The sequence below is a fragment of the Salminus brasiliensis genome, chromosome 10 (assembly GCF_030463535.1).
Source record: "Salminus brasiliensis chromosome 10, fSalBra1.hap2, whole genome shotgun sequence".
Classification (NCBI taxonomy): domain Eukaryota; kingdom Metazoa; phylum Chordata; class Actinopteri; order Characiformes; family Bryconidae; genus Salminus; species Salminus brasiliensis.
In genome coordinates this window covers 6,444,147-6,568,967 of record NC_132887.1, presented here as the reverse complement: position 1 = coordinate 6,568,967, position 124,821 = coordinate 6,444,147, and the positions used below count along the sequence as shown (strand labels likewise).

Below are 124,821 nucleotides of genomic sequence, written 5' to 3'. Positions count from 1 at the left end.
CTCATCTTATGTAAACTGTGTAACTGTATTATTTATAGAAACACAAAGATTAGATTGGTATTGGTAGCGACTGATATACTCATTGGGAGACTGAAATACCCTGTTAGGGACACCCCTAGTTTTATATATAGAAACATCATGGCTTAAAGAAAGACTTGAAGGCAATCAAACATCTTAAACTTTATGATTTTTATTATATAATACCTTGTATGTTCATTTTTGCCAATGTGAATCTGGCAGTTGTTCTTTTAATTGTGTCAAAATGTCATGGTGAACGGACCAATAGAAATACTCCAAAATTACTAGGAATAAAATATGACATTAACATCCATTGAAAGTGAAGTAGGGGTTTTCCTTCTCCTGTAAGCCTGCCATTTTGTAGATTACAGCGATGACATGGTACTTTTACTCACTATAGTGCGAAACAACCATTTCTAAAAGGTTCAACGTCTAAAAGAGGTTTTCCTTATATTTGAACAACTATATAACATAACCAGGCACAAAAGCACTTAGGCATCGCAAGAGCTGTCACAGATCCTTATAAAACCACTGTGGTTGAGATAAACCATTGGATTTACATTTACATTTACGGCATTTGGCTGATGCTCTTATCCAGAGCGACTTAAAAGGTTACCCGTATTACATAGGTGGGTCAATGCAGTGTTAGGAGTCTTGCCCAAGGACTCCTATTGGTGTAGCACAGCATGGTCACCCAGACCGGGAATCGAAACCCAGCCTCCCACATGGTGTGGTAGCTCAGTGGCAGGTGGCAGGTAGGGGTGTTATCTGTTGCGCCACACCAAACACCACAGCTATAGAACATTTACAGAGTGACTGACATTTGAAACATGTTACACAGGTAGGAGAATGTAGGGTTACAATAAATATTCCCATTGCCAGAACAAAACCTATAAGAAAGGATTATTACACAGTCATATCAGAATATTATGACCACACCTGGTTTGGAATGAGCTTGGCCCTCTCTATCTATAATTCCAGACTGTATCCATCTGTTTCTCTGCAGACTGTGTTATTAGCCTCCTCTCACCCTGTTCCTCAATGCTCAGAACCCCACAGGACTGACCATCACAGAGCAGACTGCAGTATTTGGCTGGTGGGTCATTCTCAGCACTGCAGTACCACTGACTGACATGCTGGCATGGTGGTAATGTGTGTTGCGCTGGTATGTGCTGATCAAACACAGCAGTGCTGCTGGAGTTTTAAGCTGCAGCAGGCCGTTAAAGCAAAATCCTGGGGCAGATACTTACTTTCTGGACCTCAATTAACCATTTCTCACTGATACTGTGCATCACAGAGCTAGCAGAATGGAATAGACAGAGTTTGCCACAGTACATTTGTGGCAGTCTGCTCAGATGTACAGATATCATACGCTGATGTTGACAGCAGGAGTGCAGAGTGGGGACCACAATAAGCAGATATAACCCCCACTGAGAGCTTGTGGGACTGTTTTTGGGCACACCACACCACCTCATCATCCCCAACTCCTCAAACTCATCCCTAAGTATTATTGCACATTACATTTCAAGCCGATTGGGGCCCATGTTTTACCCCTCTGGTCCTATCACTGATCCCTGTGTGATCCAGATGTGGGGCCAGCATGGAACCCATGGGCCAAACTTTGTTGTTCCCAGTTGGGCTACCCACACAACCCCACATGGGTATGTTATATGGATACACTCTTAGGCAGTTCACGTCTGGAAGTCTGGAAGTCACCTTAAAGCCGGCCTAAACAGTAGATTGAAACTAGAACAAGTATTTGTGAGACAGTGATGAAGATTAAAGTTCTCTCAGCATCAGACCAGAACTTCCAGAGAAGCCACACTACATCAGTCATTGCTAAAGAGCAAGCATTTCAGCATGACATCATGTCCAGTGTCGCTTCTTTAGCTGGAAAACATGGCTGTATAGGAGATCCGGCCGTTGGCTGAGGCCTTGTCTTTGCATTTTTCAGTTTAGAAAATAAAACTATTTCATGGTGCTGCAACAAAATCCGGAGTTTGATGAAGCTGCACAGGACTTTTCAGACAGCTTCACTTCCTGAGGAGGATGTGAGAATTGAAACACAGCCTTAGCTGGCAAGCCCAGGCCAGCCGAAAAAGAACAGGACGGTACTGTGACCGCGGGAAAGGAGCTAGAAAATTGGCCGTCCCAGTATTGGTGTGAGCAGGCAATCCAGATTCCAAACACTACCAAACACTCAGGTCCACAGACCAGGCCTAAACTCTGTGTACATCTTCAAGTCCGTATTGTGATGGTAATAACTGTCTCTCACTGTGCTGTCCATCTCCCAGAGCTCTGAGGGCCTGCTGGCCGAGATGAGCTCTCATTGTCACTCTCTGTTGGACGGCTTTGGGGCGAAGCGATTTGATTACTGTGTTAAGGGATGAGGTCTGCCCATTGAGCCACCTTCTGCAGGTGACCACGCTGGGCTAATAGGACAGTGAGGGGCACCACACTGTGAGCGCATTAAGAATTTGGTTCAGTTGGCTCAGGATTAGCTTAAGGCTGAGAGTGTTATCGGATGCTTACATTTGCAGTGAGTTATTATTGGGGAAGGGTGCTGGGAAGGTTCTGGTTGTATATTTGACCACTCTTTAATTAAAGTTCAATTACATTTGTTACATTGACTCTTTTTAAGCAGTTAGGTTAGGGAAGGCTAAACAGCAAAACAGCCCCAGAGCTCCATGATGCTACCACCACCATGCTTAACAGTTGCTTCAGTGTTCTTGAGGTTTTATGCCTCACCTTTTCCTCTTTTTCTTTTTTCATGCGGTCAGCTACAAATTTTAAGCTTAAAGGTCAAGCTTAAAGGTGTAAATTCTGGAGGAGGGGCTTCTTTCTTGAACAGCAGTCCCTCAGTCCATGGAGATGTAAAGATCACTTGACTGAACACAGTGACACGGTTGTTCCATTAGCTTCCAATTCATGGCAGACCTGTGATTCTTGGGTTGTTCCTGACCATCCAAACCAATTTTCTGTCAGCTGAGGGTGACCGTTTGGGTCTTCTTCCAGACCGTGGCAAAGTGGCTATACTCCTTAATAACTTGTAGTTACGAACAGTTGTTTGGAGTGATGAGCTTGGAATCTGCACCTGTTTAGAAATGGCTGAAAGAGACATTCCTTGAGGACAGTACCAGTCAAAAGTTTGGACACACCAGGTTGAATGTGTGCTAATCATCATCTTCAAAACATTTGATCCAAATAAGAGGACACTGGGGACAACACTGTATCCACCGTAGTTAGGATGTTGTGGCTGGGGGGTTTCAAGTAGGCCTAAGTTGTAGGTTGAACTGAGAGGAGATGATCTGGTCATATAGGCTATAAAGGGTGTTTTTTTTTTTTGTTTTGGGCTGAATAAATAATTGTGTATGTATTAATGTACATTAACATTCTGTAGCTGCAGGGTTTGAGAGGTATTTCCATACTTACACCTACACACTGCCACAGCCCTACACCTTAAGCCTACTTGAAACTTCCTAGCCATGACATCCTAACTATGGTGTACACCCACGTGTCCCCAGTGTCCACTTTTTTTGTTCTAGCCTTTGGAACAAATGTTTTAATCAGAATCAGAATCAGATTTATTGGCCAAGCATGTTCACACACACAAGGAATTTGTTCCGGCTGTGAGTGTCTCCCTAGTGTTAACACTATACAGCTACTCTACATATAATTTACAGACAATACACAATACACTATATACAGACAACAACAGTACAATAGTACACACAGTATACATAGACTTTACAAGGATAATTCTATACAGTGTGCTTTACAGTGTTATTCACAGAATAACAGTATGCAACACTACACAGATTAAATATTGTACACATGAGATGAGTAATGGTGCAGTAATGCAGTAACTGTAGGATAAGAGTGATAAGAGTTCAGTAGTATCTATGGCCTGTAGCTGATGATGGTGATCAGCTGTTGAGGAAGGTGATGGTCTGAGGGTAAAAACTGTTCCTGTGCCTGACAGTCTTAGTGGATATAGTTCTGTAGCGTCTGCCAGACGGGAGCAGCTGAAAGAGGTAGTGACCAGGATGCGAGGAGTCTGTAAGCCTGTTTTCTGGTTCTTGGGCAGTACGAGTCCTAAATGAAGGGCAGAGAATCACTGATGATTCTCTCAGCTGTCCCAACTGTCCTCACATGCAACCACTTTTGACTGGTACTGTATATTATTTTTATCAAAGCTGAAAATGACCACATTTTATATCAGATACTGCATTGAATCCTGTCTGACAATTTAAAAAAGCAGTGTCACAGTGACGGCACAAGAGTCTCAACAAGAGTCAAGCTGTCATGTAGTCACGTCTCTAAGAAGAAGATACAGCTGAGGGATTGCCCTTGTGGTGACATATGATGTCCCACTACTTTGAAGCAATGAAAACAAGCACAAACCCAGCCGGTACAGGACGTCAGTTTGACTTTAGAAAGTGTTGGAGTGTGATGAAGGACAGACGTTGAATTTAAGTGGAAAATGAGGTTCGAGTTTGGCTGGAAATTAAAGTTATATTTCCGCCAAAAACACAAGATTGATTTGAATTCAACAATGTATTGAAGTAAAAAATGTGAGAAATTCACATTGTGTGGACGTTTAACATCATAAGGTTTAGCATTAGTGACGCAAAATATCAACATTCAACTGTGTGGTTGATGTGGTGCAACAGATAACACCACTACCTGCCAGTCAGCTACCACACCACGTGGGAGACTGGGGTTTGATTCCTGGTCTGGGTGACCATGCTGTGCTACACCAATAAGAGTCCTTGGGCAAGACTCCTAACACTGCATTGGCCCACCTCTGTAATACCAGTAACCTTGTAAGTCGCTCTGGATAAGAGCGTCAGCTAAATGCCATAAAAGTAAATGTAGGTATGGTGACCAAAACCCAACATCTGCTTAACTTTAGAATGTTAACAGTCACACAATACAAATTCTAACCCCAGATAGACATTGAAATTTGGTTACTTAACACTGTGACTTAAACTGAACAACATCAGCATTAGAATTTTACATTGTGTAGTAATGCAACGCTGACTGATTTTGTGCTCTATTAGAAAATAATATCAACAAAATCAACAAAAACTGTCAGAATTTATTTTTCTGATCGTATCCATTGAATACAAGCCTTTTCTTGTTTTATACACTCCTTCTTATCTTTATGTGCTTCCACTGTGCTTCTGTCGCTGCTTATCTTTTGTTCTCTAATACAAATCTGGACTTAAATAAACCAGCTACACGCCCAGCCTCCACATCAACCGAAATTAGCAAGGGTGCAGATGTTTGAACAGTGAGAGCAGGGTGCAGATGTTTGAACAGTGAGAGCAGGGTGCAGATGTTTGAACAGTGAGAGCAGGGTGGAGATAAGTCCAGACTCTGAGATATGGATATTTGCACTGCGATACACAAGGTGTCATGCATTGACGAATCGTCCCTTTTGTGAATCTAAAAGCAATTTGTTTTCAAAGCCTCTAATGCAGTAGAACCAAACCGTCTGACCACATTCATCTGAAGAGAATGAGGAGTATCACGTCTGCTGAGCTAAAGTCTCTTTGGGTTGGTCTCTGCATTCCTGATGAGTGCGACCATACGGAGAGACTCCAGGATAAAAATACATGGAGAAGGTTATAAAGACCCTGCGAGTCAAATCTGTCCTTGTCAGTTACTATAGGCAAAGTATCAGGGTGAATATTCAATTTCTTCTATTGCCAAGGGCAAATTACAAAGGCCTCAAATAGTTGTGGAGCACATGTCAATCAAACAGCCAAAACTTCATATTGAGATATAATTGAAAAAGTTTGCTTCATCGTATCTCAGGTCGACATTGCCAGAGGGCATTTGCGATGAATCTGCCTTACAAACACTCAGGTATTAAAAAGTGAATGCATTCAAATGGTTATTTGATCAGATTAGAACCATTGCATCCACTAAAGAACCCTTAAAGAACCCTACATGATTAAAACGATGCTGTTACACAAAAACCTTGTATGTTTGTTTTTCAATTTTTGACATAATTCTGACGAATCTGTCAGTTGTTCTTTACATGATGATGAACGGACCAATAGAAATGCTCCAAAATGTATACTTGAAACTGTATATAAAATATCTTTACATTGACTTCCTTACGTTTTTTTACTCCTCCTGTAAAGTTACCATTTTTTACATGACAGTAATGACAAGTGAGAGTGGTAGTAAGTGGTGATACTTTAATTATTAACATTAATTAATAATTTAAATATTGTGTAATTATCATGGTTTTTATTATCATATAGACTGCAACCTATTGTCACCTATTGATTTTATTCTGAGCCATTTTGGAGCATTTCTATTGGTCCATTCATCATGACATTTGGACACAATGTGAAGAATTAAGAATAATTAAGAATTAGAATAATTTGATTAATTATTGAACTGTTTCTAGAACATTATTTAAACTATTTGTCCAAATGTCTGTGGACATCCCTTTTAACGAATGCACTGAGCTACTTTAAGTTGCACCCATTGTTGACACAGATGTGCAAATGCACGCATACACTTATACAGCTTGTCTAGTCCCTGTACAGAAGTGCTGCCAATAGAATAGGACTCTCCAGAGCAGATAAACAAACATAAACCTCATGGCACCATGCCGCCTAATGCCAGCTGTGGGCTAGAGGGATATAAAGCCCCCCAGCATTGAGCTGTGGAGCAGTGGGACTGTGTTCTCTGGAATGATGGACAATGCTTCATCCAATTCTTTTGGGATGAGTTGGGGATGAAGTGGAGTGGTGATCATCCCACATCTTGACCTAACTAGCTCTGTCGTCACTGAATGCAGTCGAATCCTTACAGCGATGCTCCAAAATGTAGTAGTAGTAGTAGAAACCCTTCTTCTCTGGACAGTAGACACAGTTACTCCAACAAAAGCAGGATAAACTCTTTTGTAACCTCTTAGGCCCTGTATATATGGCCACACTTTGTCACTCTCAAATTTACATTAATGTCATAATTAACAACAGTTTCATAGGGCCCAAAATAGAACCCTGTGGGACTCCACAAAATATGCTAAACACCAGTTTCTTTATTCAGATTAATAACTGAACAATAAGGTCCAAGAGGTTCATATTTCATTCCACAATTTTAGAAGACACCATGAATGAGCAGGTGTCCCAATACTTTTGTCCATAGAGTGTATTCTTTTTTTATTTGATAAACTCCAAAAAAATAAAATTGCCACACTCTGGAAAATGACCCAAAGATTAGCTAAGGATGCATGCAGGTCTGAATGGATGTATGAAGAACCTCTTTTTGGTGAGGAACAGGCACCTCCACAAATGTTCTGTTATTCCTATAATAAATGATAATCCTCAACATTCAAGGTGGAGGTGGCCATGAGCAGAGCACCCTACCCCCAATTGTTCATCAGGTGCTGAGGTGACTGCCCACTGCTCTGGGTGAGTGTTCTCACTGCTATGGATGGATTAAGTGTGCAGGTTGCGTTGTCCTGCTGTGCAATGGCGATAGTGTGTTTCTAATTCTAAAAGCTCAGCGATCTCGTGAAGCAGAGGGGTTTCTACTGGGGTCATTTCAACCAACATGCATCCATTAGCTTTCTGGAAACATCTGAGCGAATGTCAGATGGAGTTTTTAAAGTTTGGCCCTCCACTTTCTGAAGGGAAGAAACAGCATGTGTACTCCAGAAGGCCGACTGACACACACCGACACAGGCCTGGTGTCACACAGACTGCCAGCAGCAGGCATTTCACCACCGTCCACAGTGATTCACGCGCAGCAAGTCTCTCCCTGACCAACACACAGGCTGCTCATGTCATCTGTGGGTAGCCCCCATCTGATCCATTCATGCGCTAGTGGACAACGTCAATAACAGATCACTGGAAGAACGGCACGCGCGCTGAAGCAACTGTCAGTCAGCAATTGTCAGTCACAATGCTCAGCGTTCGTTCAATTACACTCAGTTCATTTGGCAGACTCTCTTTTCCAGAGAGACTCACGATTACAGTGGGAGCCCAATCAATACAAAGTACCCAGAGAAACTGCAAAGCTTTATAAAAGAGAAGAGCCCCATTACACACTTAAAAATAAAGGTGTTTGGGACTCCCGAGTGGCACAGCTGTCTAAGCGCTGACCCTATCATCGGGAGATCACGCATTCAGAGCCAGAACCATTGAGGCCTTGAGTCCAGGAAAGCAGAATTGGCCCAAATCTCTCCCAGGATCCCTTCACTTGGAGCTTTTTTCTATTGTGCAAAGAACGTTTAATTATAAAAGGTTTATTTTTGGTTGTTCTTTGGTGTATGAATAGTAAGTATGTGGCTTCGGGATGGAAAATGCTCAGATGTGGTTATACAAGCTGATTTACCACCCTGTTATTTGGCCTCAGAATGTAACACACTGTTTTTCATCTTACGAAAAGAAATTTGGCTTTCCCAGCTAGCATGTCCATGTGGGCCCACATATGCATGCCCCCCGGGTCAGTGATGGAACCTGGAGGGATTAAGCATGGGCTCCATCTGGGTTGTACCCTAGGGTATGGAAAGACCAACTGGGTCCCATGCCCACCTGATCCCACCTAACCCCTGTTCCACCAATGTGAACCCCACTGTTCATGCTGCTTGGACTGCTTTTATTGACTGGATTATATAACCAAGACAGCTCACAGTAGGAGCATAGCCCAGCTTAGTTTAGCCTGGCCTAGCCTAGCCTAGCCTAGTGTAGCTTACCACTGTAATAGAAACCAAAAACTATTTCTATAAACTAATTATTTCTGGTTAGTGTTGCTGTCCTCTTTGGGTCCTCTTACTCACTCGACCAGCATGACCCCTAGGCTGGCTGGCTTTCTGGCTACGCTCTTTCTGACTGGACCATCCTGTTTAGCAGGCTGACTTGTTCTCTGCAGCCGGCTGTAGCAACCAGCTAGCTTCATCAGCTTCACCTCGATACATGTGGTCCTTCAAACTGGTTGGCTAGCATTAGCCTTTAGTCTTTTTAGCATTGCTTCCTTATTCTCTCAAAGTAGCTGTTGCATGTAATCTCTAGTCAGCTAGTTGAAGGGCCCTACGGCCTTAGCGACCTTATGGGGAGCTGTCAACCGTGCAGCTTGATCATGTACTAAGTCTCTCAATTAGTCATGGGAGTGTTTTTTTGGGCATAATGTGCAACAAACCAATCAGCGTGTCATTCCCTTTAAGAGCCAGGTGTGATGTAACTTTGGCGGATTGCTATTTCAGTGGGTGTACGAGCGCTGGGCGGCACACGCCTGTGTGGACAATTCACTGTTGATGTCTGCCTAGGCTGTTTTTTCGGTCAGTGGTGCACCTCCTGTGTTGTCCGTTGCCAAGATAGCAATACGGCCATCGGCGTAGATATATTCACAAGCACCGTTGCTATTTAAACGATGCAGGCGGAAGCAGTGAAATGGCCTGTGGGCAGTTATGTACCAGACTTGGGGTTTTGGAATAGGGCTGTTTTGTGGATGTGGGTTTTACTTTTGTAGGAGGAACAACAGTGTTTGAGGTTGCTGGTTTGCCACTTCCATCTACCAAACTTTCATTACTCAGCTAGGCCAAGATAAATACAGTTTTCTATGCTATGGCTCCTTTAAGAAGGAAGAAGTTACTAATGAATAGGTCTTTAATAAGTGAAAAATTAAAGCCTTAGTTTAAGAAATTAATGAAACATTACAACATCCCAACTGATTCCCAAAGAGCAAAACACTCCATCTATAGCCTGACGTCACAGACACGGCTAAGAGGGCTTCGTCGCCAGATGACACTCTGCAGAACACTGCCATATTCGCTGGCAAACAAAACCTCAAATGAGCAATTATTCACTATTGTGCAACGAGCAAAATTATTCACTAATTGAGTCAGACTTTGAAGATTTTGCCAAGGGTCTGAGCCGATCGTCAATTTCCGCATGCAGGAACACAGACAGATGCAGAAAGGCCTGTGGATGGAGTCAAAGGAGCTGTCCGGATCACCACCGGTCCGTCTCACCATCTGTACCCTCTATCCGTCCCCCTGCTGCGCTTCAGCAAGACTTCTGCTCTCACAAATCAAGCAGAGTGCAAAAAACTCCCGCTCTTTATTTCAGTCGTTATCACTAATTAACTTCTCATTAGGAGTTACAAAAGCAATTCCACCGTAATTACCCAGAAGAAGAGAAGGCTGATTTGCATGCATTCTGTTGTTTTTTTCTGAGAACACTTCTCATGTTGGTTTCTCACTTGAAGGGAGTGAGTCAGTCTCAGTCTCATCATTTACATCTCACATATATTTTTATATTGCGGTGAGGTTCACAGTGTTTTAGGATATGTCATTACACTCTTTAAAATAAAGAGCTCAAAAGGTTTTTACATATTTATTTACATTTTTATTTATTTATGTATTTGGGATGGGGGGGTTACAGTGTTCCCTAAAGGACTTTTCAGTGGATGGTTCTTCAAAGAAATGGTTTAGCACAGGAGACGTGGATTTAAAAAGAGTTGTTGTTTATACCTTTGTTTTTATGCAGCAGTTTTTAAACTGTGGTTTATAAACTGTGGCTTTTAAGCTGTGGTTTTTAAACTGTGTTTTTAAACTGTGTTTTTAAACTGTGTTTTTAAGCTGTGGTTTTAAGCTGTGGTTTTTAAACTGTGGTTTTAAGCTGTGGTTTTAAGCTGTGGTTTTTAAACTGTGGTTTTAAGCTGTGGTTTTTAAACTGTGGCTTTTAAGATGTATTTATTTCAACTGTGGTTTTTCAGATGTGTTTTTTAATTGTGTTTTTTAAGACATAGTTTTTTCAATTGTGGATTTTAAACTGTGTTTTTTAAACTGTGATTTTTGAGAAGAGTTTTTTTAAGCTGTTTTTTTAAACTGTGTCATGGCGTGCTAGGCCAGACATGATGACTTGATTGGCAGGGTGACCTGCTTCTGAACGTGAACTCTGAACAGAAGCTGGCCTCAACACACTTCTACAGTACGGGAATCCCAAACGATACAATTCTTGGCACCGAATGGCAGTGTCTAGGCTTCTTACATATCCCCCAATCACAGGCCAAACATGTGAACCAAATGAATATGAATCATGAGCCGATACCAAACACATGAACGTAAACAAGGTGGAAGTCCTTATTTGTGCCTGTGGCCGGCGGTTTGGAATCGTCCCGAGGGAGGGCGCAGTACAGAGGGGCTGACAAACTACTGTAACTGTGAAAACTGTGATTTTTAACATGTGTTTTTAAAACTGTGATTTCTTTAACTGTGATTTTTAACATGTGTTTTTAAACTGATTTTTTTAAACTGTGATTTTTAGCATGTGATTTTTAACATGTGTTTTTAAAACTTATTTTTAACTGTGATTTTAACATGTGTTTTTTAAACTGATTTCAATTGTAATTTTTAACGTTATTTTTAACATGTGATTTTAACATGTGTTTTTTAAACTGATTTTAATTGTAATTTTTAACGTTATTTTTAACATGTGATTTTAACGTGTTTTTTAACTGTGATTTTTAACATGTGTTTTTTAAACTGTGATTTTTTAAAACTGTGATTTTAACTGTGATTTTAAACATGTTTTTTAAACTGTGATTTTTAACTGTGATTTTTAACTATGATTTTTAACACGTGTTTTTTAAACTGTGATTTTTTAACATGTGTTTTTTAAACTGTGATTTTTAAATATGTTTATAAACTGTGTTTTTAAACTGTTTTTTTATTGTGTTTTTTAAACTGTGGTTTTTTAACTATACTTTTGGTTGAATAATCCTTTACATAATGTACAGGTTCCACATGAATTGCAAATTGTTTTCTAGAACCATTCATTCAAGCTAAGAAGCACTAAGGAACCTTTATTTTTAAGAGTGTTTTCCCACCTTACACTATGCCTTATGTCAACATGCTCTGTTTTTTTCCTCCCATTAGCATTTGCATAATATGTGATAATGATAATGCTACTACCTTTCCCAGCTCTGCGATGGTGTAATTATGACAGAGAAAGTGCAATTATGGATGCATTTAGGTGTTTGTCTTCTTCCTGATCACAGGGGAACAGAATCCAAAGCGAAATGAGGTGGAAAACACTCAGACTCGGTGCATCCTGCAGATAAGCAGCTTATCTCTGTTTCTGCAGGTGCTGAGGTCTACGATCCAATCAGGGAGTTTCTTGAGGAATTCATTGACTCTTGAACTATTGGATTAAATATGTTTGGAGAAAAAAGTGGTATTTTATCTCCTTGAAATTTTTAACATGTTAGCATACTGCAACTGTTTTTGTGTTGATGTTAGGAAGTAGGTTTTTTTAAAGATGATAAAGAGTTCAACAGAAAGCTGAATAAGCTGATTAAAAGTGCAGAAATAGGTAATGCATGAATAAATATAAATACATACATTTTTCTTAATATTTATTGTCCATCCATGTAAATGTATTGGTTAACTGAATTCTATATAGCAGCAAAAATGAACCCTCTATGGTTATGAGTACTATATCAAATCCATTTTGCTTGAGTGTCATGTTCACACATCATATTCTGCTGAATTCTTAGTAAATGCTTTAAAGACTTAATAGTTAAACAGTTTCTGTCCTGTCTAAACTCCACATTCTTTAAAATGCTGAGCTAAAAATAGCACAACCTGGGTTATTTGTCAACCCAGTGCTAATGTTGATGTGGAATGGTTAATGTTGGGCACAACACATGCTGGGTAGTTTTAATCAGCTGGTACTGCAACTCTCTTCTGGCTGGTCTCCCTTTACGCACCATCAGGCCCCTACAACTGATCCAGAATGCAGCGGCGCGGGTCGTCTTCACCGTTTCTAAATTCAGCCATGTCTCTCCTCTGCTGCGTTCTCTCTTCACTGGCTTCCTGTAGCTGCTGCCCACATCAGATTCAAAACCCTGATGCTGGCCTCAAAGCCAAGAACGGACCAGCCCCTCCATACTTGATGGCGATGGTCAAAAGCCGATCCGCACCAAGAGCCCTTCCAGCTTCAAGTACGGCTCGGCTCGACCCGCCATCCCTCAAAATCCACGGAAGACGAGCGTCCAGGCTCTTTTACTGTCCTGCACCGAAGTGGTGGAACAAGCTTCCCCTGGGTGTCTGAACAGCAGAGTCCAACACTCGCTGTCTTCAAACACAGACCGAAGACCCTCCTCTTCCGAGAGTACATGGACGAATAGTAGAGTGGTCTCCTTATTGACTTGTGTTTAGTAGAGTCTAAACTTAAAGGTATCTTAGAATTATTAGTCTATTCTAATTAGCTGAGGTTTTTCTTGGGTAAAGACACAAAGCAAAGCACTTCTGTAAGTCGCTCTGGAGAAGAACGTCTGCTAAAGGCCTTAAATGTAAATGTAATGTAAATGGTTGCAGGCAGTAATTTAACTATTGCGCTGGGTTGTTACAGTGACTCGACTCTGGGGTCTTTTTTAGACAATGATGTAATTTTATCTTAAATGTTAGGTTATTTTTCCCTCAGCGGATCTATACATAATAAGGATAGCTGTGAGGTATACATCCTTCGGTGCTATGGTTGCTTTTCCAAACAGCCTAAAACTTCAGGAATTGTAGGAAAAAAGGCATTACTCAGACCCAGTCCACAGCTAAATCTGATTATACTGTTTAATAAAGGGTCATATGTAAATGCACAATTCTCACTGAATAGATTTTGCTGCTCCATATGTTAAATGATGAATAACACAACCAAAACTTGCTGTCACTGAAAATATGGACATGAAAACATTAAGAAAGTGTAAATCTCAACACATTTAGCCTTTAGCATGATTTTAAACTGTTGTGGTTGTGGAGCTTGAGGGTGGGGGTGGGGCGAAGGCAGACAATTTACCTAACAGAAAATAAAACAAGAACCAAAAAGAACAAAAACAGACAGGAACCAATCAAGAGCCCTTCGAGCTTCAAGTACGGCTCAACTCGACCTGCCATCCTTTAAGATCCACGGAAGACAAGCCTCCAGGCTCTTTTCTGTCCTGGTGCCGTAGTGGTGGAATGAACTTCCCCTAGGTGTCCGAACGGCAGAGCCGCTCACTGTTTTCAAGCTTAGACTGAAGACCCAGAGTGTCCTCCGAGAGTACTTGAGTGAAGTGTAGCATCGAGTATTGTTGTCCCCATACGGACTTCTGTACCAGAATAAGAATCTCTTTATTTTGCCAAGTATGATACATATACAAGGAATTTTACTTGGTGTGAGCAAGTATGGCACGTAACAAGTATTACACTATAAGAGAAACTAAATAATAAATCGAATAAGATTTATAAATGTAGAAAAGTACTAAAAGTAATAAAGAGCTGTAAAAAAAAACTAGTAGCATTTAAGCTCAGAGGCATCTTTGGATCCTAGCCTGTACAAACTAGCTAAAGATATTTTCAGAGTAAAGAGTGAGGCACTTAAATGTAAATGTAAACAAGCTAAGCTAACAAAATGAACAGACAGAGAATAAAGCAACAGGCCAAGCAACCAAACCAAACCATGACCTGCCATGAATGCACATGCACATGAACAAGTACAAGACCAGACAAAGAAACACTGGAACAAAGGCATTACTTATACACAGACCAACAAGGAACACCTGAGACTAACTGAGGGCTACAAAGGAGGCACAGGTGGGAACACTAACGACAAGGCGGGGCTAGGGCGGAGACAAGAAACAAACATAAGCATGGCAGGGCAGGAAGGGAATATACAAGAGCAAGACAAAGACACCTGTTACATACATGTATCTCTTATTACACTGGATTTTGCCTGTTGCCCCAACCTGGATAAAACCATTTAATGCCAGAGTAACTAAAATGCAATTAAACAGATGATAATCTCCAAACCTGCTGTCTGAGCAGATGCAGAGTAACAGCATTGCTCTGGATATTCGTTCTGATCTTCAGTATTAGCAATAATTATGGTGGCTTCATTTATGAGTATTTGCTGCATTGCCGAAACAGATGGTGATGAATATGAACAGTTGGATGGCATCACTGCTGCTTCACGGCATTGTGACTTAGGCGAGGTGATTAAACAAGCTTTAAAAGTCTGTGTTTTGCAGTGGCTGTGTAAAGCCTGACGTAGCCTTGCTTGCGTTTTGGTGCTGTTTGGCCAACTGTGAAATTCACCCTCCCTCCCTACAGCCTCTCTCTCTCTCTCTCTCTCTCTCTCTCTCTCTCTCTCTCTCTCATGCAGTGGTATAAGAAATCCTCTTCGTCAACGTCTTCGGCGTTATCTGGGCCAAAAGCTGTGCGCAATTTGGGTCTAATTTCTGAAACGGCAATTGCTGTAAGTGCAGTGGAGCGAGGAATTGTGGGACTGCGTGCGCCGCGTGGGCTCTGAAGTTGACTGAATTAATAAGTGGCAAACGGACGAGTGTGTAGAGCACCGATGAGCATTAGAGTCCTGGAGTGGCACAATAACGCTGATAAAGATGCTGTTAATTACATTCTGAAAACTTTCAAGCCGACGACCTTATTGAATTTGCGTCTTTGGGGTTTTGTATCACTTGCTGTAGAGGCCTTCGTCCAACGGCGAACAGAACATCTGAAATTCTTCTCAAAATAGAGCAGTTCCCAGTCTTACTGAGAGGATTGGAAGACGGTACAAAGAACAGAACAGGATATCTGAAACTCGCTCTGGCCACTATATCAGAAACCCCTTCCATGAAGCTCTCCCTTGCTGCTGTACAGCTATAGACTAATGCCCTGTTCTATCTGTTGATGAGCCCAACAACACTACTGTGCCTGGCCCATTCGCACCAAGCACCACGTACTCTACCATGTCTACCGTGTCTCTACCACACTTTACTAAGAATGGACACTGGTCAACAGCGGCCCTGTGGCCAGAAACTGACCATTAGTGAATAAGGATGAGTGCTGATGATCGGTTGTGCAGTTCTACACAGGAGGACCTGTACGGTAGGTGGACCCTGTAAGTGTCTAGTGAATAGAAGACAAGCAATAAAAAATCAGGGACCCCTTCCTGTATGAAAAAAAACAGTTGACAGTTTTATTAGTGATAAACCCTTGCAACCACCTAGGATACACACACAAACATATATACCTATAAAAGGTATAACATATACCATTAGTTTGGTCTGAATGAGGGGCCACCTCACCCCTCTGCCGATTGCTGTAGTGATCCGCATGGATATGTAATATATTGCACTTCCAGTGGAAAGTGCTGTTACAGAGGATGTGCTTATTGTACCAGCGACCCTACAAGGTCTTGTTGTTGGGGTGACACCAGCCGAGGTGCATGCGCTGCCTCTCACTATAAAGGGGGGGGGGGGGTATTTGAACAGGAAGCGAACAACACTATTGAGGCCTAAACACTCCCATAGAAATGCATTGAAATGTGTCCATAAACTTTTAATCAAAGATGCGAACTTCTCTACATTTTTCAAGCAACAAGCACTACATTTGGCATGGAGGAGCTTTTGCACAAATGTTTTGACATCCCACATTTTAGCCAGAAGTTTGTGGACACAGCTCCATTAGCCAAATGGAATGGATGAGCTTTTGGGCAAAAGTTTAGGCACACCACATTTTAGCCAAAGGTTTGTGGACACAGCTCTATCAGTCAAATGGAATGGATGAGCTTTTGGATCAACCATCTTTTGGGCAAAAGCATTAGCACACATTTTAGCCAAAAGTTTGTGGACACAGCTCTATTAGCCAAGCGTATTAGGTGAGCTCTTGGATTAACTATATTTTTGGCAAACATTTTAGCACACCACATCTAAGTCAAAAGTTTCTGGACACAGCTCTATTAGTCAAATGTATTGGATGAGCTTTTGGGCAAACGTTTTAGCACACCACATTTTAGCCAAAAGTTTGTGGACACAGCTCTATTGCCAAACGTATTAGGTGAGCTTTTGGATCAACCATCTTCTGGTCAAAATTCCTGGCACCCCAACACTGCTGAGCTGCAATCACACTTGCAGCTTCTGCAGGAACTGCACTCTCTAGCTTGATCTTGCTGGATTTATTAGATGAATGTGATCACATATAAAAGAGCTCTGCGTCAGACAGTGGAGAGCAGGTGCTTCTCATTCATTTAGAAAGCAAATTGTATTCTCCAAACCTTTCAAAGAAAACATCCCTCAAAACCTTAGAGGACAAAAAACACCTATTCCAACCCAGTTTGACCTTCACGTGATATGTCAGAGTTCAAGTTTTGCTCCTGGGGGAGCGAGGCCTCGGGTGTGACGGAGGCGTGAAGAGCAGAGGAGGGGAGGAAAGGGGAAAAACACTCCGCACCTCACATGAAGTCGGAGCAAGAGAGCAATGCTTCTTCTCCAGCTGAGACTTGAGGAACACAGGAAAAGGGCAAGTCTCTCAGAGGATCTATCTCTGCAGATGCCATTCATTTAAGAGCTGCTCAAGTGTGTCATCTCATTCCAATAAAGAAGCCAAAAGGTTACTGTCCCTGCCTCTTCCTGCCTCTTACAGAAATTTTCCATCTATTTTTTGCCCATTCTTTTCTCACAATGACCTGCAGTCCATTAAGTTAATGGACCTACGCTGACAGACCGCACGCCTACATTTTCCAGTAAGGACAGAGAGTGACCGGGATGACGAACGCACCGGGCTGAAAGGCCACACTGTACAGTGCTATACATTACCATGTCTGACACTTCAGCCCCCCTTAAGTTTCAACTTAAGCAACTGACGTGCTCAAAATAATGAACCCCGGAATCTGTGCTGTGACTAATAATCTTTCAATCACAGGGCGCCTACGCACGGGGATTCCCCTTCAAACACCAAATCGATTTATACTGGAACCTTAAAGCACGCTGCGTTTGAAGATAACGTCGGAGGCGGCTTATCTCCAAAAAAAGTTTTCATGATTGCTTTTTTTTATTTTTTACCAGTAAAATGCGGCTCTTCTCTGCGACAGTAGCCGTGCCCCGGCGCTGTTTGGAGCAGAAAGAGGAACAGATGTTTTTTTTCACGGCCGTAGATCAGCAAACTCATCTGGGAATTAATTCAAATGAGGGCAAAGCTCCATTAGTCTGGGGTGTAATTGATAATCAACAACGTGCGTGAATAAATCTCTGGGGTTTCGTGTATATATTTCATCTGCTGTCCAGTAAAGGAGAAAAAGATTCACACTGAGGACACCGAAGAGGCCACGAGAGGCTGACACGATAGGGTTAAATATGCAGAGAGGAAATAAACACAGGAACTCAGATATTTTCTCCTACACTCCTAAAAATAAAGGCGCTACAGAGGATTCTGTGAGCGATGCTGTAGAACAACCACTTTTAGTTCCTTAACCCCTTCATGCAGAAAGGCTTATTACACACTAAGGCGTATTTCTCAGTAACTACAGGGACATACTGGTGGAGCTATTCTATGGTAATAGAAGTCTGCAATAACACTTTTGGCCTGACGGCTGTGGATAGGCTTTTAAGGGTTTAACCCCTTAATGCAGAAACTCTTATTAGACACATTATCCAGTAAGTACAGGGACTTTTGTACATACTGGTGGAGCTGGTTAGCCTTTTTAGTGGTTAAAGAATCATGCGTGAGGGTGAAGAACCTTTAACAGGCTTTACAACCCTTTCATTTAATATAATGGTTCCTCATGGAACCAAAAGTGGTTTGTCTATGGCTTCGCTCAAAGAACAATTAGATGCATCTTTACTTTTAAGAGTTTAGAATAAAACTCTTGTGGATGGTTGGATGGTTTAGGAGCACAGGCATTATCTGGAAAGAACAACTCAAAATGTCATGCAGTTTTCTAAAAGGCCACAGCAAAGCTACCCCAGCCTCTACTCCGGAATCCACTAACACACACAAATGCAGGTTGGTTTTAACATGTGGGATCGTACATACTGTGGACCCCTGCTCAAAATGTATGTTTACTGTGAATGGGTGGATGGATGGATGGTTGAATGGATGGATGGATGGATGGATGGATGGTTGAATGGATGGATGGATAAACAGATAGACGGATGGATGGATGCATGGATGGATGGATGGATGGATGGATGGATGGATGGATGGTTGAATGGATGGATGGATAAACAGATAGACGGATGGATGCATGGATGGATGGATGGATGGATGGACGGATGGATGGATGAATGGATTAATGGATGGATGTATGAATGGATTAATGGGTGGATGGATGGATGAATGAATGGATGAATGGTTGGATGAATGGATAAACAGATAGACGGATGGATGGATGGATGGATGGATGGATGAATGGATAAACAGATAGACGGATGGATGGATGGATGGATGGATGGATGGATGAATGGTTGGATGAATGGATAAACAGATAGACGGATGGATGGATGGATGGATGGATGAATGGATGGATGGATGTATGTTTACTGTGAATGGGTGGATGGATGGATGGTTGAATGGATGGATGGATGGATGGATGGATGGATGGATGGTTGAATGGATGGATGGATAAACAGATAGACGGATGGATGGATGGATGGATGGATGGATGGATGGACGGATGGATGGATGAATGGATTAATGGATGGATGTATGAATGGATTAATGGGTGGATGGATGGATGAATGAATGGATGAATGGTTGGATGAATGGATAAACAGATAGACGGATAGATGGATGGGTGGATGGATGGATAAACAGATAGACGGATAGATGGATGAATGGATGGATGGATGGATGGATGGATGGATGGATGGATGGATGAATGGATTAATGGATGGATGGATGGATGGATGGATGGATGGATGGATGGATGAATGGATTAATGGATGGATGGATGTATGGATGGATGGATGGATGTATGAATGGATTAATGGGTGGATGGATGGATGAATGAATGGATGAATGGTTGGATGAATGGATAAACAGATAGACGGATAGATGGATGGATGGATGGATGAATGGATGAATAGATGGATGGATGAATGGATTAATGGATGGATGAATGGATGGATGGATTGATGGATGGATGGATGGATGGATGGATGAATGGATTAATGGATGGATGGATGGATGGATGGATGGATGGATAACTTTATTAATCCAAGAGGGAAAGTCAGGTATTACAGCAGCACAGAAGTACAGTAAAAAGTGGTTGGTGTGGCGCAACAGATAACACCACTGCCTGCCACTGAGCTACCACACCATGTGGGAGGCTGGGGTTCAATTCCAGCTCTGGGTAATGTTGCTGCGCTACATCAATAAGAGTCCTTGGGCAAGACTCCTAACACTATGTTGGCCTGTCTCTGTAATATAAGTAACATTGTTAGTCGCTCTGGATAAGAGCGTCAGCTAAATGCCTGAAATGAAATGAAATGAAATAAAAAACAAACAAGAGCAAAGCAAAGAGCAAAGTAGCCACTCATATATGTATATGTATATGTATATATATGTATATTCAAATGCGCATAAATATTGTGCAGATGTGTGTATTGTCATACCAATACCAATAAGACATTTGCATATCCAGCATAACATGAGATTTTGCTCTGTAAACAGTTATTCAGTAATGCAATTGCGTTAATGTCCCGGCACAATGATTACCAATATTAATAGCCATGTTAACAGACAATACTAATGCAATATGCAACATAAGCAAAATTAATGTATTTGTGTTTATTCGGTACACATTTAGAGTGAGAACACGCAACACAAGAGATTTAAACTCTTACACAACTTTATCCAAGGTTTCAGCCCCTATTTAGTTAGAATAGGACTCTCTGGAGAAGATACACATGACCGTATTGGCACCATGCTGCCTAACGCCAGCTGTGGGCTAGAGGGGTATAAAGCCACCCAGCATTGAGCTGTGGAGCAGTGGAAGAACTGTGCTCTCTGGAACGATAGTGGTGCTCCATCCAATCCTTTTGGGATGAGTTGGGGATGGTGATCATCCAACACCCTGATCTCACTAATCCTCACAGCAATGCTCCTCCAAAATCTAGTAGAAAGCCTTCTTCTCTGGACAGTAGAGACAAAAGCGGCATAATTTTTTAAATACCCTTAATTTCAGAAGACACAGTGAATGAGCAGGTGTCCAAATACTTTTGTCTATTTAATGTATGTTGTACATACTATGTAATCCCACATACCAATGACACATGCAATTTCATATATGTATAAAATAGAAATCAATAGTAATATTCACATACATATACACACCCATACACTCTGACTTCACCACCGTGACCTGTAGAATGACCCCTGCAGATGAATAATAAAGATGCTGAAGGGAAGGTCTGTTTTACTGCAGGACGTTTTTCAGACAGCGAATCCTCTGTGGCTCTTATTTTAAACAGCTGTAAGTCATTGTGTCTGTGGCTCATGACACAACAGGAACCATCTTGCAGGCGTAATTGGATATTGCCGTGCCAAATGGACCAAGCAAAGCCGAGATGAGGTTTGATGATAAAATATTACGTATATTTTGTTAAACCTTTGCTCAGCTTCCATAAAGAGTTCAAAATATGACCTTGGGAAATGATGGGGTGGAATCAGTGATCCAGGTAATTAAATATTTCCTGTAATACAAAACAAAGCAGGATGGAAAATAAGAAATGGTCTATAGTGTTATACTGTATAAACAGTCTGAATTTTATGTTGAGATAACAAGAGTCTGTATAAGTGAAATGAACAGATCAGACGTCCCAAATGCAGCGGCACCTTCCTTCAGCCAATTGCCAGCCTCCATCTGTGTTAAAAGACCTTGAATTACGTCAGGTCTCTCTGTCCTTTCTCCCCACCGACACCAGTTGGTCCCGACGGCTGCCCGGGGTAGGCTCCGCCCCCTGTCTCTAAGTTTGTCTGGATCTTTGAAAGTCCCGATGTTGTAAGACCTGGGCTGTCCCATGCCACGCCAAAGACAACCAATAGTTTTAACTTGCTAACATTCTTCTTCTCATTCACTGATTACAAGATTGAATTTATGATTTACTGCCCTCACGCAGCGGCACGGGTCGTCTTCAACGTTTCTAAATTCAGCCATCTCACTCCACTGCTGCGTTCTCTTCACTGGCTTCCTGTAGCTGCTGCCCACATCAGATTCAAAACCTTGATGCTGGTCTACAAAGCCAAGAACGGACCAACCCCTTGGTACTCCATCAAAAGCCGATCTGCACCAAGAGGCCTTCCAGCTTCAAGTACGACTCGGCTCGACCCGCCATCCCTCAAAATCCACGGAAGACGAGCGTCCAGACTTTTTTCTGTCCTGCAAAGTGGTGGAACGAACTTCTCCTGGGTGTCCGAACGGCAGAGTCGCTCACCGTCTTCAAACCCAGACTGAAGACCCTCTTCTTCTGAGAGTACTTGGGCAAATAGCAGAGTACTATGGTCTCCTTACTGACTTGTGTTCAGTAGAGTCTAAACTTAGAGGATCTTTGAATTTTAGTCTGTTCAAACTAGCTGAGGTTTTTCTTGGGTAAATAGCAAAGCACTTTTGTAAGTCGCTCTGGATAAGAACATCTGCTAAATACCTTAACTGTCATGTCTCTGGCAGAGTCTTCGAGTAGAACTGTGTTGCATAATTTAAATATTCTAAGTTAATTTAAATAAACATGTATTTCTTTGAAGACCTGAAGATTTAATTATATATATAAAAAAGTAATGATGTCATGATTTCAGTACAGTATGAATAAAATGAATAAAATTGTGAACCACCATCAATACCTCCCTCGCTCTCTTTCAAGATCTCACATTACTGCCATTAGTACAGCTGCTCACCTGTTGCTCACTGCTCACTTCATGTCACTAGTATCTGAATTGTATCCTGATAAGACACATTCATTTACACTGGGCAGATGCAATCAAATGCAATCTGATTGTTTGCTGTGTGGGATGGAATATGCAAATTCACTCACTGCACAGCAGTTATTACTGGTGTTTGGTTGTACTGAGAGAGGTTCTGGTTGTGAAGTCTTTATTATACAGGTGTTCTATAGATATATAGTCTTTAATATACAGGTGTATTATACAGGCTCATCCTGGTGTAATCCTGATACTCCAGATGCTGATCCAGAAGTGTAAACAGGGTCTCGGTTATAAAAGTTGTAGTGTATATACATTGGCTCTGCGGGTGTTCATAAATCTGAAGAAATGGTATGGAGTTGATGAATAATATGGTGAGGCCCATGGGTTAGACTAAAGAAAGGAGAACGAGATCCATTCCCAGGCCTAACTTGGTAAAACCATACATATATAGGAGGTTGTTTAGGTTGAACATACTTTCATACATATATATATACATATAGTACGTGACGGTTGATTTACACCCCTCGTGGAGTTAGACAGTAACATCCTATATATGGAAACAATGTGCAACAACACATGACCTGTAGTAGGGTATAAAAGGTGAGGTGTTCCTTTGTCTAGAGAGAGAGCAGAGGGGCACTGAGAATTGGCAGGCTCTTTCTCTCCACACTGTACTTTTGAATGAAATAAAATGTTTCATTATTGCAACTGAAAGACAGTGGTCACGAGTCTCCTTTTAAGAGAAGTCCTTCCAAGAACACCTCAAAGTAAACAAGAGTAAGCCTCTGGGTCTGACCTATCACACTGAATGGCACAGTTCTTCAAACAGCCAAAATGGTTCTTCCATAGCAGCGCTCAAAGAAACCCTTTGAAGCTCCTTCATTTTTCAGAGGGCTGTTGGACAGATCAAAAACACCCTCCGGGAGACTTCACCTGAGTGTAATACTGCAGGTTTACCACGATATGTAAGAGACTGGTAAGCGCCAAAAAACGAAAGCCCAGACTAAAGTTTGCTACAAAAACATCTGAAACAGAGCCTGTACTGTTCTGGAACAACTTCTTAGCTTAAACAGATGAGACAATGGTCAACTTGTACCAGAAAGGGACTGCTTATGACCCAAAGCATACTGCCCCATCTGTCAAGCATGGTGGAGGTAGTGTTACAGCATGGGAATGTATGGTAGCCAATAGAACAGGTTCCTTTCCTTGATTGCTGACAAAAGAGACAAAAAAATCCTTTAAATCTCATTGGACGGTACTGCACAGTACAGATGGACAATGACCCTAAACATACCGCTAAGACTTTTTAAATGACAAATAAGTGGAATGTTCTTCAAGGACCAAGTCAATCACCTGACCTCAAACCAACCCAGCATGCAGTTTATGTAAATCATTAGGTAAATGATCAAGAATAAGCATTAGACAAATGAAGACAGCTGCTGGAAATGCCTCCGGTGATGGCTGTGGGTTCCAGTGGCTGTAATTTGTACACTATTGGATGTAAATATCCTCAAATTAGACTTAAAATTCTGCATTTTTATTATTAACTTCATTATTAAGTCTAATCAATCCTGAAAATATGCGTATCATTACATCCCAACAAGGTGGCGGTCTTCAGGTTTACTAAGGATCAAACAGACTGGACTGGCTAAAACCTGTGTCGAGCCTGTCCCCTGCAGCTGAATCAGGCATTTGAAACGTGCTGTAGGAAACGTACTGTAGGATTGCCTCTCACAGAGGCAATCATCAGCTCACTGGAGCATGGACGGCTCCGCCCATCCACACGCCGCTCGTCCTGGCCCGCAGACAGGGACGTCATAAGAATGACAAGGCACCGTGGGCATTCGCCCTGGACACTGGGATGTTTTGACAGGCCTTCTAAAGATAGAAAGCACCCCATTATAAATATTCCCAACCGACGTAACACTGCACTGCTTCATGGGTCCCAAACGTACGTCTGTGGAATTTGCGCTGCTGCAGTGCAGTGATGGGAAGACGTTTTTGGAGATGATGTTTTAATCAGCACTGATCTCCTCCTAGAGGCCAAAAATGAGAGAAATAAATTGGATAGCAGCAAAAGAGCCCTCAAAATGATTTGGTGAGGTCTATCTCCTAATTAAAAAAAACAAAGCAAAATAATGCAATCAACATCTATTCAGTCATGTTTATGATTTCTTTCAAACAAACAACAGCAAGTGGGGGAGAATTCTGTTTGATGTTGTAAAGTAGTAATAAAAATAATGATAATAATAATAATAACAATCCCTGCTGAGAAATCCAGCTCAAGAACAGCTTTTGCCGGTAGCTGGCCACCAAAGTTTATGTAGATTTGATTCTGGTCATGTTTGATCATTCTGGTCAACCCGGAGCTGCAGGTTGACCAGTGGGCTCTTGCTGGTCAACCGGCCTGGTGATGCTGGTCATGCTGGTTGACAAGCTTGGTCATGCTGATCTTGCTGGTCAACCAGCTTGGTCATGCTGATTGTTTAGCTTAGTCAGGTTGAGCTGGCCATTCTGTTTTTAAGTATGGATAATAATAATAATAATAATAATAATAATAATAATAATAATAATAGCAGCAAAACCAAACTTTTAGTGCCTAAACATGGTGGCCAAAAGAATAGGTTCCCTTCTATTTATTGGTGATGTGATTGCTGACAAAAGAGTAAATAATCCTTTTGGACGGTACTCCTCAATAAAGACAATGATCAATGACCCTAAACATACCACTAAGACTTTATAGGAATAATAATAATAATAATAATAATAATAATAATAGCAGCAAAACCAAACTTTTAGTGCCTCAACTCTTCCAGGATGGCTTTATAACCGATTATCAGAACATGCTAGATCACTAATGCTAATGCTCCACCTATTTCTGCAACCTGTACCTTGATTACAGTCTGCAAGGTCACAGGACAGTTTGCCAAATTCAAAAGGAAACATCTCATCAGGACATCTGTCCATGAGCTGAATCTCAAGAGAACGTGGGCCATGCAGCAAGACAATGACCCTGAGCACACAAGTCGTTCTACCAAAGAAAGTTTAAAGACCTAAGAAGTTTGTATTTTGTATTTTGGAAAAAGTCCAGAAGTCCTGAACTCAATCTCATATGAATGTTGTGGAAGCGCCTAGAACAAGCATGGGAGGAAACCAACCAACATAACAGAGCTGAAGGAGTTTTGTATGGAAGAATGGGCTAAAATTCCTTAGTTACCGGAACCGTTTGGTGGCAGTTATTGCTGCACACATTGCATTGTTGCACAGATACTGAAAGCAAGGGTTAACATACTTTTGCCACTCTGTAATATTGGATCATTTTCCTCCAAAATAAAAGACCAGGTCTAATAATTTGGTCTCATTTGTTTGATTTGGTTCTCCTTATCTACTTTTAGGACATGTTACTTCTGACATTGTTTTAAGTCAAATGTATGCAGAAATATAGATCATTCTAAAGAGTTCACAACTTTCAAGCATCACTGTTTTTAAAAGCATCCCTGTACCCGTGAGTTTCCACACATATTGTGTGGAATACTAATACATTGATCCTAGCTATTGAGCGCTTTAATTATACAGTGTATTTTAACTCTGCAGGCCACATCCTAATACTAATACATTGATCCTAGCTATTGAGCGCTTTAATTATACAGTGTATTTTAACTCTGCAGGCCACATCCTAATACTAATACATTGATCCTAGCTATTGAGTGCTTTAATTATACAGTGTATTTAAACTCTGCAGGCCACATCCTAATACTAATACATTGATCCTAGCTATTGAGCGCTTTAATTATACAGTGTATTTAAACTCTGCAGGCCACATCCTTTATAGAGAGCCACCTGGCTCAAACCATGATCTGAGGATGCTTTCTTTTATCAGTTGTTGAAGCTGTATACAAAACTCTCCACTGACTTAGAGTGAGATTAGAAGATAATCCTCCTTTAGCAGACAGAAGTTGGGTCATTTTACAAAGATTCTGGTACTTAGATTTGACGCTACATGTAGAGCAGGCTAAAGAACCTGTTGTTGCACATTTAATTTTAAGAATGTACATACGCTTCCACCTGGCATTAACAGTGTTTTTGGGGATCGGATCAGGTTCCGATTTCACTCTACATGAAAAGCCAGGTGTAAACACACCCAGGACTGTGGATTATGATCGGATCACTCAAACCACATTCGGAGGTGGTCAGAGATGGATCTCGCCCACATTTCACACTGACGTTTTTCTGACGTATTTCCACTAGTCTGTCGGAATCCGATCACAGAAATGCATTTCGTTTACACCTGACCACCTCAGAATGTGGTTAATACGTTAATACCAGTACTAATACCAGTAATGATTACTGTGTAATTACTCACTCTTGCTCCATCTATTATATTATTTTAAAGTTCAGCCATGTCACTCTACTGCTGCGTTCTCTCTTCACTGGCTTCACGTAGCTGCTGCCTGCATCAGATTCAAAACCTTGACTCTGGTCTACAAAGCCAAGAACGGACCAGCCAGCCCCTCCGTACTTGATGGCAATGGGCAAAAGCCTATCTGTACCAAGAGCCCTTCCACCTTCAAGTACGGCTCGGCTCGACCCGCCATCCCTCAAAATCCATGGAAGACGAGCGTCCAGGCTTTTTTCTGTCCTGCACCAAAGTGGTGGAACGAGCTTCCTCTGGGTGTCCGAACAGCAGAGTCCAATGCTCGCTGTCTTCAAACTCAGACTGAAGACCCTCCTCTTGGGCGAATAGCAGAGCGGTCACACTATTGACTTGTGTTTAGTAATGTCTAAGCTTAGAGGTATCTTTAATTTTTAGTCTATTCAAACTAGCTGAGATTTTTCTTATGTAAACAGTAAAGCACTTTTGTAAGTCGCTCTGGAAAGAGTGTCTGCTAAATGCCTTAAATGTAAATGTTTTAGAGATACTTGCTGTTTTGCACGGTGTTGACTTGTTGGGAAGCTTATTAAACACCATTCAAGGCAGCAGAAAACAAAAGCACCCAACATTCTAGTCCAAAACCCACGTTGGGTCATAAAACCAGGTAAGTTCTCTCTTCACTTAAGGAAGTGATCCAAAACCAGGGAGGCTGTTCATTACCTGGGTTACTGAGCACAGTAATGGTGGACAGCTGGCCAGGTTCAGGGTGCAGAGTCAAATCGCAGACAGGAGAACAAATGAAAAACCGAACACACCACAGGAATAATTCACCCAGCGTCATCGGCACAATCCAGAAGGCTTTTCCTTCGCATGTAAACAAAGTATGCATCACTCTGGGCGTCCATACTGTAGCAGGCCTCATTGCGTTCATCATGACTTTACACAGTGAAAGTCTTCAGTCATGCTGAAGAAATCTATGCTGCACAAACAAGCAGCCCTTTATTATCATCAGCTCAGAGATGTGCATTGACTTGACTTTAACAATCGTTAAAACACTGAAAGCCTTAAGCAAAGGGAGCACTGAAAAATGACGGGCCTCCTCGGAGGAGAGCGCATACTGTACCTGTTGGGTTAAATATAGTACATTTGCAGAAAGTGCTTATAAGCAGCAAGGACCTGTCCTTACACGGCTGTGGAGCGGACAGGGCTGTCGCGGAGGTGATGGCCAAAGATGAGAGGAGCTAATTGGGGTCAAAAGCATTTCTGCTGGCTGTACAGATGGCAGCAGTCTGGGGCTTGTGGGACCGAAGCATCATGGTGATAGTTTTGGGAAACGGCCTTGAATTTGCTCTGATAGGGTGTGAATCCTGCTTCACGAACAGCTGGTTAAGCTTACCATCCCCTTACGGTCTCATGTAGAAGGCATATACTCTGTGTCTGACCACAGTACATCAGAGAGAGATGCATGTAATATACAGTACATACACTGATCAGCCATAACATTAAAACCATTGACCATCTGGTTAGAGTGGCACCATTCAAGGGGTGGGATGTACATATGTTGCAAGCAGGAACAATGGGCAAGCGTAAGAATCCGAGCCACTTTGACAGGAACCAAACAAAGTGTAGCTGGCTAGACAACTGGGTCAGAGCATCTCCAAAAATGGCAGGTCTTGTGGACTGTTACCGGTATGCAGTGGTCACTAATATGCCCCAAGGGAAGGCAACCGGTGAACCAACAACAGGGTCATGACAGCCCATGGCGAAATGACAAGATCCATGGAGGCCCGCCTCTTCACAACTTACAGAACTTAAAGGATCTGCTGGAACTTCATGGTGCCAGATACCACAGGACACTTTCAGAGGTCTCAACAGGTCCGAGCTGTTTTGGTGAAAAGAGAGAAAACTACACATGTGGTTTTAATGTTATGGCTAATCGGAATTGATGTATGAGAAAACACACTGTGCCAGATTCATAAAACGCACCACTAGATTGACCATGACATCAAGGGGAAATAAATAGTGTCATAAATGAAGATTACAGGCTTGTTTTACTGTGTGTGTGTGTGTGTGTGTGTGTGTGTGTGTGTGTGTGTGTTTGTGAAAACTGGTGCTTTTCCACTTTTCCCTCATTCGGATGTGACATTTGTGAATTATTAACCATACAATCACCCAAAAATGCCCACCTGAATGGTTCTGTGGCCTGGTAAGAAGCCTGTGGGGATTTAATGGTCTGTTTTATAGTGCTTTCAAATATGTTGGGTGTCACAGACCAGTCCTGATGTACATACAAGCACCAGCATCCTGATAAACACCACATCCACTACTGAGGGTAACTTGCCTAGCTTTCAGAGACTGAATACGGGACGGCTCTGAATGAGGCTCAGGTAGTCAGTGGTGATGGTGTGTCAGTTACATGTCTGTAAAAGGCCTCCTTTGTAATTGGCTGCCCTGATTCAAATAAGCAGTCTGAACTGAAACACTCACACTAGTTTTGGAGCGCTAAGCTGTGTGTGGGGGTACAGTGGCATGCAAACCTTTGGACACCCCTGGTCAAAGCACACTATATTGCCAAAAGTATTCGCTCGCCTTGCATATTCAGCATGCATATGAACTTGAATGACATCCCATTTTTAATCCATAAGCTTTAATAGGATGCTGGGCCACCCTTTCTGTCTAATGACCATGTAAAACCTATATAAACTCTTAACTATCTGCCACTATTAATATCACCACTATTAACATTCATTACTCTCATTACTCTGACCATCACTGCCATGACTATATTAAGCTTTACTACACCATGGTTATTTTATTATGATTATGAATATGATGCACACCTGGGCAGTACAACAGTTTAGGTGGTTTGGTGACTTTTATTAATCATTTATTGCTAGTTCTGATCATAGGAGGGTAGGTGGGTCCCACTGTGAGACTTGGTTCCTCCCAAGGTTTCTTCCTCCAGCTCTGAGGGAGTTTTTCTTGCCACTGTCAGCTTTGGCTGCTCACTGGGGGTCTGAGGTTTTCATGTCTTCTTATGTTGTTGATTTCTTGTCTTTTTGCTAATTACTGATTGTCTAAAGCTGCTTTGTGACAACACCAGCTATAAAAAAAATCACTATACAAATACATTTGATTTGATTTGATGAAGTTTATGGGAATTTTGACCATTCTTCCAGAAGCGCAATTCTGAAGTCAGACACTGATGTTGAAGCTGTTCTATCAGGTTGAGGTCAGGAGGCCAGTCAGGTTCTTCCACACCAAACTCCCTCATCCTGACAGAGACGCCATTCTCTCCGTTACAGTCAGTGGAGCATCAGCATGATTCTGAAGCTGCTGTTTTAAGGCACAGTGCCACATAATTTGCTTTAAGTGAGTAAAAGACAAAAAAAAACTACTCCCCAGAAAGGCAAGGAGCACCATGCAAATGTTTGGGTACCTCAAGAGACTTAAGCACTCCTTAATTAGCTTCTTAGGGCTATGGCTTGTTTACAAGGCTCAGTGATGCCAAATTCAAAGATTTATAGATACTCAGACTTCTCAAACTGTGTCCCAACAATCAGCAGCCATGTACTCATCTAAGCAGCTGCCTAGTACTCTGAACATTAGAGTAATTGATTCCCAAAACAGGAAACACTGTAAGTAGATAGCAAAGCATTTCCGGGTAACCGGTTTCTTAGTTTGTAACGTAATTGAGGAAATTTTGATGGCCAATAATTACGTTATAATATTAAACTAATCTGCGTTTTTAAGGGGTCGAACCATGTAGTAGTCTTTCACATCCTTTATGTGGATTTTCAAGGAGGCTTCCGTCTAACCGCCTAAAGCGGTACCAGCAGAAGGACAGACGTCACAAACCTGACCACAGCGTTTTCTCCCATACTGTCCTGTCCTTATCAGCTTGACCGTGTGACTGCTCTGCCGCAGAGCCGAGATGAGACGAGGCTATACTGTTATCTCCCTGGCTGTGTTTCAGCAGCTGCAGGACAAGGCCCATTTCGCTCGAACTCTTTAAACTCACTAATGTCACCAAAGAAGACGGAGCCGCAAATATGGAGCAACTCACATTAGAATCAGGACTTTGGAGTTCAATCAGGAGGACCAAGTCAGCCAAAGCAATCTGGAGAACAATAACAGTTTGTCTTGTGAGTGTTGCGAGTGCGAGATTAGCATGTGAGATTTGCCTGCCACGGCACAGCGAGAGCTGATCATTGATTTTAAGACGTTTCACCTAATTATCAAAGACCATTTTATCTAATTACCAAACATGAGTAAAGATTTGTTAAGCTACCCCCCACCTCCCAGCGAGTCGGAGCAGAAGCAGAGACACATGGGCAGGGGGAGAGCACACAGTTCCTCTCGGAGTGTCTGACGCAAAAGCAAGCCGGTGAATCAATGGCTGAATCAATGAGACGTCACTGGTGTCTTATCATCGTCTGGTGCAGCCTGAATCTGCTTCCTTCCCTGCTGCTAGAGGTCATGCTGGGAGCTCCCTCATCTTCCTCTGCAAGCCCGTCTATCTCACTGCTTCAGCTTTTACCAACTTCTGAATGTGAGAGCTCGGTCTGCTGTGCAGATTTAACAACAATGCACCACTAATCCAATCAGGAGGGTTAAAAGAGAGCCAGGGCAATTGAAGGTCATCAGACAAAACACTGCGCTTGACCAATATAGTGTGGGTGAAAAACTGGATGGGTGGGTACATCTGAAGGGTACATCATCACATCAACATTTAAAAAATCATAAAAAATGAGAATGTGCTGTTCCTTTAAGTCACACAACTGGACCTAAAGTACCATGCTGTGCCTTTAAAGGCAACAGCCCTCATGCTGAACCTACCAGCCCACGGCACAAGTATAAACAGGTCCCATAAGAGAAGATTTCTTTTGCCAGTAAACTGCAAAAGGCCTGGACTTTGGACTAAGTGGCCAGCAGGTCCGGCAGCTTTTAAACAGTATCATCTGACACCTGCCTGCTATTGCAGTCTGTAATGTGCTGCCTCTCCATTTCCTTGATGATATTTGTTTAAGCATGCATTTAATGGACCTTCACTCGCCATTTCGTCTTATATTAGTGCAGTAACCACTAACTCACCTCACTCACCTCACTCAGAACCGGCGGAACCTACAAGCCAAAGATAAAACCCAGGGTCTGAAACTAAACCCTGGGTTCAGCAGTGTCTGTATTATCCTCAGTCTAATCTGAGGTGTGTGTGGAAGTGTTAAAGCCACTGATGAGATTCTCATTCATGAGGAATGACTCCTGCCCGTAAAGTCATTCAGTTCACTTGACTTGATGGTTTTCCGTAATGACGGAACAATATTCTTCCGGCGGGGCATGAGGGAAGACCATAAAGCCCACCTGCCCCTGCTGAGTAGATCACACCCTCATTCAGCCATAGATAATCAAAGCTTTACTACTTCAGAAACTTGCTGCTGATGGGAATTAGCATGAGCTATATTCACAGCCATGTAACACACCTGTTATCTGCCATTCTTTCTATTTGAGGTTCCGTTAACCCCTAGGTTTGGTCCGAAGTACAGTTCAGATGGAGAAAAAAGGCATATTTTAAGGTATATTTTGAGGTATAATTAAATGTAATATTAAGTATGTGATTCTAGTTTTTGTGGCTTGTGGACAAAAATGATGGGCTCTGCTGAGATTGGCTGGTTTACAGCACCCTGACAAGAACACTGTCAGTATTTTCTGTAATTATTCCCTTGTCCTACCGGATAGTGTTGCTCTTGGCATGGAGGAAAGTTAGTAGCCTAAAGAGTTTGTAGCTGGTCGGTTTGCGTTAGCTTTAAGCCTAGCACCTGCCTGGCGCTTGCTCACTTCCTCAGGTGTGGCTTTCTCACACAGTGCTTTTGACTTCCTCTCCTGATGCGTGGTTAGCTCAAGTCTGAGGTAGTCTTGTTAGTTTTTGAGGGAGCAGTCACTGGAGAAAAGAGATGGTAAAAGCCTGTCAGCTATAGATTTTGCCTAGCATGGATACTTACAGACTTCCCAGTCTCTCTGTAATCTGCTGCTTGTTTCAGAAAACTGACTGAAGTACCATAAACACCATAAACACCATGTTTTACCACGTCACCAGCATTGACTACGGGTAGCAGGACACTGCTGGGTGTACATTTTGGAGGTGTAAATATAGGCAAGAGTCAGAACTGTTATATATCCATTCTGGGGTTTTGGAAATGGTCAATTTTACCGCTCTGTTTAGGGTATGTTAATAGTTTGCCAGTATCAGACTCCTCTTATGTAACTGTTGGGCCCTTGAGCAAGGCCCTTTACCCTCTCTGCTCCCCGGGCGCTGGAGTTGGCTGCCCACCGCTCTGGGTGTGTGTGTGTACTCACTGCCCCTAACACATGTGTGTGTGTGAGTGTGTGTTCACTACCAGATGGGTTAAATGCGGAGGACACATTTCGCTGTACACTGTACAGTGACAAATACGTGCACCTTTACCTTTACCTTTACAAAGGTAAATCCATTATAGGGCTCCTTTAAAGTGCAATACATTTATGAACATTTTCAAGGATCCATATCTGAAGTGTTAGATTTTATTGAAGTGAAGAAATTAAAAATACTGTATTGTAAAAGAAAGCTACTGTGAAGGTTTGTATGGTGATTAGGTGATACTGTTACACTTATAGATGACTGGGAATTCTGTGTATTGTAACACTGATGAAATCACAGTGGAGACAGGAGGAATTATTTCAGCTTTTTATTGAAAGGACAAAGCAGCACTTCTCAGAATAGATGGAGCTAAAGTGAACCCCTTTTTGGGTTATTCCAATGGATGCAGCCACAGCCAGGCCACCAATAACACATACGACCAGATACACCATGTATACAAAGTATACACATGTATACTTTTACAACACGCTTAGTAACAGTCCCAGTGTGCTTTAAGCTGCAGCATGCAAATCCAGCTCGGCTGAAGTCTGGGCGAACTGGCCACTCGCCACGTTATTAACAGAACAGCCTAATGATCTGGATCAAGGTGGACACTGATTTAGTATTTACTGATATTTACAAGACACAATTATTATTAAGAAAGTGTATTCTGTGTTGTTTCTGATGTGAGATTTTGGATTGCTAATATAAACCGATTATTTTCTTATTTTCTATCCTTTTTATTTTATTTTCTATAAAACGTTTACTGGTTTTCCAACACACTGGCAACACAGGGTGCTACAGTGACGTTCGCATCCCCTATACTAAATGAAACCTGCCTGTGTTCTGATTGTTTTTGCTACTAATCCACTAATCCATAATCCATACTTCATTAACTACCAGTGGACCAAGAGCAAGCCTAGCAAATACTGCAGAATGACTGCAGGAGCTACAGCAGGACTGAAAGAGAGAGAGAGAGAGAGAGAGAGAGAGAGTAGTTTAAGCAGCAGGACAAACACCAGTGAAATGGTATATTAGGGCTGCAGTATTTGATCAGTTTTACTGACAGTCTACTTCAGTGAGGTGAACTAATCTGCCTTTTAAAGCCTAAAGTATCCTTCGAAATACTGTGTGAAGAAGAGACGTCAAAATATAACCAGTGTTTTTGACTTTAATACTGACACCAAGCAAACAATTACGTTCATTCTTCTCCCATCACATGACGAATGGCAAAACGATAGAACGCTAGAAATGCTTACTGCACCGATCTGAACAAATCCAAATAAATAAATACAGCTGTATTAACATGTCTGATTTCAAATTCACTCAGTTTTTAATTAATATAAATCTCTTAAGTAAATCTCTTAAGTAAATCTCTTCGAGTAAATGACCACCCAGCCCGATCTGCAGGAAGATTGCCCGCTGAGGTCCCCTCTACTTGCATCTAACCAGCTGCCACCTACCAGTCCGGCCAGCGGGTCCCCCCCCAACCCGCCACCACCCATGGCTCACCCGCCTGCCGCTGCTGCCTGTTTGGTGGCCGTACTGAAACCTAGATGGACTCGTGCCTGTCTGACACTATTAATATCACCACTATCAACTTTCTGTTGTATCTGCTTTGGTAATTTTTATCATTAATGTTTAAAACAGTCTGGCCAGAGGAGGATGGGTCCCCCTTGTGAGCCTTGGTTCCTCCCAAGGTTTCTTCCTCCAGCTCTGAGGGAGTTTTTCCTTGCCACTGTCGCCGTTGGCTTGCTCACGGGGGTCTTTGACGCTTCATGTTATTCCTTCTTTCTTCTCTGTCTCTGTTCTTTATTAAGTACTAATTATGTAAAGCTGCTTTGTGACGACAACAGTTGTAAAAAGCGCTATACAAATAAATTAGACTTGACTTGACTTGACTTAAGCCCAGCCCAGACTCGCATGAGGCTACCAGGTCTGGGAGAAAGAAGTCTGCCATGTGCTTCATCACATAAAGTCACATAAAGCTCCATCACACCTAATGCAACATCAATGGACGGCTGAACACTCGCTTGGAGGAGAACACTACCTTGCTAACACTGCTAGTTCTGTTACATTAGCCTGCACATGCCTGCACCAACTAGCATCATGCTGAGTGATGGGGGGGGGGGGGGGGGGACAGGAAGTGCTGCCTACCCAGCTATCGAGGGTGAGGCTAACTGTGCTCTCTGTGACATTCAGCCACGGATGACTGTGGCATCACCAGCCACCAGGGATCAAACTGGGATGACAGGGGAATGACAGGGATGCGCCTAGATGGATGCACACCTCAAAAAAACCCTTAAAACATCAATTCAGTAAATAATTAAACATTTTATGAAGGGAAATTCAATGGGGAATTATAAAAATATATACATGCTTTTAAAACAAACATTTTCATAGTGATGAGGTACATTCATGTCAAAACAATTCCCAAATAATGATAACATTTTTACCATTTTTAACCATATATAGTATTTTACCACCATACATCTTACATATAGAACTTGTGTTGGTTCACTGAAGGGTTTAGTAAATAAAAGTAAATAAGTAAAAATAATAAATAAAAGGTTATTTTTACATTTTAGTAACTTTACATTTACATTTTATGGCATTTAGCAGACACTCTTATCCAGAGCGACATACAAGGTTACTCGTATTACAGAGGTGGGTCAATGCAGTGTTAGGAGCCTGGCCCAAGGACTCTTATTGGTGTAGCGCAGCATAGTCACCCAGACTGGGAATCGAACCCCAGTCTCCCACATGGTGTTATAACACAGTGGCAGGTAGCGGTGTTATCTGTTGCACCACACCAACCACACTTTCGTCACTGTGTGTGTATTTTACCATTGCAGTGTCCACTGTATTCTACTTTAACCCCTTAAAAAAGCCTGTTGACCGGTGGGCTAAAAGTGTACATAATTCTATTACCAAAGAATACCCCCCTACCCATGTTTCTACATAAGCCCCTGTAGTTACTGCATAATACACCTTAGAGTGTAATAAGCCCTGGAGTATTAAGGGGTTAATACATTGAGCAGCTGAGTGTATGTGTTACGGTTGTGGGAAAGTCTTGCATTGTAACCTGTAGCTTCCTTTGGGATGGATCTGCAGCTCAGAATAAGTGCTGCATAAATGGCACAGTATAATTCTCAAGTATCCTTGAGTCCCCCCAGCGTAAATATGCCCTCCCCCCAATGTTTTAGTAATAACATCTACATGTAACATCTCTATCATGGGATTAGCTATGCTACATAAGTGCATCTTGGCCTATTAAGCATGCACAGTTTGATTTCCCTATATGCAGAAGCTAACATCAATGTAGCCTTAACCTGCTAAACTAAAGAATCAGTGAATGAGGTATTGAGAGTTAAATTAAGCTGCATTGAATTGTTGGTCATGTTGCAGTATTGAAAAGCACTGGAATGTCAATGCAGGTGTTGCCCTCTCCCTCGGTCAGGCTTGGACAGCAGTAGTGCAGTGCAGCGTTCTCTTTTACACCTTGATAATAGCAGCCATATCTGAGATATCTGATAGAACCCACTGTGAAGGAGATGTGAGCAGTGTTCACTGATGTTATTAGTCTGGTGTGGGGGTTGCTCCTATACTGACCTTATGCGATTGTGGGGAGATGCAGAGACGAGTCTCTTTGGAAGATCAGACATTAAGCGTTAAATTAAATGAGTACATCTCTAACGAGGAACAGTGTCTACCATTTAAGAAGTCCACTAGCTCCTCGGCTTGCTCTCAGAGAGGGAAGATGGACATTCACCTTTGATTCTTCATTTTTTTCCTCTTCCTGCAATCCACTAATCCTCCTTTCGGTTGGCATGACTCATCCCCAATCACACATGTACACACACAGCTCTCTCTGCATTCTCCATGGGGCGAAAAGGCCAGACTACCGCAAAGCATTTTTCAGTTTTCTCAAGTGCTTCTCCTTGAAATGTTGCTGACGTCCACTTTCACAACCTTTCCTTAAAGCCTCCACTGATTCACTTTTATTTCAGTGCAAGCAAAAATAAAGACCCTCGGGGACCTTTATTCAGTACAGATTCATCTGTACACACTTAAAAAATAAAGACGGCAAATTTAACCCCCACGAATGAGCTTTTTGAGAATAACCGACCCCCTAAAGAACATAAATGCTGTCCAATGAAAAACCTGTATCTCCATTTTTGTCTGATTTTAGTTTTCTTCATCCTCTGTACCTTGTGTAAATTATTTTGGATGAACTGACCAGGAAATGCTCCACAACTGACTTCAATTGAAAGTTAAGAAAGTTTTTCCTTCTCCGCTACCATTTTTGGAGATACCTGCTTTTTTGAAGATACCGACAATATAAAGCTATTAATGCACTATAAAAAAAACAACAGTCAGGACAATTTAAAAGTGTGCAGTAACTGATTACAGAGTGCTTAGTTTATTCCCAGGTTCTGCTAACGTTTTATTGTTCTGCATAGATCTCAGCCGGTTCCGAGACAGCTTCCACCCCCAAGCCATCAGGCTGCTGAACGGCCAGTAGTATATCAGTCCAGTCTGTCGCAAAGCTCTCTCACCGGTCTCATCACATATGATATCCCAACACACCCCTAACACTAACTCTAACCCATGCAAACACACTCTGCTCTTGCTTACTTACTTGCTTACTGGAACTGTGACCAACAGCTCAGTCGCACTGCACCCACCAAAGACCCTCCCCACTCACACAACACTTGAATTCAAATCTTATTCAGTGTCTATGAACAAATAGTAATGTAAACATTTCACAGATACATTAACAGATACATATATACATTAAACCTGTACATTTTAAATGTTTGTAAGTTAATGTATATATAAATGTATATATAATGTATATATAAAACTATATACTTCAGAGCACATGGATATTTGAATAGCATTTTAAGGTGGCTGAAATTGGACTGACATAAGGTTCCATTTATATATATATATATATATATATACATATATATATATATATATATATATATATATATATATATATACATATGTATATTCATATATATATTTATATATATAAATGGAACCTTATGTCAGTCCAATTTCAGCCACCTTAAAATGCTATTCAATGCTTATCCATGTGCTCTGAAGTCTCTATGAAGGTTAACTTGTAGGATGACATCAGTGTCCAAACACATACTATGTTTATGAGAGATGTTTAGTAAGTTGAAGAAGCTTGGTGTATTGCATATTACGCCATCCCCACCTCAACACAACACATGCACACACACACACTCTCAGTAAAGATAAGTGTCCTCCCTGAAATCGAACCCTCTCCCTGCCACTGTCTGATTAGCAGCCAGAACAATTACTCTAATCGTGTCATCTTAATGAACCCCATGATAAGACGCACTGGGCCCAGTAATCCAGAGGACCTTCGCCCACACACAGTACTGGCCCTTATCACCCTTTTTAATAAAGACGAATCACTTCAAAAAAAGCAAATCAAACATGTAAACATCCTGCGTTGATTAGCTCAGGGTTCGTTAGCAGTTTATCAAAGTAATGTTGGGTCAAGAGGCGGTCTAATGCTTATTTCTGGTCTATTATTTATTATTGTTTATATTATTATATTATATGTAGGCCTAGCAACTTCTAAAGTTTCTAAAGAAAGACATGGTTAAAACTATACCTTCAATACCTTAACCCCCTGTTTTCAGGAGCATCCGTAGCACTAGCTTATATTGTGACTAGCTGACATATACACTACATGTCTGTGGACACCCCTTCTAATAAATACAGTCGGCTACTTGAAGTTGCACCTATTGCTGACACAGATGTGCAGAAACACCCACACAGTCTGTCTAGTCCCTGTAGAGAAGTAATGGCCATAAAATAGGACTCTGTGGAGCAGATAAACATGAACATTGAGCACTGAGCTGTGGAGCAGTGGAATCTGTGGAGGGTGTTCTCTGGGATGATGGATGGTGCTGCATCCAATACTTTTGGGATGAGTTGGAGATGGGGTGGGGTGGAGATCATCCAACATCCTGACCTCACTAACGCTCTTGTTGCAAAATGCACTCAAATCCTCACAGCAATGCTTCTCCAAAATGTAGTAAAAAGCCTTCGACCCTTTATTTGGGAAGAAACAATTAACGAGCAGGTGTCCCAATACTTTTGTCCATATAGTGTGTATCACACAAAAACATTATATTTCCATAGTAGTAGCTTTTTTTTTTTTTATATTTCCTGGCATAATTACAGGTGTCTTTTACATGGTGTTCGAATTTCATGATGAATGGACCAATAGAAACGCTCAAAACACTCAAACTGAATTCAAATCAAATATTTATCAAATTAATTTTCATTGAAACTAAACAATGTTTTTTTTTCATCTCCTCTTACGGTTCAGATATACAAGGTTTTTGCCTGACAGTGACGCTGTATATCGCGTACTGGTGTTGTTTAGCCGATGGTGGGAGCAGAAAGCAGAGCAGTGGGGTGGATGCTAGCAGCATTGCAGGGTTCAAAGCAAATGCCCTTTCCCCAGGACGCCTCAGCTGAATACATTACAGCGGCTTCCTCTAAAGCTCAGTACGAGCCCAAACAGTCTAACATTTACACTAAATTACCAAGCTTCAAAGAGAATGGTCCACATCCAGACACAAATGCTTGAGTCCTGTACCTCAGAATTATGCACACAGTGTGAACCGCTCTGTTAGTGGTATTTACACACAGGGTTATTAATAGTAGATACGTACCATAAGGTCTCTAGGTCACTCTTCAGTCAATGGAGCTTTTTCACCACCACTGAATCTCAGCATGGTCAGACTGCTGACTATACTCAGATAAAACACTCCTATTGCTCTGCTGTCGGGCCTATTCAGTTACAAGCAATCCTGCTCAGTGATATTACTCAAAAGCATGAATCTGGGGGTCCTACTGTACCAGATCTACTTGGTAAGTGTGTGCTGCATCAGAGGAACCGCGATGCTTTAGGGTGTGGTTTCATCCTGACTCATGATGGAACTATTATCTAATAACTAGTTATACTGCTACTCCCTCTGGCCCTCGGGTTAAGCTCCGAGACTCTATAACCCTTATGTCTTAAGTCTTACATAGGCTCTGTCTGAAACGTCTAGGCAGCAAGGCACCCAGTCATGTCTGAATCGAATGTTAGCAAACAGGCTTTCTAGCTTTCCTTGAGGAACTTTTGGAGGTTCTTCAATTTGAGGCTGTGGAGGAACCTCTTAACCCCTTAATACTCCAAGGCTTATTGCACACTGTGGTGTATTACTCAGCAACTACAGGGACTTCTGTACAAACTGGTGGGGCTATTCATTAGTAGTAGAAGTTTGTAATGACACCTTTGACTGTAGGCTGTTTAAGGGGTTATGGAACGTTTTTGAGTCAGCTAGTTACCTCCAGTTTCAGACACAGTCATAATGCTACTTTAAAGCAGCTCTATGCAAGATTAGGTATTTCTTGCTCCCAGGCTCCCCCTACAGTCAGGAAGTGGATTCACCAATGAGCCACTCCTAAAGGAATGACATGCTGAGAGATCCAGAACCCTCTTTGAAAGGTAAAGAAGGATGTGGACTGAGGTGGTAGAGCAGATAGCTACATAGCGCAGTTAGCAGCATGCCGAGCTCGCAGTGGTGAGCCACCATTCTCCCTATGACAGTCGTGGGAGCATTGACATGATTGAAAGCTGTTACTTCAAGGTAAAATGCAACATACTGTTGGTTTAAGTCTGGTCAGAGTGAGAATAGGAATGAAATCCACGAGGATACGTTAGTATGACCTCAGCATCAGTACCTGAGGCAGGTGAACAATGCACAGGACTGCATTGTTCTGATGAGTGGTAAGAGCTGTCGTTAGGAGGCTGTGCAGGGACCATCATCATGGGGTGGGGAATGGCTCTGTGAGGCCTGTGGTATGTTCGTGTGGTGTTTCTGCTCCTCACTGTGTTTGGAGGCTCATTGTTCCTTGAGAAGGTCATGGTGACAGAGATAAAGACGTGCGTATGCCTATCTTCAAAATGTCCCAACACACATGGCTGTGTGGCCTGGTACTGCAATTCCATCATTATGGGTGAAACGTGCCTTTGTGGAGATTATTGCAGGCCTTGGGTATGACTGAGAGTAACTGCTGCAGACGTCATTAAGATGCATGTGAGGAACACTATCTGTGCTGATTATGCTTAACCAATCACATCTTCTCATTTATTTGTGGTCCTAGTTTTTAATCGTTACCATAATTAAGCCTTTATCAGTGAGGTCATATGTGTGTGTTTATGTGAAGGAGGTGACCTGCTGTGATGTATTCTGGTCCCTTATGTTGACCATTATTTCATTGAATCTTATATTTCTGATTTGTGGTCAGATTTAATCAGCTGTGATTGTAATGGAGACAGAAACACACTGAAAATATTTATGATATATTATATCATATTAATTCAAAGATTTAAAATGTCATGTCATTATTAATAACACATTGCACACATATTTTACAATATACAGTTTGTCTCTTAGATTATCTGTATATTTTACAACATACATATTGTCTATTTTTTTTTATATATTATCAAGTTTTTAATGTATTGGAGAACATATGGATCATGTAACTGGAATTTATTTATTATATACAATTATATACTGGAAATGTGTGAACAGCTCTGTTAGTGGTGTTTACACACAGGGTTATTAATAGTAGATACATAATACATAATAGTAGGTACATAAGGTCTCTAGGTCACTCTTCAGTCAATGGAGCTTTGTATGATTGTACTGATGTATTGATACCCCAATATATTACAATATATAACTGTTACAAAAAGACTATAATTATAAAAAATATAAAATAAAAAATAAATAAATACATAAATCCAAATATATTTTTATATTGGGCAATATATACAGTACACAGTTCATAAAGTACAGTATATACATGTTGAATGAGGACTATAAAAAGTCTTAATTAAAAAATTCTATATTTCTATTTTAATTTCTTCTCTTTACACTTTTTGAGTTTGATCACTTCACCAAAACTACATGATGGATGGATAAATTTTTTTTTTAAATAAAATAAAAAGATTTGTATTTGACTTTTTCTATGAAGTTACTTTTTTAAAGAGATAAGCTTTGTTCTAACAGTGGTTTTTAAATCAACCAACATTACGTGAACAGAACACTTTTTGAGACCACGTTAAACTTCCAACCTGACGCCAGCACAACTTCAACACCTTGACATTTCAGGCAGAGAAATCTGACTCATGTAAGAGCACTGGCTGTGATCGTAGCAGAGCCGTGACTCAAGCTTAGTCTCTTCCTGCCTGGTTATAACAGTCCAGGGTCAGATCAATTGGAGGTGCTTACAAAACAGCTGGAGAGTCACTGACTGACGTTAACCCTGCAGCTCTCATAGCTGTCCATGTCCATGATACAAAAATGTGTAGAAGAAACACAGCTGCATTACTGAATAACCTGATCTCCACCTCTGCTGCATCTGGAGAAGGGGACTAATTCATTCAGCATATTAACTGACTAGTATTACCTAGCAAGAAAGGGTTCCAATAAATCTGCCACTTATTGAGTCCTAAATAAATGACTTTCACTGTTAGAGGTGGGAGGAGAGCTCAGGCCCCATGTTTTAGAATCTAGCACCCTCTAGTGCAAAAACTCCATCACACATAAAGGGGTCATATTAAGTTGTTTTGGCCTTCTTGAGGAAACGGGGATGATTGTACGGAACCAAACAGGACATGCCTACACTATTTTTTGTCTTTGTTTAGTCTTGATGATATTACTGCAGATTTGGATGTGCTGGAGACTGAGGTGGGGTGTAACACTGTATGTCTTGGCCACTCTAGCCCAGTGCTTGGTTTGCCCACTGATAAAACCCTACACACTCACAAAATGACTACGCTGGTTACTGTAGTAGGGTTGTAATCCGGGTTAGGAGTGTTACTTTAAAGTGTATTCCATCACAGATTATGGTAATTGTAATGTAAACCAGTGGATTACTATATTAAAGTAACATAATGTTGTGTGTCCAGATACTTTTGGATTGCTTGTCTTTTGAAAGTCACATAATCAAATACAGACAAAAGAAGAACTTCATAATTTCATATAAGTCAGTTCTGTGTGTCTACACTAGTGTTGCACTGATACCGATACAGGATTGGGATTGGTATCAGCGCAGATACTGACACTTACACACAATATCGGACTTTTGAACCCACTGATATGAAATAATTATGAAAAATATATTTAAAATAATATTAACAACAAATAATAATAATAATAATAATAATAATAATAACAACAACAACAACAACAACAATAATAATAATAATAATAATAATAAAGAAAGCAGTATTTTTTATATTGGGAAATATATACAGTATACAGTTCCTTATATATTACATCAGGACAGTTACTTTTGGATTGCTTGTCTTTTGAAAGTCACATAATCAAAAACAGACAAAAGAAAAACTTACAGACTTTTAAACCCACTGATATGAAACCAAACATTTAAACAACCAGTAAAAATCAGTCATTAACAGATTTTCCCATTAAACACACCTTTAATAAAACCTTCACGTTTGCAGCACTGTTTCCATGTGCAGTCGTTTAGTAGCTTTTTACACAGAGATGTGCACCTGAGTGTGAAATTGCTGCAGAAGCACTTTTAGTTTCCAAGCTAGTGTTTTTTAAACCTCTAAAAATGGGAATTTTAAACTCCAGTTAAAAGCCGTTTGGTGAGGCTTCTAATATCTAGTAAACCTAAATAAGTATTATGTCAAGTTCACTTAAAGGAATGAAACTAGTAGTTTATAGGGAGCATAAATTCATCATCTGAAAAAGTGGAAATACAACTAGCATTTGTAAAAGTTCACTTAGATGTAACCTGGTTGGGGCAGCAAGGTCGCATCACAATTAATGCTTGTGTCGCACAGCTCCAGTGGTCTGCCATTGTGGATTCAGTCCCCACTCTGGCCGCTGTCCATTTGGAGTGTCTGCTCCGTGTCTGCACAGGCCTCCACCGGTATCCCGGCTTCCTCTTACCCTCCAAAAATGCATATGGTAAGCGAGTTGACCTTGCTAAATTGCCCCTAGGGGTGAGTGCCCAAAGAAGAAGTGGATAAGAAGATGGATGGATGGATTTAAGTAGTTGTATATTAAAAGTTTATTATTTTTACACCTGTTGTACTTTTATCAAAGCCCTTACAACAATGGCAGTCAATTACTGACCTCACCACACTATCCATTTAACAACATTGGTAAAACACATGGAAGGTGAATTTGCTATGCTAAATTGGCCCCTAGGTGTGAATAGGTGTGTGTGGTACCCTGTGAGGGATCCCCCCCACCCACCCACCCCCACAGGGGGTATTTCAGTCTTGGGTCCAATAATTATGTGTAGGCTCCAAACCCACCTTGACCCTGACTAGGAAGAAGTAGATAGGTGAATAATATTAATTATTTTTGTTTATTATAATACAATATAATAATATATATGTTTAAAATCTATTTTATTTTATATCTATTATTTTAAAACAAAAGCAAAACCTAGGAGAGTTTGTATGGGAAGTTCAGGAAGGGTCAAATATGCCCTTCATCGTTCACAGAGACCATCGATGCAAATACTAAATACCCCATTTGTTACATTTTAATGATAAATGATCAATAATCCAGTCATTGGCATCTCTATATTAGGATGACCCCTTATAACCTTACAGTCAGCCCTTACAACAAAGGCAGTCATTTGTTGACCTCAGTACAGTGGTCATTTAACATGCACATGGTGGATGAACTGCCATGTTAAATAGCCCCTAGCTGTGAGTGGTGCCCTGTGATGGACTGGCACCCTGTCCAGGGGTAATTATCATCTGTATATTAGAATATTAGCCTTGGTATTACAAAGTATAGAACTGAAAAGAGAAAATAGCAATATCTGCCTTCAGTAATAAAAAATCAAAGCCCCCATAACAGTGGCAGTCATTACAGTAGCCACTTATGGAGCCCATAAGGAATCAAGACAGGAGAAAATATTCAGAGACATAATCCATTACTTCCATTTAATAAATCAGTCCCTCAATTTAATAAATCATTAAATTAAGTAAACATTAATATTACATTAATATTAAATGAAGTAAACAGACTGTTACTCAGACTGTGGTCAGACTGTGGTGTGGTTGGTGTGGTCACCAAGGGCAGTGGTGGCTCAGCGGTTAGAGTGCCGGAATATTGATAACAGGGTTGTGGGTTCGATTCCCGGGCAGCTCGGCAAGCTGCCACTGTTGGGCCCTTGAGCAAGGCCCTTTACCCTCTCTGCTCCCCAGGTGGGTGTGTGTGTGTGTGTACTCACTGCCCCTAACACATGTGTGCGTGTGAGTGTGTGTTCACTACCAGATGGGTTAAATGCGGAGGACACATTTCAGTGACAGTACAGTGACAAATACGTGCACCTTTAAATAACACCACCATACCTGCCAGTGAGCGATTCCCGGTCTGGGTGACTATGCTATGCTGCACTACACCAACTACACCAAGTCCTTGGGCAAGACTCCTAACACTACACTGGCCCTCCTCTGTAATACTGTAACCTTGTAAGTCGCTGTGGATAAGAGCGTCAGCTAAATGTACTAAAAACTCCAAGAAACTCCGTAACCATTTTATTATTCTCAGTATAATTATCTTAATATTATCCTTGATATTACTATTATTAATAATAGTAAAAGAAATAAGAAAAATGCACCGTTGGGGGCAGTGGTGGCTCAGTGGTTAGAGCGCCGGGATATCGATAACAGGGTTGTGGGTTCGATTCCTGGGCTCGGCAAGCTGCCACTGTCGGGCCCTTGAGCAAGGCCCTTTACCCTCTCTGCTCCCCGGGCGCTGGAGTTGGCTGCCCACCGCTCTGGGTGTGTGTGTGTACTCACTGCCCCTAACACATGTGTGTGTGTGAGTGTGTGTTCACTACCAGATGGGTTAAATGCGGAGGACACATTTCAGTGACAGTACAGTGACAAATACGTGCACCTTTAAATAACACCAGTGAGCGATTCCCGGTCTGGGTGACTATGCTATGCTGCACTACACCAATAAGAGTCCTTGGGCAAGACTCCTAACTCCACACTGGCCCACCTCTGTAATACTGTAACCTTGTAAGTCGCTCTGGATAAGAGCGTCAGCTAAATGTACTAAAATCTCCATAGCCATTTTATTATTCTCAGTATAATTATCTTAATATTATCCTTGATATTACTATTATTAATAATAGTAAAAGAAATGAGAAAAATGCACCGTCCATCGTCACGAGTGAGGTCGTTTTAAAAGAGTCTGACCTCACCTGAATGGCAGCGCTGCTGTTCCGCCCGTGTGTAGGAGGGGAGGAGGGGGAGGAGCAGGAGGAGCAGGGGGAGGAGCTGCTGCGCCCTCCCCGCGCTGGCTGGACACAAGACTGCAAACTGGATCCGCATCAAATTCGGCTTTTATTTGCAGATTTTTCTGCTTTTTCTGCTTTTTCACGAATCCTTTAATATGACACAGCCAAGAAACACAACCTCGCCATCTCGGAGAACACCGAAGAGCGGCCAGGACGGCGAGAAGTCCGCGTCTTAGTGGCTTTAATAGCAAGAAGCCTGAAATTGGAGCCGTTAGCCAGCCTGGTTTTGTCGCTATGTTACGGCGGCTAGCGCTATAGGCTAGCTAGTAGCTAGCTACAATAACAACACCCATAACACCAATAACAACAACTAACAGCGTGTTATTCAGCATTTGTATAGTGTATGTATCTTGGTCTTGCCTTATTTGTGTTTAGCTTGATAATTTAGGACCCCGAAACTTTTGGAAAGGAGGGGATGGTTTAGCTAGCTATAGCCAGCCAGCCAGCCAGCGTACTACATGCCGGCTAAGCAAACTAGCTAGCTAATGCAGGTAAATACAGGTATTTACTAACCCAGGTTCAGTTAAAATAGCTGGTATTGTGCAGGGAGTTGATTAAAAGACCTAAAGGATCAAGCTGGCCGGCTTGAGGAGTGAACACAGGACTTGCTGTGGCTCAGCTGGGCATTTATGCTAGATAGCTACATCCTGCTCATGTTGGTTGGGAGGCTTAACTGGTTACCAGTTGGTTGGTTAGATGGTCAGCTGTTAGTGGAAGCAGCTAGATTGTAAGAGGGATGAATAATTGAGGCCCTGCTTGGTTTTCAGTGGACTGGCTAAGATTTTCCTAAGCTCAGTGTGACATGAAGCAAACAGGGAGTTGGCTGTGTTAGATAGTTGGTCCTCTGTTGGCTGGGCTTGGCTTGGCTTGGCTGGGCTTTGGCCTCTCTACTTAAGACAGGACTTCATCTGTGCGGATATTGTCTTTCCAGTTGCCAAACCTTCCTTTGAGTTTAGAGGAAAATGGATTTTCTCTCCAGTTCAAGATGTTTGGGAGACACGGCCCAGTGAGGGGAAAATGCTGACCGCCTTCTCTCGGGGCTCTTTGCTGCTATGAATGCTGTCAGTGAAATGAGACAGGAATAAATATTGACAGCAGACTTTATTTCCAGGATTTGAAGAATTCTGGACGACTTGGACTTGTGGAGTGTCTAGCCTAGATGGTTTGACTAAGTATTTGTCCTCCAGACCTCAGTCCTAGTCCTCGGTGGAGATAGACGTGCTGTCTTTGTCCGCAAGTAAAAGCAAACAACATGGGTGAAACCAACTTGAACGACTCCAACGTGAAGGTGGCCGTCAGGGTCCGTCCCATGAACAGGAGAGGTGAGTTGTGAATGTCCTCCTCGTGGGGAAGTGCACCTTATATGCGTTAGAACCTCTGTTTCGGTTTCCAGGAGGGTTTTTATGCATTGAAGGTCAAGTTGGGTCTGTTAAACGAAATCTCTTCACCCCTCTAAATCTCTTCACCTGTTCAGAGAGTACTTGGACGAATAGCAGAGTACTATGGTCACCTTATTGACTTGTGCTTAGAGATGTCTTTGAATTAGTAGTCTATTCTGACTAGCAAAGCACTTTTGTAAGTCGCTCTGGATAAGAGCGTCTGCTAAATGCCTTAAATGTAATGTAAATCTAACCATCTAAATGCCATATAAACCGAGAAGTACTAGAAATGTCATCAGTGTAAATCTGGAGTGCTAGCAGGTATTTTGAGTGGACTGTGCTATTGACCTAACCCATTTCCAGCAGGTTAACATACTGTTTATTTAATTTACACATGTTTATTGTCTATTCTTTCTAGTCCAGAGCACCGCAAATGACATTATTGTAGTTTACTATCAGGCTCTGGTCTCCTTCAATAGCATGCAGAATACTGATAAATATCTGATAAAACTGTGAATAAAAAAAAAAAAAGCAATGTCACCGTGTCTCTATCACGATATACTTGATATATCGCTCAGCACTGTTCTTGGGGCTTAGTGCAACGTGGACTCTGCATTTGAAAGTGATGTCATCATGCAAAAATAGTGTTTACCTAGCAAAACCATGTCCTGTACCAGTGATTTGCCTGTAATCTCCGACTTTCTGACAGTGTTCTGGGACAGCCAACCAATACTTTACTTTAATGGGAAGTTTAGGTTTAGCAGATCTCAAAAATGTTCTGTATATTTTACAAGAATAGATAATAATGGTTTACCAAAAATGTCATTTTTACAATTTTCCAAATAGCCTAGATGTCACCAGTTAACAACGGGATGTTCGTTTTCTGTAGTGTTGTGCTGGAGTTATGAGGCTAATGCAAAAAAAAATCCCATTGCCTTTAAATTTCTTGTTAGCCACATTTTATGACCAGTGTGAAGCTAAAAAAACAAATTTTGGACAAAAAAAAAGGTGTTTTCATGTTTTTTTTGGGAAGATAATGAGTAAATTAGTGCCCAAAAGTACCCGAATTTTACTTATTATTTTACTATTTATTGATTAATCTTATTTAACAGACCTTTCCTTTTTATTAAACCCTGGCTAAGAGCTAGTGAATTAGTACCATGGCTTTCCCAGAATTCGGTCCGGGTTAAATATCTAAGCTTAACGTTGTTCCTTTTAGTGGAGGCATTGTTGGCATAGCGGAGGCACGTTTCACAGGGCCAGTTTTCAGCCCTCCAACAAGTGCTGATCTGTGATTGGACCTCCGAAGCTCCTCTGAAAGTAGAACTTGCCGCTGAATGAAAACGAAAGCTACTGAGGCAGAAAGGGTTTGAGTGTCCGATGTGATCACGTGGCAGATTTGAGTGTGAGATTTAGTCACAAGACTTGTCGGCCATGATTTGTGGGCCAGCCGTTTAACACAGTCCATTTAAATACATTGAAGCAGTCAGCTGTGTTGGTTTTAAAGATTAAAAGGAGTTGTTGGTACTGTTCGTGCTGTGGTTCGGACCTGGGCAGATATTTCATTCATCTTTAATGTATAATCTTTTATATGACACTTTTGACTGTTTGGCTTCCATAGTTTTGGCCTTCACTTTGGTCCCTGCCTTCACCCTCCCTCCATAGCTTGCTCCCTGCCTCTCCGTTCTCTCTCTCTCTCTCTCTGTGTGTGTGTGTGTGTGTTCTGGACAAAAGCAGGAAGAGAGTCTGAATGGACTATAATGGACTATTTGCTAACGTTGCATAACAGCGCATGTTCCCATGGCCATAGGAGTTTTGGCCCTTCGAAGAACAACTCTGCATTCACACCTTTGTCTGATCTGAACACCACTGTGCCAAACCATTTCCACCCACCATGGCAAGGAAGCATCTAACCTGTTAATAATTTCCTGATGCTCCACACGGAAAGTAAAGCGATGACATCATCTTTTTATCTATTGTCATACTGAAGTACAGGGCTGGTGCCGCTCATGACTAATAATAAGGTGCTGCTTGCAAGTCCACTGTCTTCAATCAGACACGGTTCAAATTAGATCGGATTTGTCATGCACATAGTCCTACATGGCACAACTAGCAGTGAAATGACTGTCTGGTCACACACATCAACAAGATCAAGATGTTGAAGAGGAAAAATACAGGAATTTAAAATAAATAAAATATATTAAATATATGCCGTGTTAATAAGATTATACTGATAATAATGTACACTTTACGGACAAAAGTTTTGGGACACCTCCTAGTGCATTGTTTCTTTCAGAATCTTAAAGTTTACCCTGCTTCTGTTGGAGTGACTGCCTCTTCTGTCCAGGGAAGGCTTTCTACTAGGTCCTGGAGCATTGCTGTGAGGATATGACTGCATTCAAGGAGTGTTAATGAGGTCAGGATGTTGGAGTATTGGATGGAGCATCATCCATCATTCCAGAGAACACTGTTCTTCCACTGCTTCACAGCTCAATGCTTGGGGGCTTTATACACCTCTAGCCCACTCCTGGCATTAGGGATGGTGCCAATAGGCGCTCCAGAGAGTCCTATTTTATTGGCAGTACTTCTCTGCAGAGACTAGACAAGCTGTGTGTGTGCTTTGAAAGGGTTGTCCACAAACATTTGGACATATAGTGTATGTATATAGGAATTCTGTTTAGTGACATTTTCTTTTAAAGGCTGTTTTCACACCATGTTAATTCTGTAAGCGATCACATGGCTACTGACCTTCAAGTGTAAATGCTACACACTAAGTAGTCGTACTGGTCTTTCCCTGCAGTATTCTCTCTTTACTTCACTCTTGTCCTTTTTAAAGGGAAATTCCACCAGTATTTCTACATTTCTGGGTTGTTAAGTTGTTGATGTACATGAAGTGATTCTGTGTTTAATGTGGATTGGTGTATAACCTACCCACTCAAATTCGTCTTACCTAGACCCGGATAGCTCAGTCGGTAGAGTGTTGGACTTTAAACCCGAGGGTTCGTGTCCCTCTTCGGGTTGAATGACAGGGTTGTAGGGTGATGCCCTGGTTCGTAGGCTGTAGAAGTCAGTAGCCAGCCACCACCTATTTTAGTTTGAACGGCAGGTGAAGGAAAGCGTCGGGTCCCCAGCTTCATTGCACTACCTAACAGATGCCTGTGCCGTCCAACATCACTTAAGAGCGATGAGGGTCGAGAACATCACCTACCCACCTGGAGAGAGCGCGGCCACTTGGGCATTTCAATGGGATTGTAACTCGCAACCCCCGGGCCATAGTGGCAGTGCATTAGACCGCTGAGTCACTCGGAGCCCACATACTGATTTATTAGTAAATAAAAGGACTGCTGTTGTGTTGTGGACATCACAACCTCCTGGTCCCTGTAAAGATTACAGGTTTGCACCAAGCATCTTTGAATTTCTTCATGGTTGCATTAAAACAGTACAATGTAAGAATTGGCTTTTCTTGCTCCTGTGCTCCCCCTACTGTTGAAGTGGAATTCATGCTTGAGCCAGCCCAAGGACACGCTTTACACGTGCATTTCTAGACAGTTGAGAGATACAGAATCATCCCTGAAAGGTAAAGAAACATGTGGACTGAGGTTGTTTAGTGATTTTACAGGATTTTACACAAATATTATTTGGATTAGGCAGCATTTCGCACTTTTTGTAAGCATTGTCCAACTCCCCAAAGTGCATGCCAAGCCTGGAGTAGCCACTATAGACCCTCTATTCTCCCGGTTACAGTCAGTGGATCTTCGCAAGGATTTTGAAGCTTTATGTTAAGTAAAATATGCTGCATATTGCTGTGTTAAGCAGAAAATGTAAAAAAATATGGATTATAAAAATATGATGCATTTCCTCTTTAACACATTAAGGCAAGTATAAAATTATACGCCAGATTTTCAGGCCAGCTGTTAGCTGCACCCTTTGCTCCGGCTGTTCCTCCTTCATCCACCAGTGCAGGGAGGAAGCCTGTGTTTCCTCTTAAAGCATATGGTGGTCAAAGGCACTTTGGTTTCATGGTGTATCCTCTCCAAGGATTTCTGAGTCAGCTATATATCCTTTTAGTTCTCTCTGGTTTCCAGCAGCGGAGCTAAAACATTGAATGTGTTTGTTAAGTTACGTTTATTTTCCATCCACTGTTCAGAATTATGGCCTGTTTTAAATGTGTGGCACTGAAGCTTTCCTTCCATTTGCTTCGGTGAAGTTTTGGCTGAGTTTAATGTGTTGCGTAAAGATGGTGTTAAGGTCTATGAATGCTTCCTGACAAGTTAGTGATGGAAGAAAATGTAATATGTCTGTTTTTGGTGTGTGGGTTTTTTTTTGTTTTTTTTTGTTTTTTGTATTTTCACGTAATCGTTAAACACCACCTCTCTTTTGATTGTTTATCAGAATGTCATGACAATTGGTACCAATCGAATAGTTCAAAATTGCTTTGAAAAAAGAGAAAAAAAAAAACTATTTTAGCTTTTATTGAAGATTAACTTCATTTGTTTAATCAATTTTCTGTGCCAGTACTATTTTAGGTAATGTTTGAGATGCAAGGTACATGGACATGCTGCATTCAAGGCCATAAATTCATCACAATATCATCAAAACGGTATAGAAATTATATATAATTAGTGTATGTTTATAAGAATGATGTGACTTATGATGTTAAATTATGAAAACATAGTTGTCACACTATGTTAATTTTCTCACAAATTAGTGTTATACCAGTGGCGTCTCCCAGTAGTCTCTCATTCATAAAATATTGTCGATAGAATCAGATATTAACCTTAGAAATAACCCAAAATGTGTCTGATAAATAAGTATTCGTTTCCTGATGACTCCAAAATAAAGCATTAATCACCATTAGGGTGGATATGGGATGTCCCCATATTTAGCCCCGGCAGTACAGCTGGAGAACATAATGATTAATGCTTTTGTTTATAAGATTCCCAAATGGCAATGATGGCTACCATGTGCAGATAGGCAGACTAAACAGATTTTTGTAATTAATTAAGATGGATATCTCTCTGCTAAGCTCTGAAACCGCCGTGTTAAACGTGTTGCCCTGACATGCTTTTCAGCGAGTCATCTGAGGACACTTGAGTTGTGCTCTGTTTACTGTGCCGTTGGTATTTCAGGTATGTTCAGGCAAGGTCGATGTAGTGGTTGACTTTTATGTTTTTCCTCGTTTAGACCTTAAAAAAAGCAGCATTCATACACTATATGTACAAAAGTACAGAAGTATTGGGTCTGGCATTGGGCATGGTGACAATAGGTTTGTGTTTATCTGCTCCAGAGAGTCCTATCCTATTGGCGGTATTTCTCAAGCAGGGACTAGAAATGCTATGTATGCGTTCATTAGAAGGGGTGTCCACAAACATTTGGACATATCGTGTAGAGCGTCTGCAGGTCTCAAAGGCATTTCATAACCATACAGACCAAGCGGCAAAATGAGGCAAATTACAATTCCGTTTTTAGGAAATGCATGTTGTGCATGCAGTCCAGCACACTGCATTAATGTCCTTTCTCTCTGCATCTTTCACCCACAACAGAAAAGGAACTGAACACAAAATGTGTCATAGACATGGAGGGGAACCAAACATTCCTGCACCCAGCGAGCGGAAACCTGGGGAAAGCAGATTCAAGGTAAGCTCACTTCAGAACGCCTCAGTTTGCTTTAAGGGGTGTTCCAGGTCAAGCCACTGCGGATTCATTCAGCGTTCATCTCCTTTTCAGACAATTTCATTATCTTTTCATTTATCTGTGTTGAGAGTAGAGCTGGGCAATATGTCAATATTTTATTGTATCATGGTTCAGCAGTTGTAGCCGGTGTAGCCACCGTAGACTGCATCCTGCTGGTGTTATATTGTGGTATGGTATGATGAGGTACTCTGAAGGCTCAGTGGTTAGAGTGCTGGGTTATTGATCACAGACTTGTAGGTTCTCACATGTGTCTGACGAGTTTTCAGCAGGGCCCTTAACCTGTCTGGTGCAGGGGGTGCCGTGGTATGGCTGACCCTGCTCTTTCTCCTCCTCTTCCTCTTCTTCTTCCTTGTTTCTTCTGCTTCATCTTTTCTTTTTCGTCTTCCTCTTCCGTCTTTTTCGTCTTCCTCTTCCGTCTTTTTCGTCTTCCTCTTCCGTCTTTTTCGTCTTCCTCTTCCGTCTTTTTCGTCTTCCTCTTCCGTCTTTTTCGTCTTCCTCTTCCGTCTTTTTCGTCTTCCTCTTCTGTTTTTTTCGTCTTTCTCTTCTGTTTTTTTCGTCTTCCTCTTCCGTCTTTTTCGTCTTCCTCTTCTTCTTCCTTGTTTCTCCTGCTTCATCTTTTCTTTTTCGTCTTTCTCTTCCGTCTTTTTCGTCTTCCTCTTCCGTCTTTTTCGTCTTCCTCTTCCGTCTTTTTCGTCTTTCTCTTCCGTCTTTTTCGTCTTCCTCTTCCGTCTTTTTCGTCTTTCTCTTCCGTCTTTTTCGTCTTCCTCTTCTGTTTTTTTCGTCTTCCTCTTCCGTCTTTTTCGTCTTTCTCTTCTGTTTTTTTCGTCTTTCTCTTCTGTTTTTTTCGTCTTCCTCTTCTGTTTTTTTCGTCTTCCTCTTCTGTTTTTTTCGTCTTTCTCTTCTGTTTTTTTCGTCTTCCTCTTCCGTCTTTTTCGTCTTCCTCTTCCGTCTTTTTCGTCTTCCTCTGTCTTACGTCTTTTTCTTGGTCTTTTGTTTTATGACATCTTACGTCTGTCTCTCCTGTCTTTTTTGCCTTCCTCGTTGTCCTCCTCGTCGACCTACATCTTCCTCTCTTCCTCTTCTTTGTCTTTCTTCTTCCCTCTTCGTCTCCTGTCTTTTTTGTCTTCTGTCTTGTCTTTTTCGTCTTCCTCTTCTCTTTTTTGTCTTATTTTTCGTCCTTCTCTTCTTCTTCCTTCCTCTTTTTCGCCTTCCTCATTGTCCTCCTCGTCAACTTGCGTCTTCCTCTCTAACGTCTTCTTTGTCTTTCTTCTTCCCTCTTCGTCTTCTGTCTTTTTCGTCTTCCTCTTCCGTCTTACATCTTCTTTTTTGTCCTTTTCCCCTTATTCTTCATCCTCCTCTTCTTCCTTCTCTTCTTGGATTGCTTGCTCTTTATCATAATCATATTAATTGTTGGTCCTGAAACAGAAGATCGTGGCATCATGCGAAGGTTGGAGTCACTTTGGAATCGTAGGATATTCTGAGGAAAGTGATGCTGGATGTTGGTATCTGATGTTGAGAGATTTGCATGTTTGAGAAGCGCACAGTCGTGTGACCGTCACTGTGTGTTTTTTCACCAGTGAGTGTAAATAGCGAAGACGGTGTGCTGGGGGCGGGGTAGCAGCAGCGCAGACATGCAGCCCTCCGTCCTGCCGTGTGTCAGGACATAACTCTTCCCTGTCTGACTTCCTCTCTTTTTCTTTACCCTCCATCGCTATGGCAACTCGGAAGGAGGTTAACCCCAGGTCATCCACAGCTGAAGAAGGCTTTTCTGTGGAAGAGAGGAATATACAAGTTAGCTTTAGCATCTGTCGACCATAAACATTTTTTCTGACTTTTATGGGCGTAGACAAGGGAGCGCAATTATTCCTCACGCGCTCCCTTTCTCTCTCTGTTGCACACAGACAAAGGCCGAGGTGGAACAGGTTGAAACTTGGAAGTGAATGGTCGAGCCGCCTGCTGCCTTCACACAAGAGACAGTTTAATTGCAGCCGAGTTCATGAGTTCTGCGTTGCTGAACTGCTGGCCCCGTGAACGCCCCCCTGCAGCCCAGATGCTTCGAATGGCACAGTTCACATGGGCAGAACAGCACCGCTTCTGTCCTGCCCACTGACTCGTAGTAATTGTTAACCTACGTGTTAGACAGCGTAAGACGCGCCTGATCAAACAAGCCACGGCATATATTTTAATGTGGCAGCGAATCCATTCTTGCCATCCTTTGTGTGAGCATACTCTTCTCAGCATGGCCTCAGGCAGCTGATGCTAATGACTCATATGGGTCTCAGTGCCTGTCAATTTTACTGTTAAAGGAATAGGGTCCACTACACATACACTCTTAAAAAAATAAGGGTTCTTAAATGATTCTTTGAGTGATGCCATAGAGCAATCCCTTTTGGTCTCATGTTTGCAATCGAGATTTGTGTAAAAGGTTCTGTTATAACCTTTTAATTATAACATCCCTGATATAAACACAGTTCTTTACAGAAGCAAAGGAGGTTCTTCTGTAGCATCACTCAAAGAACCACTTGATAAGAGGGTTATTATGCATGCGGTCGACATGTGAGTGGATGTCCACGTCGTTACGGCTGCACTTTCTCTCTTATTTCGAGGTTAGTTTTTTTTGTTAATGGAATGATCAAATCTTAAAAACAGCAAATAATCAAAATAGATTTTACCTCTATTAAATAAATAAAATAATTTCAATATTCTGAAATACATAGAAGTGAGGATCTTTCATTAAGAGCTATACACCAGTCCGCCTTTACATGAAAACCACCTGCCTACTATTGTGAGAGCCCCCCCCCCCCTTGTGCCGCCAAACCAGCTCTGACCCATTGAGGCATGGACTCTACCACACATAGCCAGTGTTGGCTTTTACACAGTTTGTGCTTCAGTAGCTCTTCTGTGGAATAAGACTAGACAGGCTAACTAACCTCCACCGGCTCTCCACTTGTCCTTCCCTGGAGCACTTCTGGTAGATACTGACCACTGCATACTGGGAACATGCCTCAAGACCTGCCAGATGTTTCGGAGGTGGTCCGACCCAGTGGTCTAGCTAACACGGCGTCTTCAGTCATCAGCCATTTGGCCCCGGTCAAAGTGGCCAAGATATTTACTCTGCATTTAACACTTTCAAGAACTTGACTGTTCATTTGCTACCTAATTTAGCGACCCCTTGCCAGGCGCAAAGCAGTCGTCAGTGGTTTTAATGTTATGGCTGATTGGTGTATACAACATTTATGTTGGTGCATTACTCTTTCTTGCAAATGCATCTCTATTGCAAACCATTTGCAAGACTTTTATCTTTGATAGTAGAGAAGAAGCAGAATATGCCTTATCCTTAATCACGCTGGTTCATTAAGCTGGTGCTCTTTAATCAGTGACGTGTTTTAAATTGAGTAATCATGACACCTCTATTCTTTCCCCCAGAAGTGTCAGACTGGCTTCCTTCCCGGGCCGTTGCTCCGCAGAGAGAATCTGCCACATTAAACACACCTGATTCATCTAATCATCTAATTAACATGGCCTTCATGAGCTGAATTGGAAGTGTGTGAAAAAGCTCTGCAGAGCTGTGACCCTGAACGAACCCCTGCCTTACCCCTTAGACACATCTTGTACTCCTTTTGAACCCGTGACGTAATTCCTCAGAGGGGATCTGATCAAGTTGTTGATTGACGTTTTGTCCTGTACGGTTTCTCAGTGTTGTTATTTTTAAATATAGTGTGAGACCATAAAGTCCTTACTGTTGGGATAAGACGTGAGTCAGTGTGACTGTTTGGAAGCTGAAGGCTAGGAGCTGCGCCACCTATGCTCTGTTGATAGTAAGCCATGTTGTTGGCTAAAGGTGAGATGATGCACGTGTTTAAACTCACTTTGTTGTTTCATCAAGCAGTATAGAAGATTTGACTTACACTTATACAGGTGCTGTAAATGTGTGTCACCTAATTACAATGTTAATATCCTTACTCATAACATGAGGGCATGATTATAATGAACTGGATTAATGCTTGGGTCACTTAGGATCCTATTGAACTAAAAGTAGAAACCTATTGGGGTCATTTTGTCCTTTAGAAGCACATCATTTTACAGATATAGGATTTCAATGGCAGGATTTATGAGTTATGAGTAAATATCACATGTTTGCTGTTGTCACAGACTTATTTGTTGGAGGTGTGACCCATTGAGACATGCCCAGCAGTCTGAGTTAGTGCCAGCTGAACTTACTAATCTGTCAGCAGCAACAGTGCCTGCGGTATCTGTGTCCTGATTTGCAGGTCATTTGTTTTTAAGCTTTTAAGCATAATCCTAATGGCCAAGTTGGCAGCGTGGTGGCAAAAAACAAAGGTTGTAAACTATTTATTGTATAAAATACTGATGTTAAGCACATTTCTAAGCTTCCCTCATTTGTAACATCAAGACTAAGCATAACGGGGTCAGCAGTTGTCATAATTTCACGTATGGCCGATCACAAAAAGGTGTAGCACAATGTTGTATTTTTACTTGTTGTTCCCATTCGTTCTTAATGTGTGTGATGGTGCAGGGTTAAAAGACCGCTGTTTGCCTGAGAAATGCCAAAGAGGGCAGTGAGGTGTTTGTGGGTGGGACACAGGAAGGCAGTGAGACAGGCCTGACGCACCTCACTCTCAGTTGTAATGAGCTCAAGGAACCGGATGCCACGGTGCACTTTGCCCCACTGACATCAGGGCTACGGCTGTGCCATCTAGAGTTACTTAGCCCTTTCTGTCTTTCTTATAGGATTGGGCGATCCGTGAATCTAAGAAAAAGAAAATGACTTGCAGAATTATTGCGGTATTATTGTGAAGCGTCTCTGTATGTCAATTAAAGTCACTCCTACCAAAGACAAAGACGATCACATTCACCATTTGTGTTGGACACATATGGAATTTGGCCTCCGTTTGCCCGACGAGGTGGGCGGCCTACGCTTCGGCACCCGGGGAGCAGAGAGTGTATTACGAGACATTGGCAGTATTACGAGAGCTCCCATTCGTATTTTTAACCAGTGGCTGATCATCTCATTTGTGCCATCTCTGCTGTAACCCAGTGCTCTTACCACTGAGCTGCCACCGGTGCTGCCGCTGCGTTGGTTAGTGCTGGATTGTATTAGTGCGAATAGTATTGATTTAAGGAGGAAGAAAGCTGAATGTGATGTGTTTAGTATAAACACCTCTGTAACCAACAATGAAAACATCGAGTTAAAATGAAGGGAGCGCAGCCTCGAGCAGGGCGAGGAGAAACGAGGAGAGGCGGTTTACTGAGGAGGTCAATTATGTGGCCATCATTAACCATTTTAAAAAACGAACCACTGTTACCAAATAACCTGTAAAATCTGCATACTAGGTCAGTCTGTTAGTCTGTTGAGTCAATCTGCTTCTTATTGGAATTTTCCATTCCGCCTTAAATGAAGCAGCAGTTACACAAATGCAGTTGCTCAGGCTTTTTGGGTGAGATGGGAGCTATAGCCAAGTAGCCAAGTAGGCTGAGTTACAGCTGTTAAACATTAGCGGTAGCAGTATAATTTTGCATCTTTAGCGAATATATCTGAAGGTATGTGGCTCACTATGTCCGTGATGTCAAACCAGATTCTCACTACGTTTCATCTGGCAGTTGTTCTTTACATTGTGTGAAAATTTCAGGATAAATGGGCCAACAGAAATCCTTCAAAATTACTTTGGGTGAAATCTTTTTACAATAACAATTAAGCGTTTTTTTTGTTTGTTTGTTTTTTCCTGTTCAGTAAAGTTGCCATTTAGAGATGCATTTACATGTTCTGATTTATTTTGAAAGCATAGAAAGGATGTATTGTGCTTAATATGACCAAGGACATGAACCGACAAGATTAAAAAAATAATGTATATTCAAAATATCTATATTGTCTCTATGCTACTTCTTAAGGACCTAAGTAGGTTGACCTCAACCTATTTAAGAACATGAAGCTCAAACATGGAGCCTTGTCCTATACATTAATTAATTAGGACATATCTGGGTGATTGTAATTTAGGTCAAGTGTACAGAATGTCATCTTTCCAGTCGAGGGCTGTGTATTTGCAAACAGCTGAAGCGGAATCTAATTTTTTAAATGATGCTGATCCGACTGGAGAGAGGAAGGGCTGGGTTTGTGGGAGCGAGTGAATGAGTGTGCAGGCAAGCGCAGTAGTGGTCAGACTGTCTCTCCTTGTGCTGCTCTGTCATGTGGGTCCTGGTCATGAGGTGCGAGACAGAATTCGGGAAGCCCGGTAATGACCCCAATGACTCGCACTGACAGCTGTCGCTGTAGTTGGATGTCCGAGCGCCATGAGAACGTGACTTAGGCCCTTGCTTATGGTTCAGTTGGCTCCACTGTAATGTGGTGTAATAAGGGATGTGCCAACATGAAAATTGACTGCTACCTACATTTTTGATGTAAATATGTTGGTGTTGCTGTTGGTGCTGCTGCAGATACATTTATTAAATGGGATCGGAACCAAAATAGGGACGAAGTTATGGAAAAATGTTAGATTTATGTCTGGGGTTATGAATGAATTAAGATGAAGACATTGGTAAAGTAACACTCTGGATGATGCATGTGTCAGACTCCAGAAGATCAGTCAAGTAGATGTTCCAGTTTCTTCCTATTTCTTTGGATCTGCCAGCACCAGTATCATTTTAGTATCCTTGTATGGCCCAAAGTGTGATGATGCACAAATTATACAGTAAAATATCTATATCTATGTATATAATATAAAGGCAGTACATTTCCAGTGCAGACGTGAAGAGTTCAAGCTCAGTACCTGGTGAAGGCTAAATTAACACGCACAAGCTAAAGAGACTTTTCTTATGTCCCATTTAAATTTGAATACCCAATAGCATAAGTATTGCTGTATAGAGTAAGCATGATTTGAATGTATATGAGATATTGTAGGCATGCAATCTGTCGTTATTAGGGATGTCTAATATTAGAAATTGTCGATCATACATGGTCCTCTAAACATCATTGCCGGACATTATAGCCCACTGCTGACGTTCTCAGAAGGTAAATAAAGGAGTTGAGGTTCTGCAGTGTGGAGCTACTTTACAGTGGAACATGAAAACAGACCATAATATCTGACCCTTTATAAAACTCTCACTGAAACGCTCTGTTTTACCAGCGGGAGAACCGCAGAACTGTGTACCAGACTGTGTACCACTACACACTCACTCAGACACACACAGGAAGTGATTAGACTGCAGTGTTGTAAAGGAGCTGGGAGCTGATTGGTCAGGGAGGAGAGTCAGACTGGATTAAACACTATAAAACAGTCATTTTAAGAAAAGTCTCGACTAAACTAAATCAGTCAGTCAGTCCAGAATGTCTGATTATAGAAACTGATAACAAAAATGAAGGGATTCAGATCAGAAGCACAAAGATTGGATCTGTATTGGCTGAAGCTCAGCATAAGAGACTTGGTCTGATCGGGTAGCAAATGCCTAGTTGTTGATATTATTATGATGATGATGATGATTACAGCGATTGTGTATTGGGAATTGTATCTCGACTCAAAACACCTAATATTATCCTCCGTCCTGTAGCACCCATGCTCCTCAGCTCTTTAAGTGCCTCTCAGAGATTAAGGTACCAGACCTCAGGTCTGCACTGTCCAGCAGCCGTCAGTTCTCTGTTCTCTGATTTAAATGATTGTGTGTGGGAAATGCACTCTGCAGCTGAAAGAGGCCGAGCTTACTTAGAAGTGCTGTCAGTGCTATTGAAGCTGTGTATAAATCTCAGATCTTCCACAGAAGGGAGTTGCAAGCACGTCCTTTTTTATACTGCAGTCGCTCCCTGTGTGAGAGAGGCTGAATCATGATAATGAAATTGAATGGGCATTTGGAGCGATCCTGAGAGAGATCAAGGCCACTAGATTGTTTCACCAGTTGTAAATTAGCTTGGAGAATGCTCACATCCACCTAGCATTGGAAGGGCTTCATTCTGCAGGAGATTGTTACTAGGGATGCACTGACCCATCTCATGAATTTTACGCAATGGCCGATACCAATCCAATAACATCGTTGAATTAATAAACCATATAACTGACCGTCCGGGAGAGCCTTAAGGTATCAGGATTGACGTAATCATTTCTTTACTAACTTTGTAAAACAAACTATAACAAATGAACAGGGATAGAAAATGAACCGACTTTCTGTTTCTTGGTCACTAAAATTAATTACTACGTACTAATTAATACTATTATCGACTATCGGTCCGGATACTAACAAAATCGAATAATTGGTCTGATCCAAAGGGCCGACTCAGTTCACGGAACCCGGTTCACGGTATTCTAGGCTTCATAATCCAGGATCAGAGTAACCTACAGACATCACACACACACATTCACATCATAGCAAACAGCAAGACTACCCCCACCTAACCAGTACGATGCCCTCGACCTGTCTTCAACCATCAGCGAGTAATCCAGCTCGTCCTCCATATAAGAAGAACCGAGAAGGGAGGAGCTGCTAGCTCCTCTTTAGTCTCACAGACTTCGTATTTCAGAGCCCAGACGACACTGTGAGCCGAGGTCCAGCACAGTTATTAATTTTAGTGACCGATAAACAGAAAGTTGGTTCATCATCTCTGTTCATTTGTTATAGTTCGTTTTACAAAGTTAGTAAAGGAATGATTACGTCAATCCTGATGCTTTAGGGTTCTCCCAGACGGCCAGGTATATGGTTTATTAATTCAACAGTGTTATCGGCTGGGTATCGGGTATCGGTTCATGTATCGGTTTCTATATCTACCAGTATAAGTGGTTCTGGAAGTCTGATAGATAATGTGCGATAGTTAATAATCATTTATCCATCTGGAGGGTTTTCTCACTGCACTACACTCTTTAAAATAAAGGTGCTTTAATAGTTCTTTGAGCGATGCCATAGGAGGACCTGTCTTTGCCTCCAAGAAGAACCATGTTTGTTACACACATATGGGAGTGTGCAGAACCTTTTAAAAGACTCATCACGTGATGTTAAGGTTTAATACAGTTTTAAGGTTGTTTACACCCACACATCTCTACTATAGTTACTATAGTTCTTTATGGAACCATAAGGGGTTCTTCTATGGCATCACTCAAAGAACTTAATAAAGCACCTTTTTGCACCTGAATATATGCATTACTATGTGAATTTGTTTCAGAATGCCAAAAAATGTATTGGTATCTGTATCCGTTACTTTGAGGCTTTGTGGGTTTTAAGTGGTTATTTCGGTTTTGGTGTGTGTGCCTGTGTTCTAGTTCTGTCATGTGGCAAAGAAATGACTTGACTGCTGTAAGGTAGATGCAGAAAATGGAGGAGGATAAGGTGGGGAAAGACTTTCTTATGAAGCTTTGCCTGAAGGTACATCGACCTGCTGTCTACATTGAAGGTTACATTGAGCTCACTTCCACCATTAACCACCATCATTACTTAAATTATTCTTACCGTTCTCTATTATGATTATATTAGTTATGCCGTGACTAGATCAGAACACCAGAGCAAAGAGAAAAGTCTTATGTGATGGTACAGTGATTATTATTATTTATTTTATTTTTATTTTATTTTATTTATTTATTTTTAATCATCAATGATTTTTAAGCATTTCTGACCAGAGGACCGAGAAAACAGCCCTCTGTTTTCTTTTTGATTTGCTCACCAGGGGTGTCTGTACTTTGTTTTATTGATTTCTTGTCCTATTACAGAATTCCTGTAAAGCTGCTTTGTGATGTCTGCTGTAAAAACACAATACAAATACATACATTCGATTTGATTTATTATCACTCACACACAAACCCTGTATCTACATTTTTTTTGACGTTTTTTTACTTGACATGATAGGAATCTGGCCATTGTTCTTTACGGTGTCTCAGAAATACATGGTGAATGGACCAATAGAAATGCTCCAAAATTATTTGAAATGGGTTTTTTCTTCCATTGGCTTCCTTTGAAAGTTCAGAAGGCTTTTTTCCCTATACCTGTAAGGTTGATGTTTTGAAGATTAATGTTTTTAGTGTCAAAGTAACTGTATATGACTTGTAATAAGTAATAATCAGTGTCTTTTTTTTATCTTTCCAGAACCATAAACCATCAGTTTGATCTAGCAGTGTAAAATGTATTTTCATAGTGTATGTGGTACGCTCCATGTATTTGCTATAGTGTACAGTGCTAGCATTGGGGTACTTGCTACCAAACTGATACCAGTAGTCTATAGGGGTGTAAGAAAATTCTGATATTGAAATATTGTGATATATTTTTGAACAACTCAATCGATTCTCAAAAACACTGTCCTTATTTTAATGAATAGGTTTGGTTTTTAAGGAATATGTTGGTGACACAGTGGTTCAGTTTGCGTTGTGTTTAAACCCTGATGACTAGATTGCACTGTTGTTATTGCACCAAAAGTGAACTTCTTACTCCGATTTTATGGAAATGGTGTTTATATATATATATATATATATATATATATATATATATATATATATATACATACACTTTGGCAGTTTTTCTATTGTTTTCGGAATTTGAAACACGTTCCTGAACATTTGCAGTAGGTTTTATGTTTTAAATCAAGAAGAAATGTATTCAATCATCATTACCATCCAGTAATCATGTTGTGGTGGGTTGCACGGTCACTCCTCCAGTCATGTTTAATAAGGTGACAATAAATACTCTGCTATTTATTTAGGCTACCATATTCCTAAAACCATGCTGTGTGCTAAGCTCGAGATATCATGTGCAGTAGACCATAGTCTGATCATGCCCCCAAGCAATCAGTGTTTGATGATTGTGTCATAAAAGGAAGTGATTTTTGCAGGAGCTGCTTTTACATGCTTGCCTGTATCGCAAGGAAATGTCTTATGTGCTCCACTACAGGCTGCAAACAAAGGATGTTTGCGTGGTTTGGTAGTACTTTGCTCTAGATTTAATAAATCCTGATATCTTAAATACTGATATCTTAGATTACATATCTTAGATTACATATTTTAAGCTACAGTTTACACTGTATGGACAAAAGTATTAAGACACCTGCTTGTTTATTGTTTCTTCTAAAATAAAGGGTATTCAAGTTTAGCCTGATTTTGCTGGATTTTGCTGGATCCTACTAGATTTTGGAGGAGCAGTACTCTGAAGATTTGATTCAACAAGAAGAGTTGGTCCATTATTTTAGAGAACAATGCTGGGGGGCTTTATACCCCTCTAGTCCACGCCTTGCTCCAGAGAGTCCCATTCTATTGGCAGTACATCTCTACAGGGACTAGACAACCGGTGTGTGATCTGTGACTGCAATGAATGCAATGAATGCTTAGTTTAGGGCCCAACTGATGAGTTTCTTAGTAGTATTGGTGGAGACATGTGGATTAACAAGGTTTCATTATAAATAAATTAAGGAATTATAAATATATGAAATAAATGAATATACCCCACATTATTCCACCAGTGTGTACTGTGTTCTTTTACACTGTTAAACAGTGTTGACCTATGCAAGCAAATGTCTAATCATGCAGCTATGCAGGAATGAAATGAATATTGTGTGGGTGGGTAGTTGGGTGGGCGTGTGTCAGAGGAGGAAGGAACAAGTGTGCATGTACTTTTGCACCGTGCAGAAGATTAGCAGCTGTAGCTGCAAACCTCACCCTGTCAGTGCTCCCACAAATAACCATGCCCAGAAGCAGAGCTGGAGCAGTGCTGTGTTGGAGCTGAGAATGGCTTGCAGGACTGTTGAGTGACATCATGAGTAAAAGAAGTAATACACACTAAAGCCTGTGTAGTTGCACTGATCCTCTAGCATGGTTATCTCCCAGTGATTGGTCTCACCTGTCACACAGGCATTTTCGGCTAATAATAACCATATGCTCCGCTCTCAGGATCGACATCGTTCATAAGTGGGTCTTGCATAGAAGGCAGGCGGAGACACTTTAGAGGCCTGGAGTACATATTTCTTTTGGGCAGTTGGCACAGAGGCATTTTGAGGCTGTGCAGATGCGCTCTACAGCCGTGCTGAAACAACAGAGGATGGGCTGTGTTGTGCTTCTAGCAGGGTAACGGGTGAAGGCTGGTGGGACAGAGAGCAGCTGCCAGGCTACTGAACTTTAGTAGGGGGTTTAATGCTTGTCTTCGGTGCTTAACTGTACAGCTTCCTGCTTAGAAGCTTAATAATTTAGTTATTTAAACTTCTAATGCACTGCACATACACTGTGTGGACAAAAGTATTGGGACATCTGCTTATTAATTGTTTCTTCTGAAATCAAGGGTATTAAAAAAAAAAAAAAAGTTGATTCTGCTTTTGTTGTGAGTTGTGAGTGACTGTCTCTACTGTCCAGGGAAGATGGCTTTCTGCTAGATTTTGGAAGAGCATTGCTGTGAGGATTTGGTACATTTAGCAGCAAGAGTGTTGATGAGGTCAGGATGTTGGATGATAATCACCCCAACTCATCCCAGGCGTACTGGATGGAGCACTAACCATCATTCCAGAGAACACTGATCCACAGATCTACTGCTCCACAGCTCAATTCTGGGTGCTTCATACCCCTATACCCCACGCCTGGCATTAGAGTCCCTATTGGCAATACCTTTCTACAGGGACTAGACAAGCTGTTTGTGTGCATTTTCACATGTGTGTCAGCAATGGGTGTAACTAACTGTATATGTTTATTAGAAGAGAAGACTACAGTCAAATAGGTCAAAAACTGATTCAGTGTTGGATATTTTATTGATTAAGTTCTAGATTTCACAGACATCTGATCACATACATCACAGGTGGGATTGATTAGCCAGTGGTTGCAATGTAGAAAGACGTGTAGATGAGCTCTACCCCTCTCACTGATGGTGGTTTCCACAAAAGGCTCAAAGAGACATCTATGTTTATTTCACAATTTCACACAATTGCTGCTAAAATTGATGCCGTTTAGAAAATGTTACACTCTTAGGTCTAATACTTGGTGTTAAAACGCTTGTTAAAGAATTTTTTGGTCCCAGTCTCTGCTAGTCAGTTACGTCCTGTTAAATTCTTTTATGTCCTGTTTGATGAGGTCATGGCAAATGAATGTGAGCATATCAATAGGCATTGTTTTTGCATTTGACAGTAGCATGAACCACTGCTCTTTAGAAAGGGTGGTCTGCGTTTGGGGTGGTTTTTGTGTGTTTTGACTTTAGTTTTTCTTCTCTTTTTTTTTCTAAAACTGACGTAGAACATTTAGATTTCTGTGGACTGTCTGTTGGAGCTCAGCCTATCCCTAGGGCCCAAGCACTGTGTGCCATCATGGAGGCAGTAGAACAGAAATTAATGGGCTGTGTTTTTAGAAAGGCCTTGAAGTATGATGGATATAATAGATGTGTCTTAAAATAAGATTTTGGACATGTTGCCATTTTGACAGTGTATAGTAAGCAACCAATTTTTGTCAATTTTTGTCAATTTTTTGTTGGATGTGGTTTGTGTTTGTTGTTGAATCAGTTATCAAATCAAACATTGAGCATTTTCCCCTTGGTTTGTTTTTGATGTGTGGCTCTAAACTAATCAAGTGGGAATATTCTCTTTGCTTATTGGTCAGACCTGTCTGGGGCCAGAGCAAGAAAGTACAGGAAGAAGGTCCTGTGTCCTGGACTAGTGTGGATTTCTGTGCAGTTTAACATGCACAATGCACAGAGAGCAATGGCAGACATGACATCTGTTCATAGCTGCAGTAATTATCTGGCCAATATACCAGGTTAAACCACGCCTGCAGAATGCCGTTTAGCTCAGGCTTGCAGAGTACACCTGACAGTTGGGTCAGATTGAGGTCAGCTCACATTCTCACCGCACTTCGTTTAGGACTGGGCCGAGACCACCTCTTCTCAAGGGGTTCGATGTGGTCGTTTTGGTCTGCTTTGGAGTTTGAGTACTGTCTTTACACCTGCCCAAACAAACGAACCGGAGTCCGATTTAACCAGCATAAAAAGTGCTGGGGTGAAAAAGTGCTTAAGAACGTTGAAATCAATTGGGGGTGTTGGTGGACCCCACTGCCGGGGGCTGGTTTCTGAAGAGATGTACTAATAACTGATCTGTTTATGGGCTGTATTGTCGGTTACACTGTTATCAAGTGGCATTATGAAATAACAGTCATTTTAACAAAGTTGGATCGTTGATGACTGGCTATTTGAAGGGGGATTGGTTTGTTATATGGTTATATGATGTTTTCTGTGTACATAACATCAGTACACCTTGCTTTATTGCTTGTATGGGGGTGGGTTTAGAGTTTCATCACTGGGTTCACTTAGGATGGTCCTAATAGGTCAAAGTCGCTGCAGCGTTTGTTTGGCAAAGGTGGTGCCACAGTTACAAGCTGTGACCAGAGACTACAGTTATTTCTCTCGCTCTCTCTCTCTCTTTCGCTCTCACTCTTGTTAATCTCACACAGAGCAAAGAACACACAAAAAAAAAATCCTCTGCCCTTTAGACGTTCTGTACCTGAAGTAAAGCTTTTGCTGTTTCTAAGGGATGTAGGGACAAAAACACTGAGACTGTTTCTAGGTGTTATGTTTAGTATGATGGGCAGACTGAAAGGCATATTATAAGAGACTGTGGAGAAGAAAGTAACACGATCCTAATCTAAGAATAGACTCTTCTCTGGCTGTATCTTTCTTTGGTCAGTGTCAGAACGACGGCATTGTCCGTGAGAAACTGGCTTGCTTCGCTGCAGCCGGGTTCTGCCTCTAGCCAGTTTTTAACATACCGGCTCTGTCAGTCCTCCCCTGTGTCTGCCACCCAGTATTCCTCCCTCGGCACCCCAAGACGAAGTTCACCCTGACACTTCCTGCAGGGGGGCCGATTCTCTCCCAGCTATTTCTGCAATGTGACGGGAGACATTGTTGTTCCGCTTATTATACAGTGTGAGAGCTTTGCGTGGCATGGCCTGATTTTAAACGACAAGCCGAGCCTGGGGTCATTGGAACTGAAGCTGGGCATATTTTTCCCCAGTGCTCGCTCTCGCTGCTCTGCTCTGCCGGCTGTGCTGTTCCTGCACATGCTTCACTGGCTTCCATGTGCTCTCTCGGATCTGCACGCTCCAGATTGGGCCAACAAAGATGGCCATCTCTGATAGTAGTCATTAGGACTGCTTTTGAATATCGGCTGCGCGGGAGGCAGAAATAAACTGACTGTAATTGCACTTCATTAATGGTCGTTAAAGGCTATACCAAGACTGGGTTTCTTTTTGAAAAGACAGAAGTAGAACAGCCCAAACCAGGGCTTTTGTTATTATCTAGCAAACGTTAGGTTTGAAAAAAGGCCGGGGTAATATGGACCCTCTCCATATCCAGAGATTAGCTTTCCCCAGTGGTCTCCTCCAGTTTGCCAGTACTGTTTATATAGGTCATTGTATTCATGTGTTGCTGTGCAGAGCCATCCAGTTCTCCTCGACAGACGGCACAGCCCTGAGTCAGAGCTCCGAATGCGTGTTTACTCAGTACTCCCAACCCTTTCTCACCGTGTGATGATCTGTTTGTGTTCAGGTCCACTGAGCAAAGTACAACTGATGACATGGACCAACTTTTTTTTTTTTTTTTTTTTTTTTTTTTTTTTTTTTTTTTGGGTGAACAGGAGCTCAGTTCCTGGGTCCTAGTGTCCATTTGTGCTTGTTACTGATTTTATCGGTCTACAGTTGTTTTTAAATAAATATATCCATCCCACATGTCCTGATATTGATAATGCACTTAGTGTATCCAATATTGGAAAATAAATGATATGGCAATGACAGTGCTGAACTAATGCAGCCCTAATATCAAGTCTGGCAAAATGCAGCTTATTTGTGTCTTTTGGATGTCGATTGGTGATCAAGCACGGTCATGCATGATTATTAGTTAATTCTAACATAATAACTGCTTAATAAAGGCTCTAATTATGTCATTTTTCTTCCCCATATGCGCAACCACTCTGTGTTTGAATGTCTGGAGCAGAAGTCAACCCAAGGTAATATATCTTTAGAAACTCTTTAAACATGAAAAGAAGTGAACTATAATTTGCTATAAACTAATATAAACTATATTATAAACTATTTTTAGAACATTTTGAAAATAATAAACTTGATGTGATGTGAATGTAAAACCTATGTACCTATGGTTTCTAGGTTTTTGCCTATGACTACTGTTTTTGGTCCATGGATGAATCAGAAAAGGATAAATTTGCAGGTGAGCTGAGGCTTCTGTATTAATTTTTTTGTCAGTGTCATTCTTTTAAGCCCCTGGGAACCTAAATCAGAGTTTTCTTTTTAATTAAGCTAATCTGGCTCCTCAGGACCCCCGGTGTAACTGTACAAAGTATGTCTTATGAAGATCTTCTAAAGTCTAATAAATGTCTGGAATGCTATATTTCATCAGTATTGCTCTCCTCTTGGTTTAGAATGTGGGTCAGGTTTACGTCAGCATACCCCTGACCAATCACAAGGCTAACATGGCTCCACCCTCTCACAGTCTGAGCAACCTGGAGACCTAAAGCTATACGTAAACCTAAAGCTGCCCCACGTGCCCAGTTATGCCACACGTCCGGCCCTGTTTCCTCTCTGCCTCATTGTGGAATTTAGTGGCTGGGTGCCAGGACAGACTGGAGGTCCTGATGCAGCACCGCAGCCGGGGAGATCCGCTGCCAGTCACCCACTCATACTCCGGCCTCCCGGCACAGCCCATAGTCAGCTGTGGAAGCGTAGAAGCAGAGAGGCGGCAAGCTGCTAAACCTCAATACGTCCTAAAGAACTGTGGAATCACAACCGCAATTCAAAGTAAAAAAACATGCACCAATTTTGGTCACCAGTGCTGGAGGGCTGTCAATCACGCACAGTTATTAGAATATTAAGACCACACCCACAGCGTTCTCAGAGAGGTCTGATTTGTGGATTTTGCTGATGAGCCAGTCCCTGTTGACAAGTGTGTGTTTAGAAAGCAGAATCTTAGTTTTGTAGATTATAATCGAGTTTTCACGGAAAGCAAATCCAACAACTTTCCAAGAATGTGACTTTTAATGTTTGTTCTATAAACAAAGCTTTGTTGATGGTCTCCTCTGTTCTCCTGGTACACTTACTGATTCTTAAGGCGACCTGTTTTTGACCTTCTGTAACCTTCCTCGCAGGTCAAGACGTGGTGTTTCAGTGCCTTGGGGAAAGTCTTTTGCACAATGCCTTCCAGGGTTACAACGCCTGCATCTTTGCATATGGACAGACTGGTGAGACAGGCTTTCTGTAAAGCATATAGTCCATTATGCAGTTACATAACCAATACATAACCCATTACTGTGCCGTTAGGCCAGACCATGTTATTAATTATTTATTTTAATGGCTGTTTTGTAAACAGCTTGAAAGCGTATGATGCTGTGCGCTTACGGCAGAGTGGTGATACTGTTTTTGTTTCTGTAGGCTCGGGAAAGTCGTATACCATGATGGGTTCAGTGGACCAGCCAGGCCTAATCCCCCGCCTCTGTAGCTCATTGTTTGAGCGCACAGTGCAGCAGCAGAGAGATGAGGAGAACTTCACTGTGGAAGTCTCCTACATGGAGATCTACAATGAGAAAGTTCGAGACCTCCTGGACCCTAAAGGGTGAGTAACAGTACACAGAAATCACGGGTAATTTCGGAGGTGGTCTGTACAGCCTGTGGTGTGTTGAGCAGTTTTGATGGGTCTGGGCTAATGTGCCAGTCAATTAATAAAAGCTGTTATGGCTAAGATGTTATTGGTTAGCATGAGAACATATAACCATTAAAATGTAAGATTTATGAAATGGCCATTTGGCTAAATCTGATACATTGATATGAAAATACAGTTTTTGATTAGTGTGAATAATTTTAGTTAGATAAACAAACAATGTAAAGTAATTATAGTAAATTATTTTCCAAGACCTTGCTCTAGACCTGTGAATGCTTCATTAGTTCATTAGATCCATTGTTGAAGTTTGTGACAGAGCTTTCGTTTTTCTATAGGAATCGGCAGGCTCTGAGAGTGCGGGAACACAAAGTGCTGGGACCGTACGTGGATGGACTCTCTCGGCTTGCTGTAGCTAGCTATAAGGTAATTTCATAAGATGTAAGGTGATTCTAATAATAGTGAGTTAATTCAGCCTTTATATAGGAGGAAATATCTCTGTGTGATGTGTAGATTAGTATGCCATATATATATCTGCCACACCCCACAAATACACAATGTTCAAATGTTTGTGGACACCCCTTCTAATGAATATATTCAGCTACTTTAAATGCACGCAAGCAGCTTGTCTAGTCCCTGAAGAGAAATACTGCCAATAGAATAGGACTCTTTGGAGCAGATTAACATATAAGCCTATTGGCCCCAAGTCCCCTAATGCTTAGGCATTCCATCCAATACTTTTGGGATGAGTTGGGGATGAAGTGGTGTGGTAATCATCAAATCCTGACCTCACTAACACTCTTGTTGCTGAATGCAATCATGTCCTCCCTGTAATACTCCAAGATGTTGTAAAAAACCTTCCCGGGACAGTCGAGACAGTTCTGCCCGAATTGGATCCCTACATTCCCTAGTTTTGCGCTATGTGGAAAGCGACTATTTTACTAGGTACGGGTAGAAAACCAAGTTAAATCTGCCACTTCCTCATCATCAACAGCCATGTGTGTATTTCTCCATACACACACAAACTGAATTCTGAACTGTTCTTATCATGGAATATCGTTAATGGGGAAAAAATAGCTTAGCAACCCAAGTTAAACTACATAGATAAATATCCAGTGGCTTTTAACTATTGTTAACTCCTATTCTCAAAAAACGTTGCTCCATTGTGTTTCACTGCCTGTTGTTTAGTAACAAAGAGACTCGCAATACATTTACATAAACATTCAATTACTGTAGTGAGCTATGCTGTTCACCAGAAATTACCGGTGCATTGTGGGAGATTGTAGTGCCCACCAGAGTCTGGCTTAAATTCCACTTTAGGATTTGCAGATTTAGAGAAAAAAGGATGACTAATTCAATAATGCCCTAGGATGTTCTGTGAGAGTTTATAAAGACATTGTGAATATATGTAGATGTACTGCAGGTGAAATTCATTTTCGTGGAATGGGGAGGTGATGGTTATACTTCACAATTCTCTCACCAGCAGTGGAGATAATGGATCTGAAACATAATTGACTGTGGGACTGACAATTGCGTGTGATGAATGTACTTTTCATCGCGACATTGCAATGCAAATTAGTCATTTGCATGCTCTCTTACGCACATTTGTATGAGAGCCAATTGGATTGGCTGCAGAGTGGGTTTAACTATGCTGTATTGCTACAGCGTCTGAAAATAATGTTGTGTAGAAATCATACATTACAGAATATATATATATATATATTAGTCCTTTATATATTAGTCCTATTTATATTTATGGATATAAATATCCAAAATGTAATCCATCCTTCATGTCAGAATAATGAAAAGCATAACAAAACTGATGGGAAGAACAATCAGTGTCCAAATGTTTGTGGACACCCCTTCTAATGAAAACATTCAACTACTTTAAGTTTTACCCATTGCTGACACAAATGTGCAAATACGCGCACACACCCACACAGCTTGTCTAGTCCCTGTAGAGAAGTATTCAATGGAATAGGACTCTCTGGATGTTTTGGCACCATGCCTAATGCCAGGCGTGGGCTCGGGAGGGGGGGGGATCCCCACCCCCAGCATTGAGCTGTAGAGCAGTGGAACTGTGTTCTCTGAAGTGATGGTGCGCCATGCAGTCCTGACCTTGCTGACGCTCCCGTCGCTGAATGCAATCAAATCCTGGAGCAGTGCTCCAAAAGCTTTCTCTGGACAGTAGGGACTGTTCCCGCAACAAAAGCAGAATCAGCTCTTTTTAATAGCCTTGATTTTAGAAGACACCATGAAGGAGCAGGTGTCCAATACTTTTGTCCATATCGTGTAGGTCATGTGTGTAAAATTGAGAAGTCATCTCTCTCCCTCCCCCTCTCTGTTTTCCTGAAGGACATTGAGTCATTGATGTCTGAGGGGAATAAATCTCGCACAGTGGCTGCCACCAACATGAATGAGGAGAGCAGTCGCTCCCATGCGGTCTTCAACATCATCCTCACACATACACTCAAAGACCTGCAGTCTGGGGTAAGGTTCAGCCCAGATGATCTCATCGTTGTATTGCTGTTTGACTTTCTGCTTATCAGCAGCTCTGCATGCAAATTGTTGTAACCCTGTTCGTTCCTTTACGCACTTCTGTAATGTTTTGCGTGTTATTGGAATAATAATAATAATAATAATAATAATATCTGATGGGCCAGTTCATTCTAAATCCAGTGCTTGAGGCCTTCTCGTATCATCTCCATCTCTCTGTCTGTAAAGATGAGAGTTGAAAAAGCAGGAAAATCGATTAATAAGTTATGTGTTTTCCTGACTCGGGTGTCCGCTTATCTCTGTCCCGTGTGCTTTTGTCACTGCGTCCATCTGCTCTGTCTTTTTTGTTACAGTCACCTGATTCAGCTCGCTTCCCTTCCCGATCAATAATTCAGCAGTGACTGAGCCGTACCTCTTGCTCAACAGGTGCACTGCACTCAAATGCAGATGTGGCTCTAAATATAGCAGCAGCGTCCTTCAAACAGATTCAGAAATGCAGGCTGAGCATCTCTCCTAACTGCACACATCCTGTTACCCTGCTGTGTGTGTGTACAGTCATGTGAAAATATAAGGACACCCAATAAATTATTATTATTTTTTTGTAAGAAATGCAATTTTATTATTACTTATGTTATTATTTAAACCTCAGACATTTAGTCTGGTCTGCTTTTGATTGTTGAAGTGAGTGGTGAAGAAGGTCCAAAGAGCTCTTTCAGGCCTTCAGAAAAAAGGTTAGCCGTTCAGAGGAGTGTGGGAAGGGGTTTAAAACAAGCTCTCTGTTCGGAATTGGGAATCAGCCACGCCACTGTCCAGAATTGGGGCAAACTTCAGGTTTGCAGTAGAACACCTAGACACCGTGTACCAGTTACACTGTAGTACCAGTTGAAAACCCACTTGCATGAGATTTTCTTATGCAAATGAGACTCTGCCATTGCTGAACTTTTTAGAATAGGTGTGACACTCTGATAATGAATAGTAAGGTAGTAAAGTTACTGTCAGTTGGGTATATATATTTTTAAAAACTTTGTAGGTTTATAAATGTATTTATTTATTTAATACACATTAATATATTTACATTTGGGAAGCATCAACTAGTCCAAAAGTTCCTTGGAATAAAAACATAGTAATTACTGAACATAATCTACATCAATTAAAATTCCTGTTTTGGAGATACAGCAGTGACGACATGAGGCTTTAACTCTCTCCATACAAATGCACTCTTTGTTGTTCCCCTCACTGTGATCTTGGGCCCCTCATCTCCCTCCCCCAGTTCACCCCCTTGCATCCTACCACCGCTGAGCAGCACTCTATTTCGGATGGTAAAGTGAGTAATGGGGTTTATAGTAAAGGCTGAGCTAGTCTGGCTGTTCTTCATACTGCAGCAGTGTGCTGGACTGAGGAGAACAATGGATACTTGTGTCCTGGTTGGCATGGCCTCGTTTGCCTTTGTTCATGCTCTGTTTGACAGTTTAGCACAGTTTGGGCAGCGTAGTCATTCATACACAAATATTCAACCTACCCCTCTATTTTGGGGAGGAAGGATGCAGGGGAAAGCCTGACGGGCATGAAAATGCGTAAATAGTGAAGGTTGCATGAAGGTGAGGATTGTTTTTCCATTTTAATCAAAGCACCCTGCAGCCTTGGATGATTGAGTGTGAGTTAATCCTCTCTCCCTTACACTGTCTCTCTCGCTCTCTCTCTTTCTGTCTCTGTCTCTCTCTGTGCAGACCAGTGGGGAGAAGGTGAGTAAGCTGAGTTTAGTGGATCTGGCTGGAAGTGAGAGAGCAGCTAAGACTGGTGCAGCTGGCGAGAGACTGAAGGAAGGCAGCAACATTAACAAGTACATAACCATTACACTCACTCTCTCTCTCTCTGTCTCTCTCTCTCTGTCTCTCTCTCTCTGTCTCTCTCTCTCTCTCTCTCAGCACAACGTCGTACTTAAGCTTTAATGTGGTGTTTTCTCCATGATGCATTCATCTATTTTTACCCTGTTTTCTTCTCAAGCGGGTTTACAGTTTCGATGCTGGTCTAAGTGTTTGAGTAATGGTGCAATTTTGCAGTCAGGAGTGGTTTTGGTGTTCATTTTGGCTGCTCTTTTCCTTGGCTGAGAGGCAGCTCAGTTTTCGGGAAAATGGGCCATGTGAAAGTGGTAAATTTTTAGGCATAGTTTGTACCAATGTTGATCCATTGGGTGGTTAATAAATCCAGCAAAGAGGTTGGCTGTGTGTGTGTGTGTGTGTGTGTGTGTGTGTGTGTGTGTGTGTGTGTGTGTGTGTGTGTGTGTGTGTGTGTAGAAAAAGAAAGGAGGATTTTGTGTGGTCCAAGAGGAATCCTGTACAGCCTCTGTGTTTGACACTCTCTCTCTCTTTCTGGCACTCCGGGCAGGTCTCTAACCACTTTGGGGCTGGTGATCTCTGCATTGGCTGACCAGGGGGCAGGGAAGAACAAGAGCAAGTTTGTGCCCTACCGAGACTCTGTGCTCACATGGCTACTCAAGGTAACGCCAATGGATCTGCCACATCAACACAAGGAAAATTTCCACAGGGATTTCCATTTTCCTCTTAGTCATCCTTGCCTACTTGTTTGGCCTCGCCCTCTCTCACTCTTTTTCTCTTTACCTCTTTGTTACACACACACACACACACACACACACACACACACAATTACAGTCACAAATAGAAACTAGAAAGATTAAACAGAAAGATTTAATGATGTATAAATTACACTGTGCACTCTGGAAAAAAACGACCCGTCCCAGTTGTGTTCTGTTCACTAATCTGCTTACCTCCTGTCCTCTGACTACAGGACAGTTTAGGAGGGAACAGCCGCACTGCCATGGTGGCCACGGTGAGTCCGGCAGCTGATAACTATGATGAGACCCTGTCCACGCTACGCTATGCCGACCGAGCGAAAAGCATTGTCAATCACGCCGTGGTGAACGAGGACCCCAACGCAAGGATCATCCGAGAGCTGAGGGAGGAGGTGGAGAAGCTACGAGACCAGCTCACACAAGCAGAGGTACACCCAAGCATGCCTCAGCAGGCAGTAGAGGTTTACAAATGGTACTGGCACTGGTGCGTTAATTTGATATTATTCATCTGCAGTGGAATGTTGTAATGGATTATAATTGATTAGAATAACATTTCAGTAAAGCATGTGCAATTTTTCTGGCCAGTAATAAAGGATTACGTTTAGAAAATTCAAATAAGAAAGATTGGTGATTGGAGTTTCTCCAGCTATATTTAGGCAGTAGTCAGTGTATTTTTAAAACCTGAATTTAACCAAAAAAAAAAGAGTAGATTTGTGGGTTTGCCCCACTAGCAGTCATTTTCAACATTTTAGACCAGGAGTTTATTAGATGTCGATGTAGATGTATTACCTGCGGGCTGATGCTGAGACAAATTGGTTAGTGTGTTTCTTTGTCTTCTTCAGTCTATGAAGGCTCCAGAGCTGAAAGACAGGCTGGAGGAGTCTGAGAAATTAATCCAGGAGATGACTGTCACCTGGGAGGAGAAGCTGAGGAAGACTGAAGAGATTGCACAGGTAATCAATACCACATGATGGTTCCTGTTTTGATGGAAAAGTCAGTCACAGCCCAATTGGAGTGGATGTCACACTGTATGATGGTGTGAAAAGATGATTTTACATAGCAGTATTCATACTGTTGTGCTTTGTTAAGTTGAAATGAACTGAAATCCTGAAACAGTTCTTTCTCCCTTGTTCAGGAGAGGCAAAAGCAGTTGGAGAGTCTGGGCATCTCTTTGCAATCGTCAGGGATCCGTGTGGGAGAGGACAAATGTTTCCTAGTCAACCTCAATGCTGACCCAGCCCTCAATGAGCTTCTGGTTTACTACTTAAAGGTGTGCTGTTGGCAGCAAAGCCTTATTCTTTAGACAGCCTACTTAAAAAAAAATAAAAATACATGTATGTGTATATATATATGTGTGTGTGTGTGTATGTGTGTGTGTGTGTGTGTGTATATATATATATATATATATATATATATAAAGAATAAAGGCATTTATGTGTGCATCAAGAACAGCTTTAAGCCACTGTATATACACTGATTATATTGAACAAATGTCTCCCAGAGTAGTTTGTGCAGTTGTAAACTTCTGCTAAGTCGGGTGAGATGGTTTTGCAGGAGCATACCAAGGTGGGCTCAGCAGATTCCCAAGACATTCAGTTGTGTGGAATGGGCATCCAGGCGGAGCATTGCGTGATCAACATAACTCCAGAGGGAGCGGTGTTCCTCAACCCATACAGGAACTCTAGGTAATTCAAGATTCAGTCAGTACACAGCCTCATTATTGCAGTCATTATATATTCCTTTGCTCGGTCAAACTTTTGGTTCTTTTTTTTTTTCTTTCTTTCTTTTTTTTCTAACTTTTAACTATGGAGTTTTTTTGGGTCAAGAATCAGAATAACTGTACAGAAGAAATAAGATATTTAACCAGATGTTTCTGTACTTAAAGTAGACCGGTTGTGCAGTTGTGGAAATACATCTCTGCTGTCCTGAAAAGTTTTTTCTTTTGTTTTTTCTTTTCATAATGTAAATCTGGCAATTGTTCATTTACAACTTGTCAAAAAATAATCAAGAAATAATGAATGGACCAATGGAAATGCTCCAAAATGAATTGAAATAAAATCGTTTGCATTCCATTGAAAGTTGCCGTTTTGGAAATTCAAGGTTCTATCATGACCATGATGATCTTAATCTGTATATATGTATGTATGTATGTATATATATATGTGTGTGTGTGTGTGTGTGTGTGTGTGTGTGTTAAATTTGAAAATGTAAAAAGTTTTGTGGTGGTCTCGTTGCAGGACATGTGTAAATGGATCTCCTGTCACAAGCCAGCTGCAGCTTCACCATGGTGACCGTATTCTGTGGGGCAACAACCACTTCTTCAGGTCAGTTTCATCACCCGTGAGGGAAGGCTTGCAGCAGGAACTTTAGGAGCCAAGTTTAAGATCTGATTTGTTCATTTTTCATTTTTGCTCATCTTTGCTCAGTATGAAGTTTTGTCTTTTTGGCCCTGCTATCCGACCCCCAGGATAAACCTACCAAAGCGACGCACACGGCCTGCGACCGAAGATGAAGAGGGCGAAGGGGGAAATATGAAGAACAGTAACAGCAGCGAACAGCTGGACGCAGATGGCGACACAGCCAGTGAAGTTTCCAGCGAGGTCAGCTTCAGCTATGAGTTTGCACAGACCGAGGTCATGATGAAGGCTCTGGGGAGCAATGGTGAGTTCAGAGAAAGGAATGGTCATGATTGCCTTGTAAACAATGTGCCAAGTTCAGACTGATTAGTTCAGTGACAGTATGTTGCAAATGATGGCATGATGTACACCAGTTTCTCTCCTTGTCCTTCTGTAGACCCCATGCAGGCAGTGCTGCAAAGTCTGGAGCGTCAGCACGAGGAGGAGAAAAAATCTGCTCTGGAGCGGCAGCGGCAGATGTACGAGCAGGAGCTGCAGCAGCTGCGCAGGCGGCTGACTCCGGAAAGGCAAAGCACTCAAACCCTGCCTTCCCAGCAGCAGTACCGCAGCATGGAAAGACTCAGTGTGGGTGGAGTGTCCTCTTCTTCCAGTGCCCAAAATCGCCTGCGTCAGTGGAGCGAGGAGAGGTTAGAGCACACCTCAGTGGAAGTGTACAATACTAATACAATATAAATTTGTTGTTGTTATTTATTATGTATAAGGGTCAGTGCACTTTAATTAACGTAAGTTAACCCAGCGTAGTTGTGCCAATGTAATAAAATAAAAGGAAAATAAGACTGTAGCACAACCCAGGCTAATTAGGGATACAAGGCAACCGTTTCCATGTAGGCGTGTCAGCATAGTGATAGTTACACCATGAAAACCTCTTTTATTCACAGCGTAATTACTCTTCTATTAATTACATTATAAAACTGATTTTAAAAGGCATTTCTTTTTCATTTAATGTCCTACTTTTTATTTTACATTATTAGTAGGACAATTTTAGAGCTTGTCTGGGTTTGAGTGGTATAGTTTGTGGTGTGTAGATGCTAGAGATGCACCAGATTCGGTCGGTTTTCAGTGTGATCGGCCATGACCAGTCAGGCTGGTAACCCTTGTACACCGCACGAGGGCGCTGGTGGCACAAACACACCCACACGCTGCTGTGACCGAATAACTCCTTGTAGACCCTTCTCGCTATCACTGCCATGTCCCAGTCAGTGTTATCGAACTTTCACCTGCCCTTTTTGACAGACTGTTCACCAGTTTTCAACCTCTCTCCCAAATCTTCATTGGTGGACTTCATTTAACATATGTGAAAGTTCCTCCAACACAGATGCATTAAAACATTTGAACTTTGTGTGACCCTGCACATCTGCCTCAGCGCACTGTTTACCACTGCACAGAGCTCAGTGGCGGAGCCTATTGGTCTGATCTGTGAGGAATTGGGTGACGAGTTTATGTTTAACACCACTTCACATCTCTGAATGGACAAACTAAAGAAACTCACACTGATTGTGATTCACTCTGGTGAAGAAAAGAAATCTGTTTTATTTATCTGGTTTATTTCAGCACAGTTCTTCCCAAGTCCATGTAAACATTAGCAACATTAGCGAGTTCAGCATTTTAAATTACAGATAGGAGAAAATCTGGCTCATCGTTCAGCCCTGCGTTCACTCTTGGTCTCGTTAAAAATGACACATGACAAGCAGAGTTTTTTAGCTGGAGTGGAACATGTTTAAACTGGATAACACACACACAGTGTTATGGGTGAATTTAGGAAAGGGAAGTAGCCTTAGCCATTGTTTACAGCACGACCGGAAGCCGCTTAGCACTACGTCAGCATTAATGTGTTGCATGCTTCAGATAGAGGGGCATTCTGAGGGATATAAAAGCAGCATCTAAGGGTAAAGAAGCATGTGGACTGGGGCGGTAGAGCTATGTGACAAGATTTTACATGCAGAATGTTTCTTGTAAGCAATGTCCTTCCTGCTTCTCCAAAGTTATATTACTAGCACTAGAGTACTGAGCCCAAATTAGCATTGATGGAGACACTGGTCTCCCTATTCCCCCGCACATGGAGCAACACAGTGATTTCAAAACTGATATTTTAAGATAAGGTCAAAATGCTACATAATGTAATAAATCTGCTTTATTTTAATAAATTTGACGTGATCTCTACCTTTTTTCAGAGAGGCCGTGCTAACGCGCAGTTTGCGGAAGCTGCGGGAGCAGATCGTAAAGTCCAATCTACTGGTACAAGAGGCAAACTTCATCGCTGAGGAACTGGACAAGAAAACCGAGTACAGAGTCACTCTCCAAATTCCTGCGGCCAACCTCAATGCCAACAGGAAGGTAACCTCCATCCTCCTCATCCTTGCAGAACGTACAAGGGCTTATGCTTCCAGACATCCCTGGATTAAACACAGTGATGTTTGTTGTTTTTGTGTGTAGAGGGATGCTGTGCTGAGCGAACCTGCGATTCAGGTGAGGCGAAAAGGCAAAGGCAAGCAGATCTGGGCGCTGGAGAAGATGGACAACAGATTAGTAGACATGAGGGAGCTCTACCAGGAGTGGAAGGACTATGACGAAGATAATCCTGTGAGTGCTATAAATCACGCAGTGCAGCTAGTCTTACTAACCCTTACCAATGTGGCGAGGGACCTAATTAAAACCCTTGTTGTCTTGTACCTTACAGGTGATGCGCTCATACTTCAAGAGAGCAGACCCCTTCTTTGATGAGCAAGTCAATCATAGCCTGATAGGAGTGGCTAATGTCTTCCTGTCGTGTCTCTTCTATGACGTGAAGCTGCAGTATGCTGTGCCTATCATCAATCAGAAAGGAGAGGTATGTTGAAACCTGTACCTTTTTTATTGGCTTGGGTGAAGGTGTGCAATCTCAGATGCGAGGGATTGAGGGTCAGACTGTTCTTGAGGTGTTAGACAGGTGTTACACTGGCCTCGTGTTTGTGCCAGGTGGCAGGGAGACTGCACGTGGAGGTGGTACGTGTTGCTGGAGGTTTTGAAGATGGCATGGCTGGAGGAGATGATAGTGACAGCAGCCCTGAGGGAGAGAATCAAGAACGCAAGCTGGTCTGTATGGTAAGTAGAGGTGTGAGAAATATTGATATTATGCAATATTATGTTTTGCAGTGCTGGATCAATTCTCAAAAACCCTCTGTTTAAACACTGTCCACTGGGCAGCAGTGTTGCAGCAGTCGCAGATTTTCTTTTACTCAGATTTTATATTATGATGGTGGTATTGTTTTTTTTTTTTTTTAATGCTATTACAATATCATATATTCAGGTTAATGCCAATGCATGGTGAGCGTTATTGTGAGCAGTCCCTTTTGATATCTGCGCTTACTTGCCATTGTATTAGACATGTCTACTGCTGAGCTTCCATGCTGCTACCATGTCACTATCACAGCTTGAGTAATATCTGGCATGCTGTAGTATTTTGTGGTAGCGGATAAACCGTGCAGCAACAGATGGGCTACAGTTAGTAGTTCAGGAAATCTGCCTGTATGGTAGGAATACCTAATAAACTCTATGTTTCTCCGGTCATACATTTTGTTCTATATATTTCATCAGATGCTGCTTTATTTGAGTTTCCCCCAACAATAGATATATCTCTATCCCTCTGTAATAGATTAAGATCCTGCAGGCTACAGGTCTTCCCCAGTACCTGTCCAACTTTGTCTTCTGCCAGTACTCTTTCTGGGACCAGGCGGAACCCATCATTGTCGCTCCAGAGGTGGATCCCTCTGCCTCTTCACCCAGCAGCAAAGACCCTCACTGCATGGTGGTGTTTGACAGCTGTAAGGTAAGAACCAGTAACCTGTGAGGTGCCAATGCAGTTCAATCCCATGTCAGGATTCCATTTAAAGCTAAAGTGACTAAACTCTGCTTTGAATTGATTGCTATCAGTACCTACTATTTGCATGAATTTGACTGTGTGACCAATAAAAATGCCAACAGTAGTATAGAAGCAGTAGAAGCAGTATTCAAATTATCCTGTGAGGCTTTAAACAATAGTTATGTGGTTTTCCCAGCTTCACTGTAATTTAAGAGGTCATGCCAAAGAAGGGGAATTAACACACATGTCTGTGTATGTTGTAGGAGCTTGCAGTGGCTGTGACAGAGGATTTTATTGAGTATCTAACAGAGGGCGCAGTGGCCATTGAAGTGTATGGCCACAGGCAGTCTGATCCAGGCAGGAACCCTGCCCTTTGGGACCTCAGTATCATTCAGGCAAAGACTCGTACACTGCGTGACAGGTGAGTAAAAAAGAAAACCACATAAATCATCACAAACGTAATGCTAGTTTCCACTAAGCAGGCTGGGCTGTGCTAACGTTGCGCTGGCAACATTGGACAAGTACAGTGCCTGTGATGTGCTAATGCCATACTAGCAATATTGGATGATTCCGGCAGCTGGACAGGCCTGTACTAACTCTGCTCTAGCAATGTTGGATGAGTATGGCGGCCGTGACGCTGCACTAACCATGCTGAGAAAACCAGGACTCAGCCTGGTTCAGTGTTCAGTCCCGAACCGTGTTGGTGTGGTTGGTGTGGCGTAACAGATAACACCACTACCTGCCAGTAAGCTACCACACCATGTGGGAGACTGGGGTTCGATTCCCAGTCTGGGTGACTATGCTGCGCTACACCAATAAGAGTTCTTGGGCAAGACTCCTAACACTACATTGGCCCTCCTCTGTAATACGAGTAACCTTGTAAGTCGCTCTGGATAAGAGCGTCAGCTAAATGCCATGAATGTAAATGTAAATGAAAAGCCACGGGAATTGTCACCTCACGTGCTGAGAACCGTTTGACTCTGCAATTGAAAAGCGGTCCTTGTCTGTAACTGTACCTGTGCTTCTTTCACACTTTTTTTTACCCAGGTGGAGTGAGGTGACGAGGAAGCTGGAAATGTGGGTGCAGATTCTGGAGCTGAATGAGAATGGAGAGTACATGCCAGTGGAGGTGGTGCCAGCGCGAGATGTTCGCACAGGAGGTGTCTTCCAGCTCAGACAGGTGATTTTAACTGTTCCTAGTTTCAAAGTGTGCACCCTTGAGAATCATATATTCAGGTATGAATAATACAGCATTTGAAATTAATCTCTGAGGTTGTGTATGTATGTATGTACTTGTGTGCTGCAGGGTCAGTCTCGGCGAGTGCAGGTGGATGTGCGCTCGGTACAGGACTCCGGCACCATGCCTCTGATAGCTGAGATTATCCTGGGAGTGTCCATTGGGTGTGTGGAGATCAGACAGGCTCGTCCAGCTAAAGCCAACGACTCTCAGGAGGTAGTAGACAACACTTTGCAGTTTTTCGCAGTTTAAGAAAATGTGTGCTGCATGTTTATAATGGCCTAATGAAATGCTTTGTTGTTTTGTAGCCGGAAGCTGATGAAATGGACAGCTATCAGGTACGTTTGCAGTAATGTGCTGGTAAAAACTCCACAGAAAGACTATATTTTGACATGCAGACAATTTATGCACTCCATCTACTTACACAGGACTAATTATACACATTGCCCACCTGTACTCCACTCCTATAACTAGGCTAAATCCACAATAGACCAAATGAAACTTGTTCAGAATGCTGCAGCAAGAATATGACCATGTACAAGGAGGAGAGAACATACTAAACCCGTTCTAGCATCATTACACTGTCTGCCTGTTTTTTTAAGAAATTATTTTAAGATTCTTTTATTAATTATCTTTTTTATATTATTGGGTTTGCACCTCCCTATGTCTATAAATGCCAATGAGAATATGTTTCAAAAAATACAAATGGGGTACTCACTTTGTCCTCTTTTAGCGCTACCTTTAACTAAATAGATGTTTTACTTTACAGGAACGGGACCTGGAGCGACTGCGGCGGCAGTGGCTGGCTGCTCTCACTAAGAGACAGGAGTACCTGGACAAGCATCTCCAGACCCTGGTCAGCAAAACAGGTATGAAGTGATCCCTGTTGCACAGTTATTTATATTTCAAGGGTCCATGACTGAACTAGCTGGCTATGAAAAATAAGTGATAAGCGTGCATCAGTGGGGCAGGTTTGATGCTGATGCTGCAGCATCAGTTTGTACAGCTGGTAAAATTTGAAACCACTTGGTTTAAGCTCAGACTGAGGTGTTAAGTTACATTAGGCTGCATAATGGACTAAGACATGTAACTGAGTGATGGTAAAGGTCTGATCTTCTTTGTTTATGATCAGATAAGTCAGAGGATGATGTGGAAAGGGAGGCTCAGCTGCTGGAGTGTCGTCTGACTCTGACTGAGGAGAGGAATTCAGTAATGGTGCCCTCTGCTGGTAGTGGCATTCCCGGAGCTCCTGCAGAGTGGTGAGGCATTAGTGACCTATAATGCATGGTTCTTAATACATGGCATGTTCTATTTTTATTATTCTGTATATATAATGTGTTTTGTTATTTATTCTGTAGTTATGCTGGTTAAAAAAATATGACTTTAATTAAATTCTGCCCACATTTAACTCTATAAGCAGTGGAAAGTGTGGTGGTTGGGGCAAGTGTCTTCTGTATTCAGTGTGTGCAACATGTTTTCATACTCAATATATTTAGAACATAAAAATATAACTTCTAAACTTCGTCTAAATGCTTTATTTTAAGCAGATGTGTTTTGATATTGTGCCTTGTTTTGGCAGGGTACCGGTGCCTGGGATGGAAACTCACATTCCAGTCCTCTTCCTCGACCTAAGTGGTATGTTAACTCAAGCACTCCACAAATTGCCAAAACGCCAGCATGGTCTGCCGGTTAAATGTGAAATTCCACTCCCTCTCTCTTTCTTTCTCGCTCTTTCCCCCTTAGCGGATGACTTTAGCTCACAAGAAAACCTAGAAACACCCGAAGCTGGTGGGTGGGATGCCAGCCTCAGTGGTGAGGATGAAGATGAGTTCTTTGACTTGCAGATCGTCAAACATTACGATGGAGAGGCAAGTAGACCGCACATTCAGCATCCCCAGTCTTCTCAGTGTAGCATGTGAAATGTTAATGATGCTGCTGTTTTGTACTCAGGTGAAGGCAGAGGCGTCCTGGGACTCCACAGTTCATGAGTGTCCGCAGCTGAGTCGAGGGGGAGCTCCAGACCAGAGGGTTTACCTGACTGTGCGGACTGTGGTGCAGCTCAGCCACCCAGCAGAGATGCAGTTGGTCTTACGCAAGCGCATCTGTGTGAATCTCACTGGACGACAGGTTAGAGCGCCACTATAGCACTGTTGCATTGTCCAAGCAACTGCTCTCATTAGCAACACCAATCTCAACCTGAACGAACACACACACAATCTCTTCAACTGAACACCACGCTACTATACTAATACTGCACTGCACACCTTGTTTACATATGCAGTGCTGTGTACCACAACAGACTGGTCTACCTTAGCGTACACACCTAGACGTCTTGTACTCTCCTATTTACATGCACAACACATCGCTGAACTATGTTTTTATTTCTTACATTAGTATAATAATTTAGTTTGCACCTTAATCACCCAGCCTCCATGCACACACATTTGTATTTATTGTCTTTTGTACTATTGTCTTTGCATTTTCGTGTCTTGCCTATTGTCCTTGCACTATTGTACCATGTCCTCACTATTATTGCATCGGAGATGTAGCCTAACAGTATTTCGTTGTACTGTACAACCCTGTATAGTTAAAATGACAAAGTTGAATTGAATTAAAAACCACTACTACTTGTTCTGCAGGGTTTTGCCCAAAACTTCCTGAAAAGAATGTCCACAAGGAGCACTGTTCCTGGCTGTGGGGTCACCTTTGAGGTGGTGTCCAATATCCCAGGGGTAAGAATCATCAAAACTTTAAAAACTGTTTTTCTTTTTTTACAGCTTTACAGAATCAGTAATCAGAAAGAAGACAAGAGATCAACAACATAAGACATGCAAGTTGTGGGTACATATTTCTTATGACATCATGGTTCCCAATCTCAAGCCTGGGGCAACCATCTATGCATTCTTGTGTTTTCTGTAATCTAACACACCTGATTCAGCTCAGCTAGTTTTTAAAGCCTTTCCTGAGCAGAGTAAGGCAAGTCAAGAGTAGGGAAAAGCTAAATATATTCAGAGCATGGGACTGTGAATGAGGGCTGCTGTTTTGCTTTGTTACCTGATAGATATATTATACAAGGTGAAGTACAGGTGGGCAGTATGTTAAAAATCTAGCTTAAAATGTATTAATTATGCACATTTGTATCCTGATATGTAGTTTTGGATGTTTGCAAACAGGTTGGGGCTGATAAAATACGTCAACAAAATAGTAATAGCAGATTTTCTTAGCCAATAAAGGCTATAAGTGCACCTAAGTAGAGACTGAAAAAAGTCAATGAAGTGGTAAGATTAAATAAATACATTATCATAGTGGATTGACACCCACTCCGCTTTCAAAATACTTATGACTTATTACAGTTACTTATTACAGTTTATGCAGTTACTAGTTGTTGTTTTTGTTCACCGGCTGTCTGTAGTTGGTTTAAATGCCCATTGGTTTATGAAGAATGCAGTTGTTTGGAATTACAGACCATTAACATAAAATTTGCTAACGTAACTTAATACTCTGTGTCAGCCATGAGTGCTTCTTAAAGTAGCTGAATGTATTTTTTACTAGGGGTGCCCACAAACATTTGGACATGGTGTATTTGATTGTGCTACATGCATTCCCTAGGCTAGAGACATATATGCTGTTTGGCCGTGTGTTCGAGTAGACAACCGGCTGCACATAACTGTTCACGTACTTGTGCTATGCGTATTACTGGATTACTATGCATTACTATGGCTTCCTTTAGAGGGCAGACCACTCAGATTTTTTGCCAGCTGTTCTGACAAGCATGTTTATCGCTGTGCATGGTGTAATTTCGGACCTGGTCACACAGTCTTTTTATTTTTTTCAGAGCTTTCCTCCATTTTTATGCTGCTGAGAGTTTGCACTGTCCATACTGTCTGTACCGTGTGCACTTCACCTTCCATACACACAGCATTCGTGCACTAAAACAATGCACCGAAGGAGCACAAGATGTGCGAGGCAGCCATCATTCATATGTGAATGCGTAGTTAACAGCAGGTATATCTCTCAGCCATAGAACAGGAAGTGATGTACCCATAAAATCCAGACATGAATGCATCCTACACCTACAGGTCTGAGTTACTCAGCATTTTCATGCGCCAGTGATCCAAAAGAGAATAACGTGGAGACCCGCTGTGTGCTCCCTGAAGGGGGAAAACAATTTAAGTATGAATTTGCCCATCAGGATGCACAGAGCTCCGAGGACCGAGAGATGCTGGCCCGGATGGCTGCGAGCGCAGAGAACCCCAAGTCCTCAGACAATGAAGCAGCCATAGAGAAATATCTGCGCAGTGTTCTGGCTGTGGAGAACATCCTCACCCTGGACCGCCTGCGACAGGTACGAACCTTAAACACGTGGTGTTTATCAGCTGGGTTTGAGTTAATGCATCCCACTGTGAGGAAGTGATAGGAAGTTTTATTTCATTGCTTTCTCTCTGCATTTGTATTCAGGAAGTGGCAGTAAAGGAGCACTTGGCGGGCAAAGGGAAGGGAAGCAGACGGAGTCTGAGCTCCCCCAGTGTGCACAGGGTAAGCCCTCACAACTGCTGCTGGACAGGCCTGCACAGAGAGCCCTTCTGTAGAGCTTAGAGAACCGATTAACACGTTCACATGACAGCTGAGTTGTGTGTGCAGGTCAGCTGGCCTCTCTCTGACTTCTGGCAAAGTTGGATAAGAGTTCGTTCCATTATTGTAGCGTTGCACCTACAAAGCGGATGAAATGATCAGCGTATTGACATTATTAGTTCATATAGTTATATTAGTTCCAAGCCACTTGGGAGTACTTGAATAAACTTTAAATAGAAACGGCAGGGTACAGCACCACCCATGAGCATGAGTTGTACTACGTGTATATTTATAAGTAAAGCTGCCTAAATAAAACAGCAAGTGTGATATTTTGATATCAGATTTCAGAAAGTGCTCACAGCAGAAGTGTAGGCAGGATATTTGGCCTATATCACTTATTAGATAATACAGATAAAGTAACATATGTTTAATAAATATTTATTTTATTAATTTATTTTTGATTCATTATTTACACTTTTAACACTCGAGTCATAACAGTCCGACTAGGACCGGAAAAAGCAGAATTGTCATAAATGTAAAAAACAAACCACAAAAAAACAAGAATTCTAATGTATTAATCGACTTGATATAAGACCGACAATTACACAGTAATTGGGAACCTCTATCCTTTTGGATAGTCTGGATCCATTTAGATCGTAGCATGTGCTTGGTCAGACAATTATGAAAATCATGAGTCATATTTTTGTTTGTTTATTTATTTATGACTCACTGATTTGTGAGGTTTTTACTGGAAATAAGTGAAAAAAAATCAAGTGACCAAAATCATAATGCTTTATGGCTTCTGGTAATGAAGTATTATTTGGAAACATAATAAAAAGTAACTACTTTAGAAGCTGTAGAAGAATGTATGAACAATACACATTTCCTCTTAAAATGATGTTTTTTTGCATGAAATGCATTTCTTTATAAAAATGGATTTTTAGAAATGGAAACGAGATTGAAGAATATATATGTGTGTTTTTCTGCCCCTAGTTATCTGGGAGTAGACAGGATCTGTCACTGAACTCAAGCCTAGAGGATAACAAGGTAGGAGTCCTGTCTGTTCTGTGTGCCTCATCAGCAGTAAATCACAAGTGTGTGGAATTCTAAAATGGTGCTTTAAAGGAGACTTTGTCCAACCTTATATTAACCTCACATTACCTCTCTCTTCCTTTGTAAAGAATCGATGGGAAAGTCAGCAGGACATCTTCACAACATCTCCACAGTTCAGCCGCACGCTACCTCGGCCCGCCAGGGAGCCGACGCCTCCACCACAAAACCAGACCCAGACTCAACCTCAGGATCCTGAGCAAGGTAAACCAGCCAGGCTTTCTTTGAGTGATATCTCATTGCCTTCACTGCAGAATCTTCCTCTGCTTTGGCCAGTCTGTCCATCTACTTTCGTTCAGGCTACTACAAATTGCTTGAGGCTTGTCTGTCTGTTAAATAATATGAAATTAAAAGTAAATGAATTGATGTAAATGTAATGAATTTGAATGGGCAGATTACGTTTTTAATTATTTCATATAATTTTTACTTTTAATTCCTTAAAATATTACCAAGCCGTCTTTTAGTTTAAAAATCAACTTAATTAAAAAATGTCTATATATTTGTTGAATATAAATTTTCAGAATAATTATAATAAATGCTTCTCTAGGTGTATCACTCTGTTTTTCCATTGCTTCTATTTGTCTTGTCCAACTATTCATGTTTTTGTCGATGTGGCATTTATGTGTGCTCGCCTTCAATTTCTCGCACCCTTCCCTGTCCGCCTCCACCACGTCCGTCCTTGTTTCTCCGTCTCTTTTTGTTTTCCCCAATTCTGTGTTGGTCCTTTCTTTGCATCCACTTCTCCTTGGCTCCTCCCCAACCTCCCCACAGGACTTTCAGGGCTTGCTGCTTCTTATCTCTCCCCAGTCAAGGCCCTGGTCCCCCAGATGCCCAAGCTGCTGAAGTCCCTGTTCCCTGCTCGCGAGGATAAGAAGGACCTCCGTCCTTCTCCTCACTCTCAGCAGGTGCGTTTGCCTTCATTTGACTTTCACTGGACATGTAGAACAGTAGTGCTTTACTCTCAACTCCTAATAATCGGAGTTGTTGCTGGAAACAACCAAAATGTTGCCTAATATTTAATAGTAATTAATTACTTACGCTAGTAGTTAATTGAAAAAAAAATAACCCATATAATTGTGAATTAAATCATGAGGAAATCATAATTATTTACATTTGGTGAAAAATCCTTTATATTATTGTATTTTAATTAAATGTATTAACTGCACAATTGTGGTATGCGTTTGTTTACATTTAAGCTAATAAATAACATGAAAGCTTGAACTTGTCAGGGCACAAGTTCAAGCTTAAATGGACTGTAAACGTTATCCCCAGCCCTCTATTTAATAATGCATAATATAATTAAAAATAATAAAATTAGAATACAAAAAAAAAGTTAGTAAATTCTGCTTAAGCTGTGTCTTTGTCTGCTCTTGCAAACTGGACTGAGGGTCAAATAATGTGTTTTATACAGTGGAACAGCAGGTGCAAAAAGAGCATAAATTCTCAGGAAATAACTCAACTCAATAGCGGCTGCAGAATTAAATGGGTAAATTGCATGCCATGGGCTCAAGCATCCGCTATGAAATGTTGCAGATATATCTCTTCCTGCACTGGCCGGATTTTAACTACATAGGATTTATTGGTGTCTTTTTATGACTGCAAATTTAAACCGTCTTGACCAATTTAGTATGTGGGTAAGGCTGCTCTGTGTTCCTAATACATCATTTCCATATAGAGAGAATTTGCTCATGCTGCATTGCCAGTGTAATCCAGCCATGCTGTTATCCTTCTAAGGTTACGGCAAATTACGTAAATGTATGATTTATAGGATGTAGTCAGCTTTTTTATATATATATATATATATATATATATATATATATATATATATATATATATATATATTTTTTTTTTTTTTTTTTTTTTCATTATGAAAAATAGTCTTTCTTCTGTGTTGAACTAGATTCCAAGAAACCTGTTTAGTATGCACAAGCACTTAAAGGCATCCCAGTGAATTCAATTTCTCGTCATAATCTTTGATCATATTTTATGCAGCACCGTACACTGAAAAGAGCTTGAACTCTTTGACAGTGCGTACATGCACATACACACCCACACCCACATCACACACTTCTTTTGAACCCTGTCAGTATTTCACATCAAGCAGATTTCACTTTCTCTCTGCAAAAAACTCACAAATCCAGCTATTCCATTGTAAAAGTGCATTTTCTGCCAATCCTTCCAGCATGTACCCCGAATTGTGATGCAAACCAGCAATAACCCTGATGAAAGCAGAGTTCGAATAGAACCGGTAAGAGGATCCCAAACAGCACACTCCACCTCTATCTCCACAGATATCCCTGAATCCACAGTTTAATGGGCCCATATCATTAAAACACATTTTCCTTTTTAGTAATGTGGCTAACATCCTAATAGACTTATGCAGTAGAACAGTAACACAAAAAAAAGGTTGATAATATCTGAGCATGAGGACGGTATTTCAGCATTACAATGTGTGTGTCAGATTTCTGTTCTGTGTATATCTAGTACATGACCAAATAATCTCATTCCCCCCCATGTACATTTAAATGAGCCACAGGGTGGGGGCGCTGTGGGTGCTTACTGATTATTGAGGTCAGGCACTGAAAACAGGTGGGGAAAGAAAACAAGCCCACTGTAGTTCTGAGTTTAGCAAAGCTGGGTTTGACAAAAACACAGTGCAATGTGCCTGAAAACAGTGGAAAACACTCATGAAAAGACCATTTACTCTCAGATATGAGGCTTTATCCTCTAAACGTGTGTGACTTGAGCCTGAGTTTGCTGGAACATGGCCTGTGCTGTGGTATTAAGCCTGCTAGCTTGCTTGTTTATACCTAGATAGCCAGCTATGAGTCTCGTTCCACTCCCAGCACCAGTTTCTCAGAGTTTTTATCCTCAATGCTTGTGTCTGTAGCTCAGCAGTTAGTCAACAGCAGCTGCACTGGGCTGTCTGATACTCTGTGGAGCTGTAGCAAAGCTAGTTAACGAAAATCTAGCTTAGCCAGTGGGCTACAGATCCAAAACCATGGAGAAGAAAACTTCAAATTCAGCTTTCTGTCCTTCCAATCTTAGTCACCAGCTGCTCGAGTCATTCTCGTCTAGACATTTAAGATGCACCCACACAACAGTCTTAAGTGGACTTGTAGGATATGGGCCCTTTCACTTATAAAGCATGATCTGCTTCTCCTGCATGTCTTTTACCTTGCTTGCCTGAATTCAGAAGCTCTTAGCATGCTGTTGGTCGTTTCATAGTAGATTGAGCTAGCTGTGGCTATGCCTTCCCTCAGGTGCCAGTAATAGGGAGAAGTCCTGGCTCAGAGAAACCCTCAGACAGCCCTGACGCCCTGCCCTCTTCCATGCATGACTCGCATGACCTGCCCCTCAGCCCCATCAGTGAAGCTTCCAGTGGCTATTTCTCCACCAGTGTCTCCACCGCAACCCTTTCTGACGTCTCCGCCGCTTGCGGGGACCTTGCCCCCACCCCAACCACCCACGTTGGTCCAGAGTCAGCCAAACAAGCAGTGGATGCGGGCGAGGACAGTTTAGGCCTCCCCGTTAACGCCTCAATTACTCCTGCAGAAGCTGGGCTAAAGTGGGGCTCTGCTGAGCTGCTTAGAAAAGAGGAGCTTCAGCAGACCCTGAACCCCAAAGACTCTCAGGCTGCTTCCAGGAACGGGGTTGCCTCCTCTCACACAGAAACAAAACTGACAGTCATCCCTCCTTTAGTACCCAAAGCTGCTACAGATCACCCTTTCTCCCTTCAGAGGGTCAAACCCTCAGACCTCAAGTCATTTAATCGCATTCTGGGTGAAAATGAAGAAGAGCGAGGTGGAAGAGTTTCAACTGGGCATCCTCAGCAGGCGGACAGTCTGGAGAAGCTGGAGATCACCTCTGATGAAGAGGTGGGCAAGAACACTGACCTTCCTCGCTGGCTGAAAGTAGGGGAGAACGTCACGGTAGCTGGCAGTAAATGCGGCACTGTGCGCTATATCGGGCTCACTGACTTCTCCGATGGCACCTGGGTTGGTGTGGAGCTTGACAGTCCTGCGGGTAAGTGGCAGTTCTTTTTCTCTTAGGAATTCGTTTGTCAAACAAGACTAGTATAGGGAACTGTATGACCTCTCTAAAAGTAGATGAAAGTATATCATGTTAAAATGGAACATTAAACTAGTAGGTAGGGCTGGGCAATATTAATAATTTGATTGATTAATTGCTATTAATCATATTAATATTAATTCCAAATTTATCAAGGTTATACTATTTTCAAGTGTAAATGTATTTAATAATTGTTTTTAAAATGTAGTAAGTTATTGAGTCCTTTCTTCCTGATTCCTGATCTGGTTTATATTTGACTGCTTTGGTCTGTTTTAACCTCTTAAAATACAGAACACATATTTCACAGATCATAGATACAGTACTTATTATTCATATTGCAAAAAAGATATGTCAAACTGAAATGTTTGTGGGCACCCCTTCTAATTAATGCACTTCGCTACCATCATATGACGCAGATGTGCCAATTCTCACACACACACACACACACACACACACACACACACACACACACACACACACACACACACACACACACACAGCTTGTCTAGGCCCTGTAGAGTACTGCCAATAAAGAATGACTCTGGAGTAGATAGACATGAACCTATTAATTGACACTATGTCTAATGCCAGGCGTGGGCTAGAGGGGTATAAAGCCCCCCAGCATTGAGCTGTGGAGCAGTGGAACTGTGTTCTCTGGAATGATGGTGAATGGCACTTTATCCAATACTACTAGGATAAGTTGGTCGCTTGATGCTGAATACAGCAACTCTTTAACAGTGTACTCTTTAACTCTCTTTACTTAGCCTTTTTATTTTACTTAGTGTTACTTTAGTGTACTTGGGGTGTGTTTGTGTGTAAAATAAAATAAATTAAATAAATAAAAATAAATAGATAGATAGAGAGATAGAGAGATAGAGAGAGAGAGAGAGAGAGAGATGGATAGAGGACCATTACTCCAATCCTCCCCCCCTTTTTTCTTTCTCTCTCTCTCTCTCTCTCTCTCTCTCTCACTTCCTCTCTGTTGCATTTATACACAAAAACACATTAATTATTCCAGATAATAAGTTTTAAAAAATAGTCCCAGAAAATTAGACCTATTGAGTTCCACTGAGGATGCCTGGCCTGTTTTCAGCTCTTAAAAAGCAGTGTTGCAGTATGTCACGATCACAGTATACCAGTAAATACAGTATGCTGTCCACCACTAGTAGGAGATATAAGGCTCTATTACTTGTTCACTACACTAGCTTTGGCGCTCTAGTGTAAAACTACAGAATCAATGTTCAGACACTGAATTTGTGGTGGAAGGTGTTAAAATCAGTTTTTTTTCAAATTTATTTGTGTCCTAATTTACTCTTTCTGATCAACCCATTTGTTTGTGACGAACCTTAACAGACTTTCTCTTTGTTTATTTCAAATCAGGCAAGAACGATGGCTCGGTAGGAGGCCGTCAGTACTTCCGCTGCAACCCTGGTTATGGAGTGCTAGTACGGCCGGATCGAGTGAGTCGACGGGAGGGCTCCAAGCGGCACGGGGAGAATCGGCGCAGTGGAGAGTTCAGCCAGTTTCCCCAGATGAGGGGAGGTTCAGGCATGACCATTCATAAAGCAGAGAATCGCAAATCCTGGAGCAGCTGAACACCATCGCTGCAGACCAGGCGAAGCTTTTGCTTATGAGTGCCTGACTGAGGAAAAACTTGTGTGCTCGTGTGCTCTTCTCCAGTCTGCTCTTCTCTAGTCTGCTGAGACTGCATCTCTGGGGCTCCGTTCTGGATGGAGCTGGTACAGCTTATCTTCACCCACACCTCAACGGCTCAACACCGGCTTCAGTGCTTCCGTGATGCGTAGCACAGAGGAACCGCGATACTGAATTGAACTGTAATGGGTGTAATGGGTCTCCTCGAGTATAAAAGACCTTAAACTAACTTCAAAAGCTTTGGAGTCAAACCATCATTCTTGTCCTGCCCTGATTCTATTTTGCAAGAGTCCTTTTGTAGACTCTTGCTTTTTAAGCGATTTATGCATGATTGCTCTTCCCTGTTCAGTCGAGAGAAAAAAATCTGTGCTGAGTTTCCGGAATGTGCCTTTTGTGAATTAAGTTTTAATTACTTAATTTTTTTACATATATATATATATAGACGTCCCGTCATTCCTCCAGAACACTAGTGAGAATGGCTTTGGTCAGCGCGAGGTCGTCTCAGGGACTGGTCAGAGATTCTGGTTGTGCCTGTTATAAGAGTAGGTGGTTTTCGCACCAGTAGCATGGCTGTATGCATGTAGAATAACTGTTCCGGTTGTGAAGGTGCTTGTTTTGTTGTTCTTGTTTTGTCTTTGTCTTTGTGAAGGTATGGTAGATACGGTCATTAATGACCAGAGGTTTAATGCTGCGTTATGTTGTGAAGTGCTGTGATTAGTGGATCGGACATGGGAGGGGAGAAGATGGGGTTGTGGAGCGGCTTTAAGAGAAAAGACAGTAGTGTTATAATGGGGAGTAGGGAAAAGACCACTGGATGCCTCTGTTCAACAGAGCTCCATGCATGTTGATCTGATTTGACTGTGATGGTGATGTATGATCTTGTGAAACTGGAACTGGAACACTGTGCTTCATTTGAATGGGTTTACAGTGTAAAGCTGGTAGACTGGGCTGTCCTGCAAAGGTTTTTTGAAGTTGCACTGGAATTAAGGCCTTTTTGTTGAGACATTTGTACTGATGCTAGGCATCTAGATCTGACTGACGAGGCAGTTGAACGTTTTCTGAAGTCCGAAGCTGTGGATAAATGAAGGTTTCTGACAGATGTGGAGTACAGCACCGGTATGAGTTATGGCTTCAATTTGGTTCATGAAGTTTCTCAGTCTACCATGAGGAACCTTTTCCTTTCCAGTGCATGAATTTAGGACGAACACTATGTAATAAGGTGTGGACCAATTCCTGACAATGCCTATATCTACATTTCAGTGACTGGCATCAGACAGATGAGTTGAATGAAAGTCATTCCATAAAACGTACTAAGACTTTTAGTCACTACACCATAAAACATGCACATAGTTCTATATAATTTGCTGACTAATCTTTGCACATCAGAGCGGACAAGAAAGATGGGTTATACCATTGCATTTTTATCCTTAAAGTCATCATGTGATTTCTAATGCAATATCAGATTATCAAAATATATTTTAATGATTATAGGTGTCTTGATTTTCAGAAAATTTAGAAATCCTTTGAATTAAAATCTTTAATTTGCACATTTGATTTATTATACATGCCCACCCAGTGGGATTTTTTTTATTTTAAATATATAGTGAGTTAATCTAACCACGGCGCTCTGCATTTTATAGGACTTGGTGCTGAAGTAAAAAGCCATCGCAGTTCACAGTTTGAACTGACACAAATTGCTGTCTTCTCCCCAAGACGGTTCCATAAAGTAGTATTTATTTTCTTGATTTCTTTTTTTTTATCTGATAACCCCAGTCTTCTATGAGAGTCTTCTATAAGAAGAAAAGCATGAGTATGCATCACTGTTTCTTCCTCACTTTGCAGAGAGCGAGTTCTGGGCACCTTCAAAAAGTCTCGGTCTTCATTCAGAACATATCTTTATCCATATCTGTGCCTCGTGGATCTAGAAATTATACACACAAGTAGCACAACCCGAACACTGCTTCGAGGCTTCGATGAGGCTGGTGTGCAGAGACAACCTACAGGCAAGGGAGACTTTGAGATGTTTTATGTTGAGTGCTGTCTGCCTGACCCATGGCTCTCATTTTACACTGGGGATGTTTTGTAAGTATTAGGTGTCTAACCGCTCTCAGTCATCCTGAAATATTAGTTATCCTTTTGTGTATGCAATGTCGTTGTCTTTGCGAGTATGGACAGTTAATATCACCACGAGCGCTGGCCAGAGTGGCCTTACATGCTTTAGATGCTAGGTAGTTGTACTGGTTATCATGAGAAAGGGGAAGTGACCTTAATGTAGACTGTTTTTCAGTAAAGGGATCCCCTTACGCCTCTGTCATTTCAGTGACCAACATAGGTATTACTGAGGCAATATACTAGACTATATTTTGCCAGGATAGCATATTTTAATATTCAAGTGCAATTTACAGTTTATCACTGATTTCCTGTTGATTTACTTATACCCAGTCATCACAGTTCATGACATGACATTGCTAATCATCATTATTGATGTATGCACGGTTTTACTTAGGGCTGGGTATCGTTCAACAACAATAATAATTATAATAATAATTATTATTATTATTATTATTTAATACTGATAAACAGAAGTGTTTTTTTCTCTAGTTCAAGGATAATATCCACAATTTACATCACACCCAAAACCAAGCTGTGTGGTGGGGACGTTCAGTGGAGATACGGCTGTTATTATTAAAGGTGTAGGTCTCCCAAAAACACTATTTTCCTTTCCTTCTTCTAGGATATTTATGGTGTCATACGTTTGCTTCTTTCATTTTGATGCGATCAGTTACACAGACCTTCATTACTTGTTAGCTACATTAGCTTTGCATTTCCAGTGCAAAATACAGACATGACTACATTTGGGTTGAATGCCTCTGTTCACTCTGAGCGAGTAGTGAGAAGATGGGATTTTGGAGGAGCTTTAGGAGAAAAGCCAGTAGTTTATTATAAAGGGGAATAGGGGAAAGACTACTGGAGGCCTGTGTTCAACAGCGCTCCCTTCATTCCTGTTGATCTGACTGTGATGATGATGATGTATCTGATCCAAGTCTGAGAAGTATTTGGAGTACCCTTCATTAGGATGGGGTTACAGTGTAAAACGGTTGATAAAATGCAAAGGTTTGAAGTTGCACTGGAATTAGGGCCTTTTTAGTCGGACGTATCCAGATCTGACTGCTGAGGCGAATTAACGTTTCCTAAAGTCCGAAGCTGAGGCTAAGTGTAATTGCGGTTTCTCAGTTTTCCATAAGGAATGTATTATTCCAGTAAACAAATTTAGGAAGGGCACATTGTAAGACGGTATGGATTCCTGTCAATGTCTGGCAATTAGATTGACTGGCATCCGGCATACGAGTTAATGAAACATACTAAGCAGTTAGCATATATGCATCTTTCATATCATTTCAGTTACATAGACTTCCATTGCTTGTTAGCTACATTAGCCTTGCATCTCCAGTGCAAAGCTACAGAGGAAAACTTCAGACACCAAACATATCTTGGCTGATGGGGGAAATTGTGTACATTTGACTAGTCAGTTAACTACGCCTTTAATAACATGCTTGTTCTGGTCAGCTGTGTGGATAATTGACTTACTGACACACATTGACTAAAACTGACCACTCGGGCAGTGAAATTTCACTTGAAATTTGAAGTGCTGAATTTTGATACCCAGCTCTAATTCCCCCCACCCCCGTGCTGTTTGTACTGCCCTGTGTGTGTGTGTGTAGGTCCACAGGGCGTTGATCATGTGTTAAGTGCTATCAATATTCATATCTGGCCTGTAATTTCTGTGACGCCGATCCAGAGCAATACTAAAGCGACCACAAAGTGGCCTTTCAGCTTCATTCCAGCTGGGTCAGTGACTGTGCTGGCTTGATGTCAGCGCGGATGAAAGTGCTCTCCTCCGTTTTAAAAATCACCCCACAGGGGCCGCAGCGGAGAGCGTGCAGGCTGTTTGGGGAGAAACGCGCTCTGCTGTCTGTGTTTACACAGATGTGCAGCTGCGCCTGCTTCAGAAACTCTCTGCCCTTTTCCCAGCCTCGCTCCTTCCTCCTCTCTCCGGTCCGAAGTGCAGTTCCCTGTACAGTGCTATTGGTGTCTGACACTGGTCTGTGCCTCATCCTGGAGTTTCAGTGATTTTTATGGTCATGAATCATTTCCTCAGTTGATTTGTGTGAGTGTGTGTGTGTGTGTGTGTGTATTGCAGAGTATACTGTATGTTGTGTGTATGTATATAGGTGCATTCTGAGACGCCAATCTGAGCACAAGTTTGGGATTAATTTAATTATTTGTAATTCTATGCTGATATCCAAAGAGTAATCATGTATAATAATTCATTTATAATTTCTTTTATATCAACTGTACAATAATCTCCCTGTAAAGGAAAAATAAAACGTGAACTGATTTACCAATTTTAAAGCGCCTAATGATTGGTCAGTGGCTACTGTAAATTTGGGATGCCCTGTGGTTTCGTGTGGAATTAAAAGTCATTTATTGTTAAACGATAATTTTGACCATGATTCCATTTATAAAAGCAATAAAAGCGGAAAACATCCAGGGGAGTGAATACTTTTTAAAGGGACTTTATTAATTCTATGGAAATGTTAGATTTCTGTTACGCTGATCCAGGGATTTAGTACCAATTTCGACATTTTTATAAAACATTTTGTCACAAGAAAGTATTAGGGAAGTTTTATAGGCTGCATAATAATGGAAAGTAGGAGTTTACTTTATTGACTACCACTATACTTTAATTAAATGGTGTAAATCTAAATTTATTAATCAGTCATTAATTAATTGTAATCATTGGTTCGCCATTGGTTGGGGAGGTCGCACAAAAACGCAGCGTAAATGCTCTAAAACAGGCCACAGGGAGGACTCTTTGGAGGGCCAACAGGGTGGGAAGAGGTTAAGAACGGCATGAGCAAGAGACAGACCAGTAAGCGCTCCGAATTGATCTGAAAATTTTGATTTATCATTTATTATATTTGGACTTTCATCCTTTTTTTGTTCTTTTTCTTCAAACATGGTTCTCCAGGTTCTCCAGATAAACTGGCAAAGCTGGATTTTTCTCTCCTGAATTTCTAATCTTTCAGCTGTGGTCCTTCTCCCAAACTTTGGGTATCATTTCATAACTGTATATGAATGGGCCACAGTTCCCGTACTGTTGCATCACTATAGTAAATACACCCAACATCCAACAACGACTTCGTTTTCACAGCTTATGTGCTTCAGGAAAGCAGGTCACAAACGCCATGGTTTTGTCATTGATCAGTCTTTATTCTCTAGAAGATACAGTACTAAAATAAACACAAGTTTAAAAACAAAGTCTTAAAAAAGTAATAAAGCATACATATACTACATATTCATTACTGAACAGTCTACTGTCCAAAAAAGGCACTAAATTCTGAAATAGGAGATACATGATTTAACTATTTTGAGTTGATACAACAGTATTTTTGTCATATATTTGTATAGAATATTTATAGATTTTTAATATATTCACATATTGAACATGGACAGACTAACAGGACAATCAAACTCCCTCATGATTTCTGTCTGAAACAGGACCAGTCGACTGCAGTCCTGCCCCAGAACAGGCGTTCGGGTCCTTCTTTACAGGTGTTAAACCGTGGACATAGTCATGAAGGGTGGAGTATGAGATCAATACTAAGACGACAATAAAAGGTCTAATGAATAAAGGGATTACGTTGAGAGAGGTCACTGATGTCAGATTTCGGCTGACGGTAGGCAAATGATAGAACACTTCTCCCTTCTGATCACAAGGACAGGACCACAATAGACCCGCATCAAATAAAGTATTTAAGTTGGTTGAACCGTTGGCACTTTCTCAGTTTCTCAAAGACTCCTTTCATCAGCGACTCAGGCCTCTTTCCATCGCTGCTGCACTAAGAACAGAGACTCCTCTACAGTCCTTCGTGTAGATCCGTCTGAGACAGAAATGAGATGTTTGAATACTGTGGTAGCCGAAAGTCTCGTTTTTGAGAGCCGCCTCCTGGGAATTAAGATTGTCAAATGCCAATTCCTGCTTCCACATCTTGTCTCATTTACTCAAGCGATGGGAGGAGATTCATAATCCTCACACAGTGACAGCAGGTCCTGCAGTGAAATGTGATTAGCTTACATCTGATACTAAAGACTCCTTGTGTAGAACAAGGTCGTTCACCTTTGAGAGAAGGCCTGTTTCGTATTTCAGTAGGAGAAATGGCTGCTAATTTGCTGAAGCGATTTGAGGTTAAGAAAACAGACAGGGGTGAGTTTCCCAAAAGCCTCAGAACATTAAGTACTGTGAGCTAGTTCTTAAGAAGGTACGTTAATTAACGATCGTTTCCCACAAACTACTACATGAACTAACTGTGTGAAATTGGCGAGTAATTTGATCATAAAGGGCTTCTATAGGTGGGTTTTGCCCACAGTTCAGCACCTAAAGGCCAGGGGGCGCTAATTACCAGCGAGCGAGGGAAGGAAAGTGCTTGGTCTAGGGGCATAAAAACAGAGAAATAATAAATATACATCTCAAATATAAAACAAAAATAACAATAATACACTAACAATAATAATTATTATTTTTATTTATTATTATGCAAATCTGTATTTGTATTAAGTAACTATTAGTCTGTATAGGCAATAGTAGCCTGCAAATTATTAAAAATGTATTACAATTATTATTATTATTATTGTTATGCATGCTATGTTATTGCCAATGTTTATTTAAAACAATTACAGATTTGTATAATAAAAATAATAAAAACAATAGTGACCATTATGATTATTAATAATAATAATCGCAATATAAAATGACAATATAAACTGATTTTAGCTTATGGGGACGTGTGTGTGTGTATATATGAGTATTTGAACAGCTGAGAATATCAGCCAGTCAATCATATTCAGAATCAGTAAATTAATATTGCTTTTAACACATTTAAATGTTATAATATATAATAGTTCAAGATGAATATCTGACTGAGCTGAATCCATATTTGAGGTTCGACTGGCCAGGCTGTTTTGGGGAAGGGAGCTCTTATTGTATTGGCTCGTTCGGTCTTCGAGTCCTTCATTAGTTGGTTTGGTTTCATTTTTGGGAAACTCTCCCCAGCTTAGTCATAAAGGACGTGTCTGCTTTGCAGTGTTTTGCCTTAAAGTGGAATTTCCTTTGACATTTCAGATTTGCTGGTGTCCAAATCAGTACACAGCATCCACAAACCTACATAATCATTTATAAAGGCTGATTACAATGAACATCAAGTCATGAAAGCAGCTTTTGTCAATTGTAAGGTCATTTAAGCCTGGACAGTTATAACAACTAATGCTTATTGGAATAAACCCCCATAACCACTGATGGAGCTTCATGTCACTGGTCCTGCAAGGCCTAAGTAGGAGTCCTGTAGTCTTTCTGAACACTGCCCTTCAGTTCAGTGTTACCAGTTTAACCAGTGAAATGTGAACAGGCATTCAGAGAGGGGTCTTGTGTGAAATGGTTCACTGTAAAGAAACTTACCGACCCTGATTTCTTTACCTGGTGGTGAATGGAACCTGGGGTCACCACATCTACACCACTTACAGCCATTTCATTTACCATCCAAACCCACCGATGAACCTACATACACAGTTCAGTCACAGCATTCAAACCTCTGACAGCTGAACTGACACTGACTGAATATCATAACATTGATTATCTGGTTCCTTTGGCACCTGTCAAGAGGTGGGATCTATATATTAGGCAGCGAGTGAACAGTCAGTTCTCGAAGGGGGTGGAGGTGTTGGAAGCAGGGAAAATGGGCAAGCGTAAGAATCTGAGCCACTTTTACAAGAGACAAACTGCGAAGGCTAGACGGCTGGGTCAGAGCATCTCCAAAACATCAGGCAGGTCTTGTAGGGGGTTCCCGGTATGCAGTGGTCAGTACCTACCAAACGAAAGCCAACCGGTGAGCTGGCGACAGGATTATGGGCGCCCATGGTTCTTTAATCAGATGGAGGACCCGCCTCACAACCTACAGGACTTAAAGGAACTGCTGCTAATGTCTTGGTTCCAGATACCAAAGGATGCCTTCAGAGGTCTTATGAAGTCTGCCTCAACAGCTCAGAGCTGTTTTGGTGGCCCAATTGGGGCCCAACACAATATTAGGTAAGAAACTCTGCCATTTTTTGAAACAGCTTTCTGTGAGGTAGCTTTTAGAGACTCCAGCATCTGGTTTCCACCACCACCACTATGAACTATCTACATCAGACCACCTTAACAACTGAACTGGTATCAGCTGACTGAAGATTAGCGTGCATAAGGCTGCATGACCCCTATGTAAGCCTTTCATGAGAAGGTAATTCTAAAGAAATCTTGAAAAATCAGTGGAATTCCCCTTTAAGGCAAGAACTTCATCGCTCTGACATTTCTCCTTTGATTGCTTTCCAAAAATAATTCAAAAGCTAGATATTTACAAGCCTAGAATAGCTCAAGTTAGCTCAGTCAGTATTAAGGTTAAATCTAAAAAGCTTATCTTTGACCGTGACTGTGTATTTCACACTGAAATTAGCATTTTAAGAGACTGAAGAGAGTTTAAAATAGCAGTGGATGGGTACTCCTTTCTCAAATAGCGCTGCACTCAGTCCCCGAAGCACAGCTGAGTCTCTGCTACGCTCTCTCCTTTTCTCACTGATTGCAGAAGTAGAAAATAGGAGGACCATAAATACATCAGGAGTGAGAGGCCTTTGAATTCATATACTTAGATCCACTTGGATGCTGTGAGAATCTCTAGCACTTCTCATGAGGAAAGTGGATATAATAATAATAATAATAAAAAAAAAGTCAAACTGGGTTTAATACAGTCGCTCATTCCACTGCAGTTCTGGCAGACCGATAATTATGAATTAAGATCTGTAACCATGTACAGTCATCTTCTGGAATCAAAACGGACCAACCTTAATTGGTAATATCATCACATTACCATATTACCGTGGTTGGTGAGTCCTTGACCATACACCCGCTGATCATTCCCCTAAGCAGCTGCTTCATTCCCCAGTCCTGCGCTGCTCAATACGTTCACTCGTATTGTTCAATACAGCACCCAACTATAGAATACTATGAGGTTACACATGGCGCGATTAACAGCATTTGTCCGATTGCTTTTAAAGAAGCCTGTAGAAGAGCTAACCTGACCCTGGTCAGGTGAAGCTGAAGCACGTGATCATTTTTAAGGTATGTACCGTATCCAGCCTGCAGACATACACAGGCAGCCACAGGCAGCTAAAGTGAAAGAGGATCCCGCGACCACAAGCCAGGAGGTGGCGGCAGCCTCTTGGAGCAGTGTTTCCCAATCCTGGTCCCGAAGTCGCCCTGCACTGTACATTTTAAAGAGCTCATATCCTACATGTGTGTGGTTTTGAGTACAAAAAACAATAATAATGTATTTGGTGGCCTGTCATGCAAAAACCTTTTATCTTCCAAATATGAACTTCATAGACGAAGGAAAAACCTTCCTAAATTTCAGTGAAAGCCCATCCATCCATCCATCTGCTTATCGGCTACTTCCTCGCCAGGGTCACAGTGGGTTCGAAGCCTACCCAGAATTATTGGGCGCAAGGCAGGAATACCCCCTGGAGGGTACCACACGCATCCATTCACTCACACACACACACTCACACCCAACGGCAATTTAGCACAGCCAATGCACCTAACGTAATTTTAAGGCTGTGGACACAAGGAGAACACACCAAACTCCTCACAAATAGTGACCACAGCAGGGCTCGAACCCACAACCCCAGGCCCCTGGAGCTTTGTGGCGCACACATACTACCTGCGGTGCCACGATGTCGCCTTTAATGGAAGTGTTTCCATTTTGGAGCTTTTCTATTGATCCTTTTATCATGAAATTTGGATGCAATATACAGCACAACAGCCAGATTCATATTAGGCCAAAAAGTGAAAAATGAAAAAATGGAAAAATGGAGATAGAAGGTTTTGCAGGACAGAGACATCATCTGATTGTGTCTTTAAGACTGATATTTGTGAATGACTTTTTTTCTTTTCTTCTTGGCTGCCCTGTAATTGGCCTTATGCCTAGGCTAAAGTGTATGGATCACTTGGAAATCCTCAACGGGGTCTTAAAAATTTCAGCCACTCATTTCAGATGTGTTCGGTTGCCTTGGAGAGCTGCACCACGTTGCTTCCCGAATATCAGGAGCAGCACAATCTTCCCCTCCAATAACTTCGTCCCTGCAGTAACAACACTCCTGATCACTGCAATGTGAACATGTGCGGTCATGGTTGTGACACTGCCATCATGATAGATTCAAACCTGGGCTGTTTTTGCAGTTTACAGCTCCTGATGCTTGGTGGCGAGCAGTAGTCTCATAGTGAGAAACCTTAGCCATACAATCAGAGTCCATACCTTCATTTTAGTGTCCATATATGGACCGATGGCCACACCCTTACACCTGACTGAACTGACTGGTTAGTTACCAACCAGTTTATTAATGAAACTGTGTGTATGTTAGAGAAGGGACAAACCATACAGACCAGGAGCAGGATTAGGAACACTGCCATAGAGAGTCAGAGGTAACCAAGGAACGAAATTGTGGGTGGGTGGGGGGGGGATTATATTACCACATCAAATCTGCAAAGAAAAACTGATAACTAAACACAGAGGCAAATCACACCCTGTCAGCTGTGAGGCTGCTCTGTTTGTTAAGGAAAACAGGAATTTTGCAGAACAGGAACGTTAATACTGCTAATACTGAATAAAAGCAGACACCAATTTGCGCAACTGATGTCATTCTAATATTCTAATATTCCAATAATCTTTCATTCACTGCCATACATATATATCGTGTTCCTGCATCGCAGACATTTAGGCCTCCTTAGGTTTTGTGGGGCACCATATGAAGATCATGGTACTGAGGTGGCAGTTGTAGGAGGGAAGTAGGTGGGGGTAATGTGGGGTTAACTGTCTCTAAACCTCTGCACTAGCTTTGGTCAGCAATGGCAAAGCCCCGTACACAGCTGTAACATAGCATTTCCACTCTTATACTGCTATGAAAACACTCACATCGCTTGCCGTCTCCTCCCGCTTCACCCCGAACCCATCTCCCCCTTTGGCAGATACAGTGTAGGTATGTACAGCAATGTGCAAAAGTCTTACGCCAGCCGAGAAAACTGTTTAGCACTGTTTTTCTGGACATTAAGTGGGCTTTTGCATGTAAAAAAAACATATCAACACAACACACTTTCCTGCCCTCAAAAATAAAGGTGCTACAAAGGGTTCTTTAAGCAATACCATAAAGAACCATGTTTGAGGGATCTAGGAGTATGAAGGACCCTTACAGTAAGTAAAAGACCTTAACATCTGCAGATCTTTTCTACAAACATAGTTCCTTAGGGAGCCAACAGGGGTTCTTCTACAGCATTGCTCACAAAGAACCCTCTGTAGCACCTTTGCTTAATTCCAAAGAGTTTGGATCTGCTCAGTTCCACCACCAGCACGTATAGTACAGCAGAACTGACTGCAGGATTGATCAGGTGAGGTATCCTGGGCTGTCTTGAGGTGAGGTTGGGAGATGTTCCACGCAATACATCCAGCTCCACTGCCCAGATAAACACCTTTTACTAATATAATCTCAGATGGCTTAAGGCTTTTGCACAGCACTGCGTGTGTGTTTATGTAGAAGCATGTGCGATTGAAGGGGTCCTCAGTCGTCGTCGAGCACCTCTGCCTTGATGTTGTTGGTGCCTCTGCCCTGCTGGGCCAGCGCCAGGATGGTGTGGTTGACGGCTGCCATCTCCACGGCCAGAGTGATGGGGTCCTGGTGCTCGCTGGGACCCGTGCCGTCATCCTGGGGGGAGGAGGGAGACCAGGAGACAGCGGTCAGTCTGGAGCCCTCCGCCTGCCGCCCCGCCCCACTGCCCTGACGGCCCGGCCCCGGCCCCTTTGGAGGCCCTGCCTTGCCTGGGCCAAGACCCAGACCCAGACTCAGACCCGGCCAGGCTGCCAACCAGCCGGGAAGCAGAGTGGGCACCTACAACCGCAAGAATGACCATTCAGATCACCTCATTCAACATGTGCCCTGCTCTCTGGCTTAGGTGTTTGGTGCACAGAGACAGTGAGCAAAGAGCTGTGGTGATTAGCCCTGCTAGTACCAGTGGTGTGCTGTAACAGCCCGCAAAGGTAGATACAGTACTGTGCAAAAAGCTTAGACCAGCTAAGAACATTCAAAATGAATTACTATGGGATATTTCATGTGTCTTTGTAAATACACTCTATGGACAAAAGTATTGGGACACCTGCTCACTCATAGTTTCTTCCGAAATCAAGGGTATTAAAAAGTTTTTATCCTGCTTTTGTTAGAGTAGCTGTCTCTACTGTCCAGAACAAAGGCTTTCCACTAGATTTTGGAGCTTTGCTGTAAGGATTTGATAGCATTCAGTGTCAGTGAGGTCAGGATGTTGGATGATCTACACCCCACCTCATCCCAAAAGTACTGGATGGAGCCCCATCCATCATTCCAGAGAACACAGTTCTTCCACTGCTCCACAGCGCAATGCTGGGGGGCTTTATACCCTTCCAGCCCACGCCTGGCATTAGGCAGCATAGTACCAATAAGTTGATGTTTATCTGCTCTCGAGAGTCCTATTCTATTGGCAGTTCTTATCTACAGGGACTAGAAAAGCCATATGTGTGCATTTACAATGGGTGCAACTTAAAGTAGCTGAATGCATTTATTTAAAAGGGATGTCCACAAACATTTGGACATATAGTGGCATATAAAAGGAAATAGTGGCTCAGCAGTTAGAGCACCTGGTTGTGGGTTTGATACCCGGACTTGGCAAGCTACCCTCTCCACTCCCTGGGCACCGCAGCGATGGCTGCCCACTGCTCCGGGCACATGTGCTCACCAAATTCTGTCCAACAGAATACGGTAAATATGGATGTCTTTTGTCTTTGTATGGCGTACACTATATATCATTACAACGTTGCAGCATAGCATTTTATAACTCCTGGTTAAACTGTTAGAAGGACACAGCTTGCTTTCTTGCTTTATTCTTGATGAGCCCCAGCAACTGATTTTTTCAGTTTTACCAGCAGCGCACCTGATTTCACTTAATAAAGTATTGATTAGCAATACTAATCAGGTCACAACCCAAACGGGGCTGAGTGGAAGATGCTAGAGGACCGCTAGGACTTCATATGCCTCTTGCTAATGCTTGGCATTGGTCATGGTGATCTTAATTCTAATGTGTGTCCTTACATTAGCAATGCTACTCTATGGTTAATGATATAACAGATAGTTTTTTATTTAGGTGGTCTAAGACTTTTGCAAAGTACTGACCATTTGTGGTACATGAAAAAGGCTCCGTAGGGTCAATCTGTGTTAATCATGCACGTGTTATTACATCTGGAGTAAAACTATCAAATAAACTCAGAGAGCATTTACAGTTATTATATATATGTGTAACGACTAGGGCTGGCCTGAACAGCATTTAGCAGACTTTGAGTACTTACTGGTGTTTCCAAAGAGCAATGACCCAATACTTGTTTTCAAAATCACAAAGAAAAACTGTAAGGAGTTACTCTAGTTAAAAAAACTTTTATATTTAAATATTTTTAATGAATTTTATTATTCCATCACTGCATACTGCAGAAACACACACCCATTATATATATATATATATATATATATATATACACATACATACACCTATGTATGTGTGTGTATGTGTGAGTGTTTCTGCAGTATTATGCAGCATATTCTCAATTTCTAACTGTCCACATTCATGTACAATATACATTAATAGAGCAGAAGGTATTAAAGGTGATAGCACAAATGCACTGAAATCAGCTGAGAACATTTACTGTCTCATTTGAGATTCAGTAAACTCGTCATACCCCCATGATATATCAGCCTCTTATCACAGATTTTATTAAGCATATTCATCCAGTAATTATGGTGCTCCAAACTGGTGATGTGTTAAACACCTTTGCTTTCTTAATTGTTCTTCTATATTTTCAATATTTTTCATATTGCTGCTGTCATGCACAAAAAATAATAACTTTTACTTTTTAAAAATGGAACACAATGCAAAAAAATATGATTTTTTGGGGCATTTCTATTCCATTTTCCATGAAAATTACAAAAATGGATATACAGGGGATTTACGTGACAGCAATGACGTACAGCATCAGCAATAATTCTTACTGTAGTTTGGGCAACAAACACTTTAGTATTTAAACTATTTTATTACTCAAACTATTTGGGCCAGCCCTAGTTATAACACATGCAAATCACGTGCTAATCATGCAGTTATGGAAACTCCAAGGTTATGTATAATATCTACCATCTTTATAAATGAATTGAGTGTAATACCTTCACATGCAGTAGTAAACGTGCGTGAAGCCGTCATGGTGTTAACTGATTGCCTGTCTGTGTTTCCAGCGCTAAGCGTGTCCCGCATACCTGAACCGGGGAGGACAGGTCCCCTCTGCTGAAACCAAAGCCTCTGGCCACTGCTCTCTTTTGAGATAGAGAAATCACAGCTCTATAATGGTTTGACTCTTCAGTCATTTCTGTCCAGGCAAGGCAGTCTTCTCTCATCAGTGTTGAAATTAATGACACCGGATCGATGAAGGCTGGATTGCAGCAGACTTGAAATGTTTATAAAATTGTGTGAGTATCTATTAAAGGTGTAATAAGTGTGGTCCTTACCGGCCCTAAGCCCTGCTCCGCCGCCGGCTCGCTGTAGTCGTTGCCATCAATCTCGTCGCTGTTGGACTGTCCCCCAGGGCTCTGCACATCGATCCCATGGCTCTCCAGGATTGCTGCTTCTTCGAAAAAACATACACCTTGCCATAACATACAGTCGTTCAAAAAAAGGCACCTTGTCAGAGGTATATTATGTTGATCTGAATGAAAATAAGAATATTTTAATGGAAAAATTACTGCATATTCGCATAATTTAACATAGCCTATAACTAAGTAATGTGGCATGTACAAAGATTACAAGAATTTGTAATGTAAGGTTATTTTTTCAAATTTGCTAGATATTAATTCAGCAAATAAATAGAAAATGTGCAGAAAATGCCATATGCGCGCTATTTTTGCCTAAAAGAGGCAGTTTTGCTCACTGACTGGCTGACTGAGTGACCTTGTTGAAATGCACAATGTGTAGCACTTTTTACAACTGATGTTGTCACAAAGCAGCTTTACTGAATCAGTAATCAGTAAGAGGAAAAGAAATCAACAAGACCTAAAATCCCCCAGTGAGCTGCCAAAGGCCACATTGGCAAGGAAAAACGTCCTCAGAGCTGGAGGAGAAAACCACGAGGGGGACCCACCTATCCTCCTCTGGTCAGAACTGCTGATAAATTATTTACAAAGGTCACTGTACCGCTATTGTGTGCAAAATGAGAGACAATGAAGAGAGCTGTGTTCAGCCACACCGAACCTCAACAGAGCTATACTAACAACTCGCGCTCTAACTCACTCTCTCTCTCTGCAGTAATGCTGAAAACCGCAGGTCTTTCTGGGGTAGAACTGCACTTACACACTTTTCTGTATTCTTTCCAAAGTTCTGTTCATAAACCTTTAAAAGTTGGGGTTTAAAGACTAAAATATTTGATTTAGACTTCAGCTGTTAAATTTGCACTAGATAATCCACTGTTAATCATGCAGTCCTTCATATATTGGGTAATTTTGTGGGGCCAAGCAAACCCTTTTATTGTATACATTATAATAAGATTTATATATAGAAAGTGCCAGTCATGCAAAAAAAATAATAATAATATAAATATGCTGTGTAAAATATTAATCCCTGTCCCCAAAGGGCTTCAACATTACCTATATTGGCTCTTCTCTTTATCTCCTTCCTCCGGTTAGCAAACCAGTTGTACACTTTGAGAGACGTGACCCTCTCCAGATCAGAAAGCTTCTTTCCTGAACATACAGGCATATTCATATTTCACCCCCAAATATTCAAAACTGTGATCACTGTTCAGTAGCATTTACCTGCATTAGCTTGTTATGTCTTACCTGGCTTTTGGATAACTGCATTGCAGGCATTGGCTATTTCCTCCCTCTTAGCCTCATCAGGGTATTGATTCTCATTAAAGTAGCTGAGGGGTAAAAGGCAACAGACCAAGTTAGTGAGCCAATAAACAAGGAGCAGTCAGTTAGAGTCCTAAAGTCAGAGTAGAGTGCAGTCAGTCGAGATGGCACTGTACAACTTTTTCTTTCTTCTCTAAGACTACTTCTAATCTTTCAAGCAACATTATGTAGCAAATTTAATCTTCAGCATCATGCTGATGCTCTACTGACTGTAACACTGCTGCATAACCCATATTAGTGTAAAATCCTGTAGAATTCCTCCACCCCCTCAGTCCACATGCTTCTCTACCTTCAGATACCAGGTCTGTGTCTCTCAGCTTGTCCAGAAATGCATGTGTAAAGTGGACCCTTTAGTGCTGGCTCGAAGCATAAAGCACACTTAGCAACTGTAGGGGGAGCCCAGGAGCAAGAAATGCCAATTCTCTCATAATGCTGCAATAACTCCTCGGCTAAGTATCAAGCATTATCAACTTACCTTAAACTCAGCGATTCAGCCAATACTACCACTTACCATTACACTATAAATAGGACCGGGCTCAGCTGCTACCACGGTCCACATATATTCATTCAGAACCTTTCAACCTGACCCTGAACAGAAGACTGAGCGAATTCCTTTTCAGGGACCCACAAACTCTCCATAACTCTTCTGCTGTTACAGCTACAGTCGAACCAGACACGGTAAGGTCACAGAGCTTAGTGCTGACTCTGTATTGAGAATATGAACAGACATTCAGAAGCTTCTGCAGTAGCATCTCCACACTGCCACCTCTCTCACCTCTCCATCACAGCGAGGCACTCTTTCCTCCAGGTGAAACGGCTACCGCGGCGCAGGCGGAAGCTGCCTGGGCTGCAGCTGATTGGGGGAGCCGTCTGATGCCACTCCACAATGTCCTCCAGGGCTACCGGGGCAGGCCGCATTGCTAGAGTAGCACCTGAGACACAAAGAACAACAGCAGAACAGCAGAATCAGCTGAGAAGCTCACACTACAGCATGTGTGATAGCACGTTTTGTGTGATAAGAGTGCTAAACTTTGCAGTAGGTCTACGAGGTGGGGAAAGCCTCCTTGTATTTCTTACTTTTGTATTTCTTGCTCTTTTTCCACTTCTTACTGTTTTGACTGCAGAGTAGTAATAATATGAGCTTTGAGCTTCAGTAAAAAACTGAATACAGAAAGAGCAAAAGCCCTTTAGACCCTTCATATTAACATATTATTGCTGTCAAATAGAAAAATGTAGAAAAATTAAGGCTTTACAGGCAAAGTAAAAAACATTCAATGTAAAAAGAGTTAAATCCAAGTCATTATGGAGCATTTCTATTGGTCCATTCATTGTGACATTTTAACAAAATGTAAATGTAAACTCCAAAAAGTTGATGACGCCAAAAAGTAAAACAAATGGGACATCCAAGGCGTGTCAAGACAACCATATTCACTATTTGTGTTTGACACAGATGGAATATAGCTTCCGCCTTTAACCCATCCGTGCAGTGAACACACACACATACACACCAAAGAAAACACACATAGTGACTGTGAGCACATGTGCCAGTATCGAACCCACAACAAAGTGCTGGTATGCAGTGATCAATAGCCCGGAGCTCTAACCGCTGAGCCACCACTGCCCCTGCTGTCCATTTTTGTTCATATTTAGTTTTCTTCATGGTTTGAACCCTGTAGCTGCTTCTGTACCCTGTGTCAATAATTGTGTGTGAGTGAATTGACCAATAGAAATGCTCTAAAGTCAGCTCCATATTGTTGGATGTTGGTACTAAGCCGACACCAACAAAAAAATACTGGATCAAACACTGGAAAGCAAAATACGATCCAATCTAATTCAGTCCAATCCTGTGACAAATCCATCCTGAAACAGTACACACTCACACTGTGTGTTTCCTCTAGTGGGTTAGTGTTTAGGGCACGTTCAGTTGTTCAGCTGATACTCAAGACTCCGTCCCTCTGTAAACTGGCATCATGCCACTGCCACAAAAAATATCTTTTAAAATATTATAAAAGATATTTTAAAAGATTGGGAGTGCTGTCCTTAGTTTAACGAAGTCTACAACCACAGCTGATTCTTCATTCATTTATTCAAATTTGGTTACTGCACCCCTGATAGCTATTACTGGCATTCATCCAGCTCTTTACTGACCTGGTTCCAGCAAAACAGTTACATATTGACTATTTCCTCCAGCTGTTCACACTCATGTAAATGAAACATTAATAGAGAAAAGAGTATTTCAGTGCTGGCACTGGACATACACAGACAGACAGACAGACAGACCCACATACATGACTCAGTGAAATGGACCCTTCTTCTATATATATTTGTTATGTAATATATTAAAAGTCATGGGATTTCCTTCTATAAAGACCTTTGAAGTTGCAGTTAACAGGCGAGTTGAATCAGATGTGCTTGAAAAGTGCAATCCGGACCTCCGGGACCCCTGCTTTAAATAATAGACCTAATCTCTCTCAATCACACAGTGTGGACTTCCCTACACTCTTAACTGCATAATGCCATAGAAGAACCACTGAGAAGAACTTTTGGTCCTGTAAAGAACCCATTTCGAGTGTGAAGAATATTTAAACTGGTAAGACCCTTTACATCAAGTGGAGGTTCTTCATGGAACCACAAGTGGTCCTATTACGGCGTCCCTCAAAGCACCATTTGAAGCACCGGTCTAATCTGACCTCCTCTACAGTCCTCCAACAGTCCTCCCTGGAACACACTTCTTTTTCAAGATACTGGAGAATGACCGAAGTGCCCAAACAGAGACAGGACACAGTGGACGGACATGAAGCCTTAGTAACAGATGGATCGAGCAGAACAGCTGAAGACAGCACAGGGGGCAGCAGGATGGAGCTAGCCTGCCAGTAAGAGGGGGGTTGGTCATTACCGGGTGTGGTTTTCTCCAGCTGGTACCAGCGGTAGAAGGCTCTTTTCTTCTGCTCGCTCAGGTCCGAACCCTGCTGAAGGAGCCAGTGCGAGATCCGGCTCTGACTGATACCTGCAGAACATGCAAGGATTAAAAGGATTCAGAAGTGTTTTTTTAACAGTAAGCTGGATATTGCCAGATACACAATATGTCCAAATGTTTGTGGACACCCCTTCTAATGAATGCATTAAGCTACTTTACGTGGCACTAACTGCTGACACAGATGTGAAAATGCACTCACACACAGCTTAGGATGGAGCAGATAAATATGAACCTATTGGCACCATGTCTAATGCCAGGCATGGGCTGGAGGGGTGTAAAGCTTCTCAGAATTGAGCTGTGGAGCAGTGGAAGAACTGTGTTCTCTGGATGGTGGATGGTGGTGCTCTATCCAATACTTTTAAGATGAGCTGGGGAGTTGAGGATAAGGTGTGGTGTTGATCATCCAACAACCTGACTTCACTAATGCTCTTGTCGCTAAAAGCAATCAAATCCTCACAGCAATGCTCCTCCAAAATCTAGTAGAAAGCCTTCTTCTCTGGACAGTAGAAACAGACACTCCAACAAAAACAGGTGTCCAAATACTTTTGTCCATATACTGTATTTCTATAGCTTATGAGAATAGTCCTGACAATAGCAGGCCATTAATCTCTTCTGCTGTCACCAGTACTAACCTGTAACTTGGGCAACTACTGCCTGTGAAATCCGCCGGCTTCCTAAGAAGGCCTTGATTTCCTCCTTAATGATGTTACTGTCCTTTCTAGAGAGGAAGAGAGAAAGAGGGCGAGAGAGAGAGATAGAGAGAGAGGAAAATGTAAAAAAAGAAATGTGAAAAGTTTGGTCAGTCATGTCCGGAATCGTCCACTCGTAAATTCGGAAAGCTGTCCACTGACCTCATTAGCTCCTCCACCTTGTCATCAATGTCCACCTCCTCCTCCGCGGGCTCAAAGCCGAAAGGCCGCACTGGGGCGGTGCTGACAGGGTACTGGGTCGGGGAGAGTGTTCCGTTACTTACAGGCACCAGGCTGTCCCTTCCGTTCTGAGCCGGGGGTGCCATCACGGGCATTGCCATTGCGACTGTGGGGGGTGGGGAGGTGTCGTAGCTGTTGGACAGCGGGGACAGAGAATTCCCGTGGAAAAGGGTCTGCGTGGCTACAGAGGCTTTTGATGAGGTTGCTGCACGCCTGGGCCCGCCAGCGGTGGCGGTGCTGCCGTGGTTATTACTGGCCTGGACTGCGGCTCCTCCAGGCTCGGTTCCTCCTACTCCTCCACCTCCTCCTCCGTAAGAGAGGCGGTGGCCAAACTTTTGCACGTGCTCGCGCTCCAGTCTCTCCAGCGTGTCCAGCGCGTGCAGGATCTCCCGCTTGGCCATGCCGCTCCTGCGCAGCCGCTGCAGCAGATCGATCTGCTCGATGGTGAAGCGAGGCTCCTCCGCGTAATGAGACATTCTGCACAGAGAGATATAACACCTTAAAATAACCTCACCACAGTTTAATAATTATAAAAATTATTAAAATTACGGTAAGTCACAAAGAACCCGAATATAACATCTGAGGACCTACAGGCTTCTCTTGAAAACAAATCCTGAGCCCACCATCAGGCAAACACTGAAGAACAACGTGCACGGCAGGATAGCCACTGCTTTCCAAAAAAACAACACTGCCCATCTAAAGTTTGCCCAAGACCACATGGATAAGCAAGAACCCTCCTCAGGAATGTTCTACGGACAGAAGAATCGAAATAGACTTTTCTGGTATAAATGAAGTTAATTTATAAATTTGTCAAAAACCAAACACTGTATTCCAGCTTAAGAACCTCACTCCAACTGTTAAACATGGGGGTGGCAGCACTATTACTATTACTGATCTATTAATCTATGAATTCTGGATTGTACAGATTGTGCAAATTCTACAGGAGAATATCAGAGCATCTGTCTGTGAACTGAAGCTTAACTGTAACCCTAAGCACTACAAAGAAACGGTCAAAGCAGCCGAATTTCAACGTTCCAGAGTGACCCAGTCAAAAGCCCAGACATTAACCTAATAGAAGTGAGAAGGCTGCCAATACCAGAGAGTTAAAGGGCCAAAATCACTCCAACCCGTGGTACAGGACTGATAACCAGTCACCCTATTTGTTTAGTCATTTATTTAACTGGGGCTTGACCCACCCTCCTTTACGATGCATGGAAGACAGGCATCCAGGCTTTTCTCTGGCACCTAAGTGGCACCTCTGGCACCTTCCCCTGGGTGTCTGAACAGCACAGTCGCTTGCTGTCTTCAAACGCCGACTGAAGACCCATCTCTTAGGCAGAGTGTAGTGTATGTTAAGTATTGTGTATCCATACTGTCTTCTGTATTTGGAAGCATATAGCTTGAGGTATCTACTGGACTGTAGTCTATACAAACATGCTAAGGATATTTTCTGAGTAAACAGTGAAGCACTTTTGTACATCACCCTGGATAACAGCATCTGCTAAATGCCTTAAATGTTAAAGTACATTTTTGAGATGGTATGACAGTATGAAAAAAACAGTGGATTTGGCCCAACCCAACTATTACACTACCACAAGAGTCTAGAGCTGGGCAAGATGACAATATTTTATGGTACCGTGATTTGAATTTTGTTCTTGTGATACACAATATGCTTTTCTAAGAATATCTAGAAAACTGTTAGTGCTTAATAAACACTGATTAGCTGCAGGTTTCATTACTAACAGTGTAATTAAACTGGTTTAATTACATGCAGAGCGATAAAAAGTCTTTAAATATCGTGATATAGTACTTTCACCATATCGAGTTCACATGCTTCTTTCACTTTCAATGCCGGTTCTATGTGTCCAGAAATGCATGTGTAAAGCGTTTCCTTTAGGGGTGATTCAAAGCACAAACTCCTAACTGTAGGGGGAGCTCAGGAGCAAAAAAAGAACAATTCTCACATAATGCTGCTTTAATGTAGCTCAATAAACAAATGTAATATTATTTCAGCCATTTATTTAATTAGGTTCTCTTTAGATGATGAAGATCTAATCAAATTTCTGCGGAAATACAGACTAATTTAAACGGTTCACACACTTTCTGACCCTGAACTTTGAATTTCTATTCATTAAACAGAATAATCAACTGCAGATCGATGCATTGCGAGCAGCGGTTTATTTTATGGCCTTATTTTACACTTGTCACTGAGTGATATCAAACGAAATGCAACAGTAATACAGCACTAAGTGCTCCCGCTCACTTAAAAGCAAATTAAGGTTCAGAGGCCGGCCTTGCATCACAGCCAGCCAAACTACGATGGGGGACGATGAGCCCACTACAAGCCAACGCATTCACTAAACTACAGCTAACAATATTTGTTGCCAAATCTCCATATTGCCATTTCCTCAGTCACTGCCACTCCCAGCGCAACGGCAATCACTGCCACGCTCATCCTCCGATCACTGCAATGAAGTAGGAAGCCTCTCTGAGGTGAAGGCAAGGATAATACATTCATTACTACAAGCCTTTAAATGGCCTTTACGCAGCTCAGACAGAGAGCTGAGACTGCAGAGAGGAGGGAGGAGGTGAACTTTAGGGAAAACTGCCAAGAAACATTTCCATCCAAGATAGCCAAGCTACTTTTAACAAAGGAGCCCATGTGCATGAGTCACCCACAACAGCGTTTTATCTGAAAATAATTCTTTTACTGCTGAGCTCGGCCTGCACTCGCGCAAACGCAACCACACACACACACACACACATACATACAATGCCACAGGGACTGAAAATAGTAATAAGATGGCAGACATTTAGATCTGGGGCACGAATGCTTATGCACAACCCCCCCAAACACACACACATACACACACACACACACATTTACAGTGCTGACTTGAGAGCAAATGTGTGTTCCATATGGAAGCTATAAGTCATATAACGTTCCACGCTTTCAATTCTCTATCGGGAACTGCTGAATGTGCAACAGCCTTTTCATGAGCAGCTCTGAGTCTTGCTAACGGAGACCAGAGGGTAAAGGATAATCCAATGAGCTTAAACATTCACAGGTTCCACATTTTACCTTTTACTACCAGCCGAAGACAGACTATGGAAGTAGAACACGGGTTAGACATCTACATCTACACTGCTAAAAATAAAGGGGCTTCAAAGGGTTCTCTGAGCGACGGCATAGAAGAACCACTTTTGGTTCCTTTAGGATCATGCTGATGCTTCACTGACTGTAACAGGGAGAACGGCATCTCTGTCATTACCACTTCAGTTCACATGCTTCTCTACCTTTAGATGCTGCTTCTGGATCTCTCAGCTTGTCAACAAATGTACAGCTGTTCAAAAGGGGGCGCTAAAAGCGTGGTTTGTATTCATAGCAGTGGAGTAAAAGTGAATTACACAAGCAAAACTGACCAATTATCCAGTAATAATGCAACCTTTACTTAATGTGAGGGTTCTTAACTAATTTCACACATCTCTATTACAAACAAGGTTCTTTATGGACCCTAAAGTGGGTCGTCTATAACATCACTCAAAGAACCTTTGAAGCACAGAATTTGGGGATTCTTGCTAAAACAAGTACACATATACACACAGTATCATTAATGTGAAGCACTAAAAGATTTTTGAGTATTAATAGCACCCCCTTGTGGAGAATCGTCAGCCTGCTGGATGGTCAAACCAATATTTCGATAACGTTAAATATATTTCCAATCATAATTATAATTAAATATTTATATAATAATGCATTTCAGAAGCAGAATGTTTTTATATTAAATATAGATATAAATACTGTATGTCGCTGTCTGATGGAAATCTTGGAGAGGGAAGAAATCTTCTCAACTTATAATGGAAGTCAATGTAAAATGTTTTTACTTAAGAACCTGTGGAGCATTTTTATATGTGCAAAGACCTACAATTCCCATATCCGTGCATCCCTACTTTAAACAGATGGCAGGTGAAAACTGCAGCATAATTTAAAAAACAAGGCCTGAATCCTGTAGGAGGCACATGAAGACTGACGCAGTCCATTAAGCTGAGAAACGTGCAACCACAGCAGTATAACTGCGACTGAACCAACTGCATCAAAGTCAGCGTAGCGGTGTAGTGGCGTACCTGACAGTAGACAGAAGTGTGTGAAAGTTTGCATGTGAGCTTGTAGGCCTTTCTTCACACCTCGAGGTCAGCATGGGGCAGTTTTCTCTCTAAATATCCCATCAGCAGAAAACATCCTGAAAGATTTCTGCTCACTCAAGCAACAAACCTCTACAAAGAAGCGTCTGGTGGCATCACGTACTGCAACCTGGCAAAAATAATAATAAACCTACAGAATTCCACACACAGTGGGCACACAGCACATGGCACCACTGCTAAAAAGGTGCACTGGTGAGGCGTAGCACAAAATCCTGTTCTGTGCAAAGTGATGTTTCTCTGGGCAGTAACCCAGAAAACCACTGAAATCCGGGCAAATACAAATTACAATAATACAGTAAGTAGTGATGTTCCAAACCTCTCCAGTATTGCAGGTTTGTCTAATAAGTGCTTCGTTAAGCTAAACTAGGGGTCGGATTACACCTTTTTTGTATCTGGACGGTGTCAGGATCTACTTTAACCGGATTCTGTTCACACTTGTCATTAAAATGCGTCTCCAGTGTGATCAGACGAGATCCGATTTTATCCGAGAGACCTGCAAACACTATGACCCGAGTATCACTGGTTCAAATCTGGGGACATGCTGCCTGCCATCAGCAGCCAGAGCCCAAGAGAGCACAATGACCTGCAAACACTATGACCTGAGTATCACTGGTTCAAATCACAGGCCATGCTGCCTGTCATGTCATCAGCAGCCAGAGCCCAAGAGAGCACAACTGGCCTTGCTCTCTCTGGGTGAGTAGATGTCTCTCTCTCCCCACAGGACTTGCATCAGATGCATCAGAGCTGGGTACTAGAGCTGGGCAATTTGACAATTAAACAATATTTAATTGCACTGTGATAAATTTAGTTATTGTGATAACAATATGCTTTTCTAAGCGTATGGAGGACACTGTTAGTGCTTAATAAACACTGATCAGCTGCAGGTTTCATTACAAAAGGAGTTCTGTAATAACTAAAAGTTTGGGAGAAGGGTGGTCCGCATTTCGCAAACATTGTAATCAGACACAGGTTTATTTAGATGAAGAGCAGCAGATGTTGAGTATAAACCCCTGTACTCAGTACGGGAGAGTATCTGAATAGTAGTTTTTTAGTCTGTAGTTGTGACAAATATTGTGTATCATGAATAAAGTCTTTAAATATCGTGATTTAGTATTTTTACCATATCGCCCAGCCCTACTGGGTAACCAGCATCTTCCTCAGAGCGTGCTGGTTGCCCGGTGACATTGGATGGTGGAAGTGGCTGGTGGCGCAAGTGTAGCAGGAGGCATGTGTCAGTCCTCGTCCTCCTAGTGTCGGGAGCCTGAGAGAGCACAATGACTTGCAATCACTATGATCTGAGGATTGCTGGTTCAAATCCTGGGTCATGTATGTACACTGTTTACATTTTACTGCTTTAGGCACTATAGACTGTACTGATTTCCGTCGAGGGGGGCGGGGGTACCAATACCAACTAACCTGCAATACTGTCTGTTCAAAACCCCTGATGCTTTTTTTTTACAAAGGTCCTTAACCTTGACTTCTGTGTACCGTTGATCTAAATTATATGAAAGTCACTGGGCTCCACTTCACTAAAGTCGCAGGCAGCACCAAACCTGGTTCAAACTTCAGACTCCTCACAAGCACCAACACATGATGTCTGTATCTATAAAATGAAGAAAATGAAACCCAGCTTCATGCATTTAGGTTGTTCTGTTGCTGTTTTTCCTTTGTTGTATCAAACTTGGTGTGAACCATGCCATCCAGACCGTGCTGGGAACTTTTACACCCCTAATGAAAACTACTGTGAATGATCAAAACCAGGGCCTCTGGGTGCATCCTACCAATTTGACCAAAATTTCAAGTTTTGTTTTATATAAAATAAGGTTTTTCTTCCAGTCAAACAAATGTGTAGTGCATAAAACTCAAAGCTGCCAATCTCTGTATCGTTCCACCCCTACCGATTACTGCTCTAAATGATATGCAAGTCTCTGAGCCCCAGTGATGAACAGTCATGAACAGTGATGAACCCTAAAATCACAGTCAGCACCAATCCTGCTTCAAACTTCAGTTTTACACTGTCAGGGTTCAAACAGCTCTCATAAACCAAGACGTCCAAACTGTGCAAGGAACCCAATTGGTTGTGTGTGTCTGTGTCCCTCCCCTAGTTAGGTAGATCAGAACAAAGGTGAAAGGTGAAGGTGATGGCATTTAACCCATCTGTGGTAGTGAACACACACACACACACACACACACACACACACACACACACACACTAGTGAACTAGGGGCAGTGAGTACACACACACACCCAGAGCAGTGGGCAGCCAACTCCAGTGCCCGGGGAGCAGAGAGGGTAAAGGGCCTTGCTCAAGGGCCCAACAGTGGCAGCTTGCCGAGCCCGGGAATCGAACCCACAACCCTGTTATCGATAACCTGGCGCTCTAACCGCTGAGGCGGTTACCAATTTTCCCAAACTGACATAGTTCATAGCTCAGCTGCATCATCTGGCATCAGCAAGGACATGACGACCTGCAGTGTATCAAGAAGACTTTAAGAAGCTTTTTCAAACTTAATGAAATCGTATTACATTTTGAACACCTGTATCGCTCCACCCCTGCTGATTACTGCGCTCCAACTGCATCAGGGACTAAAATGAGCCCTAAAGTCACACTCAGCACCAAACCTGGCTCAAACTTCTCAGACAAAATATCTTCTGGTGTACTTCACGGCTGCAGCCACCACTTTGTGTACTTCTCAGGTCCCCCTCAGAAACTTCAGGTACAGGCCACACAGGCAGACTTTCCTCATGTGTCGGCTGGGAGACCCCGAATACAGCTGGCACAGACAGCTGAAGAGGGGTATGAGGTAGCTGTGGGGGTACAGGGCTTTTGTCACAGAGCTCAGAGAGAGAGTGTGTGTGAGTATAGGCATTCATTCACACCTACAGCACTTCTTCACTAAGGAATGCAGCAGTAATAACAGAAGCAGGGGTAGACCCAGCATTATCCACAACACAGGCAGCAGCAGATATCTGCAGGTAAAGCCTTTAAGAGTCTGAGCTGAAGCAGACTGCAGATGCTGAAATGTGATGGTACCTTATTGGATGAGCTGAGCTTTGCTTTCCATAGATGCTCTTATCTGATCCATCTATTACAGCTGCAGCTGCATCAAAAGCATCCACGGACTAACTAGTAGTACCAACATCTGCATCTTTGGCATCTTTGCAGTGGATTGCAATCTGAATGCACACACACACACACACATATTCAAAGATATAAACACACACTCTGATCTGAAATCTGCTGCTCCTGCAGTCTTACCTTCTTCTGGAAGTGCTGGGCCTCCGTCCGCCACACCATTTAAATTGATTATTGATAATTCGCCCCTACTGCAAGTGTTTCCTCCGGTCCCCCGTCTCCAAACATGCAGCAGACATTTTCAGAAACCCCCCCCTCAGCTCTCTCTCTCTCCCTCTCCCTCTCTCCCCTCAATCACACCGCATTTTCCGAGCAGAAAGGATTCGCCTTTGTGCGACTGACAGAAGCCATGTTGATAGGAGCAGTCGGCCATGCGCGAGCATCATGGGAGTTGTAGTTCCCGCCGCTGCCGGCTAGAGTGGGAGCGGAGGGAAACCTCGAGGACTGAAAACTACAAATCCAGTGGGGAGACGTCATACCTTCATCATCTACTGTTTGCACAAACTGTACTGCAGGAAAAAAAAAATCACAGAGGATCCTTTTCTGACTTCTCAAGCTAGAAAGGAAATTATGTTTTTTTAAGCCTTTATTAAAATTATTAAAATTATTAAAATTATTGCCTTGACGTTATTAAATGTTATTGAAGTGTGTAAAGTAGATCAGGTCGTTTTAGAGCAAATGTAAACAATACAACAGCACAAGGAACCAGACTGTCCCTTCATTCATTACATTAACATGAGCTGTGAAGTTAAAGTAAGACCTCTTACAGCTGGGACATAAATATTGAAATCAATCTAACAAAGATAGATTATTAATTAAAACCTAGGGGGGAATTAGCATATGGTTTCTGCCATGCAAACAACCTCTATTTTTATGTTTTATGTATTTTTTGTGCTAGAAAGTGTGAACCTGGTCGTCGTTTGTTTATGTTGTGTCAAAATGTCACGATAAATGGTCTAATTTAATTGCTCATATTGACATCTATTAAACGTTGATGTCTTTTCATTGCGTAAACAGCAATATATAAACTGAGCTGGTTACATTTACTCAATTCCTGATAGACTGGCATTTTATTGGTGGACTGGTCCTGAATATGTTCATAAAGCTCATAATACATTGTAATAATTAAATAATAACTGACAAAAAAGTAGCAGCACAGTACATTACTGTCTACTGTTTTAATTATTGTCATTATTGTAATTATTATTATTATTATTATTATTATTAGTTTAATTACAATGAACAATTGTCTTAAGCTGATCAGAAGTTTTGAGGTTTTACCAGGACAAGACCAAGTATATTAAAAAGAGAAATGAATTTATTTAACTGAGCAAACTTACATTACATAAGTGTACTATTTTAGGTAAAAATTCTGATAAACCTTCAAGTGCATGTTCTCAGTACCTCAGTATGTCTGTCCAGCAACACCATTGGGCCACATTCTGTTGCAATTTGTAGTCTGAAGTGCTTTTGCTGTGTCTAGACTCCAGGCTTTTTATTTGATTTCTCTGTTAAAAACTATAAAAACCTGTTGCAGTGGACAAACCCGGTAGCAGAGCGAGGAGGACAAGAAAGATACTTGCTTAAGTCTGCCACTAGATGGCACCACACACATGTCAATGCTATCCATGGTGAAAGTGCTTTTTCACAAGGGAGCAATGTGTGTCAAATCTGCAGACTGGAAGCAGTGCTGTGTTTTCTATCACTACATAACACACAGCAGGATTACTCATGTGTTGGCTGAGGTGATTCTGTGTGTGTTAACACTCTGAGGCTTATCCCACATTACAGTGTATTACTCAGTAAGTACAGGGACGTCTGTACAAAGTGATGGGGCTATTCTCCAGTAATAGTTTGGTAACACTTTCAGCCCATCGGCTGTTGTTTAAGGGGATAAATCAGTGTTGTA

The 124,821-nt window shown here is 41.8% G+C and overlaps 2 protein-coding genes across 10 annotated transcripts; one reads left to right on the top strand and one right to left on the bottom strand.

Moving 5' to 3' along the window:
- Positions 1 to 46,915: 46,915 nt before the first annotated feature.
- On the top strand, positions 46,916 to 99,962 carry kif13ba (kinesin family member 13Ba). Of its 3 annotated transcripts, none has more exons than XM_072689045.1 (40): positions 46,916 to 48,224; positions 53,825 to 53,918; positions 69,906 to 69,918; positions 70,076 to 70,136; positions 71,071 to 71,163; positions 71,354 to 71,534; positions 71,915 to 72,002; positions 73,932 to 74,066; positions 75,800 to 75,912; positions 76,458 to 76,569; positions 76,878 to 77,090; positions 77,505 to 77,615; positions 77,798 to 77,932; positions 78,217 to 78,347; positions 78,900 to 78,986; positions 79,130 to 79,323; positions 79,456 to 79,705; positions 81,251 to 81,413; positions 81,513 to 81,659; positions 81,757 to 81,906; positions 82,035 to 82,160; positions 82,711 to 82,884; positions 83,181 to 83,338; positions 83,965 to 84,097; positions 84,224 to 84,370; positions 84,463 to 84,492; positions 84,924 to 85,023; positions 85,287 to 85,413; positions 85,734 to 85,789; positions 85,898 to 86,022; positions 86,105 to 86,281; positions 86,794 to 86,886; positions 88,347 to 88,499; positions 88,613 to 88,690; positions 89,720 to 89,773; positions 89,908 to 90,040; positions 90,608 to 90,741; positions 92,019 to 92,084; positions 93,100 to 93,862; positions 95,288 to 99,962. In XM_072689045.1, the coding sequence occupies exons 1-40, from the start codon at positions 48,155 to 48,157 to the stop codon at positions 95,500 to 95,502; spliced, it is 5,583 nt and encodes a 1,860-aa protein (XP_072545146.1). In that variant the 5' UTR covers positions 46,916 to 48,154; the 3' UTR covers positions 95,503 to 99,962. The 3 variants fall into 3 exon arrangements, with proteins under 3 accessions (XP_072545146.1, XP_072545148.1, XP_072545145.1); XM_072689047.1 differs by having other exon boundaries at positions 69,903 to 69,918; positions 90,644 to 90,741; XM_072689044.1 differs by having other exon boundaries at positions 69,903 to 69,918.
- Positions 99,963 to 100,813: 851 nt separating this feature from the next.
- hmbox1a (homeobox containing 1a) lies at positions 100,814 to 123,234 on the bottom strand. Of its 7 annotated transcripts, none has more exons than XM_072689037.1 (10): positions 123,036 to 123,234; positions 115,496 to 116,050; positions 115,277 to 115,362; positions 114,564 to 114,674; positions 112,443 to 112,599; positions 111,593 to 111,675; positions 111,401 to 111,496; positions 110,270 to 110,385; positions 110,021 to 110,077; positions 100,814 to 107,584 (listed from the first exon to the last, which is right to left on the bottom strand). In XM_072689037.1, the coding sequence occupies exons 2-10, from the start codon at positions 116,047 to 116,049 to the stop codon at positions 107,258 to 107,260; spliced, it is 1,587 nt and encodes a 528-aa protein (XP_072545138.1). In that variant the 5' UTR covers position 116,050; positions 123,036 to 123,234; the 3' UTR covers positions 100,814 to 107,257. The 7 variants fall into 7 exon arrangements, with proteins under 7 accessions (XP_072545138.1, XP_072545140.1, XP_072545139.1 ...); XM_072689039.1 differs by having other exon boundaries at positions 100,814 to 107,401; XM_072689038.1 differs by having other exon boundaries at positions 110,270 to 110,382.
- Between the last annotated feature and the right edge of the window lie 1,587 nt (positions 123,235 to 124,821).

Bases quoted from the DNA above. Each gene is read 5' to 3' on its own strand.
- kif13ba (XM_072689044.1), top strand. From the start codon at position 48,155: ATGGGTGAAACCAACTTGAACGACTCCAACGTGAAGGTGGCCGTCAGG. The intron at 81,414-81,512 runs GTAACCTCCATC...TTTTGTGTGTAG, and splicing joins ACCTCAATGCCAACAGGAAG to AGGGATGCTGTGCTGAGCGA. The intron at 86,282-86,793 runs GTTAGAGCGCCA...CTTGTTCTGCAG, and splicing joins TGAATCTCACTGGACGACAG to GGTTTTGCCCAAAACTTCCT.
- hmbox1a (XM_072689037.1), bottom strand. From the start codon at position 116,049: ATGTCTCATTACGCGGAGGAGCCTCGCTTCACCATCGAGCAGATCGAT. The intron at 112,600-114,563 runs GTAATGACCAAC...TTTGTGTCTCAG, and splicing joins GCTGGAGAAAACCACACCCG to GTGCTACTCTAGCAATGCGG. The intron at 110,078-110,269 runs GTAAGGACCACA...CTATCTCAAAAG, and splicing joins CGGAGCAGGGCTTAGGGCCG to AGAGCAGTGGCCAGAGGCTT.